This window comes from Aphelocoma coerulescens, chromosome 5 (genome assembly GCF_041296385.1).
Source record: "Aphelocoma coerulescens isolate FSJ_1873_10779 chromosome 5, UR_Acoe_1.0, whole genome shotgun sequence".
NCBI lineage: Eukaryota > Metazoa > Chordata > Aves > Passeriformes > Corvidae > Aphelocoma > Aphelocoma coerulescens.
The window spans coordinates 60,392,517-60,526,107 of record NC_091019.1 but is presented as its reverse complement, the minus strand read 5'-3'; the positions used below and the strand labels follow the sequence as shown (position 1 = coordinate 60,526,107).

General features: G+C 44.1%; 3 long non-coding RNA genes across 6 annotated transcripts; all 3 read left to right on the top strand.

The window, feature by feature from the left end:
- Nucleotides 1-13,136: 13,136 nt before the first annotated feature.
- On the top strand, nt 13,137-66,006 carry LOC138111919 (uncharacterized). 4 transcript variants are annotated; one of them, XR_011151500.1, is made up of 6 exons: nt 13,137-13,176; nt 14,405-14,639; nt 16,288-16,376; nt 19,162-20,020; nt 63,485-63,576; nt 64,986-66,006. It is a non-coding gene; the product is annotated as an uncharacterized lncRNA (long non-coding RNA). The 4 variants fall into 4 exon arrangements; XR_011151497.1 differs by lacking the exons at nt 63,485-63,576; nt 64,986-66,006 and adding an exon at nt 22,211-25,713; XR_011151498.1 differs by lacking the exons at nt 13,137-13,176; nt 63,485-63,576; nt 64,986-66,006 and adding exons at nt 13,256-13,410; nt 22,211-25,713.
- LOC138111920 (uncharacterized) lies at nt 43,633-47,592 on the top strand. The gene is made up of 3 exons (XR_011151501.1): nt 43,633-43,795; nt 44,409-44,580; nt 45,029-47,592. It is a non-coding gene; the product is annotated as an uncharacterized lncRNA (long non-coding RNA).
- Nucleotides 66,007-108,480: 42,474 nt separating the features above from the next.
- On the top strand, nt 108,481-111,860 carry LOC138110950 (uncharacterized). The gene is made up of 3 exons (XR_011151179.1): nt 108,481-108,568; nt 111,060-111,108; nt 111,746-111,860. It is a non-coding gene; the product is annotated as an uncharacterized lncRNA (long non-coding RNA).
- Nucleotides 111,861-133,591: the final 21,731 nt, after the last annotated feature.

The window sequence follows — 133,591 nt, the reverse complement described above, 5'->3', positions numbered from 1 at the left end:
AAATAGCAAGATCAGAGAAAAATGCGATTGGATTCGGAGCAGCTGCTGGGAAACAGATCCTTTGCAATAAACTGAAATGCTCTTAGCACTTGATGTTTGTGCACTACAGTGAAAACATCCCTGGTACAGTAGGTTTATTTTAACTACAGAGGACACAACCTGTCAAACGAATGCACAGCTCCTGATTTGATCTAGTTCATTTTCATGTGTGTGTTTTTTCTACTCCTTGGCAGCTCTTGTGGGGCTTGTTGAGGCTGATTTACTTGTGCTTTTGGAAGGTGGGCTTTATGGGAAGCCACAGCTTCTGATCCCCATGTGGGGATGCATTATCAGACAGGACAGAATAAGCAGGGTGATGATGGATGTTCAGATTTGCCAGCTGAGCTAAAACACTGAAGGGGGGAAAAAAAGCTGTTCTAAACATTTTGTTTGATCACAATCCAGATATCTGATTTCACTTCTGATAAACTGTGTATTTTTTAATATTTACTACACACACACACACCTCAAATATAAGTTACATTTAATGCACATTTGCTCTAGTATTTACAGAAAGGGATCATGTGTAAACTTTTGAAACACTGCTTCACAAAGAAAAGTTAATTTAAAAAAAATGTTAATATTGTAGTGAAACTTCCCTTTGTCAGACAGTCCTCCCAGCTCCCTTTTGCTTTAAGCAGCCTGACATGCATCTGTGAACTCTTTGGGTCTGTCTGAATCTGCATTTTCAATTGCATAAGCTCTGAACAAAGGGTTTCCTTCCTGCGCTGGAGAAAGCTGCTCTGCATCCTCTGTCCCCAACACCACCAGATGCCCCTGCTCCTCTCCTGCCTTTTGTTCTTGTCTGGGAAGCCTTTGCATCACTCCTTTGGTACAGCAGCAATTTCAGAGTTTAAAATAGGAAAGCACTGTTCTGTAGTGAAGCACTTGGTGGTTTTGGGGTGCAGCCGCGGCCTTATGGTGCTCCCTGCTCCTGGCTGAGCTCACATCTCTGCAGGGATAACTTCTGCCTGTCCTCCTGCTGCTTTCTGAAGGAGAAAATTAATAGGCATGAAGCCAACAGCTTTATAGAGGTGGGACTTCATGACGGAAAGGGACTTTGGCAGTGCTGTGAAAGGAAAATTATTTCTATACAATTTAACATGAATCAATGTCTTTTGAGGATGGAAGAAAAAAACATCCACCACAACAAAACACCACCACCTGAGGACTAGAAAAAGAAAATACATTTGCTTTTAGCATGGTGGAGGTACTGCTGTTCAGTAGTGGATGCTGAAGACGGATGTTGTCTCTGCCCAGGCTGGAAGTGACCCACGTCTTCTCTGGCAGAGGGATCTGAGCAGAAGCAGGGCTAGAGGGGTTCTGTGGGCATGGCTGAGGTAGCTGTAAGGCCCACTTGGCCCCTGACTGGCTGCCCTGTACTTTCATGGTTTGGTTTGAGGTGCTTTCTAGAGCACTGGCACAGAGGTGTGGAAAAGGGGGGTAGGCAGGCGTTCACCTCTTTCCTCTTTGTCTGAAGGCAGCACCACCTCTTCTTCAGGAAACCTCCTCCCATGTGTAACTCTTCCCTCTGTGGGAAATGTATGGAGATGTGCGTGTTCTCAGCTCACCACTCATGGATTTGGCAGTGAACTTCAGCAGCCTGTCAGCAGGGAAAACATTTTGCCACTCTGTGGACCCAACTCCATATTGTGCAGAGGGCAAATCCACCTCATGTCCATCTTGCTCAGCCCTTCTGTTACCCTCAAGTTCCTGTGATTAATCAGCTTTTCTTATGAAAATCCTACCCAGAATATGGCAAGCCAGGAATGAGGAAGTGATTGCTCATAGATATGTATCTAAATTGCTGAACTGGTACCAACCCAACAAGAAATGTGATTTTGACAAATGTTCCTACTGCAGGCAGAAGCTCCAGCACTTTGAGGAGCAGAATAGCTCAGCCAGCAGGTACCCGACTGCAAAATTAATGACTGGTTCTCAATTCTGTATTTATTTTAAGGTGTCACCTTCATTTTGCTTTCCCCCTGTACCTACCAGCCTGGGGATAACTGGGTACAGAGTGGGTGACTCTCACTCAGGGAACAAAACCATAACAGCCTCTTGCAGCATCATCCACGGACCTTGGGAGGCACCACAGAGGCACGTGGTCCTCAGGCCCCAGGAGCAGATGCTGAGAGATGAATTTCAGAGGGAAGAGATCATGGCTGGGCAGGTGCAGTATGTTCACAGGCAGAGAAAGATTTTCTTTTAAATTTGATTTATGATAAGTGGAGAAAGGGTGGGACTTCCCAAAGCAGCTAAGGGAATTAGGTGCCTGATTCCCATTGATTTCCCTCTGACAGAGATTAATGTACTGTTTTCCACTTTGTGATGCACCCAGATGCGTTGGCAGGGCAGGATAATATATCAATCAGTGAGTCATCTGTCTGCTTGCTAACTCCCATGAACGGCAGGAGGATATTTTACATCGGGCTCTGGATCAGGCTTTTGTCTGCTAATCACATTTTGGGTTGTGTTGTGTTGGTTGTTTTTCTTTTTGGTGACTGCAAGGTGTTTGCAGGGGTTCCTGGGGCATTGCAGCAGCGGTGGGCAAGGCTGATCTGTGGAGTGGCTTTTTTCATGGGGTGAGGCAGCAGCAGGTTTTAGAGAGGGGAAAGTCTCTGGTTCATCTTCATTTCCCCAAATTCACAAGAATTGCAGGAAGAATAATTGGACTAAATGATATTTTCCAACCACCTTGGGCACTTTGCTGAGGCTGCATTTGCATGACAGAGCTTTTTATTTTTCACCTTCTGATACTCAGCAGGAGAGGGACATTATTGTCACTAGAATATTCCCGATTCAGTGAAATTTGAGTGGGCTAATTAAATAATGTAAAAACCTTGCCAAAGCCCAACAGTTTTGTGTGAAAGGAAACGGCACGGCGTCCCCTCTCTTTATTTAAATGGGAGGAGAGGAAATATGTGAGTCTAATGAACTCTATAAGTTCCTGTGGCTTTTTCTGAGCAAAGCAACCTTTAGCACTATTTGCATTATTAATATCCCAGATGGGCAAACTGGCTGATACTTGACACCAAATAAAAATCACATGGAAAAACTTTATTAACTTCTTCCTGTTGTCTTGGTGAGATTCCTCCTCAATCTCAGGGAGTGAACACCACTCCTTGGAAACATGCTGGAAATGGTGAGTGCCTTCTGTCTGTACTTCTTTCATATTCTGTTTGTTTAAGGACTGGAAGTTTTGGCCTTGGAAGTTAATACCCAGCTCATGACAGTTGACTTTGGATGAGGCACATGTTGCTCCAGGTCTTTTTAGAGAGGGATGTGAACTTCCATCTTGGCAGAAGGAAGCAACCAAACCTCTGTTCTCACCAGAGCACCACAGTTTTTTGCTTTTTAGGGAAATCCGAAGTATTTGCACACTTCTCAGTGTCTCTGCTAGCTCTGTAAACCCTTTCTGCTCACCAGGTGCCTTTATGGGACCAATGGTTTACCCAGGGTCCCTGGGAGCTCAGTTGGCCAGATCTAGATGTGACAGAAAGGTGGACATGCCAGGGTCAGATCACAATGCCCTGCTCTGCCCTGGCAATGACTGAGCACTGAATCTCTGATATGATCCAGGTTAAAGACATCCTTTTTGGATACATGTTCTTTTAACCACAGGTTAGAACCAGATCAAACCTGGGGTAATTTCAGCAGCCCCATATGCAACTGGAGCTGTGGGGTCAGATGGGAAGGAGGAACTTCAGAAACTGGATTTGCTGCCAAAACTGGGGGCTTCTTAATCTTCACCCCCCAGCTGTAGCAGAACTGCCTCCTCATCAGAGCAGGCATAGGAGGCCCAAAACATGACTTGTCTGAGGGGCCACACTTGGGTCTGCAACATGAGGATGCTGCTGTTTTCCTTACCCATCCTTCATCCATCCAAGTGATGGACATCATAAACCTGGGGGATGAGGTGTGTGGTATCACAGGAGGTGCCTGTGGACTTGAGTGGAGCATCTGGAAACACTGCTATGTCCAGGCAGGAACTATAAGAGAAACCTCAAGCACAAATTTACAGAGAGCTAACAGGGATCCCAAGATTTCCCAGAGGGAGATGTGGGATCATCCCACCCCCTGGTGTGGAGAAATTATGTCCCTGGCTACCCAGAGCTCTCGATTAGGAGCCTGGCAGGTTAGATTTGCACTAAGAAGATGTCTCATGGTTTGGTGGTTTGTTTTTTTTCCCTGTACAACATGTGAGATGTGGTGAGAAGAAATGCTTGAACTGTTCCGTGCCCAGATTGCTGTTACAAGTGAGTGCCTGAGGCTGAATGTTTCTGAGTGATTTCACTGTCCAGTCAGGACTGTTGATTCTGCTCCATCAGCTGCTGGCAGCTTGCTGGATGTGCTAAGAATTGCTGGGCTTTTAAAAGGCCTTTAATATATAGTCTGTCCTTGCCAGTGCCCTGAGAAACTTTGTGAGGTTCCCAGAAGGTCAGACAGAGCTTGGAAATGTCCTGAAATATTTGTCCCAAAATCTTTGCTGGAATAAGAGCTGCTCTTCTGGTTTCACGTCCTGTCCAAGAAGGTGCTGTAGGTGCCTGCCAGCCCCTCCAAGGTCCTTGGCTGCAAAGTGTGTGTGTGCTTGCTTTTAAATGAATGAATAACATTGTTAAAGCCAATAAGGACATCCATGTGCCTGGCACTTGGTTTGTTTTATGCTCTGCTTTCAGTTAGGGTTTGATGTTTTATCAGCCTCCCTTTGTGCTTCTGCAGACTCGTCCCTGCTCCTGTGTCTGCTCCAAGCCCCCATCCTCCGTGTGGGCATCCCGTGGTGGGCTGTACTTCCCTCCCTGACTCCCTCCCTCTCTCCACCATCAGCCTTCCTTGCTGCAGGACATTTTGTGCAGTGCAAAGGAAGAGTGAGCATCACCCCTGCTGTTCCCCAGCTCCAGTCAGTGACCACATAATTCAGCAGAGAATGGATGACGGTGCAAACATGATCAGACGGGAGGCGATGAACTGAAGAGAAGCATTATTAAAACTGCAGCAGCTGCAGGTTGAGCTGTGCATAAAAGTTTGCAGGAATCCTGCTTCTGGCCTCTTCCTGAACCTGGCAGTCATCTGGAGGAGTCACATAATACCCTTCCATAGGTTGCAGGAACTTCTTGACACCCTTTATCACCCAGGACTTTTTTTTTTTGAAGAAGAAGAGTGAATGCATCAGAAAAGGTGCAGAGGAGGCTGAGCAGATCAGCAAGGCTGAAGTCCCTGCAACAGCAGTTTCTCGCATAACCCACCCTGGGAAGCTGCCTGTGCTACAGGGGGGCAACAAAGTCTTGGCAGTCCCTGCCAGTCTGACCACTTGACTCTGGAGACAAATTTAACTCCAGCAGGCTTGGAGGCTGAAGGAAAACTTTGTATCCTAAAGCTGCCTTCTCTGCCGGGCCAGTTTTCATCCTCCCCTTTTAAGAGCTTTCTGCTATTTTTATCTGGCACACAGGTTTGCTGAGTAAGAGTCCCCTCAGTCATTACTAATCAGCAGCCTCCCCAATCATGTCTGGATAAATAGAAGTGTAACATACGCCCCAAATGGCAGAAGAACTGGAAAACTTCGGTGACTAATCACTGTGAGAGGGTGCATCACAGCCACCAGAGCCATTTCTGCTAAGCTCAGGCTAAAATTCCCAGGGCAGATGCTATTTATGTTGTACAGCACTTCAGAGGCAGCCCTGCAAGAAAGCAGATAGAAATGAAGGTCAGACCAGGCCTTTTAAACACTACATTACTTAAATGGCTTTTCCTGCCTCAGCTGTCTTGCTCTGAGATTAGCCCAGCTCCAAATGAGGAGGGTTTTTTCCCTGTCACAGTAAATCCCATGCATATTTCTGTGCTGGTTCTGAGGCTGGGAGATGCAGAGCTATCCCATCCATTTCCAAACAATTCTTCAAGCTGGATGCTTGGCTGGGTGATCCCTCCTGAAATGGTTAACGATTACAGCATCTCTCCAAATTGCATCAATCCTTTGATCTACTTGGTGCTTGAAAAAAACCAGCAACTCATTTTCAAAATTGCTGTCAAGTCTTTAATTTTTTAGATACCTAAAGCTGACATGTGAACACACCCATGTCTGCAGCATAACCTTGGCTTCTCTGAATTTATGAGAAGCTTGGCGAAATTTGAATGATTGAGTTACTAAAATAACTTTCAATGTAATTACCATGCATTGCCTTTCCAGGTACCAGGGAAATTGGATAATTGAAGTTCGGGTGACGGAGGTTGCAGGGCTCTCTGTAAAAGCACGGAGTGTCCACTGTAGCTTTTTGAAGAAACCTCATCAAAATCAACAGAGCTGAATATGAAAACACTGAGTGGTTCATGGTTTGGGAATACTTCTGCTCTTCTGTGGCCATTTTTTTTTTGATAGACTGGCTGGAAAACTGTCTGAGTGCCTGTGAATGAGGGTTGGGTTGCAGAGGATGCTGCATTCAGTGCAGTCCAGGGATGCTGCAGTGACTGTCTCGAGTGTTTGCACCTCCTGACACTCTGCAGGGGCAGAGACCAGACTCTGCATTTTCAAAGCAAGTGTAAAACCAGATTTAGCACCCTATGGGTTACAGATTTAATCCAGTATAACAGAGAGCAGCATGTGGCCCATACTTCAGAGCTATCAGTGGTTCTCATGTAATAAAGCAGTGGCACAGACCTGAATGCCTCAGAAACCATCTTTTCCTGGCTGTGACCCCACCCTGACAACTGTGTGCCACAAGAATGCCTGCACCCTGTGTTAAAATTGCACTTACCAGCAGATAGGTTAACTCAGCACTTCTGCAGTGTTTGTAATTTGAGTGCCTTGTAAAGGCCTCCCTGTACCAAAACGAGCATGTCCTTGACCTATTGCTATTTAGGTAGATTGCCAGATTATACATTTAGTTATTTTTTCCCATGCTGCCTTGAAGAGCTGTAGAAAGAACCATCCCTCCATCAGCTGACTGAGGCACCCCATAGATCTTTGTTCCAGGCTCTCAGCAAACTCAAGGAAATGTCTCTGCATCACCTGTATTTGTTCCACACTTTTAACTTTTCTTTGGAAATTTCTAGAGGCTTTTTAAGACGTTTGAGACACTTGCCTGTGCCCAGCTTCCATATCCAGAGCAGAGCAAGGCAGGAGGCACTGCTGCTCCCTTTCACCAGGTATCAGAGGACTGAAAGATCTTTTTTGGGTCAGAACAAAATAGGACGTCCACATGAACACAAGGCAACTGTGCAAATGCTGGATTTCTATTTTTTTGTTCTTTGGCCAAACTGTGAAGGAAGCTCAGGTTAGATCAATTCAAAGTAGATTTTTTAAAGTGTTTTTGCAAGGTGAAATATTAGCAAAATATTTTTTTTTTTACTGAGAACATACAGTCTGACTGCTCTGGTACTTGACTTTGTTATTTTTTCATTATGAAGCTTGAAACAAAGCCATGTATTTCATGCCTGAATTTCCAAGAATTCCACTCTCCTCATTTTTATTTTTTTTTAATTTGGAACATGCCCAAGAAGTTCAGTCCAAGCTAATAAAATCTGGCCATCTTGAGAACTTCATTTTTTTAAAAAAAATTCCTTTTGCACCTTAATATTTCTGGCTGGTTTTCCTACGTGGAGCTCCCCATCTTACACCCCCAGGTCTTGCCTCTGGCACCATGCCCCATGTGAAAGCTGTGGATGAACTGACATTTGTGTTGTCAAGTGTGGCTTTGGCTTGAAGAGTGTCAGGTCCTTCAGGATGGTCTCCTGTGACAATTCAGGGCAGCTTCCCAGAGACCAGGAATTTTCTGAACAACAGAAGGACTAAAAAATGTTGGGAGGGACAAACTTTTAGGCTCTGATCTACAGAACCATCGTAGTGACAAGCCTGTGTGTTGCTGTAGTACAGCATTTTACTTTGCCAGACAAGTGTGATATCAGATCCAATTGGAAAAAATAAAAATAAAAATAGAAGAGCTCAAGTCCCAGCTCAGATAACAGTTATGAAGTTATCTTCAACTCAGAATCAACTCAGCCCGAGCCAGGACAGCACTTAAATGTGTGTCCCAGTCTTAAGCATGTACTTAAACTGGATCTAAGCATGCCCTGAAAATGCTCATGTGTTTTCCACAGCTCAGTTTGTTGCTGTCCCAAAGGTTCCCATGAAAGCTGTTGCCTCCCTGGGTAAAGAGAATGAGCCTAGTGCACAGTTCCCAGAAATGTAAAAACTATAGTTAAATAAAATGGCAATAATTGTATTTATGTCATCTAAATACTCTTTGGTGTGAAATCTCCCATCTGTATGTGAGTGAAATGATTTCTTTCATCTTTACATAAAACCAAGAAGTTATAAAAATGAGAAGGTATAAACATATCCTTCAGCAGAAGTGTTGTACTGAATTGGCAATTCTTCTGCAGCTGAAGGGAAAAAGATGTTGAATATTATTATATTGCAGTGTACACATTAGTAGAATATTATACAAAAACAGCGTTCACTGTTCTGCATTAAATAGAGGTATATATGCATTTAAATAGGCACATCATGGCTCAGGTTTATTGCACCAATATTTTATTTATCTATCACAAGCTTATTTTTACTGCTGACAAATATTTTCTGTGTAGTTTGAAATTCAAAAGAAATAGTCACACACAGTCATTAATGTTTAAAGTCACAGGATATTATTTAGTGTAGTGCTAGTTGTATTATATTATACATTATGCATTAAATACTTTATGGTGGTACACTTATTAAATACAAATTGAGGCAAACCAATCCCTCAGTGGAAACAGACCTGCCAAATAACTATTTTCTTTTTACTTTCAATCTGACATACAAATGAAGATCTTTCAGATTTCAAAGCTGGTGCTGTTTTTACCCCCCGCCCCCACTCTCTTTTTTCAGTGTGGATTTCCAGGGCTATGGGGACTTGTTAAGGAAAGATCAAACATAATATATATATGTATTAATGCATGAAACAGATATATTTACCTCACTGGGGCATTGAGAATTAATTAGTCGCTGATTAGAAAGTGGTGGAAAGTGAAAACCACTATCTAAGCACTCGATGCTGATTTTCCTTTGAATCTGCAGCTGGAAGTGGAGGCGGTCAGAGACGGCGCCGTGGGACGTGTCCGGCTGTGGGTGCAGCCCCAGCCCAGCCCGGCAGCCGTGGCACGGGTGTGCCCTGCACATTTCTCTGACGGATTTGGAATGGCTTTCCCGGGCTGCCCAAGTGTGAAGGCTCCCGATGAACCAGCCCGTGCCTGCAGTGCCCCCGGAGCCGGGCGCTGGAGGGGCTGCTCCCTGCTCAGCCCTTGGAACCGCTGGCTTTGAGCGCAGGAACAGCCCCAGGATCCCGCAGGCTGCAGGAGTGCCTGGATCCTGCTCACGCCGGGAGCAGGGTAGGAGCAGGGCAAACGTGAGAGAAGGGCTCCCCTCAACAACCCCCAGCCCCTACCAGGGACTGCCCAAGCTTGATTAGCCATCCCCAATTTATTTCCTGTGACCTGTTCATTCTTTCACTCTTCCCTTGAAGCCAGGTAAACCCTCGGCATCCCCAGGGCAGTGCTGCAAGGAGCTCCCAGAGTTGGTTCTTTTTTGCTTGTTTTTAACCTGCCAGCCACTGGTTTGATGCCACCTTATTCTTGTGCTGTGGAAGGCAATGAGGCACCAGTCCCTGCTCACCCTCTCCATACGACTCCTGAGCTTATAGACCCTTATCACATCTCCCCTCTCATTCAACTCCCAACGTGAGAGGCAAGACAAATCCTGCTTAGCTGTTTCCTGTGTGGGTTAATTTCCCTGAACTTTCCTCTAAGGACAAGACCCATTGAGCCAGTGCTGAGGGGTGGAGAGCTTGGTAAAAATGAATTTACAGACTGTGAGTGTCTCTGCAAAGCCTCTGGGAAGGTGAGAGCTCTCATCCCACTGGGAGGGGGAGGCACCAAGACAAGAGCTTGGAAAGGAGATTTTTGTAGCTAGCTCAATGTGTTGAATTACTGCTCCTGTGCGAGTTTTTGTTTCTGAATGCTGTGGCAGGTATTAGTATATTGGGATTGTAATTAGGAGGCAGGACAACCAGGGGTTTTATGTAGGTGTCTTTTGTTATTTAAATCTTCTACATACAGTCAAAGCCAGCTCTGGAGCTGCCTGTGCTGTCTTGGCAGCTCTTGTCTAACTCCAGTGAAACCCGTTTAAATCATGGAGACTCTTGGGTCTCCCAGCTGACACAGCCCCCTGCTACAACAAGAGAACCAGAAAAGCCTCTCTACCACCTCTGGCTCAGTTAAGCAAATATGATTTGGGTTTTCATGTGGGCTGAAGGATGGGGTTGTGTTGGGTGGGGTCACAGATATCCAGTGCATCCCCAGGCAAACAGGCAGCAAGTCTCAGCCATTTCTAGAGAGCAGAGCACGCTGCAAAATCTGGGGGGAAAAAAAATCAAAGAAATAAAGTAAAACATTAAACTAAAGAAAAATAATAGATTGTGATGGCTTTGTGAGATTAGAAACACACTTCCTAGGCAGCCTTTAACTCCTTTATTCACTGCCAGTGCCCTCAGACCTTGCACATGAGCGGAAAGCAGGACTTTGAGAAACATGGCACAAGGGGGGGTGGACTGCTGGGGTGTTGCCATCAGCCCCTCAGAGCAGCTGTAGCTGAGCAGGGGTTTCAGCCCTTGCAGAAGCAGCCAAGCCCTGGGATGATGTTCAGCCCTGGCCACAGCCCCGCTTCTTCCTGCCTGCGTGCTGAAAACACAGCACAGTAAAAGGCCACTTCAGAGAGCCATGCTGAGGCCTGCCCTGAACTCCACTGGAGTTCCTTGACACGACGTTTTCCCTTCCCTTGGGGACATATAAAAGCATTTATCCGCCCATGCCATGAGGGCTGAGGGCTGCTGTGGGAGAGCGTGTCCCTGTGTGCGGCTCCAGGCACGGCTGTCAGGGACTCACGTGCTGCCTCTGCCACGGGGCTCCACACATTTTAGTGCATTTCAGCTAGGATCCCTTGGACACACATCTTGAGCACACAAGCAGCATTTTCTCAATATTGGTCTTTCTGCTTTGGCAGCAGACAGATTGAGCAGCAACTAATTCCTCTTTTCTTGAAAGCAGACCAAGCCTCAGCACCCGAATCTCTCATTAAACAAGCAGATTTACTGCCTTCTAATTTCCTATAGATTTTGCATTAGCCTCTTATCTACTGTGCCTCCCACAGCAGATTGGATGAGTCTGTTCCCCATCCGGGTGGCAAACGGTGTCAGGACTTCAAGCACATTTACTGGGCTCAGTGTGTGCCGGGTGGCACCGACTGCTGAGTTTAATAGGTGAGGGGACAAGCTGTAGCTGCCATAAAGGAAAACCTCCAGGTCTTAGGCTCATTTTATCCAAATCTGTCAGAGACTTAACATCTTTGTCTGCATGTAATTAAAAAGAGGACATGAGAGGACAGGGAAGTAAGTGGATAGGCAGCAGCACAGACCGATGGGGTGACTGCTGAGACAACCAAGAGAAACATAACCATAAGAAACACAGGAAAAAACATTAAAAATAACTCCAGTTTTTAGGGCCGCATAGGGCAAGCTCTATAGAAACTGAAGGGAGAGTCATAAATCCATTAAAACTACTTACAACACTATGAGAACAGGGGCAGTATAATATTTTCCCCTGCCACTTCAGCCCCCTGTCATTGAGGAAAGGGGATGGATGGTGAATGGGGTTTGTCAGACAGTGGGATCAGGTGCTGGGAGGGGGCTCAGGAGAGGCGGGTTTGCTGGGCCAGCTTGCAGTAGAACATTGATTGCTGTGATCACTCCAGCACGGATGCCTGTGACGGGCTGGGCGCTGGAGCAGCGCAGGCAATGCGGGCTGGCTCCGGCTTCTCTCCGGGGAATGGTCCCGGCTGGGCATGGGCAGGGAAGTGGCTCCTCCCTGCTGGCCTGGCAGCTGCCTGCTCTGCCTTCAGCCCCATCTGACCCTGCCAACAGGGAGCTGAAATTCAGTCTCCTGCTGTCCATTGGGCAGAAACCATGAGAAAACAGCAGTGTTGCAAGTCAGAAAAGAGTCTGTTTACATCTTTGGTAGAGTGGATGAAAGCACCCAACCAGCCCTGTTTATTTTAGCAAATGTTTTATGGAGCGTCCGGATTTTTCCTTAAAGTGTTATTTTAAAATTTTCTTCTCCTCTTTCTGAATCAGGAGATAGTGGAAAGTGAAGGAGAACCTCCTGAGACCTGGTGTGGAGTGTCTAACAGGGTAATTAACCCACGTTCTCTAAGAAACTCTCCTTCAAGTCTCACAACTTCAAAGAAAAACCCCACAGTACCTCTGGCTGCAGGGTGTCCGTGTCTTGCTGTCTGACATTTGATGCAAAGGGGATTCATTCTCCCACATCCAAGCTGAAATTCCCCAGGTACTAATCAGCAATCTCACATTTTCAGCTTGAAATGATTTGTGTGAAAGCCATTAGACGGTAGGAAGTGGAGTGTATGAGAGAGTTCTTACTCAACCTTTCCAAGGAGGAAGTAATTTTTTATTTGCATTCCTTGCCTGGTGACATTTAAGATTTTTGCCCCCAAATTTTAAGCAGTAGAGGGAACTGGACCACCCTGTGCTTCAGCAGTGTTAGAAACAAAATCTGGCTGTTGAGTGTTTGTGTGTTGTCTTAGACCTGAGGTTCCATGCTGAGATATCTTCTTTAGTGGAAATTAAATAACATACAGTTGCCCCTGTCTACAAGGCTCATTACTGTCTGTCAGTTCTGACCATTACATCCACTTAAAATACCACAGGGAGAACTTATTGGGATTCTTCTGATATACTATTCCTCCAAAAGTCAATCAAAAACCAATCTAGTGCACTTAAGGCTTTTAGTGCTTTGCTGAAGACAATCTCCCAGTATCGGCTAATCTGCACAGCCTGCTCCGATAGCACAATGATTTTTGAGGGCATGTGAGAAGAGATTACCTACCTGTTTGTAAATGAGAATAATGGCTCTCTTTCCCTGGGCTCTGGGTGTGCCATCAGAGGTGACAAACGCAATTACTCCTCCTTCTCCAACTGGAAGGGGGGAAAAACCCACATGCAAGGTGTTTGTTTGGACTGTGCCATAAATTCAACGGGAAGTTGGTGGGTGGGAGGGAACCGTCAGTGGGATCAGTAGGATCAGCTGGTCGGGGAGGTGAGCAGCAGGCAGTGGAGCTGAGTTATTTCCCCGAGGTGCTGGTATGTGAGGCAGACTCCAGCGTGGGAGGGGAAGGGTTTGTTTTCAGAGCAGCTAATAGTCCCAAAGCGTCCCAAGGGCCTGTGCATCGCTTTGCTCTGCAGTCAGGGCAGGGCAACAGGGAATCGGAGGCAGCAGAGGCACAGCAGGGTGCACGGAGAGGGACAGCCTGCCAGAGCAAGGGGACGGACTGTGAGTGATGCTTCCTGCAGATGGAGGGGTGGATGGACAGATGGACAGGCACAGCACTGTCCGGTTAGAGTGCCAGAAGAGTTAAGAAAGTATTCACAGACCTATGTGGGTCCGTGAACTTCTAGGACACTTCTCAGGGGTGGAGCAGCACCCTCCCCATCACAAAGATGGAGAAACTAAGGCACAAAAGAATTCAGCAATTAGCACAGGTAGTTTAGAGAAAACCAAAGAAGAGAGCAGAGGGATCCTTGCTGCCTGTCCTGCTTTAGTGAAAACAGTGTCCCTTTGCTCCCTCAATTTAAAAGTAAGTTTCATTTCTACATTTTCAAGACATGCAGTGTCTCTGATTGAGAGTTGTGTGCTGGGAGTTAGCATCAGTCTGGCTTCCAGATGGCACAGAAATCCTCCATGGATCCTCCCACCATCCATAACCCAGGTACTCTGGCACTGCTGGTGCTCTCACCCTGATGGGCTCAATGCCTTTGAGGAGAGACAGCCCACACTGTGCCCTTTCTCTTCTAGCCCTCTCATAAAGCCAGGGATCTCCTTCTCTGCCAAAATTCCCAACTCAAGGATCAATTTATGCATATTTCATGCATAACTGAGGTATCCTCTGCACAGCTGTAGAGAGCTGTTCACAGTTGCACAGTTGTACATCTGAACAGAAGGCAGATTTGTGGGGCTTCAGACAGCCTAAACACCAGTATTCTATGGGTATAGCAGTAGTGTGTTGTCTTTTGGTTGTTAGAAATGACTGGTGTCCTTCACAAACTCCTTTGGGGTCCAGATATGCTCGTCCCTGCCAGAGAAAGACATTTCTTCCTTTCCTGAGCTCTGTTCTGACAATTTTCATGCCAGGTTGTGTATGTACTCTTTTAGCACATTTAGTAGTATTTGGATGTGTTAGGGAGCTGGACACTTCCTGTGTTGTTCCAGGGCCTCATTTTTTATATCCACATCTTAATTTCCCAGTTTCTGTTTCTCTTTCCCTTAGGTGAATGTGGAATGACCCTCTGTTAACTCAAGGTGGAGTTTCCTTGCCCTTTCCTAGGGGTTTTTCTAGGGGACAGAAAGGCACAGAACAAATGCAGTGTCACCTGAGGTTAAAGTGCTCCAGACCTGCCTTCGGAGTCCTTCCCTCACTGCTGACAGGGATAGGCTGCATGAGATCACAGAATACTTTGAGCCCAGAGAGGGATGGACTCACCTGCTCCTTGCTTTCCTTAGAGGTTTGTTGAGTGATATTTCCTATTTTTCATGATTTAACTATCAGTCTAAACATTAGGTTACTTATTTTTCTAATTCCATTCTGGCCATACTCTTGTAAAACCTCATGCTTCTCATTACAAAATATTAAACACACAGACTTACGTGACATTTACGTGTGATATTATTTTGGAAGAACAGTAAAGAGATCATTGTATCCCAGATGGTTCAATGAGAAACGTGGTTCCTGACTGATTTGAGTAACACCTCTCAGGCCCTGTAGAGGTTTTCCCTTCCAGGTGTGTGCCTTGGGAAGCACCACAGCAGCAGCAGTCCTGGCAGCAAGTGCGGGTGAGCAGATGCAGCCCAGCCTGCACTCACAGTTCATCGCTGGGGCTCTGTTGCCTTCAGCAGAGAAAACAGAACGACCGAGGTTCCTTGCCTCCTCCCCAGCCTGGAGGGAAGTGTCTGTGTCTGAAGCTAGCAAAGGGGGAGACGAATCACTCCTGTCCTGCTGATTACTCAAAAGCAGAGGCTGACTTTCTAAGCTTGTGATTTTGCATGTCCCTGCACAGACAAGTCGTCTGACAGCATGGCAGAGTTTGATGTGTTTATCCACAGCTCCCTGGGACATAGAGGAGTGTGTTCCTCTCTTCTGCTTCTGTTTTATGGATGAGGAGGGGAGCAGGGATGCTAAAACTCAGCCTGACTGTCTTGACAGCAGCCATCAAAGAAATCCACAGTGGAGAAGGGAGCCTGTCACTGAGTGTTTCTTCTCCACGCAGAGAAGCCCGGCAGCACTGGCCATAGGGCCACTGTGAGCACCAGGAAAGGCTCCACCTGGGTCTGGGGAAGCATCTCCCTGCCTGGGCAGACCGATGCTGCTCAGAGGTCACCTATCTGGAGTTCATGTCCCAGGTGCTCCCATCCTGGTCCCTCCACTTGGGGTAGATAATGACCTTGTTACCTCCTTTCTACCATCTTTAGCACATTCTGCAGGGGAAAGTGATGCTACTGCTCTGTGCACGATGCAGCCAAATCCAGCTGTTGTAAATGCTTAACGAGGCATAACTGGGTGGTCACATGTTGGGTTTGAACTGCTAAAGCCTGCATTTGCAGTTGAAAACTCAAATAGTGTAAAAATTGTAAAGTGACTCATAGAATGACTAACATGACATCTGTATAGACTTCTGGAGACATTTTCTACCCTTTTCATACCCAATCACATATTAATTCATCAGTTTGATAAAATAAAAAGTAATTAATATATTTCTGTCATGCATCTCCTTGCAGTCAGAATGATAAAATATTCACAAGAGAGGTGGCTTGGAAACATGGATTTGATGAAGATGATTTAAAAAGAAAGAAACTTTAATTAAAGTCTAGAAAGGTCATTGAGTCCTACCATCAGATAATGGTGAAATTATAAAACAGATGGCAAATGTCCCCAAGAAGAAGAGAAGCAGTGGTCTGGAAAAAAAGAAAGAGCTACTGCTAACAAAGTAAAACTCAGCACAGGCATTGCTTTAACAGCCTGGAGAACAGGAAGAAGTGGCCAGACAATTTGGACTTGAGCTAGACTTTTTGACTGCTATTAAAAATATGTAACTTATGGAGAAGGACACTGTATTTAGATTTGTCTCAGTCATTTCACGGATTTCTTTTTTTCAGATGCAGTGTGGCAGAGGAAGATCCTCTGGGGTCTCCAGAGAGAGCTAACCTGAGTTGATTTGAAACCTCATTCTAGAAGAGAGCTAAAGGTGAGGACCAACAGACCCAGATACTCTTAGATAACTGTTCAGAGCTGAAGCTTGGAGTCAAAAGGTCCTGTGGGCACCAGAAATCTGTGTGTCTTAATCCCAATGCTGGATGAGCTGTGCATGCTTGGGAAGGGCTGTGGAGTGGACCATGGCATGGTCATCCCAGGGGGCATGAACACCGGGGCATGACACCTCAAACTAACCTTCACCTCTAACCAAAAACCTTTACTTTTTTTGGAAGACTGTGGGCTGAGACAAGAATAGGAAAGTCAAACAGATAAGGAAGCTCTAAGACCACAGTGGGTGCATAATTTTTGGTTGAAAAAGCAAAGATATCCAGCTTGCCCCGTGGCTTAGACGTTATCTTGCATGTTGTAGGACTATGTGACCTGGTCTAATGCAATATTTGTGTGGAGGAATTGTGTGTGTGTTGAATTCACAATGTATGTGAAAACATGGTGCTATCAAGGTCTTATATCCCTGCTGTCTTTGAGGGAAATAAGGAGATTTCAAAAAACCAGAAAACTGGAGTACTTTTAATCGCCCTGTGATTATTATTAAGTGTGGGCTGCTGCTTCCCCAGAAATCTCACTGCTGCTCCCAGAGCCTTATTCAGGTGTCAGCATTAGGGAAGGCCAGGTCCAGGGCTGCTCATGCAACCCTAATTCACCGTGATATCATCTTCACTTATGCTGTCACAATCTATTTCTTCCACTAAAGCCTGTCTCAGCTGAGGCAGAGGAGGGGTGGTACTCACTTACTGAGCAGCTATTGCAGGCACTTGGCTCCTTATCGCTCCACACACAGCCCAAGGCATGAGCTCCTGCTGGCTTTAAGCTCTCTTGGGTTTTTCTTGTGCCCACTGCTGCCAGGTGAGTAGCAGAGGGATGGAGAGATACTAAGAGCAGAGGTTTGCAAGGAGGCTGAGTACCTGCCTGCAGTGCACCTGAATTGTCAGAGTACTTCACCTCTCACAGCTCCCACTGTCCTGTGGCACCCAAGAGGGTTCAACCCTTATCCCAAGCAGACCTCTAAGCTTGGGGGACTGAGGGGACTGAGATCCCCTGAGTGCACTGAGCCATGCTGAGCACATTGCCAGTGGCAGGAGAGGGAAGGGGGGGTATTACACCATGATCCCAGCTGAAACAAATGGATTTCTCTTCTCCTCCCAGCTTTCTAACCTTGCAGGCAGAGGAGGCAGTAAATGCTCTCCTTGGCTGCCTGGCATTGACTCCCACCTCAAACACGTTTGTTATGGTGAGCAATGCCGTTGTGGAGGAAATGTCAAGTGGCTACGTAATGAAACATGCCAACAAAATATATATATACACCAAACAGTATTCCCAGGGTCTCATGCTTCACAAACAGAACAGTAGGGCACTTTGCAAAGGCATCTCATTGATTTCAGCAGAGGACAGGTTTCTCTCATCATCTGAGTCAGCCTTGATGTTGCCGACTATGAAACATCATCCTTGGCACCTGTCTCAGGCTCTCAGCAGGGGTACCTGCAATTTGAAGTGATAGTCTCAGACATTTAAATCACAGATCCTTCTCCCACATTGTAGATAAAAGCAGGTGAAGACAGGCAAAACTGAGCTGTGACACACACTGCCTGTCAGGGTGGGCTGAGGGAGACAAACCAGCTTCTACCCATGGTTATCCACGCAGCTCCTGTGCCCAGTGTGAGCCCTCCTGAAGCAGAGCTGGGTGAATGGGTTGTTAGTCCCTGAGCTACCATATTTCTCAGGTGTTTCTTCAATACTTAAAACGTTAACCAAGAGAAACAACAATTTTCAAGGATATAATGGGCTGTAACCTGGCAGACACAGATACATACGCCCCATACAGGAGTCCTGCTAATTGTGGCTGGGTGGGCAGCACTGCGGTAAAATTGGTCTATGAACTTCAGCTGGAGCCTGGTTCATAAAACCATCTTCAAATGGCCCCAGGTGAGCTTTGCATCCTCTAACCCAGCATCCTCTCTTCTTTTAGTTATTGCTGTGCTTCAGCACTGCCTCTCTATCACAGTAAACTGAAAGACCAAACCAGTTTTAATGTGCAGTGTTTCATTTGTATGACTCGCATAAGAAAGATCAAAGGTGGGCTAATAGGGCTGCTCTTTTCCCTGACATCCTCAGCATCCCCCTGGCTAGTCGAGATATTAAAGACGGATGACAGCATAGACCAAGCTCTCTTGGTTATCTTTTGGGCACACATTGGATGAACTGAGGCAGACAGAAACCAGATCTACATGCCTCTTTCTTTTCCCTTTTTGCAAGAAAATCGTGCTCCCAGGGAACAGGGATCTAACACAACAGAGTTTGAACGTATTTTTTTTTGTTTTCTATAGCAATTAGTCGAGTTTCTTTTGGTTTGTCTTTTATCTGTTATCTCATGCCTACTACATTTTCCAGAAAGTTTCTTTGATTTACAGTGCATTATAGATTCTAAAGGAAATAACTTCCCTTCCTTTTGCCTATTTAAATTGGTTAATGTGTTAAAACATTTTCTCCCCCTGCCAAAGGCAGTATAAAAGAAGGACTTTTGCAGTGGTGTCCTTGGGGCAGCTCACTGCTTTCATGTACATACCCGAGTGTGCAGTTTCCCTCCATCACGTATAACGTTCCATCATCTGAAATGGGTCGTTTAGTTATACTTTGCAAAAAAAGGAAATTTGAAAGCTGTTGCTTAAGGGATCTTTTTGTCATTTTAAGCCCTGGCTAATGCTCTTAAAAGAAAACAAAACGTACTGTTATTGTATTCTAAAACACAACTCTTATTTCAGAATTACAGCTAAGGAGAATGTGCCAGAAGTTTTGAGATTTTGAGGAGGGAAAGTTGAAAATGAGCACATTTTTTGCAAATTCCCCTTCATCCCCTTTGCAGATCCCCTTCATGTGACAGGAGGAATAAAAACATGACTTGCAGGAAATTTCAAGTGGACTTCAATAAAAAAATCTTTTTTTTTTTTTTTTTTTTTTTTTCACTGTACATGAATGACAAATGCTGTTTGAGATTGACTTCAAAGGAAAATACAGGCGGGCACCCTTCCGCAGGTGTTCACACCTGCAACACGTTTCCCAGATCAAGCGATTCATCTCAACGGAGCAGGAGAATTTGTCCCAGATAAGAATGGGAGGATCAGGCTCCCCCAAAGGCCATTTGCATCCAAAAGGGACAGATTCCTGTTGGGTCCGGCTCGGTGGAGAAGCATTTGCGAGCATTAGCATATGTGCATGCTCGGGAACGGAGCTGAGCCGGTGTTTGGTGTTCCCGGCACAAAGGATGCCCTGGGAAAGGCTTCCTGCACAACACCTGCCCAGGTGGGACTGAGCAGCTTCTCCTTCAGCACTTGAATCACTCGCTAATGGCTTTCAAGCACAGGAGATGGCTGCACCTGGCCACCCAACTGCGTATTTGCATTTCCAAAGAGAGGAGAGCTCTCCCCAGCCCCGCGGGAAAATTGGCAAAATTGCCTCCTGTTGGAGGGGCATCAATGGTGCTGGGACTAAAGGGAGCTCGATTTTAAGGAGGGGGAGCAACAGACTGCACCAGTTCTTGATTATTCCCCCGACCCCCACCATGAACGTGTGAATGCATTTCTGCATTCTCGGTTTGTATCCTGTGAACAAGCTCCTGGTGAGGTAAATATCTCCACGCTGTTGACTATTCCTGTTGGTTTAAAACCTTTCAACAACTATAAGAAATGACCTTCTCTTTCCTTTTTTTTGGGGGGGGTGGTGGTGGATGTTTTTGTGGACTTTCGAAATATTTTGGTTCACTTTGGAACACTTTTTTTTTTTTTTTTTTGGCTTTTTAAATTTAACCTGGCTCGTGTTAAGAGTGATTTCAAAGTGATGACCTAAAATCAGGATATTCATTTCTCCGGTGCAGTGATCTCTCACGCTGTGTGTGAACCCCGTCTGGCAGTGCTCTGAACACAGCGTTTTTGGTGAGGTGTGCAGGTGAAACTTCAGGCAGCAGGAGCAGGGCATGCTTGTATCCAAAAGCGTTTGAATAAGTCTGCAATAGGGGTACAAATATACGCATGTAAACAGAGGGAAGTGGATGAAATGTAATTGTTGTCACATACACACGGTGAATGCCAAATAAATACCAAGTAAATGCATTTATGTCCAGAAAGAGTACAGTGTGTTGCTAAAAGAAGCAACGCCTTTTAATCTGGTTCTATGGGATGTATAGTTATGTCATTACAACGTACTTATCACCAGCTGGATGTGAGAGATAGCCATATAAGCACATCTTGTTTATTAACTCATCCTTATGGTATGAGGCCAAATAAACACAACGTATTCATAGCCATGTAAAATCTCTCTTACTTATCAGCTCATCATCTCTCTTCCTATCTCAGCAGAAAATGTCCTCTCTCTTACTGAAACTTCTTGGCTCACACTTCTTATTTTGGTGAATGATTCGGCCCTTTAGCTTATCAGATGTGATGTGGGGATGGAGCCTGTGTGAAAATGCCCGGCCTAAAACAGACCAGAAAAAACGAGTCTGGGAGGGTTTTTATGAAGTGATGGTGTTGATTCCCTGGCTGTGAGCAAGGACTGGCAACGCCTGTGCCATGCTTGTGGAAATTCTACTGCTACCCTGACAACTCTGGTAAGAGAAGAGGGACAGAGCAAAGCTGAACTGGATCCATCCCAACAGCCCCAGTGAGGGATTAGGGCAGGCTGGGGGTGAGGGAGACAAGCCTAGGGCATCAGGCACCTCCATGGCTGCAACTGCAAGACAGCAGTGTTAAAAGGAGACGTAGCAACACATTTTTGCTCTTTATTTTGATCTGTCCTTACTTCTGGTAGTGCCCTGGGTGCCTAAGGACAGCTTGTCTACACCTGTATGTGAAGATGGACTGAATAGTTATTTTTTTCATTTCAGTAGCAAATTGTGGAACACTGAAGGCTATGTGAGAGCAAGAGATTTGTCACAGTCACCTTTTAATATCAGTGTCTGTTTTCAAGCCCTTTCTGAAGTTGTGTTGATGCCAATATCCCCATTTTGTAGTGGGGAAACTGAGGCACAGGAGCTCTCTGAGGCCTTGGACCAGGTCCAATAACAGAACGGGAATTAAAGTTTCTGAGTCACTGTGGCACCAAATAAACAGCACACAGAACAGCTGATTCAGATGAAAGATGCTTGTCTACTTTATTGATTTACACAATCATCTGTGACCCTGATGCTGCAGGACAGATGATGCTATTACTACCTCATCCTAAGGAGAAATTACAAAGGCTTTGTCAGGCTCATTTTGGTCCGATCCCTTACTCAGGAGCATCTGAGCCAGAAATAATTCATAATTTGTTTCCCCTAGGCAAATTACCATTAAAATCTTTTCTTCTTGCTCTTTCCTGTGAGGAGTTGTAGATATGCAGTATATTTCTTAGAAAAGCGTGTTCTGAAGCATTTTCAGAGAATTTAATCCCTTCCACCCTACCTTTAACCTGCTTTCCTAAGGGAACAAGGGCCTATACAATTGCAGGACTTATCCACCTACAGTCTCTCTATCTTCCTCTTGACCTTTAATAAGGGTGAGCCTCTCAGTTGATTCCAACTGCAGCTGACAGAGGGATAGAGGTCTCAGAGATACTCCAGTCCTAGGAGTTTTGTGGAACTGGCAGCAGGAGGAAGCCCTTGGGGGATCACCACCAGAGACTCCACCATGACCTTCCCAGGTGTGGTAGAGAGGGGAGCACCTGAAGTATCATGGGTGTAAAGGAATGTATCAAGACTGAGGGCACACAAGAAAAATAACCATCGGTGTTTCTGCTCTCCTGGACTATTTTGTTCCCTCTCTAAACTCTCCTTTTTAGAGGGACCTCTCTGGGAATCATGGACTCCAGTTGCCTGAGGAAGGGTTTGGGGAGCTGCAAGCCAACCAAAACCATGCTCTAAATTTCCAGTCATCTTACAGAGACTTTGCTGTGCCACATTGGAAGGATGTGAATGAGGACCAAAACCTGCATGCTCTGGGCTCTTGGGATTTTCCTTCCCCATGAGGTCATGTCCCTTCTGTGCTGCAAACCACTGGGACTCAGCTGGCTTCAACAGAGCCATGGCAGCTTCCTCTAGGTGAGGAAACCTTCATTCTCCAGCCCAGAGGGTTCGTGTGATACTGGCTGCTAATTCTTTGGCTGGTCCAGCACTGATGGCAGCTCCTGGGAAGGGGCCAGCTGAAGTAAGGTAAAGAGACACCTACATGCTCCCAAATAAAGTGCTCTGGTATGCAGAAATCTATCTTATCCCACCTTATGTTCAGCACCCTGCTCTCCTGGGAGGCACTGAGGTGTAACCAACCTTTGGAACACACAAATTATTCACTCCTGGATGGGGGTGGACAGTTTTCTGTGGGTCACACACTGTCTTGGTTTTATTTAAAAAATAGGAAGGGCAGAGGGAAAGACTCTCAGTTCCAGGCTTTTCCTCAAAAAGCATAAGAAGGCAGCTGCCTTTCACTAAGGAAAGCCCCAGTGATGTCTGGAAGAGCGGGCTGCAGCTGAGATGATCTTTCAGCTCATCCTGTGGTTGCTCCAGCAGGTGCATGGTGCATTACTGGGTGTTGAGAAGTTAATGGCCCCAGAGAGAAGCTGATACGCCTGCTGAGCAAAGATGCAGTGCTCTTAAATGACTGACAAGGCAGTGAGATGATGCTTGAATTACACCTACTTGGCCTCCTCTTTTTTTAATATTTTTTTTTTTACCCAGCTCACTTCCATGGCATGAAAGCCCAAAAAGTGACACTCAGCAGCTATCAACAATTTTAATATGGACTTTTCTGAGCGAGCCAGGAAAATAAAAGCTTTTTCCAAGGTCATTAGCTGACAGTTGCAGCCTGTTTGAAAATCGCTTGCACTCTCTGCTAATTGGTCTACCAGACCTGTTCATTTGTTAATTTGATGCCATTAGGTAACTGGCACATCTCTGCTGCAGACAGAATAAGACAAGGACTGAGGATGCTATTTTGGTCTTTTTCTTTGGATGTTTTGAGAGGACCTGATACAGAGCAAAGGTGCTCTGTGCCTGCTGTGGGGACCGTCCTCAGGGGTGGCAGGACACCTAGAAGACACCCTGGGCTGGGTGTCACCCCTGCTGGGTGGTATAAAACCTGGGGTCCAGGTGAAGGGGAATAGGCTGAATGAATAAATTACTTTAGGTTGAGTGAATAGCTCAACATTAAAGCAATTATTTTAATTACTTTGATTGGCCCCAAATTGACCAGTTTGGGATTTGCAAAGTGAAAGAAAAAAAGGTGTTTTGGGGTTAAATGGATGCTTTATTGAACAAAAATGAGTCCTATAAATAAGAGTGAAAGTTTGGACATGCAGAACAGATACTAATACCTGTCATGACCATTTCCTTTCTGACCATACCCTGGGATGAGGACTCGGGTCTCAGTCATCACCCTCCACGACGATGCCTTGGAATCGGGCTGATTTCCATCTCTCCTGCTGGATGAATGAATGGGCAGAAGGGTGAAGAGGCAGATCATCTGTCTGGGGAGCCAAGCTCAGGAAAGAAACTCTGATCACTGTATGTGGGGATACCCTGCTGTGCCCACCCCTGGACATGCCCTGTAGCTGCATGATTAGGCTATTTTTGGAGGAGAAAGACTTTGAATTCAACAGGGGTGCGATTTGGACTGAGATTAATGTCTGAGATGCTGCACCAGAAGAGGCATCAGCTGTGTCTTTCAATCTGTGAAAGGTGCCAAATTCCCTGAAACTATTTATACATTTAAGAGTACTCAGCAAGTGCAACCCAAACTGTTTCAGGTTGGCTGGAGCAGGATCTTTTAGCAGCTTCCCTGTATACTTAAAAAAAATTGCCTTTTCCCATGTCAGGTCTACTTCCTCCAGCCTGTAGCAAGGCTCCTGCATTTATACCAAGCAGAAATCCTCAGACTGATTCTACTGGTTGATGGTATCTCTGTGTTAAGGACCTGCTTGTTTGGGAAAATGGCAGCCAGAATTTCTCTGGTGTAGAGAAGGAAAATGAATTCGCTCAGACAGTGCACAGAGTTGCTGGGTTCTGCCAGGAAAGGGCTCAGCTAAGCTCCCTGAGCTGACCCCATGGTTTGGGAAGCTTGTGTCCATGGTCAGCTTGGACTTTGTCCCTTACTGTCCAGCAGCTCTGCCTCGCTCTGGTACCAGTCTCTTACTTTTGTGCCCTATAAACGGTCTTAGGACCAAGTACGGTGTTGATCATCCCATGGGACTGCTCATAAACCCCCTTGTATCCTTCACTTTTATCCTTCATCCTTAGCCTTCCCTTGCATCCTTCATCCTGAAAAGACCAGGAACATCTCAGTCTCAGCAAGACAAAAGGTGACAACTTAAAAATCTGAATTTGGAACAGTTTTTTTGCTTTTGAATTAGGTAGAAAAATTGCTGCTCGTTACAAGGTCACTCTTGGGTCCTGGCTCTTACTGCCTGGACTTTGCAACTGCACATTGGTGCTCTTTTTACCCCACAGACCTAAGAAAACCCTGGTTTTGTATGTGATCTAGGTGTTGGGCACACCTATTGAAGCAGATCCCAGGAGCACTGTGCCAGAGTGCAGAGTGAAGAGGAATGGGAATTAAGGTTTCTCAATCCTACCTTGAATCTGCCTGTTTGGAAAGCTGAGAGTGGGGAACTGGTCAAGCACCCCTGGAGAGGGACTTGGCTTTGAGCAGGCAACCTGTGTTTTGGTGAAGCTGGATGAAGGAAAACAAGCAAAAGCCTGTGTAATTCTCCCTGGACCGGGGCTTTCACCAGCTCAGCTCCACTGGTCACAAATCACACCTCATTGCGCCTGACAGCCACAGCTAGGCTGGAAAAACCTTGTCATCCTGACCTGGCCCCAGGAGCCAGAGGATTTAGTGAGCTCTTCTTTGCTGTGTTTTGAGAATTTCTTAAGAAAACACTTTCGTTCTGTGGGTGATTTCACAAGTTGGGAGAAAAGCAGCTGTTGGTGGTTCACAGCTCAGATTTCCCTGAGAAGTGTAAAGTCTCAGCTGGACACCACAATGATAGATTTTATAGATTTCCCCCCTTCCTCCACATCCAGCAGGCAGCTAAACCCAACAGTGAGCTACAGTGCATTTCTCTGTGTTTAACTTCTCCTTGAGATAATCCATTTGCCTCTGTTCTTTGAAAACTTACTGAATAAGCCACTTGTTTCACACTGGTGGGGAAATAACACTTTGGGGGCCCCTTTTGTGCCTGTCTTATGTACAACAGAAGAGTGGAGTTTTATAAAGTCTAATAAATACACAGCTCTGCCAGATGTTAGCTTTCCCTTTTATTTTTTATTCCTTTTTTTCCTTTACTTCTTCTTTTTTTTTAAATTTATTTAATTTTTTTTTTTCGTACTGGAAAGGAGGTCGGAATTTGAGTTCCAGACTTTGGCTGGCTGCAAATAAAATGGGACTGTTTCTAAGAGACATGTTGTGACAGTGTAAATTATCACATTTTCGATGGTGTTAAATATAGAAATGCCACTTAAGAGGGGATGCATTTTGTTCGGTGTCTGATATTTGTCTCGTCAAGACATCCTCGTGAGATGGTGTCTGTTTATTATCTTCCCACCTTTTTACTCCATTATTCTGCTCCCTGTGCCGACAATGGTTAATGGAGAAGTTATAGCCTTTTACTGTGTTTCACAGTGCTTGAGAGGTGGGGGCAGGTCACTGTGTGGCTCCAGGGGGCTGACTCCAAATGAGCCTGTGGTGGAGAAATTCCCACTTGCACTTGTCCTCCCCGGGATAAACCTCTGGATTAAATGCAGGGAGCAGAGGGGGGTGAAAAGGCCATGCTGATACACAGCCCTGTGTCTCCATCCAGGGCCGAGGGGCTGGAGAGTCCACGGGAAGCAGGAGGAGAGACAGCCCAAGTCAGGAAAACCAGAGTGAGGAAGAAAAATATTTCCCTTCGATTGGATGAGGCCGTATTCACTGGAGTGAATGGTTTTGAAGTTTTTTCAGTTATTTTGGCTAAACCTGGCTCATTGATGGCTCTATTTCCTTCTCCCAGTAGAAAAGCATGTGTTTGGTCTCATTTATTAAATCAAAAAGTTGCATTTTCTTTATGGTGTGTGCTCTCTGCTGCTCCTCAAGAGTGGTAATTGTGTGGAAACTTTAATAGTTTATACCTAAAGGAATCTTAATTTTAATACATGCAAAATTATACCTATTTAAGCCTCATTTAGTCAGAAGCAGTGCAGTTTTCTGTCAAACGCTTCTCCAAACAGAAACTGGCTTTGCACTTAAAGTGGATTCTCAGTTGTAACTTTATCTTCCCCACCTTGATCTCAGCTCCATTAAACTTAATCACCATTGTATACTACTACCTGTTCAGTTAATGAAAAATAGTTTTCTCCAAATGTAAAGTATTATAATTAGAGCCTCTGTACATCAACAATAGCTTTTTTGCCTTCCATATTTTTCCATTTTTAAAACTGGTTCATTCTGTGCAGAGTGAAATGCCAGAAATGCTTATGAGACAAAATAATTCTGCTCAGACAATGAGAAAAATAATCACACAGGATTACATGGCCACAGATAAAATTTTGCAAGAGGTTCTTGTCCCTGCCAAGGATCATCAGACAGATCTGATAAAACTCTAAAGTAGGCCAGTGTTGCCCAATAAGTTAATAGCAGTGTTGCTTTTATTCAGAAATAATACCAAGCTGCTTTTAAAGCAGTAATGAGACTTGTGTATGACTGGGCATGTGGTCTGGCCAGAAATCCCAGCCTGTGGCAGAGAATAAGTCCATCCCTCCATCCACAGCACCTGAGGCTATGCCAGCGGTTCTGAGAGGTGATGGTTCAGGCCAACTGATATTAAGTGAAATAATTTCTTTGGTTATTCACAGTATCAATTTGCTTTGTCAAAATTGCTATTTTTTCCACTATGCACCAAATTATTTTTGTCCTCTCTTCCTTACCCCCTAAATTAAAAAAGTTCTGCATGGAAAATTTCTGATTTGTGCTAATAAAAATACGTTCTTTTGTATGTTCTTATGATGCACATCCAGCTATATAAATATAAATGATTTGCAGTTATTCAAAAATAAAGCGGGATTTTCAAAAGCAGTCTAACTACTCCCAGCCTAAACTAGTTGGAGCAAAAGCAGGGAGAGTTTATAATTAAATTCACTGGGAGCTGGGCTAGTCCCCTGCTGAGTGCTTTTAAACATTCCTCTCCTTAGAATATACTGGGAGACAAATATACTGTATTTATAGACATCTTGTTTCAATATAAACATGTCAAACTGTAAATCTCAGACACAGAGATGGGCTCAAGCTGAAACCCTCAAATCCAGATTTCTGACGTTCTCTGTTTCAGATCAGCTCCACTGTGGGCTTTGGGCTTGAGGATTTGGGACTGGTTTTTCATTTAGGTCCAGCTTCCCTCCTCACATTCGGAGAGGATTGGCTCTCACACCCCATGTCCCACCGCACTCCAGTTAAACTTCATGAACTGGGTTAGCTCCTGATTTCTCTTAACTCCAAGGTGCTTTCCTGGAGTCAAACACCCACTGTGTTCCAGCACCTCTGTCCCTGATAACCTTGCTCCTGTTCAGAAGATGATTATGCATTTCCTCTACCGTGGGAGCAACGTGTACCTGTCTTTGGTTTCACATTTTTGTTCTGTGTGTCCCTGTGTTTTTCTTTCCGTGCCCTGTGCTGAAGAGAGCCTAATAATACAACAGCAACAACAAAAATAGCATTGTGGCTATTATTATCCCTGCACAGGTTTCTCATTGGGAACAGATCCATCTGTCAAATGTCCGTGCACTGCAGGGCAGGCGCTGCTCCTGCCTCCTTGGGCTCCTCTGGTGGGAAGCACAGGTTGGAGAAACACAACAAACTTTGGCTAATTTGGGAAAAGACAGCAGCTATTGGTGTGTTGACAAGCTTGTTTAAGCAGTAGATCTCAGGGAGAGAGGGGGGGAAAGGAAAATGTTTCCATAACGACTGGCACATGAGTGCTGTGATGTTCCCGTGAGGTGCCGGTGTGTGCTCACGTCTCCGGAAAAGGTGTGTGCGCTCTGCAGATGTTCTCTTGGAGCGGGAGATGTCCTAATAAGCAGGTACATTGTTCCCCATGTTTAATCATGAATGGCAGTGAATGGCTGCTTCAATTCTCCTGACCCTTTTTTTCTTCCCTCTTGACCTTTTCCTTTCCTAGCTTGTCACAAATGAGGAAGGATTATTAACCGAAATAAAAATTTTTAAAAATCAAAAAAAGAAAAAGTGAGGACATTAGGCTTGGGGGAGAAGGGGGACTTGGGAATGTAAAGGAGAGTGGAAGTGTGTTATGTTGTATTTGTTTTCTCTGCTGCCATTTTATTGCTTTTCTGGGAGCGCTGCCAGAAAAATGGCGAGTAGCACTTTAATTAAAGAAGGCTCTGTGTGCACTCCAGCTGTTCCTCATGTGACTGGCCTGTCTATGGGTAAAGCAAAGGATGCTCCCGCCAGCCTGCCCCAATCAATGCTAACCTAATTCCTGACCACATGCTGCCAAGTGTTGGTGTAAACCTGCGGCCTTTGGGGCTCTGCCTGCGAGCCAGACGCTCGGCGCCCCGTCCTGCTCCTGGTATCCTCACGGATCTGAAGGCAGAGTCTGGCAGCAGCATTGCTGGGGGTGCAGGAGTGCGTGGAGGGAGGTGGAGCTACACTAAAAACATTTTCTCTGCCTGCAGCAATATGGCTTACCCATAAACAGACTGTGCTGCCTGGAAGGACGGGCAGTTTGGGGTTGGTGGCAAAAGATTGGGCTCCCACAGAAGTTTCTGGGAAAGCAGAAATTGGCTGTGAATGAATATGACTAATTTTTCAGCAGTAACCTAGATCTGAGATGCCCTCAGCTCTGGGAAAACTACTGCATTTCTTTATATATATGCATATATAGTTTATTTCTCTGAATTTGGAGAAAAACAAGTTCAGCTGGAAGAGTCCACCTATGATAATATCCCTAAACTGAAAAACCAAACAGCACATCTGGAAGGTGCTCTATGAATTCATCAGCAATGTTAAAAAAATGCTAACAAAGCAAAGCTGCATAATGGGATGGAAATTTTTATGATGACCCAATGAGAAAACTGAAATAGCATCTTATAGCTTATACATACTAAAGTTTTGTTTCTTGTGAAACCATCCTCTGAACCTAGTTTTTGATGGAAGAAATATGTACTGTGGTGATATAGGCTATATAATTCCTTAAGAGAACAGGTTGGACTGAGGTTTTATTTTTACTACAGGGCCCCTTTGCAGCCCTCTGCCAGTGTGGAGGGCACGAAGATGAATGTGATGTTGTTTGTGCCCACTGTAAGGCCATTCTCCAGTGCCAGACAGGCGTAAAGGGGCCTCTCTGTAAGCGAGAGCTTCATAAAACCCTGTGTAATAAAATCCTGTGCTTTTGTTGCAGCAGCTCAGTGGCATTACTGCCATTGCAAATGTCACTTCTGACGTGTGCTACTTTAGGTGCGACGTGAAACGTCCAAGTGTAACCTGAAGTGTCCCACAACTGAAGCATTTCATTGCTCTTTCACACACCTCACCTACCAGTAACATGAAGCCACTTCCTCCCACAATGGTGCAGAGCTGAGCCTCCTGTACTGACCTGCATGAGACCTTTTTTTGGGAGCTTTCCAACCCTTTTCCTTTCATAGCCTGAGAATTGCTCCTTCTGTATTCGTCTGTCTCCTACACACCGAGGTCTATTCACGTGGTTTACGGCAGTGGAGGTGAATTGATATAATACATCGAGGAGATTCGAGACAAAACTATTGTATTTCTGAAAGTCAGCTTCAGAGCAGTGGGGACAGGCTGGACTTCCTCCCCTTTCCAGCAAAAAGAGGGAAACACTGGCAAAACCTGATAGAGGAGAGATGTTATCTAGATGTGGCAGAAAGCATTAGATGGAGTATTGGTGTACGGGTGGGAGGTTGGAGATCTACCTTGCATGCTTTGTCCAGCCTTATGTGTTTGCAGAAGGCCTCAGGCAATCGGAACAACTGCTGATGCATGTTGACAATATTTTATGAAGGGGTCATCTCAGTCTGTCCTGGCGGAGAAGCCATGATGCCAGCTGTGGGTGGTTTCTGAGCAGTAGTTGGATGAAGGCTCTTGTGCAATGCTTTCTTTGTGTGTTTACTGTGAAACCTGAAGGATGCTCTTTGCACACCCACCAGGTTGTCACTGTCAGATTTTGGGTCCCTTTGATTACAGCAGTGAGTTTTCCTCAGATATGGAAATGCATGTGGGCCCTGCTCTTAGTGACCCTGAGTCATCTCCTCTGCTTCTGAGCTGCCTGCACACCCTGCTCTTGTCTGGAAGTCTGAGGAATGCAGGGCCTTTTTCTTTCACACTCAAATGCTGTTCTCCTTTCAGTGACCCTGCCTGTTTGTTTGCACCCCAGCTCATTTCTCTGACGTGATTTATCAGTCTTCTGTAGTCCAGTTTCTCTCTGGGTGATGTCTTTATGGGACACTTTCATTTATCTGGTGCTGCCTTTCGGCTAAATACCAGATTGTTTCCTCCATCCATGCAAGCTTCTTTTTACAAGAAAACTCATAAAATATTTTCCTTTGCCTGGACTTTATTTTTTGGCTTCCTAGGCAGTTTACCTTCTCTTCATGTACATTTGAGTGAACCTTGTTTTTCCTGGCTGCTTTGAAATATAGGCTCAGAAGCAGCAACAAGTTTGTGATCTAAAAATGGTCTGGGCAGAGTTGTTGCTTATACAGGAGGCCTTTTGCTGTTCTGTCCATCAGGTGCTGGGGAGCAATATGACAGAGACTCTAATCTTGTACAATGACATGGGTTCCTTATTAACAGAATTATTCCCAAAGTATGTCTGGGGAAGGCATTTGTTCTGCCTTGTTCTACTTCTAATGCTTCTCACAAGTTTTTTCCATTCTGCAGCTCTCCCAATTAGAAGCAGGTTAATGTGTCTTTTGGCAGCATTTATTTATTTATTTTTGGTACAAGTCTGTGTTGATTTGCTGGAGGTGGTGGTTGCTGGCCACTCTGAGGGCACAACTTTTACTGTCATCCTGTTGTGGTCTAGAAGGCACCCCTGTTAGAGCTAAGGCAGACTACCCTGCACAGGAAATAAACTTGGTTTTTGGACTTGTAAATCAATTTTCCACATCTGGATGGCTTTTTCTGGTGGAAACATGGGTGTTGTAGGAAGTTGAATAAATAAGTTTCATTCCAACACAAGGTCAGGATGTAGCCAAGGTACGTACCCAGCTTGGCAGCTCCAGCACTCCCTGTCCTGCTAAAATAACAAGGAGGAAGAGTCCCTGAGACTGAGAGAGGGAGAGAAGAAGGGCATTTGGAATGGGAAAAAAAAACCTGTAGGCAGAGGTGACCCAAATTCATATTTTCTTGTCTGACTGATGGCATTGAAAGTGCTTCCAGGCAGGATCACGGCTGAGAGCACGTCGGCATCAGACAAACAGAACTCACCAGGTGCCTTTGAGCAAGATGACAGGGCTGTTTGGCACAGGGCTGCACAGCAACATTAGCCTGGTCCTGGAAGTGGGATAGATGGGTCATGCTCAGGTCCGGGACCTGCTCAGTGGGAAAAATGCTCTGCCTGGTGCAGTTCTGCACTGCAGTGCTTGCTGGTTTGGTCCTGTGAGGAGCAGGGATCCACAGTGTAGCACTTACAACCATCCCCAGTGATCCTCCAGACCAATTCCTGCCACTGTGGGTCCCACAGAAACCAAACTGACAATGTCTGATGGTGGGTGTATGGAGCAGGAAGCAGCTGGCTTGGCCATGAAAAACAGAACAAACAGCTACCTCTGGCCTTCCTGGCCCCAAAATGAGAGACAGTCACTGGCCAATCCTGAGCTTGGACAGCTTGGCAAGATGAAAATCGAATCTAGTGCCAACCCTAAAAAAATCTGTTTAGAGCTTGGTCTCTGCTCAATTCTGTGTGCACTGAAGAATGCCTGATGTTGTGGTACTAACACACTGTGCATCATAAATATGAGCACCAGTGTTTTGGACACAGCCTAAAGCAGTGTCTGAATGAGTTCCTGCCCGGGAATGACAACCGTGCAAGTGTGGTGACTCATGGAACTCCATGCCCAGCACACCATCAAAGCCCATAAAACATTACTTTAGCTGTAGGACAATAACACCTTTCTCAAGCAGGACAAGGCAGCTGGCTGGATTCCCATGTAGGAACTTTCTGGATACTTGGGAACTGCTAACAGGATACAGAATCTTTGCCTCTCCACGCTTTGAGTGCAGTGCAGATGGGTATGGCCACAGTTTCTACTGTGACACCACTGCTAGTGGGCTCCAGGAAGCTGCACTGGGACCAGAGCAATGGGCAACAGTAGTGTGCTCAGGATGAAGTGCTTTAGGGAGTGAATGGAACTGATAAAATACAAGATGCCTTAAAGCTTTTTCAAAAAATGGAACTAAGTCCAGTAGTCAGGGTAGGTTTATGATGTTGTTATTATCAGTCGTTTTTCATAACTCAGTCAGGACTTGGTGGTGTAGCTCAGAGTTTGCAGTCTAAATACAGGGTTAGCAACAGCAGGTGGGGACAGACAGATGAGGCAGCAGAAAGAATCACTGCCATGATGCCAGCCAGCAGAGTAAGCTGTGGTGGCACCTTAGCAGAAGCTTACGAAGCATCCCGATTCTTGGAGGTGTTGTAGCAAAGGGGAACTTGAAGGATCAGCTCAGAGGTGTAAAGCATCAGGGTACCTGTCTGAAAGTGTGGCTATGGAAGATTGTATCTCAGGCTGAGCTCTCAGGAGGTGGTCTCTTGGCCCAAGGATAAAAGGTAGTGGGGAGAATGGGTGGAAAAGAAAAAAAAGTGGACTGTGTTGGGGTTGGTGCTCGGGGGTGAGTTTCTGAGGGCACAGAGATGCAAATTGTGGGTCTCTGTGGCAGCATTCAAAGTGGCTATGAAGGGGAAAGGAGTGCATTTGTGAGTGACAGAAGAGATGATGCTGCAGTAACTGAGAAAATAAGAATTTGGCCAGGTTCTTGGCTGTTCAGAATGGCAGTAAAGGCCATGCCTGAGTAGCATTATTAGGACTGAACCTGGAAGGTTCAGCTTGGCAGTGCTGATCCCGGGTAAATCTATCATTGGAAATGCCCCTGGAAGGGTGACCTTGCTGGCTCTGCTGTGGAAAGAAGAGGGAGGCTCAAGTCTGTCTCAGTGACGTGGTCTAAGCTCACAGCTGAAGGACAGTGCATGGCTTTGTTTGAGCAGTCTGGAGTCAGGGTTGAGCCAGGAGCCACCTGCATGTAGGGGTTGGCTGAAGTTGTGTCTGGGATGGGAGTGGTCTTGGAAGAGATGGGAGGAGGCAGCGTCGAGAGCAGGGTGCTCTCATCAGGAGACAGGGGAGGTGAGGAGGATCTTCAGAGAGATTGTGAGAGAGGTATGAGTGGAAAAAGGTCAGAAGAGTAGCATGGAAGCCAAAGGAAAATTAATCCTCATGAAGGTGAGATGTCTGAGTGAGGATGTAGGGAATGCAAGGAAACTGGAGACAGAGAGTTGGATCTGAGATTGTGAAGACAGTTGTCTGCAAACTAGGCTGTCTCTTTGGCCAGAAATGTTGGTTTCTGTATGTCTGCTTTTGATCTCACTATGAACATTAGTAAATATTTCCATTTTTCTGGCAAAGAGGATGTCCCTAGACCATGCAGCTGCTCAGTGAAAGCAGCTTTGTTATCAGGATGGTGGCCAACATTGCAATGACATTATACAGCTGTTTGGGGCCCTGCACTTTTGCCTGCATTCATCACCTGCTTTTGAACTGGTCCCAGTTCTCATTGCTGACCTATGGGAAACCTCTGCCTTGCACCAAGCTGTTTATCAGACTGGAGAGGCTTTGAATAAAACAATTCCCTGTTCCAGGGAGCTCAAATATTTTGACGAAACTTTAGTCTCATCCCAAAATCTCCAAGCAGCTCCAGCCATCGATGACTTTGACATCTGTGCTCTGAGCTGAGCACAAGGAGAAGATGCTGTATTTCTTTAGCTGGTGCCAGGCTATTGTGAGGGATGATGCAATGTTTTGGCAGCTAAGCTGCAGCAATGAAGGTTTGTGCTGTAGGACTCAGTTCTATCAGAAGTTTTAAGGCCTTAATATTAAAAAAAGAGCCTCACTGAATTGGCAAACGGCCAAGTCATAGTACATAACCTCTGAGCACTCCAGGAGTATTTTCGTAGCAGCTGGATGAGGAATGAGTTGATAGAGACAGAGAAGGGGGAGTTCAAAGCACAGGCCCTCAGATCATTTTTCAATATGCTGGATTGTCCCTACACTGCCTTGGCAGGAAACCCAAACCCTGCTGCACTGTCTCCTTGGCCACCTCCATGGTGGAGCTGCCGGTCTCCCTGTGCCGGGGCTCGGGTGTGAGGGAGAGGTGTTTACACTTCTCATCCGGGGGGAGAGCTGGGAGTGGAGCACAGGCACTTCAGGCTGTAATGTGATAACAGGTTTGCCCCAACACTCACTCCTACTGCTACTAATAGAGCAAGAGAGTGGAAATTCCTCATGCAAGAGGGATCTCTCAGCTGTGGAAAAACCACCATCCTGGTCTTCCCCACTTCTTCCAAGTCAGCAGCTGAACTGCTACTCCTAATACAGACTAATGCCAGGCACCTAACATAGAAAACAGAGTGGGTACACTGAGTATATCAGATCCAGGTTTCCCAAAGAGTTCTGCAAAGTCTCACCCCTCCGTTACCACTGCCTGGTGTGGCTGTGTGGCCTGAGACAGGAGGGTGACAGGGAGAAAATCCCCGTCCCCAGCGGAGCCACATCTCCCCAGGAGCAAGGAAATGACCTCCCAAATGCAAAGTGCACTGGCCATAGTGCATGACTACTGGCCTCCTGCTTCTGTGGCAGTCAACAAAAATTTTTCCATGGTTTTTAGATTTGGGTTTGGTAGGACAGGTGGTGCTGCAGTGGCCTGGCAAAGGGGTTTGGATGACCTGGGTGTGTGATAGCTTCTTCTTCAGTAGACCCACTGGCAGATGAGTTTCCTGAACCAGTAAATTCATGTGAGCACCTGCCCCAGCTGAAGTCACTCCCAGCTTCCAGCAATGCACCGTGCACACATTGCCCTGCCACAGCGAGCCGGGATGGAGGAGCCAGGGAGCAGGAGTGTCTGTGTTGTACAGCAGTGCTGGAGCTGTGGCAGAAAGCATTTGTCCCCAAGTGCTTCCATGTCCTCTGTGCACCCACACTGCCTCCTGTGCTCAGCTTAGATGCAGATGTTCCAGTTATGCTCCAGTTTGTCATCCAAAAGCTTTGAGATTTTCTCACTCCTTTGAGACCAGCAGACATGGGTAACTCTTGAAGGCTGTTCTTCGACTGGCCATTTTGGCCAGTCAAAGAAATTACTTACAAGGGTGTTTCCTTGCTGTAAAAACAACTTAATGAGTTCCCCTTGCCCTACTCTAGGTTTTTGGTCTCATTGACACACTCAAAGGACCACTTTGGTGGGCTGGGAGGTGTTGCTGTGCTGAGGAGAGGAAGGTAGAGATATGGTCTGACACAGAGAGAGAGTGCTCATTTTGGTGAGCCCTATTTTCCTGTGTGCTTGGGGACCTGTGAAGCTCCCCAGACCAGACCATCTGGGTGTGGGGGCCGTGCTGGGAGGGAGAGACACCCCTCTGTGGGACTTGTGGCTGCAGTGCCCCAAGGAGCAGTGCCGAATAAATGTGCATGTCTGCATGTGCATCCACTTTAATCACTCTTTAAATGTGCAGCACGGCGAAGTATTGTATGAGAGTAACGGGGTGACCCCAATTCCCCTTTTCCTCCTGCAAAACCTGTTCATATTCTCTCTCGTGTCTGAGAAACTACTGCAGAAGGGGCTTTCCCTCTCTCACACTCTTTTTCACTTTGTAATAAGAACAGTCTTTCATTGTTAGATTTCAAAATAATCCTCTTCTGTCAGAGTCTGACTCCTACATCCAGCAGCAGGGCTGGACCCTGCACCAGAAAACTGTGCGAAGGAGGTGATGCGTGTCTGGCCACCCATTGCTTTTCCTCTCAGTTTCCCAGGAGCTGCTGTAAAGCCATTCCCTACTGCTGTGGCCAGTAGAGTAATGCAAAGGAGGGTCTGGCTCCAAGGCCATTGAATGGTGTGCAGTCCCTAAACTGCAGAGGATTTTGGACAAAGTGTTAAAGGAAAAGGCTTGGTAGGGATTTTCAGGGAAGAGTCTGCTGCCAAGGAGAGCGGCACCAGCCCGAAGCTGGGGCTGTCCCCCAGCCCTTTGTTCCTCGGGGTGGTCGGCTTCCTCCACCCGGCACGGCACAAAGAGCCTTTGGGAGCTGGCCCAAAACTGAGGAGTGGCAAAATGCAGTTAGTTCCCCTGCTTTTGTAAAAGGCATGTCTGGCTGCCAAGGGAAGTTTCCGTATCCTGCTGCCTTGTGTTCGCTGGGGCTCGTCTGGGACCCACTGTGCCTTCGAGTCCTCAGGCTGCGACCAGAGTCTGGGAGCTTTGCTCCTTCCTTTATACACGGGTGGAGAAGACAACAGTCAAGTGTTTTCAGCTTTTCTGACTGATTTGTGCTCATTATAAAGCTGGCTGCCCGGGCCAGTTTTCTGACATGGGTTGGGTGTCCTGGGGACGTTTGCTTTGCTTCTGCTGGGGCTGAGCTTGTTCTGGAGACAGAGGGCCTGGTCAGAAACTTGGGGAAGATGCTGAAAAGATGGCTCTGAGCTTGAGGGTGCCCTCCAAGAAAGATCCAGTCTAGTGCAGAGGGGTGAGTGAGCTGCCTTGCTTAGGAAGAAAACGTAGTGTGGGGAGAGCACTAAATCCTAAAGACACTAGAGACAATTGTCTCCCTCAGAGTGTTTTGGCTTGAATAAATTGTGAAGGTTGTCAGTAAATAACTTTTTATCAGGCAAAATGGGTTTTCTGGTCCAGCTCCTTTCCTCGTGGTTAATCTCATAGTGAGGGGGTTTTGCCAACACTCAGGGCACAGTATTGGGACAAACCACAGCTCAGGCTTTGTAAAAGGGAACTAAAGAAAAAGACCAGAGATACAGGTGATCAAATAACGATGTTTGTTGGGAATTACTGTGATGTGGAGACACTCTTCATGGGTTGGTGCAAGTACCTGATATCAAGATGGTGTTTAAGCTGTAAAAGCCATCCATAGTGGTATGATGGGCAGTGGATTATGAGGATGAAAGCAGGCTGTCATTAAAATGAAGTTGCAGTTACAGGAGGTGTTTTAATTTGAGTTTATGCAGCGTAGCAATTTGTATATAAAAGGTTCCTACTTTGGGAAAACTTAGGGGTATGGCTTTTGTTAATTTTCTCTTAAGACTGCAGTTTTGGTGTGAGTTCATGTACTGGAGCACTAAGGCTGTCTTCTACAAACACATCTTTCAGGCCACCCAGGTAGGGCTTGGGTCCATTAAGACTGGAGCAGCTGCAGGCAGCTATCATACTGGATCAGCCAAAGATAGTATGAGCATGCTTAATCTTGCATGTATGCCTAATATGCAAATAGCAATAAATGAAAATCTGCCATTTGTTTGACAGGAGCATCCCCCAGTCTGGGGAGCACTCCCCTTGACAGCCACGTTTCATGCAGAAGAGAAGCCATAGCATGCAGAGAAACTCTGAAATGTGTTGTGTTTGATATGAAAAGCATGTGAGGCTTTTTTTCCTGTTTTCTGGAGGGAATTAATATAATAGAGCTGCCACCTTTCATCAGTCAGATTTGGTGGCAGTTGAGCTCAGGGACAGTAGTGGAGAGGAGGGTGTGTGAAAGGTGTGGAGAGAACTGGAATCTGCATCACAGAGAGGAAGGGATTTTTCTGTGCATCTCCAGGAGAAGTGAAGGGCTGTTCTTTGGTGTTTGCTTCTGTCAGAGACCCTGACAGATTTTGGGCTGGGCTGAGCCCGCTGGGGTGGGCACAGAAAGCATCTGGGTGTGCAGCAGACATTGCTGCCAAAGAAAACCAAATCCTTTTTTTCAGAAAGACTGTCAGGGTTATTTAGAGGTAGGTTTAAAACGCACTGCTGTTTTCCCTGCAGTGAGGAATACCTCTCTCTGAACTCTTCCCGGAGGATAGGCTGCACTGCCAAGTAGGAGGGAAACATCCCAGCCTGAGCTCGCATCTGAGTGTGTCTGAAACACAGTGAAGCTGACACAGTTCAGCAGTCTAAGGGGAACTCTAGTGCAGAATTTGGTATTCTAGGTATTTAATGTCCTATATACAGTTTTACAACCAATATATTCAGAATTTTTTATTGTTTATGTACAGTGTCTAGCACACTAACATTTGCTCTTACTTGCTACAGCCGTAATTTTACTAGATACTGTGTGGCCCTACTCCTGCTAGCCCTAGTCTTGACCTTACCAGTATACAAGCACCTCCTGGGCTGGGATGAATATCAGGAGGTCTCACAAGGGGCCATACAGGCAGAAGACTCTCAGCAATTCACCAGAGATTACACATCCTCAGGATCTGTCCCAGCAGGACATTTGGATGGGTGGTGCAGGGGATTTTGGACTTGGTTGCTTCTCTACTTGCCCCTGTGGAGCTCACAGCACAGGAGCTGCTGCTCTGAGATACATTTCTCTTGAGCAGATTTTTGTATTGGCTCAGTCTTGGCATCTCTGAGGCTCCTGGGATGGAGCTGCCACAGCTTGCTGTAGGCATAAACCTGCTGTCCTCCCAATAGCTGCCCCCAAGGTTTTTGGCTGTGCTTGGCAGTGTGCAAACTACCTGCAGTTCTCAGGACACATCAAGCCTCTTTCTGTCCCTTTGCAATAGTTTCTCTTACCCACAGAGCAGCAGAGCTGAGCCACCTCAGAAAAGCGAGTGACTGATTTGAATTAACAAGAAAGTGGAGAAAGCAAGTGTCTTATTTTCTTCCTAAAGTTTCTGGGGAGATGTCTGAAACCTTGGGACATTCCACCAGTGAGTGATCTAATTAACAGGAGTTGAACTCAGCTCTTGTCAGCGTATGCCTTGAGAAGGAGCTTGAACAATTCTATTAAAACTGCACCACTGCAGATAGAGCTAAAGACAGGGAGTTGGATCTGCCCACTTATATATGTCACAAGCTTCTGTCATCCCTAGGACTTACCCTGAGGTCCTTGGCTTTTTTTAAGGGAGCATTTACCTATGCCAAATCCCAAGATTTTTTTTTTCCAGAGGAGGTTATACAGGGAGAATCAGAATGACAATTGGGTGCAGACCTGGGGATCTGTTCTTTCTCTCCCAATCACTTTGAGTGATCTGATATGATGGGGAAAGGGTCTCTTTGTCTGCCTTAAACAGGCTAACTGGTTTCACCTGGCACATGGGGCTGAAGAAGGGACAGAGGTGGGAGATAAAGGTTTTGGTGTGAGGGTGGCTGGTTAGGGCCGTCTCACTGCAGGCAGCAAACCCAGGATACTGACCTGTCTTTGTCTTCCCCCCTCTTGCTACTTAATTACTTAATGGCAGTATCTTAGGCACAAGTATTTTGGGATATGGGTTGGTTTTGTGCATGCTATAAGCTGCACAGTGCCTGGCACAGAAGGGCTCAGTTCCAGACAAATCCTGGGGCCCTCAGGGTGGATGTCCAAGGTTTCCTCCTTAGGTGTGGGGACTGTCTCAGTGGCAGGAGCCCCTCGCGTCAGACAGAAAGTTCTGCCTGTTTTTTCACTGTTGAATCCCTTGTCCCTGTATTTTTGACAGTTCATTTGCCTGGATGGTATAAAAATGAGAAGAGAGTCTGTTCCCTCTTCCCAGTGTAAGGCCTTATTCTCAAGCTCCCACTCCCTCCTCCCAGTGCAAGGCATCATCCACAAAGAGGTGAGCACTGCAATAATCCAATTTCCCACCTCTAAAACAACCAGTTTTGACTGAGTATTTGCTTGGCATTTACACACTGAACAAGAAAATACCATGGTCTGTAAGCCTCTTGTTTGAGTGAATCACCTTGTGAGCAAGGGGCAGTTGCTGGGTCTCAGACTGCAGCTGGGAATTCTCCTGATAGAAAATCTTATTTTAGTGAAAAACCTCAGACATAAGGATCTTTTTATTTGAAGCCTATCACCATCCCATCCTTCCACCCCCTGCAATTTTCAGCTGAGATAAGCCAAGTCTCTGGAGTATATTTTGTTCAGAGTGACCTTCAGTAAACTGGCGCCACGACCTCAGTGCCATGCCCAAAGCAGATCTCTCTGCACCTGCCAATATAACCAGGAGTCTGCTATGTGGAGCAGAAGGTGTTGCTTCTTGGTGGACTTGGCAATTGGTTTGAAGCCTCCTGTTCAGTCTGAATTTCAATCTGGCATTGAATGTGTGTTCTGCCTGGTTTCTAAATGGATAAAATCCTTCAGTTTCTTATTTTGTCTGGTAGGCATTTTTGTACTGTGTACATTTGTGAAGACTGGCTTTCCTATAGATTGGCCTTATCCTGCGATCTCATCACTCTGGTTACTGCAGGCCTAGTCAGTATTTTTGATTCATGGTTGCATAAAAAATATATGTTATTCAGGACAGGACACTAGCAGAACTTGTGACATGATTTAGGAGCATTTGATGATCTCTTAGTTATTTAACCTGAAGAAAGTGTTAAGCCTGTCCTCCCACCACTGTACATGACATAAATGAAAAACTGAGGGGAAAAAGCAGCTAGAGATCCACTCTTCTGCAGATGGCTAACATATATGAAAAGGATTTTGTATTATGTACTTGCTTAATTTAAGTAAAGATAGAATTACTGGTAGGTAGTACCTGGCTGGCATTTACATCTGTCAAGCCTAAATGAGAGTAGGGTGTTTGTGAAGTTGAATGATTTAACATGCCAGTCTTTTCTCAGCTGTCATCTATTTCAGGAATTTCAAATCTTTCTAAATGAAACTTTTCTCCTCCTTGTCTGGCTTCAGAGTGGGGGGAAAATTTACTGGAATAAACAAATAAATAATTTTAGTAAAATCATACTGGCGGCAGTGGGGAAAAGGTGAAGGAGAATAGAGTAACTACTTTAACTCAATGAAATATTGACATGGATAAGCGAAAGAGGGAATAAAAGAGAGAGAGAGAATATGTGATTATCCAGCATCCCAAATGTGCAATGTTAACAAAACTTTCCTGGCAAGGGATGGTTAGCAATTGGCTTGGTATGTCAGGATTAAGAGCAATTGCTCAGCCTGCTGGGAAGCCTCATTGCTCAGGTGATGGAGCGAGAATTCCCTATTTATTCAGCATCCTCCCTGTGAGCCAGGGAATCAGGGCCTCGTGTCAGGCTTGGGCAGGGAGACTGGCAAGTTCTCTCTCCCAAGTCTGAAAGAGAATTTCTCCTAAAAGCTCATTCTGCATGGTGGAAGCCAAGGGTGAGTGCTGCCCTTACACACATTATCCTTTATCATGGGTCCCTTAGGAGGGAATGACAACTCCCAGCCCATTTGGAAGAATTTTCTCATGATTGTTCCAGATGCTTCAGTCTCACACTGAGCTCTTACCAGTTTCCACTACTGTCCACTTTTTTTCTCCTTGTCTTTTCCTTTTCTGCCTTGTCCTGGATTAGAGCTTCTTCCATGTCACAGCTGACTGGTGCTAGCACAGGTTCTCTCTCCAGGGAAGCTGGAGGCACCTGGTAAGATAAATCCTGCTGCTAAAAGCTGTGGACAGTGAACATTAAGCAGCAATTAGTGTGACCTGAGCTCTTTGCAGTGGCGCAATACCAGGAAACTGGATAGCGTGCAATTCCCGCTGGTGGATTTACTGCAGTCACTTGGTGTGGGCAAGACAAGGATGGGAGCGAGCTGTTGGTGACTAATTGCATTTCCTCAAGGGCCTGGACTTTTCTTGAAGGTCTTTCTCAAGGCTAGACTCATCTAAGGAACTCCTGATAGCTCCTTGACAGATCACCTGTCTGGCTTCTTATCTGCTGCTGAGCCGTGAGTCCCAGGTGGGATTAAGCACCCTACGAGTCAGAGTCACTAAAATTCAAAGACATTGATTCACACTTGTGGATTGCAATGTGCTTTTCAGAGGTACAGGCCTTTGAAGAAGCAGCAACAATGGATTTTGAACTGGTTTCAAGGAATAGGTGAGAGAGGAACCATGCCAGTTTTAATCGGCAGCAGCTACGGTTTTATTGTTGAGTGCCAGACTAGCAGCTGGAGAATGCTGGGGAGCATGTTGAGCTTTGATGTTTCCAAATTGTGGTCCTGGGGGATTTCACTGTGACCAAAAATGTTTGAAGTGCTGGCCTCTTGCCACAGTTTAGGATGAGGAATGTTTCTGAAAACCTTCACAGATCTGTATGGAACTGGAGTGCGTTTTTCCCATGCAATCCCAAGCAGGACTGAGACGGATGTACTGTGGAATTATATTACTGTCTTAGGACATCTCTAATTTACAACCCCAGGGCAATAGGAAAATACTAAGGACCAGATTTTCAGTATGTAACTGAGTACCTCATTCTTATGATCTTGGGGAAAAGGAATATCCAGTAGTTCACATTTCTAAAGTGCAATACGATTTCCAATGCCTAGATTTTTATAAAGTGACCTAAGTTCTGTTTGTGTATATACATCTTTGCTTCTGTACATGCAAAAAGTCCTGCAGAAAGCAGTTTTGTTTTTGGTTTTTTTTTGATAAGGCAGTAATGTGTCTCCTGCAAAAGTGGCCATAAAGGTAAAACACAGAATGCAAGCCATTAGATAAGTTGTATTTAACATGTTTCTAATTCTGGCCTGAAAGGAATTGTTGTACCAGCTGAAGGAAAAATAGGGGTCCCGTTTTGTTGCTCTTCAGCAATGATTAAAAAGAAATTGCTCACTTATATCCATTAGGAAATTGTGAGTTCTGGAACTCATGAAATATTATCAGAGAAGGAACTTGGTCACTCATTGGTGTTGGTGTGTATTTAATCAGCAAGGATCAGTGGGACATTGTCCATATACTTTATAAAGAATTCTTGTGAATGGAGAGCTTTTCCCTCTCTCCCTTCACAACCCCTCACCATGCTTTTCCCTTCTCACCTTCATTCCATGTCAGTGCCTGCATTTGGCTTGCAGAGCTCTCACACAGGTCACTGAGAAGCTTTCAGCCAAGAAACGGGTTAAAGAGCCAGTTTTGCAGCAGACAATTAGTCTCTTCTGGCAATACCCTAATTAATCCTGTTATTGGGCTTTGCCACTAATTGCTGTAGGAGAGGTCTGGCCCTAATAAAAGCCACCCCCTTTGGCGGGGTGCCTCCAGTGCAGCCTGGCCCGGGTGGTGGAGCAGCAGACGCTCTGGGTGGAATTCTGTGCGCAGGAATTTGCCTTTGCCGCAGATGGCAGCCGGCAAGGAGCGATGCGGTGTGGAGCTCCTTCCTGGATGTCTGGGCAATTTGATTCGGGAGCCAGGACCGCGCAGTGTGTGCTCAGTGATGCATCCCAGTCTGCAGGTGCGTGATGTGCCACCGCAGTCTGTGGATAAAAGGCTTTAGATTAAAAGCCTTGATCACCTCCCGTTAATGCTTCACGCCAACGGGGCTTTTAAAAGATTGTCTCGATGATAAAGTGAGTGACCTTCAGATCCAAGGGTTTCAGAAGTGTCAGCTATGCCCTCCCATTAGATTATTATTACCGGTTATAATGTCCTGCTGTAAATTGGATAAGACTGGGTGTAGCACTGAGACGGAGTCCATTCGTTCTCCCCGGTCCCCATCTCACTGGGACCGTGTTTCTCTTTGTTCTCACTGAACAACAGTTCACACCCTCACAGTTTCCTGCACTTCTCCCTGAATTTTGCTCAGCACTTTTTAAGTTGGGTAGAGCGCTCCATCATCCAAGGAGCATGCTTCAGCTTTCATGCTAAAAGCAACTGCCAGCCTCACGTAAGTGGTGCCGGGTGCTTCTGGCCCATCAGCCAGATGCAGTGTTTTCCCTGATGCGGCAAAAAAATGGGAGAGCATTCTCTAAACAAGGGCAGGAGGGAGGGAAGAGGACAAACAAGTGACTGTAACAGTGCTTTTGTATTGCAAATTGCATGCCAAACAGGAACCTCTTGTTTTTCAGGAGCTACGTGTCCTTGAATTGGCTGGTGCTCATCTCTTGCTGAGCTCTTGCTGCTGAATCACACAACCTCACCTGGCTGTGCTACGTGTATGATGCAGCAGGGGGGAACAGTGCTGGGTTCAAGAGAGCCTCTGAAACTAATGAAATTTTTCTGAACTAAGCAGGGCACCAGGCAAGTCTGAAAACCCTGTTTGTTCCTTATGATATGGGAACATTTGGATGAGTGGTTGTTATCTATTACTGTATCCCACAGCCATAGGGAAGAGAGGACAGAAGATCCAGCAGGCAGGAATTGTGCAGCAAGATTGATTTATTTAATTATTTTACAAACTCTTTTATAGACTTTTTTCTTCATAGTCTAATAGGACAAAGGATCAGCCACCCCCTGAGTTTATTGGCTAAAAATCCTAAACATCCATTGTCAAAATATTTTTCTACTGTACCATAAACAAAGCTCTGCAAGGTCGCGGGTGTTCATAGTTTACAGAACTTCTGCAAATATCTTCGTGAGAGAGAAATGTATCTCATGGGCTTAGAAAGAAGCAAGAAAAATTCTTGCTAGCAGCAATTTTGTATCCACAGTTATCATTAATTTTTCCTTCCCTGGCTGTTCTGTACAGGCTTCTGCTATCCAGTCCTCTGCCAGAGCTTGATTTTGCAGCCCTCCCCTGGGTGGTTACATCTTGATTTGGTGAGTGCTGCAGCAAGCCATGGTGACCACTGGCAACAGCCTGATTCAGGTTACATATCTCAATTGCTGGGCATGAAGCCCTTCATACTTTTCTGGCTGTGCATATCAGACTCTGTGGTGGCTCCAGAGCAACCACAAGTTGTACAGTTTCAGCAGGCTGGGTGTTCTCAGCATCTCTCCAAAAGCTCTGAGCAGGGTGCAGTGTTGGGCAGTGTCCATTACTTTTGCCCCCTGGTGTTATATGGAAGTCAGTAAGGCTTTCCCCTTATCTTAATAGCATCCCAAATGGCTGTGGCAAGTATAAAACTCTGTGCTTGGTCCAGCTGGCAGTTTATAGCACAGGATTTGCCTTGGACATGGCGTTTCCAGCAGAGGGTTTAACCTGTGGTCCTTAATCCTTGCCAGCTGAACCCATGGGTGTGAGATGCCTACAAAACACCTTCTTTTACCTCTCCAGAAATGTGCTTGTTTAGACCAAGGAAGGGGACTGTGGACAGTAACAGAATTGATACACAGAGGGTGAAAATCCTCCCAGAAATGTCTTTTCAGTCCAAGGGAGTGACTCTTCCACTCCTACTCACTGATTAACACTGGGTTGGTGAGTGTGCTACTGACCAGGGGTGAGAAACTGCTCGTGAGATGAGGCTGGCAGGGTTTGGTCCAGCTCGCTGTATCCCATCTCTCTGCTGGCCTTTGCAGCTCACCTTTCTGCATTTACTGCTGAGCTTTATGGGTTTGCAGAATGATTTCTGGAGCTCTTTCAGATCAATAGACAGTAGAGGTCCCTCTCTGGAGGGCATGTTCTGACATGATATTACCCTGTCATCGGTTCTTTTCTCAGTTTATAGCTTTCCTTAATATTTAAATGGGTTTCTTGCTGCAGTGCTTGTGCCCCGTTTACCCAAATAATCTATAACTCAATGACTTCTAAATCCACTTCACAAGTTGTTATATTCATTATAAATGAGTTGTAGTGCAACCTGCATCTCAAGTAGATATTCTCATCTGGAGGTCTGTGCTGAGATCCAGCAGGAGCAGCAAATATATTAAACCCATAAAACCCCCAAGACATCCCATCCCATACAAAATGAGCTCTAACTACAGACTTTATTCCTCCTTATCACTTCTATTCGCCAACCATTCAATGAAAATGTATTACACACACCCCCCCACACCAGGCAGCTGTTCCTGCAGCCACAGCACTTCACACCGCTCCTACCAAGGTTTTGCAAGTGTCTGGCACTTTTAGCAGGGCCGTTTGGAGATGGCTGAAACTGCAAGTCCCTACAATTATCTGTGTGAGTCTTAAGTGCTTGTGCAGGAGGGACCCAGCCCAGCAGCACTGGTGGGACCAGGATCTCGTGTTAGGCTCCAAGCCCATGCCTGGTCTCCCTGATTTCAGTGGCACCAGGCTCCCTGGCTGCTTTTTCCCAGTTGAAGAGGCAGCTTGGGGTTGACTGGCCAAGGATTCAGACATGCCTCTGTGTCTTTGGGGGCTTTATTATTGTCACAGTCAGCTTTATCTGCCCAAAGGCTTTGTCTGGTAGGATCTTAGCTACTTTTTAATCTCAAATCCTTGCTGATTGCTGTGCTAAAGCCAGCTTCACTCCCCAAACACTTTTATCTGAGAATCCTGCATAGACGTTGCTCTCAAGATTTAACTTCCTTTTTAACTCTGGTTTTGTGTTGTTGTGTGATTTTTTTGTTTGTTTGTTTTTTTAACACCATGGAATAGTAGATGTAAAAGGAACATTTAAGAAAGGAAATTTGGAGTTTGGAAGAGACTCTGTACCACATTCTGACATTGAAGGCAGGAGAAATATTAGAACTTGGCAATATTCCTTTGCTTGTAAAATCTGATAGATTTAGATGTGACTGGTGCCTTGGATTGAATAGGAATGTTATTAGTGTATGAAATTCAATGAGCTCTAATGCTATTTAAAAAGTCCTAATGAGAAGGGTGCTTTTGTGTCAAATTCTATTGGTTTTTTATTTCCTTTTCTGCCTTCCGTATTTGAAGAGCACTAAAAATATTTTTAACAGCTAAGGAGGGAAATAGACTTTTGTCTGAAGGACCTGTGGGAGTAGGGGAGTCTGGGGGAAGGCAATGGAATTTATTTGGTTGGTAGCTTTTACTGTATGGATGTGTTCCCCTGTGAACCATTAAACTGGGGAGTTTGCTTGGCTTACAGCTGGGGCTAATTGGGATCTGAGTTTACTGACTGGCCTCCTTCTCTTTCCAATCAAGAGTCATTGTCTTTCCTGCCTGTTGATTTTGTGTGATTTACAGGGAAGTACCAGCTTAAAGGACAAAGAATTGAGATTATCAGTTTGTACAGTGGTGGGGTTTTTTAAAAATCTTTAGGTTAAATGCAGTCTCCTTGTCCATAAGAAATGGTAAGATCTTGTGCATTTTGGTTTTGGTTGGACACAGTTTCTGAAAAAAATAGTGTATGGAAACATTTATTTATTTTTAAAAATCCATGAGGAAAAAAAAACCCTAAAATGGTATTTTTTTGATCCAAATAAAAGTATTTAGTTTGTTAAATTGAACCTCCTTGTTTTGAACATTATTAGATTGGGTCTGTCTGTGTCCTAAAATCACTGCCCACTGCACAGACTTGCTTCCTTTACTGGTGTTTCGGCTTTGACTGGGTTTTGAGCCTATAGAGGCATCATAGGAGATATATGCTTGGTATGAAGCCCAACCCACAAAAAGGATAAGAGCAATGAACTCACAAACATCCACTTGTAATAGGCATCAAGGACTGTAAGCTGATGCAGTTGTACCAAACAGCCTTGAAGCAAGCTGTTTCTAATGACATTAAAAAAAGATCTTTCATAGTTTAAATAATCTTTGAACTTCAGTTCTGAACAGAACTTTGATATTTTAGCTTTTTCTCCAGCCTGGAGAGGAAAACAAACAGCCAGTGATCAGAATTCACTGTGGAATATTAAATCTGATTTTATTGTTTTGTTTTAATACTACACATACAAGCAAAATTGATCAAGACCTGATGCTTCTGAGTTATATCTCATAAAATTTTATGACTTTTAAAAAATATTTTAAAACATTTCTGCTCCAAAAGCTTGACAGGTCCCTGCACAGAAAGCCTTAGGACATAGAACTCCAAATATACTCTTTCATTCATTCTCACTAGCCTCTTAAAACCTAGTACATATTTTATGCCAACAGACAGAAGAGCCTTTTTCTAACTGCAATAAATCTGATGAAAATTTACTTTTTATGAAGTCTTATGTAATGCACTGTTTATCTCCTGGATAGAATTTCTTTTTGACTTCTGACTTAGTTGGAAGCAGAAACAATTACTCCTGCAGCAGGGAAAGCTGCTCCTTCTGCAAGTGCTCCCACCCATGTTTTTGCCTCTGCTGCTCTGTGTGGATGGGAGACAACACTGATTCTCAAGAGCTTCTACACCAGCCAAAAGCTGGGGTTTAAGGTGGGTTTCGCTGGCTAGGTCTGGTGTGCAGATTCAGCCAAACCACCCAGAAGACTGGAAGTATTCCAGTTTGCACCTTCCCAAAGGCTGCCTGGGCTGGCTCCCAGGGCAAGGAGATGAGCTGCTTCAGCTGCAGCTGGCAACTTCACCTTGAGGCCCTGAAGATGTTTGCTCAGCTAACTCTTTCCTAGAATAAAGCAAAAATGGGTCTGAGTCACGAGGCCTGACTGGTGCAGAACCCAGTCAGGTCACTGGTGAGACTGGTGTGGCCTTATCTGTTACCTCCAGAAGTGAAGGAAGCTCAGCATCTTGCACAATGCAGCCATTATAAAATCTCCTGTAACACTGCTCACAGCGTCATGCAAAGTATCAGCCATCAGCAAATAATCATTGCTAATTGTGTCCAACAGTGGTTTCAAATCCATTGCTTATTTTCTCTTTTCAGATGATCTGCTCTGGTTTCCCCAAGCAGAAGTTGTAAAACACCTTGCAAAAGGCAGATATTGCAGTATAATGTCTCTCCCTCTTTGAAAAGGATAAAGTCCCATAAATCCTGCACAAGAGCCTGGTCTTTGCAATTATCTAGTCCAGGCTACAGACCTAAGAAACAAAAAATAATCAGCTCAGGCTGTGGATGCCTCATCCCCAGAATTAATTGTTCAGGTTTTCGTCATTATCTCTTGGCTCTTCTGCGGATATTTTTTTCCAAGTTCATTTAAGAGAAATCCAGAAAAAGAAGCTTTCATTGCAGTATCAAATGTATTTCTGTATACATTACAAAAATACCTCTCTGTATAGTTCAAGGGTCTATCATTGTTCTATTAACTGTGTGACATCTGCATATTGGCACAGGTTTCATGCCCTGGTTGTTCTCAAGGGACTATACCACTGTTCTATTGCTGGCACAGCCATTATTCCAGGGTAACTGGTGCACAGGGGCAGTGTTATATTAAGTGCAACATATGCTAGAAATCAGAAATGGAAATGCCTCATCATTGCAGTAAGAGCACTAAGCCAAGGCTTAGTTAGCAGCTGGGACTCCATATAAAAATAGTAAACCTGGGTGAGAAGGGCTCATAGGAGGAAAAAAAGGCAATAAAAGAAGCAGGAACTTCTAATTTTAATTTTCAAAACCCACTGGGGAAAGCATTCTTGCACAGATTTTTCATCAACATAGAAACAATGAACCCCCAAAACAAGAGTGCTGAAATCTTCAGTGAAAAATCTCAAGGGTTTTGGCTGAATGCTCTTGTTCTTTTCTGAAGTGGTTGTTCTTTTTTTGGCTAAAAATGGAAAATTTCTGCCTTTCATCAAAACGTCAAGTTCAAGCAGAAAAGGGAAAACTTTGGAGATGAAACTTCTACACCTTTTCAAGTTTTGTTTGTATTTTGTTTGGTTTTTTTGTTTGTTTTGTTTGGTTTTTTTTTTTTTTTTTTTTTTTTTTTTTTTTGCCACAGTTGTTCATAGAGCATATTACTAATACTGTAAGCTTTTCTTTTTTTTTCTGGGTGAAAAGGGTAAATACATTCCAGAAGAATATCTTATAAATCTGTGTTACATCACAGGAAGACATCTTCATTGGCCCTGAAATAAGTCAGGAAATCTAGAGGTAGGGACCCAACTGCACTGCCCCTAGACTGGATGTGGAGCAGGGCCTGGGGACTCATGCCCCAGGAGGCCTCTGGCATGCTGAGCACAGTAATAGTCTCCTTTGCTCTGTAGGGAGGTATCCAGCTTCATAATAGTTGGACTTGATGATATTAAAGGTGTTTTCCAGGCTTAATGACTCCATGATTCCCAAATGACTCTATAAGCAGAGTGCTGGGTGCTCTGCTGCTCCACCTATGGCCTCTTTCTGTAGCTGGAATGGATGCTCTGATACTTATGGTCCACGTCAGGAAGAAGCATCTCCAAAAATAGTTGTAGGCTAAACCTGGCCAGGCATGGCTCTTTGTTTTGGAGTAGTCAGTGAGGCAGACTGGATGAACTTCTGACCTTAAATTCGTGAAAGATAAATGATGATCCTTTTGGGGCTGTATGGAGAAGGCTGGAAATGGGCAATGCTGAAGGTATCTAGAAGGGAGCAGCCTGTGGGATGTGGTTTTTGGTAGACACTTTTGTAGAAAATTGTGGGTTTTATTAAACTGTTTGGTCAAGGAACCAGAGTAGGGCCGTGGTTCTTTACTTGGGTTTTAGGTGTTTCTTGAATCTCTATCCTTCTGTGCTTTTCAGATGTGCCCCCTCCTTTTCAACACTTGAATCTTCTCACATATCCTCTGCCAGAGCTTTGATGCTCTATGGGAAATGCAACACATTTGAGGACCTGGCACTGTAGACAAATGAATAGAAAAAAAAGGGAACTGGAGCTCCTATCAGCATCTACTGCTTCTACTTTTTGCCAAAATACTTTTTTTCTTAGAAGTTTTTAGGGGAAAAGTGTCAGTCACGGTAAAATTCTAATGAGTGGTAGTGCCATTAACAGTTTCCACTTGAAATTTTATCTGTTTCTGCCAGTTTGCTGGTTCTCTGTACATTGATATACAAGGATATGCCATGGCTGGTGAGCAAACTCAGAAACCTGACTCTAGTGCTGGCCCTTTCCACTGGTCTCAGGAGTCCCTGGTATTTTCATGTCAGGATATTCATCTGTATGTTCATTCTAAAACCTTCAAGTCTGATCAACAGCGCAGCTTTTCTGATAGTTTTGGAAGTGATGCTTCACTGCAGCACCAGTTTGTGGCCCCAGACTTTATTGCTATTGTTCTTGTGCAAATGAATGGGCTGATGATATTGTTTGGTTTCTTTTCTTTACTTGTGTCTGCAGCATTCACATTCTTTTCACAGCACTACTGCCTCTTCCAAAACATATCTCACAGAAAGAAAAGTCCATAGACTCAGAGCCATGTGGACAGTGTTAATCTGGCCCCTGCCAGCCTGATCAGTGTCACTGTAAGAAACCAGGTGTTCACTGAGGGTGGGTAGGAATATCTTTCCTATGCAAGCTGGAAAAGCTGCCTTGACAAATTGCTGGCCAGAAGTGTGGCTGGGAACGCTGATTTACTGTTCGTGATGGTACCTGCAGCCCACACACCTCACCTGAAACCTCCTCAGCCAGGTGTCCCAAGTGTCACACAGGGCCTGTAGCCTGAGGAAGGCTGAAAGCACAAGCACACCTGCATGCCTGTAAACCTCCTCCTGGGCTTTGAGAGAGGCACTGGTGCAGCACGGGCTTCTGATGATGGTGGGGCTGTCATAGATGTGCACTGGTCCTGATCTTTTTACTACAGTGCATTGCTGTGGGTATCATATAAAAGTGCTCCTTAAGGGAGCACTTGTAGCAGCAGAGGATAGTAACTTTGGGAATTAGACCAAGGATGCCCTAAAAAAATTCTGTCATCCTTCTGTGTGGTATCAGCACAATGAGCAGTCAATGATCAGTCTTGCTCCATCCTGAATTTACAGACAACTCTGTTTCGTCAGCCCGGTGCTGGGAGGCCTTTGAAAACGCTGATGGGCGAGGGAGGAAATGAGGTACTCGAAGATGGTGCTATTGTGGTGAAGTCATGACCTGGCTGACCTCTGGCCCCCCTGCTCACACAAACAATACTGTGACCAAATAAGACTGCAGCCTTCAACAGATGGAGAGTCAATACAACATCACTGAAGGATAATATATTGATTTTGTTTAAACAGCCAAGACAACCCAGAATACACCACTTATAAAGAACATGCTCTGCCCTCTAAGTTGACCTCTTAGAAAATTTGAACAGAGCTATGTAAAAAGAGAGAGACAGAGGAGATGCTCATCAAATTAGGAAAAGAAATTGCTTGAAAATGGCATTTGGGAGACCAAGCTAGACAATTTTTAAATAATAGAGTTGGAAACACAATGAAAATAGCCCTATCAAAATAGAATATATGTGACAGAATTTTTATAAGGCTTCACAAGGCTTCTGCAAATATAATATGCAAGCTGGGAATATTGGATTCCAAATAATAAAATGCTCCCAGTCAAGCTCCATCTCATTGCAATGAGCTGTGGTGGCTTTAGGCAGACGTTAAGAGGTTGCAAGAAAGTGCTTAAGCAGTCTTACATAAGAGATAAATGTGATGGATCCACATGTAATAGAAACACTTTTGGGATAAAATGAATCTCCCAAAAATCACAGTAGAGGCAAAGGTGGAAGCTGTGATGGATTCACCTGTGTCCGCTGTATGAACTACAGCATAAGAAAACAATTTATCTCAGGCTATACAGTGAGTAGATTATGGGATCAAGGGTGTTTTGCATTTGGAAACCAAATGCAAGGTTAGAACTGAAAAGTTAGAACTGAAAAAGGAAGAGCCTTGGAGAAAATATCCTGTGAGTATTGGATCCAGCCGCTCTCCACAGCTGTACCCATGACTTTTCCACGTGCTGAAGAAGCATTTGCAGGTGCAATCCTACCAAAGGGTGGGATGATGCTGCACAGACCAGGCCTGATTCTCGTCCTAGGTATGCAGGTATGAGCTGCATTGCATGGCTGTGCACCCGAAGTGAGGTCTGCATTGCTCCATCAGGCGCAGTTTACCGCACGGACAATTTTAGCCAGAGAGCAGCACTAGAGCAGCTCTGTAATGTCCTTCTGGTGTGTGCACACACAAACAAACCTGTGATGAATTGAGACCTAAACAGGCTGCCTCTCCCTCTGACTGCATAGTTACCCATTCCTAGCCCAACACATGTGATGCATCTTACTTTTTCATAGAACACATCCCAAAAATAAAATGGAAAGTTTAATCCTCCCCCCCAACATGTTTTTTTTTTAAACCTTCACAAATGATGTTTCTTTCTGCTGTAATTTAGGATATGTATAAATATATTCTGCTGCAAAGGGTGATAATTACCATGCCCACACAATTTTATAATACACACATCTAATTGTAGTACAGTTATTTGTGGCAGCCAGACACTGAAAATATACTTTTATTGTATGCCTCTAAGCAATGATAAAGCCTTTTTATTGCTACCTGAATGTATACTTTCAGGGCATTTTTATTTCACCTAACTAATCTGCTTTTAGATTTTTCTCTTTGTGTGGCTTTCAAAATTTCTCTTCTGCAATTAAAAATATAGGTAATTAGTAGGGATGTAAAAATACTCTTTGGGAATGTCTCGTCAGTGTGACAGGGCCTTGTGCAGATGCCCAAGCTGGATCCAAAAAAGCTGAAAGACTTTCCCATTGGTACAGCAGAAGGAAATATAGATATTGTTATTTCTTGTGGATCAGCCTGGTCAGGGCACGAATTCGACCAAGACAGGGGGGATAGCCAAGGTCTATTTTCATCCTTTTATAGATGTCTTGCCAAAGGAGAAGCCAAGTCCTCCACTCCCTTTCTTTCCTAAGAAGCAACAGCGTTTTCCACAACCAACCCTACTCCCAGAGGTTTTATCTGCACTGTCCAACAAACCAGTGCCATTGTTTGCTCTCACATCCTGATCTCTTGATTGCCAGCACTCCATGAATGTCAAAAAGGCCCTCAGAGGCAATCAGCTATTTCTCTTCGAATGTAAATCCCAGTATTGTTCCGGGAACCGCTTGCTCCAGGGACTGTTCCCTACAGGCAGTCCCTATAGTTACCTTGTCTCTGAATTCATGTCCTGATCTACCCAGTCTCTCCCTGCCTGTGCCCATGAGGGGCAGCTCATTCCTAAATCGCTTCTCAAAGCCTGGACTTACCAGAACTTGTTCCAGGATTTGCTAGAAAGGGAAGCCTGAGCCTGAAACACTCACTTCCTCATGTAGTTTTAGCTCCCAGATTTAGGATGCCTGAAAGGATTTTATGCTGTTGCCAGAGGCCTTCACCATCCGAACGGAGTGTGATATCCTTGCTGCTCACCTTTTGCAAGGGGGAAGAGTGCATCCAGTGCAGTCAGAGGGAGCTTTGGGTCAGATCACCAGGGGTCCTACCTCTGGCAATTTTTAAGTCCAGGCAAAAAACTAATCCCCTTGGGCAGAAAACATAATTTAACAAAGTCCTTAGTGAGTCACAGGGAGAGAACTTGCCTCTGCTTGATGGCAGGAGACAGAAGGAAATGGCTGTGACACCTAGAGCGAGACATCCGAGGGATGTGTCCTCCTGTGCAGTGTAAGGGATGCTGTGGGGTGAGTCAGGCTGGGTTTTAGCAGGCACTGTGCAGAGCAGTGCCTCTGTGCCTTTTTGGGAGATTTACCCTCTTGAGGTTAAGCTGCGTCAATTTTGACTGCAGAGGGGAAAAATAACTCAGTTCAAAGGCAGAGTTTCAAAGCTGGGCTCATATGTGGGATTATGGCAGAAAGAGTAGGGCTGGGGGCAGAGGCTAGAAGGGGGTATGATGAGAGCTGGCATGGAAATTGTGTGTGGCAGCCTGCTCTGCAGCCGGCGGCAGCAGCACAGGCTCCACGTGGTGCCAGGATGTCAGAGCCTGCTCTGAGCCTTATCTGTGGATCCCTGCATCTCAGCTTCATGGGTTAGAGAAGGCCTTTGCCAGTCTTCAGCTCCTTCTGTCCTTGGGCTGTTTCCTTTCACCCTGCAGAAAGAACTCCTTGAAAAGAATGCCCTTAGTTCTCAGAGGTAGTGAAATGGTTTGAATGTACTCTTGTACCACCCTGCTCCCTCTGAGTGGACTCATTTAATTAGACTCTCTCACAGTGCAGAACCCCTCTGCCCTCTGCCCTGCAGCAGCTGTGGGACCTGCAGGGGCCCTGGAACTTTCCAGTGCAGCGGCATTGTCAGGACCCCACTGTCCTTGTGCCACCATGCTGTTCGCTGAAGGGCACCCTGCACCTCTCCTAAGGATAAAGCAGGGGCAGGACCAGGCTGCCAAGGCTCTAAGGGCACAGCTGCAGCCTCCTGTCACAGCTTGTTGCCAGGAGGCAATTAATCTAATTGTCTAATTTGAGGGACCAGCTGGAGATGCCCGTTGGAACCTGTCTCCATTCTGGACCCTCTGACCCTCTCTAGAATGGGTTTCACCCTGAATTGTCCACATCCTCCTGTCCTCATTTCTTCTTTTCCTCCTTTCTGCTCCCTCTGGGTGTCCAGAACAGATCCCACCATCAGCCCCTCCAGTCCCTTCACCCCTTCATTCTTCCAGCACTTCGTAAAACCAGTTTTCAAATCAGCTCTAACTGTGACTCTTTTCTTCGAATCTCTACTTCCTACCTTATCTATTCCATGACTGTGAGCATTAGGAATTTATGGACATATCACTAAAGCCCAGCCCCAAGGACTTTTGTTGCAGAGTCACACAGCAAACTCCCAAAACATCATCCTGGCCCAGCATCCCCCACTGTCTCTCCAATACAGTGACAGTAATAACTTTGTAGTCTAACTGTCTTCATTGATTCGTTTGGATCATTTTTGAATAATCTTGCTCAGCACCTTTTTAAAGTCCTAGCTAATATTGATTAGAAAATCTGGAAAACATTAGTTCATTGGAGGTAAACAAATATGATAGAAGTCTTGAAGAGAAATATGTCAGGCATGTCACCAAAAGATAGGTCAAGTATTGATTTTTGTCTGTCTCCATGCCAAGGTGAGCCAGGCCACAGTGAATGAACAGTTGGAGACATGAGGAGACGGCAGAAAGTCACTGCTTTAGGGGCTGTTACACTGGACTAGAAGCCACCTACAGGACACAGCACCTAGATCAGCAGCAGGGTGTGAAGCTTGGGATGCCATGGTTGTTACTCAGTGAGAAAGGTGGCACAGCCCTTGGGGAATACAAGCAGGTGTCTCCAAGGGACCTTTCCTACAAAGCTTAGCTGGAATTTTTTTTTCTCTTTGAGAAGATGCTGTTCCTCTTTCTTTGGGTCTGACCTGAGAGAAGAGCTTGGGGAATGCCAGTTACCCTGGCTAGCAAATTAGGTGGGAAGTACCATTAACCCTCGTGCAGTGCAGCTGCAGAGCTGCTTGGTGCTGGGAGGGTTTAATCTCAGCAGGGATAAATCTGAAGCAAGCTGGAAAACCTTCCCAGGGTAGATATGCAGTACATTCACTCGGAGTTGCATTGCTGTGCTTGTGCTCCAAGACACAGGACCCCAGGTGTCCTGGCTTTCGTGTCTGCTCTGCATTCCTTATAAGTTATTGAGTGATTGGGAATTAAAAATATCCCTGTGAATGTTCTGATTTGACAAGTACGTGCACAGATAATAACAGAAAGCTTTTATTATGGAAATAGAGATCAAGTTTAAAAAAAAGCCCCAGAACCCTGTTTATTAAAGCTTTGGTTGCACTGTGATGTGTTAGGCTTGGTGACTCACCCTGGGAGTCATCGGGACATGCATACTAATGCTGCAGTGCAGGAGGCTGGGTCATGAACAGGGAAAGATCATTCCAGTTAGGAAGATGACCGAAAACAGCTCTGCTCATCCACTACCTGCAGCTCTGCCATGAATAATGCTCAGAGCACCTTATCTGTATCCCTAATCTCTTTAAAGGCATGACTCACACATCAGGCCCATGCCAAAGGATGACGACGACAGATCTGAATGCTGAGGCTGAGAAGCCCCCTCTGAGCGATCGTGTCCCTCGGTCCCGGGGCTGAGCCCGGAGCCAGCGATGACGCCCAGCCCCGGTGCTCGGGGCATCCCCGCTGCCATGGCAGGGCAGCGCTGCGGGTGCGGTCACTGTCTCCTGCTGCTGCTCTGGTCCTGGCTCGTGGTGAATGACGGGGAGCCTCGGAGCCGGGAGGGAGCATTTCAGCTGGCAGCTGAAGCCTGCTTTGAAAATGCAACTGCGTTGAGAGTGTGTAATAGGCAGAGAGATCCCCTTCCTTCTCAAGGCCAAGCTTTGTTAATTGGAAGGAGCCGGTCCAAGCAGCTGGTAGGCACCCAGTAAATGCATTCTGTACCGGTGCCATTTCTGTGTGTACAGCCTGACTGGCTCATGCCTGCCTATTGCAAGGTGTGAGGATTTGTTCCTCATCATCTTCAGGAGTGGGGAATTGCTGGAACTTGCTTTTGACGCCTTTAAAAATAGTTGAAACCTGCCAAATCACTAGGAAGGCCTAGAGCTACTGAGCTCCTGCAAGAAATAAAATGAACACTGGCTCTTGAAATGACAAAGAACCAAAGTTTGTCACTGACAGGGGGTTGCAGGGATCCTTCACTCAGACAGCTGCATGGGGAAGATGGAGTGGAAGAGGTGACAGGAACAAGGGAAACAAGTGGATTCACAGACTGGGACCTGTTATTGAACGGCTGTATAACCACAGGAGTTTATTCAGACATCTTCAGGTGGTGCAGGCTCACTGTGGAATATCTTGGCTTCCTCCCACGCGACTGCTGCTGCTTTTAACTCTGAAGCTTGCCTCTCTGAGGGATGTCTGTGTGGATCAGGGCTGGGTGATGCTGATGGAGTGTTGCAATATCTTTTCCATTGAGTGACAAGCAGCATATGAATCATCAACTGGTACTGAAGCGAGGTGGGGAGGGGTGTGTGGGGTGGGCAACCATCTCTTTCAGTCTCATTTCCCCTTTGACAGGTCTCCCCAGGGCTTGTCACATGAGGCTGGTATAGCCAGGGCCTCATTCTTGGTTTTATCCTGGGAACAGTAACAGAGTAATTACCTACGTAGGATGAGGAAACAAACATCTTGATGGCTCTTAGGAAAAGATTCAAAGAAGACCCCTAAAAAAGTGTAAAAGAAAGAGCTTCTAAAAGCCAGGTATTGCAGCGTCTAAATAAGAAGAGCCTGGCCTCTGTTGCAGTTCAGCATTTGGTGAGAGCAGGCTGTGGGGCCTGAGGCAGGTCAGCCCCTGGGGAGTGCCGAGGGCCTTAGCCAGGAGATGTCTCCCACCTGCTGTCAGAGCCTGCAAGAGAAATACTGAGGGCTTTGGTGCCTAAGTGGTTTTCTGGATCTGCCTCTTGGCAAAACTCCTGCTTATTTTAGAGCACTGGGGAATTAATCTGCACTTTCATTAGTTTCCATTTTGGGATCCTGCCTTCGCCCTGCAATGGGCAGAGGCAGCCAGGTGAAATGGCTGAACTGAATTCATCTGGACCAGGATTTTGTAGGAGTCTCTCGTAAACAAGTTGGTTCTCATGTGCTGTTCAGACCTTCCAGCAGTGTTGTTCTAGACCCATCTTCTGACACATGGGTTCTTACTGGGGTGTTGTGTCACTGGTCTAGAAACTCCCCAGGAGCTGCTGTACCCTCAGCAGCTTCAGCTACCAGGGGTGAGAGCAAAGAGCGTGACTGCCATTGCCTGTGCAGAAATGGTAAATAAACAGCTCTTTCCCACTTCTCTTCAGTGACTGATATCCTCTCCCCCGCATCGTCAGCAGGAGGTGGGCCAGGGCAGGGTTGGAAGTGCTGCTGCTGCAAGGCTTGTCCCTTGTTTATTCCTCAAATAAACCCTTTCATTTATCAGCTGGCATTTCAGCCCAGCTGTCTTTCCTTGGAGCTTGGCAGGAACTGAGATAGAAACTTTAGCTTGACAGAGGGGCTCTGCAGTAAGAGAAGTTTGGTGCTGCTGAAGGTGCTGAGGGTTCCCTTTTCAGGGAAAGAAACCCTCACAACACGTCAGCCTGCTCTTAACAGTTACCTCCCGATGTTCATCTGCTTAGACTTCTGCCTCCCCAGTGGTCAAATGGGAGTAATTTAGTCATTATTTCCAGCAGCAAATTGACTCCATTAGAGCTCAGCTGACCGATGCTCCAGCTGCTAAAGGGGTGGGAGTGGTGCTGTCAGGCTGCTATGAATTAGACATCATCTGGGGTCCTGGTTTGCCTTTACATCTCTACTTTCCCTCTCTGCATCCCTTCCCAACTCAGCCCTTGGTCTGATGTTTTTTTTTAACCTTTCCTCAGCCCCTGGTGTTCCTTTCATTCCTACAAGCACTGCCATGCTGGTAGGTTTGTCAGCTTTTTTTGTGTGCCCCTGAGCCCTCTGTCCGTGGGATGCTCTCCTTTCAGGCAGTGTGACATGGGTGCTGCAGACACCTCTTTCACTGGGCCCTGTTTGACTTGTACCCTGCAGCTCCTCTTTCCCACCCTCCAGGTTTGGTTCACAGCAAGTGGTGAGCCTGAGGGAGGGGGCAAAACCCCCTCCCCTCTTGGCAAATTCATGCTACCACCAGGGCTTTGTGTCCAGGAGCAGAAACTCTAGCGACCCTATTGTGTTATATTGACCATTTGTTAAATATTTATCTGTTTCAGCTGAAATCCTTTTGAGGACTGGACATGAACAATTTAGTGTTGATGTTTCAGGATAAAACTGGCTCATTTTGAACTTTGGTGCCCATTGTTCCAGCTGGTAAAGTGTGGACACTGGTTTAGTGACATGTACACAGCTTTGCTAGGGATCCTTAAGGGCTGGTGGCCAGCACCATCAGGAGAGTCCAACAGATGTGATTTTCTTATCTCTGGCACCCCAAAGCTCTCCCTCTCCACTTTGCCTCTCCCTGTGCTGGGAGAGAAGCTCTTTGTTTTGCTGATTGTTTCATTAGGAAATTACAATTCTGTCGTTAAACACTTGTATTTTTCCATTCCCCCCTCCTAATATTCATCCATGTTTACTGTTCGAGTTTTCTCCATCCATTTGTGTCTAAACTGCTGCCCTCTATAGCATATATTGATGCATAAAAGGGTCAGAGCCACAGGGATATGATCTTTGAGGTGAAATGGTTCAAATCAAATGGCCCTCAAATACCTCCGCTCTGAGTGGGTTCTGAACAATGTATGGGTTCAGGGGTGGAAAAGAAACCACCCAGGGAGCAAGAAATCACACTAATTAAAAAACAAAAACAACCAAAAGTCCTGCTAGAGCTAAACATTTTATGCAGTTTTTTTTGGGGAAAAAAGCCCTCCACATTTCACTCTGTACCTGCAAGGTACAAGTGCCAGCAAACACGAATGTGGCAGAAGGTGACCTGATTTTGATAACAGCTTTTTCTCAACCACTTAATGTTTTCACTAGTTGTGTTGGGCTTTTTTTGGTGGTTGGTTTTGGGTTTTTGGTTGGTTGGTTGGTTGGTTGGTTGGTTTTTTCTGTTTCCCTGTAACTCAGGAGGAAAAAAATGAAGCACAGAAATTGGAAATCTGGAGTTGATGGCAGATCTGGTACTGATCTGGGACTTAACTGTTTTAGCAGAAGGATTAGGTCTTTGAGATCCTCACTGTATTTATGGCTGAGGCACGGGGCCAAAATAACCTGAAAAAATACTAACCAGTGAAAATTGGCGGTTGTCAAGCAAAGAGAGTTATCAAGCCTAAAATGAAATGCATAAAGCACACAGAAATCCAGAACTCTATAGGAGAGGAGACTGAGGAAGAAAAGGGATGTTTAAAGTGACACACTAAGCTGAGTGTGCTGCAGGTTCATAACACTGTCCTACTAGAAGATCAGCAAAGTCTGAGATGAGCCCTGTCACATCTACTTCCAATAGTCATATTAGCTCTGACAGTGATCCAGAATTTTGTGGCATAAATTTAAGCAGTTTGCAGTGAGTGCATATTGCCACTAATTTCAATTATCTGTAATTCAGTGGAGTGGAGAGAACCAATGCCAATCCTGTAAATGATCTGCTAAGGAGGGTTACAGGATGAGTTTCTGGCCTGATTGTAGTTTGGTGAAGCACCACTAGTGCAGGACAAGATGTCACCTGCTGAAAACAGGAATGTTAGACACTGCAAGTCAGTGGCATCGGTGTAAAGTGCCAGGTGTAGCAAGGGTGATAAAGCTCCATATTACACTCAGTGTAGCATAGTGCCATACACATGGAGTACCTGGTGAGAATGAGACTTTGAGTGTCTCAGATTGGAAACAACGACTGCAAACAGCAGTAGCGCTATGAAACTGTCCCTCTGTCAGGGTGCTATTGTTGTTTAGAAAGGCACACATTCAGAGTAATGGGAAATATCTCCAAATCCCAGAAAGAGTGTTGAAAAAGGGCACTGAGAAAGTGTCAAATCCAACAGCCGTAGCAAGCTGAAGTGGCTGGAGCTTGGCCATGACATGGGCAGAACTGATGGATTTACTGCTGCTGGGAAACACTTGTGCTGATACTTCAGGGTGATCTGTGGGCATGGGAGAGAGGTGCCAGAGAGACTAATTTAATGTTGGCTGAGGGAGGCAGTGTTAGAGGTGTGTTTCTGAGTGTCTCTCTGCCCTCCAGAGCTACTTAGAAACCTGCATGTGCTCAGCCTTTTACTACATAGAGCTGATGAGTCTGTGACACTGAGGATACCATGGTCAGCAGATGGCACGGCTCTCAGTGACTCTTTCCCTCTTCTGTGCTGCATCACTTCCCACCAGTGGTACAGACACCACCACTTGAGAAAACACCTCAGAAATAGCACTTTGGGAAGGAGTTTGGACTTCAAGTGATGGCAGATCTCCCGTGTTGCTGATAGGTGTTATTTTTGTAAAACAGCAGCAGCAAGGGACTATTCAGTGCTTATTTTCTGGCAGAGCTTATGTATCACTAGCTCTCCTCATGCTGTAGTCTTCTCAGCTGGATGAAAAGAAATCTTTATATCACATGAAGATATTCAGGCCTTTGAAGGCAGCCTTCAGTTGGGTGTTGCATTCCTCTGTCAAGCATTCTTACTGCAGTGGTGTCCTGGTAATTTGGGATGGAGTGTCTTTTTCCTGAATTCATTTTAAAGGAAAAACTGAGGGAAGATGTTCCAATAGTTCAGGTGTCCCCCTCTGGAAAGATGCATTCAGTCACCATCTCTACTTTGGATGCAGCCTCTGGAGGGAAATGGCAGCTTCTTTATTTCTTCTTTATACTTGACTTTGGCTGTTTAGGGCTTCTGACATGTCAGCAGAGGAGAGGTAATACCCATGGATTTGGAGGCTGTTATGAATTTCAGCAGGCCCTTCTGTTTGAGAAGGATGTGCACACAACCCAGGGTGCTTTGTGGTTTTCCCTGGGGAAATCATCTCTGGGTGGCCCTGAAATCAAACTCCTTCATGAGTCAGAGACCCTTCTCTGTGTCAGAAATTGGTTAAATGCTGACTGGTAGTTTCTTATTTTCTCATCATGGGTTTCATGCCACAAAATAAAGGCCCCCCACAGTCTGTTCTGAACTGACCACCCCCCTACACCTTTCTGCTGCACTTCCTCAGGTTTCATTAAACTTCTTTAAGGAAATAAAACTTTCAGTGTCTCTATGAATAGGTACCTTTTCATTATTGATTGAGGGTGAAATGCAACCATTTGCTGCAATTCACACTTCTAGGGATGTGGCATACACAACTTCTGGGCAGCCTGTTTCACTGTCTCCCACACCCATAATCAAGAAAATATTTCAGGTATAGGAAGATGCCTGATGCAAAAAGAAATACTGTGAAAGAATATGTCCTTCCTTCCTTCCTTCCTTCCTTCCTTCCTTCCTTCCTTCCTTCCTTCCTTCCTTCCTTCCTTCCTTCCTTCCTTCCTTCCTTCCTTCCTTCCTTCCTTCCTTCCTTCCTTCCTTCCTTCCTTCCTTCCTTCCTTCCTTCCTTCCTTCCTTCCTTCCTTCCTTCCTTCCTTCCTTCCTTCCTTCCTTCCTTCCTTCCTTCCTTCCTTCCTTCCTTCCTTCCTTCCTTCCTTCCTTCCTTCCTTCCTTCCTTCCTTCCTTCCTTCCTTCCTTCCTTCCTTCCTTCCTTCCTTCCCTCCTTCCTTCCTTCCTTCCTTCCTTCCTTCCTTCCCCTCTCTGTATCCTCTGTTCTGTCACATTCATCTCTCTCAACCTGGGGTCCCCTCTTCCCTGCTGCAAGCACCACTCTCACCTTGTACTTGCTACTCCAGAAGGAATGAGTTTATCCCTGAGTTCTCTTTGCTCCTGGCCTTTGGCAGCTCTTCCTCACTTTCAGGATTTACTCTCATGTTTCAAGTGAGAGACCTCTGCTTTTTTAAGTGTGAAGGCACTGGCAAAGTTAGACACATCAATCCTCTGTTTATTTACAGGTCAGGTACAGGACTGGCAATAGCAATCTCGAGATTTCTTGTGCTGCTTTACACATCCCTGACCTCTGCAATGACCCAAACTTCTATGAAGGGTAAGAGTTAGTTCAAACTCTGTATCAGATGAGCCCTTAGCCAACAGAATATCATGTGCGATGGCTCAAATATGCCAAATTTTGTGTTGTGATTAAGTGGAATTGGCCATGATCTATTAAGATCTGAGCAAATTATGGCCACATTAATTAAACATAGGCACTCTGGTTGAGCCTAAGCCACAGATGGCATCCCACAGATGGAATGCCACTCTCGATATTCACAGAGCCACTCAGCCCTTTAACTTCAGCTTGTCCTGATTAGTAGAGCAATTTATTTTAGGTGTAGCTATTGGCCTCTGCTGAGGAGAGTGCTGTTAAATGGATTTCACTGACAAGGGCCCAGTATACAGAAAAAAGGTGCAATGGAGATCAGGGATAATGGAAACTCCAAAAGTTATCATCTGTTCTTCCACCCCAACCTTTCAGAGCAGCAGGAAGGGAATTGGGCACTGAGTTCCAACTGATATTCAGCAGCATTTGGCTATTTTACTACTTTAGGTGCTGTTTTTTAACTGATTGTAGCAGTGATCTGTTGAAGGATCTTATGATTAGGTCTTCTAATTCTCAGTGTGGAGCTCTTTCATAAGATAAACACTCACCCTTTGAAGCTGAGTCCCAAAATCACCCTTGTCTCTCCCTCCAGAAGGCTCAAGTTATGGCTCACTAGGTTTTGTGTTGGTTTTCTGGCAGTGCTTGTGGGAAAGGTGCACAGCAGGATTTATTTAGCAGGAATGGCTATTGGTGATAACCTAGAGTGGGGCCCCATTCTCTTAAGCAGTGTGCATCTTCTGTGCCAAAGAGGGGAAGGATTATACAAAATAAAATTTCTTACATCTGGCCATGTGGAAGCCGATGCATGGACATGAAATGAGTTTTCCAAGGTCATACAAAAATTCTGTGGCAAAGCTAAGACCTAGCACAAGACAGCCTGAGTTCTAGGCCAGTACAATAATGTCAATTATAGTAATTAATGTCAAAGGAGGAGGAGGGAAGGATAGAGGAAAGATGTTTCTTCAAGGAAGAGGATGGTGGGGAAGTATTTAAGACTTTAGGGCATCCTGACTCTGTGTGTAAAGGTAAGTGTGGGATTCTAAAATTAAAAGAGGTTTCTTTTCAAATGCACCATCCTGTTTCAAATGTTAATTTTTAGTTAGAGAGGTGGGAGGGAATTAAAAAAATTCTTTAAAAGGAGCCAGCCTGTTACATTGGTAATTAACAGTGGTTCTGGAAAGTCTTGTGAGCTTTTACTTCATCTGCCACAGGACCTCTGTTTTTACTCTAAGTGGCCAGGTTTGACTGAAAATACCGTGTTTGTCCCGATAAAGGTTCATCTTTAGAAATTGAAGGTAGTTTGGAGGTTCTGGTGTGGGTTCTGTCAAGCTGGATCAGAGCTGGCTTGTATCTTTCAGGCCTCTCTTACTAAAGGCAGCACTGGCCAACAACCACCACCACGTAAGGGCACAGCTCCTGGAAGAGTGGGGGAGCATGTTACTGCAAAGCCCTGGAAAAGCTGGAAGCTCACCTTTTGGAAGAACAAGGAGAAGAGCAACCCAGTGCTTTGGCAGCTGTCATGTGGATGCACTTGTCTCCCTGCAGGCAGCAGTGAGGCAAGAAATAGCCAGGGACAAGTTACCCTCATCCCGTGAGAGAGGCATGAACCTCTGAGTGTTTGGGACAAGGCATGGACTACAGAGAGTGGAGGGCAGAACACTGGAAAGATGATGTTTCCCACCTCCTCACCAGTCCCTTCTCTCTTCACTGACATCTCCAGAGGACCACCTGCACCCTGTAATAGAAAGTCAAGACCCGCCAGTTTAGAGCTGTGACGAAACAAGGGCGATTCACTTTGGCCTCTTGTTCTCTGCAGCTGAAGATTACTTAGGCTCTTTCATGTGGGCTGTGGTTGTCCTGGGAGTGCTTTCTTTGCAGACAGCTGTGGGGAGCACAAGCTTTCTTTAGTGCAGCATCTGCAGTTGCTCCTCAGTTGGCCAGCAATAGAAGGCTGTGGCTGTGTGTCTGTCTGTTGTTGTATGTGCTGGCTCCAAGCCCAGACCTTCGGCCAGGACTGCTCCCACTTTGCTCCTCAGCAGTAAAGTTTGCAATAAACCCCTTGCCCTTTTCATGTTTCAGTGGACTTGACTGAAAAAGAGGTGAAGTTTTCTTGGGCAGGGGCTTCTCATGCACCTAGAGGGACGTTTCTCCAGATCACTGAGTATCAACAGTACCAGTGTGCAGAGGTGCACTGGGGCCAGAGGCTGCAGACCTGAAGGCTGGGCTGAAGGAAAGACTCTAGTCTCATGGTGGTAGATGTCTTGATAGCAGTGGACAATTTAGTTCTCTCTCAATTTTCTGGCTGTTTGGAGGATTTCTTGGAGTCAGGGCTATGAGCTTCTTCAGCTGGTTTGGAGAAAAAAAAGATGGACAAATACGTTTCAGGAAAAAATAATTAAAATATTTTTCTTCCTACAGAAAACTAAGGTGTCAAGTTTTCATTCATACCCTGAATAAAAAATGTTGGCATTTCCAGTAGTAGGGAAATTCTAAGTTATGACCAGTTCTGACTGGAACTATGCTTTTCTTTTCCACTTTGGCTTTGTCTTCCTAGTTAATTCTCATTTTCATCCTGAATTTTTTAGGTCAGAATTAGCTGAACTTGACCAGGTGATTTTGCCTACTTTACTAGGTAACTGCAGCCTTCTGGGGATCCATTAATCTTATGACTTTTGAAAGATCTGTTTTTCTGTCAGTATATAAGATCTATAAGGTGTTGGGGTGCTCTGCTGGGCTTAATGTTCTCAGTGAGTCTTTGATCTTGGTCAAACTGAAGCTCTGCCACTGTTAGTTAGCTACCAGAATTTTGCCCCAAGACATACTGAAGCCTTTGGAAGGCTTCTCATGGTTTTATTGTTTATGTAATTAGAACTAAGTTAATTGTTTTCAAACTAGGGAACAACCCTAATTTTTTTTTCTGCTCTCCATCACTACTGAATATACAGTTTTCTATATAATCATCGGCAGAATTTATTCCAGAATGTAATTACTTTTACAATCAGGAGTATTTGATATAAATTCTCATAATATAGATTCCAATATAAGGCTTAGCCATCTTTTCCTTTGGAAAGCATTTTTCTGTGCTTTCTTCCCCAGCTTGATAATGTTGGGTGATCTCTGCCTTGCCAAAAGTGTGCTGTTGGTTTAGCTGGCTTATTACTGGTAATTACAGACTTCTTTGGGTTGTCTCTACAAGCACTGGATAGAGAGTGGTGAAACTGAGGATGCTGAAAATTTTCCTTTAAAAATATTATTGTGTTTGAAAGTTTTCACCATCTGCTTGCCTTGATATGATGAGGAGCAATATAAGGATAATAGAGAAAACCCAGTTTATTCAGAAGGAGATAATGATATGAGAGGGAGAGTTCCAGTGTTTCATCAGAGAGCTCCTGAAAACTGGGGAAAACCAAAGCCCTTTTCATTTTGAAGTAACAGTTTCATAAAAAATTCACCAGTCTGTCCCATCTGTGTTGATAGCAAAGCTTATTGATTATCTCCCTGTATTCATGTTGCCCTTTCTGACCCTATTTAATTTAGATCCTGTGTGGGCACTTATCTTTGTGGTCACTGTGGTTTAATGTTAGTGACTGGAAATTGATACACAAAGCTGGAGTCTTCAGCACTGGCTTGCAGCCTCAGAAGCCATTAGGCCCTGTCACCTTTGGTCACCATCTCTTCTGTTCCATCTCAGGATTGATAAGCTTCCTGTTGATATGATGATATCCAGCAGCATATCATCATGCTGCTGGAAAGAGACTTTCCATCATTTCTTGTCTGGCTGTTTAAATTGTTATGCCCATGGGCACAGAGTGATAGGACAAGTGGGAATGGCTTTAAACGAGAAGAGGTTTAGATTAGATGTTAGGAATAAAGTGTTCAAGGCCATGTTGGATGGGGCCCTGAGCAACTTGATCCAGTGGGTGGCAACTTGATCTAGTGGAGGCATTGGAAATAGGTGCTTTTTAAGGTCATTTCCAACCCAAATTCCAGGATTCTGTGTTCCTATGATGTAATGAAACACAGGGGGCCTTCATCACCGGACCCTCAGAGCCGATGCCTGTGGGGTGTTTTCCTCCTCTTCCAGTGTGCTGCTGCACAGCCACGTTTGCTCTGTGGGACTGGAGCAAGTAAACTCAGCTCCACACACAAAAGTCTTCTGCTTGCAGCTCTGGGCCGGGGGAGGATAAAGCCCTGGATTGTGCTGTCCGTGCTCAGAAGCACTGAGGCGCAGCCGGGCGTCCAGGGGAGCTGCGGATTTGTTTAAGGCGGTGGATTTGGCCGGCGTGTGGCAGGAAGCAATCCTGAGGCGCGGGCTGCCCATGCGGGACAGTGCCGGGAGAACAAGGAGGCTCTTATAAAACAGGCCCTAGCAGGGAAAAGGTAGAGCTGTGAGACTTCAGAGGGGAGGTTGTTTCACTGGGGAAGCCGGCCTGTGGCAATGAGCCCCGGGAGGCTGAATGCACCGTCAGAGGAGAAGGGAGGAAGGGAGCTGTGGATGAAGTGGCTCTGAGGTGGCGAGGTTATTGGTTTGGAAGTGCCCCCTACAATGGAGGTCTCCCGAGGAGCGTGTGCCTATGGGGGCTATAGAGCCCTTAGCAATACCTTGGCTGGATGCTGTTAAATACGGTTTTAAGAATCAGAAGACAAAGCATTATAGACTGGAGGGGCTGGGACTGCAAGACTGCAGCAAAGGACTCTTTCTTCCCCTGCCTGCAGGCTGCCGAGCGCAGCAGGGTTCTGGTCTGTCATTAGAGCTTACTCAGAGCCACTTCAGCCCAAATCACCAATATGATGGTTGACTGGCAGGGGCTTTGGAGGGGGAAAACAGCAATTACAAACTAAATGGAAAGGAGGAAATAATGGAAAAATGGAAGTTATAGAACAGGACTGGCCACAGAGTGGAAAGGGACTTTGTGGAAACTAATAAAGCATCATTACCTTTGCTAAAAGTACACGGAACACCGCAGCAGTAGAATGTGAATCATAAAAAGTTATGCCTGCCCCATGCTAGCTGTAGCCCTTGGATCAGATCATGCTGGCCTTTTCTATCAGCCTTTTCTCTGTTCTTCCACAAATAAAGAGAGGGGAACTCGTTGCTGTTCCCATATTCTGTCAGTTCCCCTTCTTCCACTCAATAACATCATCATGCAAATACATCTAATTCAATTTTTCGATGCTTCCTGAAGAAAGGTAGTTTCTATAAACTTTGAATCCCCTGGGCTGTCAGAGAGCTGAGGACAGGGGACAAAGTTAATACATTTTCACTTTTCTCTAGATAGTTTTTGTATTTCATTTTGCCTTAAGAATATGTATTCAGTGACCCTTCTTGCCTTACCACCAAAGATCTGATTACTGTGTAGCAGTCCAACATAGTTTTCTATGGGTATTTGCCAAGCCATAAGAACTAGAGATAGAAATAAATATACTTTAAACTACTTCAGCTGTAAGAATGTATAGAAGACCTTATTTACTGTGAAATTAAATAAGGACAGATACCTGTTTACAATCCCTGGCATGAAGCCAGCAAATGTGTTTCATTACTATGGCTAGAAAGAAAAACATCCTCTACAGACTTTTTTTTGAACAAAATAAAATAATTCAAAGAAGTGGAGTGACCTGACTTCTTGTATTAGATTAAAAACTGAAATCAGGGAAAATAGGACGACTTCGTTAAAAAAACGTCTTGAATCATGTTCACAAACTTCTGAACAAACACTAACTTGTTCCACGTACCTACATTTTTACTGAATAATTGGGAAGAAAAGCTTTAAATGCCAACAATTATTCCTTTAAAAAAAGGGAAAAGAAAGAAGAAATAAGGAAGCCATTAGCTAACTGCTGTGTGTCAGCTGGTGAGCTTGATCAGCAGTGCGTTTTACAGGGTTGTGCACTGTCATTATGGTAGTTGATTGTCCCTCAGAAATAAAATATTAGCATGCATCTGACTGCAGAAGTTCAATAATAATAGCAGATAGTGGTAATACATTGCAACCAGGGACAGTCAGCAGCAGTAGCAAAGTACTCACTAATTGTCTGTTTGAGGCCCATCTTGTCCCTCTTAATTTAGCCAGCTGCCAAGAAGTGCTTTTTTGTTCTATTACAGATATCTGAGTTTGGATGGTGCTCTGACTTCCTCCACTCTGTCCATGTCTTCCTTAGCATAGATAATGGTGACTTTTAATGCCACCCAAGGAAGTCTTGCCCACTATGCAAACTACTTATTCAAAAGCAATTGCTAAGCTGAGGGTCTTGCTTTAGGATGCTGCAAGTGGGATGCCCCTCTATTGCAGCCCTAAATGTCCAATGCACATCTATACTGTGAACTCAGAGCAGAGATGGTTTTGTGGTTGTGCATTTGTTTTTGTGGGACGTGGGATTCCTGTATGGAAAAAACTCCAGATGAGCAGTGATAGTGCAGGGTGTGCCAGCAAACGATTAGTGTCCTGAAACCATAGAACCATGGAGTGGTTGGCAGGGACCTCAAAGATTTAGTTCCAACCTCACTGCCATGGGGAGGGACCTTCCATCAGTCCAGGCTGCTCAGGGAAGTGAATTCTGCATTTCAGATCGACATCCTGCTTACATTTCCTTCTACTTGCCTGTACATTCTTGGTCTCCCTAGCCCCAGTCCCTATAATTTTCGTCTTTGGTCTCTTGTGGGTTGGCAGTGCAGCTGGGCTCAGGGATGCAGGTGAGCTCTGCCACTCTCTCAGCCAGACAGGCATCAGCTGCCTCCTGTTTAAACCCCCTGTAACAGGGGGAGCCCTGCTGCAAGAGAGGACTCATTATCACCGGCACAGTGTGTGCTAATGAGTCTAAATAGCTTCTGGAGGAAGCTCATGCCTTTCCAGCACACGGGGTGGGTGGAGTGCTGTATCTCATGACATCAACGTCCCGTTTGCTGGATCGGGCTTGCTGAAGTGCACGTTTCAGTGGGAAAGGGAAGACAAATGGATAGATTTCTAATTTTTTGCCTGTTCCTTCCACAAACAACCTTTCCCTCGAGCCTGCAGATTTATCACAGCTGAGAGGGAATTCTGTGGCAGCTTCTTATTAAAATATTGGCAGCCTATTACTGCTCCTTACAAATGATGCAGATGGATCACCGACTGAAACAGTGCTGAAAGGCAGCTCTGTCTGAGGTGAAATGCTCTTTGTCCATCACTGCTACCTGCACTTTTCCTCACTGGAAAGCAGATTTTAATTTTTTTTTTTTTTTATACTTTGCCTACCTCAGCAAATCAAGATCCTGAAAGTTATTCTGGAGGCTCCCTTATCTTTTAACAAATATCTATGGTCTGTGGCTGTCCTGACCTTGAATTGGTTACCCGCGCATTTCTCACATCAAGATTAGATTATTGCGACTGCCTCCTGACAGCCTGGCCTGATAAGACCCTGTACAATTTCCAGCTGGTGCTGAATGCTGCTGCCAGGCTCCTGTAATAGAGAGATGAGCTCCACGTTTCACCTCTGTCCAAAGCACTGTGTTATTTGCCAGTTAAGCAATATATCGACTTGAAGAGCTCCCTGTTAAAGACGAACTGCACTTTTTACCCACACTTACGCCTTTGAGAAGTGAGGTGAAAGCACGGGTAGGTGCTGCCTGCCCCATGTAATGGTGCTAGGAAGGGCACTTGGTACCTGGCCTCACATCCCCTGCATTAGTGACAGATTATTTGTGGCTCATCTCTAAACAGGATGGCATGAGTCCAGCGTGTTTTCTTCTATATCTTTTTAATTTCCTCACCTAACAGTAAAGCCTGAATTGGTACCAGTGTTGTCTGTAGGGTCCTGGCTGTCCTGCCCCGCAGAGTGGTCTCTCCTGTGTTTTGCAGATTTGGATGCAGGAGCTGCTGCTGTTGGGGCTGGATGCAGAAGGGGCTCTGTGGCCAAAGGCAGCAGTTCTGAGTCCTGCACTCCGGAGCTCAGCTCACACACAGCCTGCTCGAGCAGACCCTGTGGATCAGGGAGCATCACATGCCATACACCACAAAGTGTTACTACAGACACCATGAGCTTGCAGGAAACTACACAGTGCCAGGTGAAAAATGGATGGTAGAGGGGTTTTACAGGAGCAAGAGGTGCAGGGAATGGTTGAAATGTGTTATTGTGCATAAACTAATAAAAACCAAGGTGAGAGAAGGACTTCTTCACTTCTGAGCATTGAGATGTTCCTTTTCCCCCTGTATTTAAAATTATTTTCATCTTCTGTGATTGGCTGGAAAAAGGAAACTAGGTTTTGGCATTAAAGCTGTTGATGTTCTTTCTTGATTCTATTTTTTTTTTTCTTAGAACTATAAAGTTTTACATCCTTGATATCTGGGACATACTGAGAGAGAGAGGAGGAACTGCAAGTTTTCACAAATAATTATCCTCCCTACTTCCCCTGGGCTGACCTCTTTGCTTCCTGCTCCAAATAGGCTAAATGAGCCTCTCTCCCCTAAATAGGGATTAAACCCTCTTACAGTTGTCAAGGGGCTGGTGGATTTTCCATCATCAGAAACTTTCAAATCTTTTCTTAAAAGACATGTTGTGAATTAAATAAATGTTTATTTGTTTGTTTTCTGAGTGTGTGTTTTTTTCCCCCAATGGTCAGACTTACAGGCAAAAACAGATCTTCCAGGCTGTTAATCTTTGATAACAATAAAATGCCAGTGATAGAGACAAGGTGGATGCTTCTCTTCTATCCCTCACCAGATCCTGAGGACACTCAGCCTTCACAACACTGAGCTTGAGGCTGTATAAGATTCAGTATTGCTACTCTGTGATTGTACAGATGCAGGTAGAATGAGTTGTCACTGAAAAGGAATTTTGCTGTCCCCTCAAGAGGGGTTTTATATTGTTAACTAACTTTATATTAGCTGGGAATATTTTATCTGCCATTAGTTGCAAAGGCAAAAGTGAAATACCACAGACTTCATGGAGTCACTTCTCCCTCCTCAAGGTCATAATTCTGCAAGGAAAGAATGATTTTGTGTTACTTTTGTTGTTTGAACCTGAAGAGTGAAGAGTGGGGTCAGTGAAATACAGGTGCATGTCACTGGTGAGAATCCCTTGGGATTGTATCAGTGAGCAACAAGGTAGGGAGAAGTTAGTAAAAATTATGTGGAGGTGCTTTGCCTTAACTTCCTCTGCACATTTTTTGCCAGTTTTTGTAGCTTCCACAATCCAAAGGCTTCTCTTAAATATCAAGAAAGCAAAAAAAAAGGAGAAATGCTTCTAAGCAGATGAGCTCAATCTGTTTCAAGAAATATCGTGTTCACCAAGCATATGCACAGTACTCAAATTAGCTAATTTCTTCTTAGCAATGATAGCTCTAGAATGCCCTTGACCTTCCAAAGAGGAGAATTTTGTACTACTGCAGCATATAGGATTTTAATATTAAAAGAGGTTAAATAGCAAAAAGTGGAAAGCTCTTTGCTTCCTCTTTGGTAAGAAGTGAGCTAATGCCAGCAATTTCCATGGCAACTGCAAACAGACTGTCCTGTTCACTTCCATGTTATAAATAAAACAAAAATATTCTCTAAATTACATGCTGTGCCTACATGTATTTGCTATCACCATGTTCAGCAGACACTGGGAAATATTTCTGTACACATTTGTAAGAAAGGATTACAAGATTTACGCAAACTGCATAGCCTTGGTGGGCTGTTTTCCTTTGAGGAAATAATAAAAATAGCCTCAAAACAATGCCACCCTTTTTATTGCTGATACTCTCCAAGTTTCACAAATAATTACAAGTCCCAAACCTATACCTTTCCAGCAGCTAGTGTACACAACAATAAACTTTCAGGAGCACAGTTTTAAACAGGAGCAAAAAATAATTTAAAAGAGGGTAGGTGATGATTGGGACTTTTGCCTTTATATTTCTGGTGGGGTGAACACAATGGAAGGACACTGGCTTTGTGTTCTAATTTTGTACATATTCCAGTAGACCAGACCTACTTTGTGTGCTCTCACTGCACCTTGCATTCTGTTCTGTTCCCTAACACTAAAAAACAGTGATTTGACTTCACAGGAACTCTTTAGGTGTGGGCAAGCCTTCATCCTGCACTTCTTTAGGTCTGGGAAGTCTCTTCCCCATGTGTACAGCTACAGGGCGCTGACAAAGCTTTGGAGCAAGGGATAAAGCACATGAGCTTCTTGTGCAAGAGCAGCTCAAGAACTTTTCTTGAGACTCCTCAGCCCCAGCTGGTGTTCAGGGAGAGGGCAGGGCCTGCAGAACATCCCTGTACTGCTCTGGGAGGGGAGGTCTGTTTTTCAACTGTGGGTGACCATCCCAAATGCCACTTCCCAGCCATAAGAGAAGGCCTGGGAGATGTGAGACAAGCTCTTTGAGACAGCTGCTGCTGTTAACCCAAGGCTGAGGTGACCTTGGAGGAATAACCAGTGCTGCTAAAAGCAGAAAGGTGCATTAGGCTGAAGCTGTCACTCTCCATAGGGTTTCTGCTGGCACTGCCCTGTCCATTTGCTGCTTGTTCAGAATTCAGCAGTGCAATTGCTCACTGGCCTCCACTTGCTTCCAGTCTGCTGGCTGAGTGTGGATGAGCAGATCACTTGGCATTATGGGTTTTTAAAGCACTTTTGAACACTGGCCTTGCCTCTTTTCACATGTGGTTTCTGGGGCTAAATTACATCATCGAGTATGTGTGCTCACATGTTGAGAGACTGTGAGATGTGAATGCTGCAAAGGAGACTAGTTTCCACTAGTGCCATTGAATTATATCTATCTCCTAACTTAAACTAGAAAATTTTGGCCTGTCTTATTGCTTTCAGGGAGAAATATCCGAAAATGTATTATTGTTCCTTGGTTTTTCAATCTCTTTATTACAAGATGATGTTAGGTTTGGTTGCTGAGGTTAGTTGCATTTTACTGTGCTTGTATGTGTGTAAAGAAGGACACAAGTAGATAAAGATTTAGTTTTGTGTCATGTATTTTCATTCTTGTTAAAGCTTCCACAGGTTGAACAGAGGTTGCAATAAACACCCTGGCACAGCAGTGAGGATATAATAGATTCTGTTTATTAGAGATGAAAATTTTTTTTTCAATTAAAATTGCAGGCAAGGTTTTAAATTATGGTACAAATTATATCAAGTGTATTTTGCTTCGTTAAAAATCTGTGTAGGGGACAGTGCTACACTTGAATCAGAGCTGGGAATCCAGCCAGGAATGTGACCCCCTTGATCCCTTCACTTGGGGATATTTAAAAGCACAATTGAGGGTGAGGCAGAGGAGGAAATGTCTCCATTTTCTGTTATTCAGTGTTGAATCCTGACTCATGCCAGGCTTGATTCAGCTGCCTCAGGTTCCACCTTCCCCTTGCTTGCATTGGAGATCCCTGCTATTTACACTAAAGATCCCTGCAATGCTCTTGAAATTATGCTGACAAGTTTAACTGTTTTCGTAGTGTCAGACACACCATATGCTAGTCTGTGAGTTTACAATGATTTTTAACTTTAAAGGAATAGGGAGATGGTGAGGACCTCTGCTAGTGCTGTACCTTCAGTAGGCAAGGAGCTTCCCATGTTGTTACCTGTGCTATATGAAGTGCAGGCTGATGAGGATGCTCATGGTTTGGCCAAACTGGGGTAATTTTGGGGGTCCATTAGGGATTCCAGTCCCATGACTTGGTGCAGAAGATGCTCTGTGGCACCAGTGTCAGTGATTTGTGTGAGGTGGGCACTCTCCTGATGCTGCAAGCTGCCTGTGAAGGGGCAGAAAAGGGAACAATATGATCTGGACAATGCTTCAGGGTGTTGTTCAGCAGAGAGGTGTGCATGGGGGAAGAAATTCAAATATTGTCCATACCCAATTTCACTGCTTCCAAATACAGTGTCAGGGCTCTGAGGGAATTAATGAGCCTTAATGGCTCTGTTCAGCCTCACCTGGAACTCACACCTCTATCAGAGGCTCCATTTAGCTCAAATTTGTGCCCTCAGTCCCTGCATGAGCTTTGCTATAGGTGAGCCCATCTCCTTGGTGCTGTGCTGTAGGGATCTGCTCTCAGGGCTGGACATCCTGAATGTACCTTGATTGTTTCTAGGCCTGTATTTGGCATCTCTTTCTGGATGGACTTTGGACTCATGTTGTAGCCCTGTTTCCAGCCCTGCCTATGGCTCCGGGTGCATTTATTCCTGATTAGACTCCCTGGTTTTCCCCTGGATGCACCAGCTACCGGGACTTGTCCTGGACTATGGATAGACACCAGGATCCATCTCTGCCCACCATGTCCAGACTCTTTGGGGCTGTGCCTGTTGGTGAGAGCACTGCCAGGGCTGGATCACCCTTGCTCATGGGTACTCCTGCCTGAGAGCAGCCATCTCTCGCTGCTTCCTGGCACTGGCTCTGCAGAGCTTTCTGCTCCCATGACCTTCCCAGCTGCCTCCCCATATGCCATAACTACCAGTGGAGCTGTGATGGCTGTATCCAGCTTACTCTGGACCTCAGGGGCAGTGGATAGCAATGTGGTAACCAAGGACTGGCTGGAATGCTGACCAGAGATCATGCTGTTTGCAAATATAAGTCCATATATAGCTGACAGCCCAGGGCCTCTTGAGCTCTCCTGCACAGCAGTAGGCTGCATACCAGATCTCCCCTTGAGGGGACACATCTCAGGGTTACTCCTTGAGGATGAGAGGTTCCTTGCCACAGCACATTCTTGGTAAGTGATTAATAGCATGCTAAACTTTGGAATCTTAGCTGAATGATATAAAGGATTGATTGTGCACACGTAGTTCCTTAGACTTAAACCACTGAGCGAGCCTAGGACTAAGTCTGGATCCAGCTGCACCTGAACTCTCTTTGGAGAAGCTGTTTGGGACACAAGGGGGTCTTTTCTGAACCTCATGACTTACTAGGAGGGTTTCCCTGACAGTTTTGTTTCCTCTAAGCAGTAAATACTCAGGTGTACCTTGCCATCAAATCTTGTTAAACCACTGTCTCATTTGCTATCACACTTCATTAAATTGCTGGTTTATATCAATGAACATATTGCTGCTCCTTCCCTGTGAGTACAGTGTGGCACTCCATGCAGGACACCTGCCCAACACTTCCCAGTGTCCGTGTCCTCACCAAAGTGCTGTTCCTGCCACCCTTGAGTTGTCTCCTGAGGGACATCTACCATAAACCAGGACCTCTGTGTTTTAGTGCCCAGACCATCTCCATCAGAGTGAGAAGGAGTGTGAATCTCAGATCTCAGCACATGGTTTGTCCCTTCTCTCCTGGCATTGTCACTTCTCATAAAAGACCAAGCACCTATGGGTATCTCTTGCCCTGGAGTCTGCCACTGGACAGTAGGATATAGACTCAGTTGTTCCTTCTTTGCTAGGTAATGGTGTTCTGTTAAGCCCTCCATGGAGTTCTCTTCTTAGTGTTATGTGGTTGGAATGGGGAGAGTGGTGGGGACATCCAGTCCTTTATCTTCATTTGGGGAGATTTAAGTAATCGACCTATCTCAGTGGGTATCAAGGGAAAAGGAAAAAAAAAAAGATCCTTCAAGCCTCTCCAGTTGCTAAGAGACGAATACTTCAACTTTGAAAGCCTCCATCCATGCAGGGGATATTATCCTGGCAAATTGGACTTTCAAATCTGGCAGCAAGGGAAAAAAGACGATGCCCAAAAAATACAGGTTGTTTAGGTGATTTGATTTCAGAGACTTCTGTTCTCCTGCTCTAGGAGGGCAGGGGGCTGTTCTGGCTAGTGAACATATGTGACCACATTATGTGTAATAAGTTTACTTGTGAGTGTTTTGCTCCTGTGCTCACAGCTTGGCCAGGTGACCGCCTTTCTTTCCTTCTTTCCGGCACAGTTAATTTTTAACTCATCTTTTGTGTACAAAGCCTGATTATGTAGTCAGGCCGTGTGTAGCCCTTGCTTTGAAGCCCAGAGCAGGTTTGTATGCAGATGGAGTGCATGATTGAGTAGCAGTTTCAAGATGTATACCCACGGGACCTGCAAGCCCCCCTTGCAAGGTCCCTCCCCTGACTGGCACAGAAGGGTGAAGCACAGAGCTGGCTCATCTGTAGCATTTGTGTCTGGAATATCAGCTCTCTCACTTCATAACTTCTCTGGCTGTGTAACTCTCTTTAAAAGCACTGCTGTTGATTGCCCATCAAGTGAAACTTTAGGGAGGATGCTTTAAATGCTGTGACCTCTTCTCTTTTTGATGTTCAGACTCTGCATCACATGATGGCAGGCGAGTAAATACTAACATTATTGCACTGTTCCTCCCACCAGCCCTGGGATGCTCGTGGCATGTTTTGCAGAGGGTTGCAGGCAAACCTCCAAGCCACCTGTGCTCTCCCCAGTCTGTAAAATGGGCCGGGAGGTTGATGTGTGCCCAGACTGATGCTGGTCGTGGTGCCCTTGTTGCCAATTCTGTGCTGCAGGATGTCCTGCTTACAATGCTGCTCTGCTGGGCCACAGTCAACCAGCTGGAAAGCTTGTGTTTGCAGAGCAGTGTGGAGCAGGATTGGGATCTGGAGCTTCTGAGTCTTGCACCGTCCTCGGGGCAAGGCTTTTGTTGCCCTGGGGCTTTCATGGTCTCTGAAAAATGATGTCCTTGCAGAGACAAACACCTAGAGCTGTAGCTTGGACACAAAGTGTTGGCAGTAGCAGCTGGTTATTTGGCAAACAGGGGTTTCAGTCAGCCACAGGTCACCAAGAGGTGCACTTGCACATGGTTGATTTGAAAGTATGGAAAGGACCCAGAGTCTCAGAGGTGTCAATGTAAATTCTGCCACTTGTGCCACATGAAACGCCTACATCAGATAAGGGTTTGAGTGCAAAGACTTCACCTTGATGAGTTCTGGCTCAAAAAGCCATCTTCAAACTTTTTCTTAAAGGCACAGGAAAAGACAAACCCCAATGTATATGCAATATAAAATATACAGACTACAAAAAAAATCATAGAATCCTAGGATTGTTAAGGTTGGAAAAGAGCATTAAGATGACCAAGACCAAGTGTCAAACCAGTGCCACAACCATGTTGACCATTAAACCATGTCTTCAAGTGCTATGTCCAGATATTGCCTGCACCTCACAAACTCACAGTAGCTTTGGAAAATGGCCAGTAGTGGCCATCTAAACGAGATGCTTTTTATTTTATTTGCTAAACAGAACATAAAAGAAAAGCTAGAAAATACATTAAAAGTGAAAAGGAGAAGATGCATGAAAAAAGGGAAGAAAAAGGGAGGGTTTTGATCTTTAGTGGTGTTTGTGAATAAAGTTGAAACAGAGCTAATGTCAGAGACTCTTCCCGAGACAGTTTCCTTTCAAGAACAGGACAAAGGGTCAGCCTTGTCATGGTGGCCTAGAAACTAAAGGAGGAGATGAGTATCATAGGCTGTGTGTTAGAGTTCATGCTTTTCAGGTCACCTGTCCTCCTGGGACTTGTGTTGGATAAGGTATCCTGCGAAGTGGTGACAGACCCATCCTGTTACTATTTTGCTCGCTGGTTTCCAGAATACCCAGTTTAGGCTTGTCACACTGGTCCCTGCCCTTCCTGTTTTCCAGGTGTGATCCAAACTCAGCCATCTCTGAGCAGAGTCCCTGACCTTCCTGTTTAGGTGAACTAAATCAGTCAATAAGTTTCATTGACTTTTCTGCGCAAAGTCACGCAAGAAGCTGATTTTCATTTCTCTGGGACAGTAGTGCACAGCCTCATTCTTGATGCTGTTCTTACTGTGCAGAGAGCTCTGCATTTTCACCTGGAGAAGAACCAGCCCAAAGCATTCTAGTTTTCCAGGAAATTAAGACTCAAAGCCAAACTTTTGCAGTCTTTTTTCCAGCTTTTTTCCCCTCTTTCCTCTGCTGCTTAATTGGAATCTCCTGTCAGTGTGCATTCCTAATAGACTTTTGTGAACAGAGGTCCTGAACCCTACACGGTAACGTAAAACCATTGCTCTGTGCTCTCTGTAACAGATGGGAAATGTAATCTTCTGGGTCCTGTGACAGTGTCTGCTCATTATTATATGAACAATGAGAGAAGAAACATAAAAGGTGCAATGTACATTTATTTCCTGACACCTTGTTTAAAAGGCAATGGGCCCAATTCTTACTCCCTGCAAGAGCTGCTGGGAACACTTTGGTATGAGAGACCTCCAACTCAAAAGGAGGATTGCTTAATATGACTGAGATTTATTTTTTTTAGTAGTCTAAATTTCTCTCACCTTCTGCCTTTTAATATAACTTGTCATTCAGGCAGCTTTGAGTACTGTCGTGCATTTATCAAAGAGCGGGTGGCAAGGCATTTGCTAAAATTAAGTGAATCTTGGGACATCTTTTTAGCCTGAAGTTTTTTTTTTTTAGCCTGAAGATTAGATGCAGGGCTTTTTCCAGATGTATCTCTGTGTGTGACTTATTTAATTTTGTTTTTCAAAGACATTTCTTCCTGAAAACCTCTCTCATTCTCTCACCTCTGAGGCTGTAACAGGAGAAGACCTATAAAGGATAGTTTTACTGAGGAAAATGTCTTCAGAGTCCATCTTTTGACTTAGAATATGGAATCTGCTGGGATGCAAACAGTCTTCTGGTGCAAGTGGATGGTGTATTGCGTCTTTGACACAGTTTGTGTGCTGTTATCACAGAATCATCAAGGCTGAAAGAGACCTTCAAGATCATCTAGTCCAACCATAACAGGTCTGTGATGTTAAATGCACTGGGGATTCAGACCAGACTTATTAATATCAAGCAAAGAAGCCTTAACTATAGCTAGACCAACCTGACAACTAAAACACTGGTGTCACCTTTTCTTCTGCATTCTGCAGGTACTGAAGTAGCTTGAATGACAGCCTCCAGAGAACAGAAAGAATGCAAGTAATGCATTTTCCTTGTTGGACAATGCCTTCTCTCTTCTCCTTTACTGTGTCCTTTTCTGCCTCTGACCTGTCTGCTGGCAGCAGGCCAGCTACAAAGTCCCTGGTATCCGATCTTCTGCTATCCTCTTACCTTCCCTGCTGCAGCCTGCAGATCCCTGTGCTATCTGACCCTGTTTGAAGTCTCAGTGTGATGGACTCCATTTCCCTATCAGCCCTGCCAGTGTAGCTGGTTTCAGCATTTCAGCAATCTCCTATGTGGGTTGTTGCATTACCCATAAAGAGTGGAGTTTCACGCTGGAATTATTATGCCCACTTATTTTTAATCCCTTTCCACCATCAGCACCTTTGCCAAAAAGTGGAGTTGAATTTTGCAAGCATTGCTTTGATCTGGCTTGTACCTTAGGTAATATCTGCATCAGCATTCGCATATTGATTCCTGGTGGAAGGGTTCACAAGCCAGATTGCCTTTAAAAAGCAAGAGCTGTTTTCCAATAATAATTTCTTAGTCTACTAATAAACACAAAGGCACAGACACAGGCACACCTGGGTTTTGGACATACTTGCAGCAACTTCCTCTAATCCTGCCGTGTCTCTTTGTTTTAAGGGAAAATGAATGACACTGGATTCTGATCAGGAGAAACCAATTCATCCCAGTTTTATTTGAAGATCTTTCTAAAACAAACATGGATAATTTGAAAGCCTAAGTGCTCCAGCTATCAAAAGTGTTTAGCTCATCATATTTCTTAAATCCCTGCTAAATTCCACATAATAAAGATGCTGTGTAGGTATTACCCTTTCCCTTTGCTATTTCACCCAGGATGAAGCCAAAACCATTGTTCCTTTGCATCCTGTTTCCAGAGGGAGGTAACATCTATTGTGAAAACTGCTCTTTTAGGGTGGTGCTGGCTGGAGACAGATGTATATTACAGTGCCACCACAGCTGTGCTGTGACATGTCACATCACATACTGGTAATTAAGGAGTAGCATGTCAGGTCACCTTGGTAGAGTAAATCCACTTAGCAAGTTTTCTCTGAGAGGGTTTGGTACTGCCCTAACCAGCCCTTCCATGCAGAAATCAGTAGCTCATTTTTAAAGCCTTCCCTTCCCCCATTTTCTCATGTTGCTATGTATTTATTTCTAGTTACTGGTGTAGGAGAGTTGGGGAGGAAGGGAGGAAGAACACCATAAAACCCGGGCTGTTTGTATTTCATAGATCTAATTACTGCATCTTGACATGGACATATATACAGGCACGTGAATGTATATTAGAATTAGGCAAATACAGCACAAATATATCCATGTATGTCCTCCCAAATGAGCTAAACCAACTGAAATGTCAGTGATTGATTTTCTAGTGGCTGCAATTGCAGCCTTGCTTATTGGTTTGTTTGTGAACAGATGAGAAAGTGAGATTTTATCCCTCCATAATTTCTGCAGAAAGGAGAAATTGTAGCAAATATACAGTAAATAATTATCCATGAGAGTGTTTGTACAACAGATGATGCTATGGTCTTTCTGAAATTTACTTGTAACTTGGGGAGTTCATAAGGAAAGAGTGAGAGCACGGATCTACCCATGGGGAGTGACAAAGTTGGGATCATGCAGTGTCCCTCACCTTTGACAGTGTGTTATTTCTGCTGCTCTGGCAAAGAAACAACAACCTTTTCTATTCAAGAGCCTGAAATAGTTCCTAAGATTTTTTTAAAGGCCTTGTCTGTTCACAACCTCTTTGGGTGGTGGGTGTAGCAAAAGTCAGTGCCTTCTCCTGTAATGTGATGTGAAACTGAGGAAATCCCTGCTGCAGGATGTTCTGGTTGCTGAGAGTTCATATGAGCTTATGGGGAGGCTGGACAAGTTAATGGGGAAGAAATGCACGCAGATTTAGTAAACACCAGTGAAGCACCTCAAGCCCCTCTGCTGCTGGATGTCTGAGCCTCAGGCTGCTGGTGATCAGGGAAGTGTTCTTGAAGTGTGTCAATGCCCTGTTTTAGAACTCTCCCCTATATATTGATACCCTCCCCTCCATTGATGGAGACAGGTTACCACTCTTCCCTGTACAACTTTTCCATTCTTGGATCCTGTGAGGGAAATGTGAGGTCTGTTAGTGAAGCTGGGGTGCGTGAGTTGTTGTGTCCAGCCAGCACACATGGGTCACAATGCAAGGAAATATTTTAAATCTTATGTAACCCCTTCTGGGGACAGGTTTAAGTTCTCTCTTGGATCAAGACAGACATGAACAGGCTATTTGTGAGCTAGTTACAAAATACAGCTTGCATTCCTAAACTGATCCATTGCACATTTAGGAAGAATAGAATAAAAGTGATGAAAATCACTGCCTTGGCTGGTAATTTGTGATCAGACTAAAAGTCAGGATCCTGGAATGATGACTTGTTCATCCAGCTGCAGTGCATATGCAGACACACATAAAAAATGTCAATGAATATTTTATTCCTATTAAATTATCAACAAACTCCATGTGTTGCACAGATAACAGGAGGGACCAATGTGCTGAACAGAGGTGCCTTGTCGTCACTATCTAGATTTGATTCTACCCCAATCAAATCAGTAAGAATTTTGCTACTGACTTTGGCAAAACCAGGACTTTCATCCTGAAGTATCAAAGTACAGGAATTTAAGCACCTATCTTTACATGGTCTGGATTGGAAACAGAATGTTTCTTTCAGTGAAATAAAGAGGCAATACATTCCTGCTGGCTCCTCAGCTTAAATTTCCTCTCACGTATTCTAACAGCAAGGAAAAGAAAAAAAAAAGGAACAATGAAGCAAAAGTAGTATGTTGAATTAATAATACAATTTATACACTTAAAGGAATTTAAAAAATATATTTCCATAGAAATTGCTTCAGAAATACATCAGAGGCACAAATTAGACCCTCTGAGGTATGAGTAAATGTGAGGATGTAACACATGGTAATCGAATCATGTCATTTCATAGACACGGAGGTGATCAAAGCATTAATAAAAACTGCAAGGTCACCTTGAATAGAGGATTCAGTTTTGAGTGTCAAATGTTTCTTTCAAAGATTTAGTTTTGCTTGTGAGACTTGCAGTGACTTGGGAAAATTTTGTCCCTGTGCATGAGTCACCATTAGTTCAGCGAAATACAAGGCTGAGGATGTGTCTGCACATCCCACTTGGTGGAGGTGACCTGGCCTACACGAGGCGGTGAGCAGCCCCAGTCAAAAGGATAATAAGGCACAGCAAAAGGATGGGTCAGGCTGATCCTGCAGGATTCTCAGCCCAATCCTTTTCCTTCATCAGACACAGACTGAGCCAAATATAGACAGCTAAACCCCCAGGGTTTCCAGGTGGCAGAAAACTGTGGTGGATTTTTTCCCTCTCAGTCTAAAGCAAGCCTTCCTCTTTACTTCACATGAACCAGAAAACCTAAGAAAAGACTGTTTTAGACACATCAACACACAGCGTTTCCGAAATGAAATCTGCTCCCCAGATGCTGCAGCTTCTCAGAGAAATCGATGATCTTGTCAGTTTTGCTGCGGGTAGCAGCTGCTCTGTGTCTCAGGAATTGTGGCTGGACTGGTGCCAGTGCCAGTCAGGCTTTCACAGTCCCAGCTTTCCATCAGAGACCAATCCACTTGGGCTGCTGGTCTGCTGTCCCAGGACCACCAACTTTGGGGCAACCTGCAGAAGGGATCTAGCCCAGGGCTGGGCCAGCAGCCAGTGAGGCCATTTGGAACTTCCGACTCCGAAGGTCCCACGTCCATCCCACGGCCATGACTTGGAGACAAGGCTCTTCTGCCCTGGAGTGATGTGCTGGATGCCATGCCCCAGATCCAGGACCTCAGGAAACCCCCATCCTCAACCCTGACACCACCCACCTCATGAGTCATTCCCAAACCTGGAACTCCACACTGATTGCAGTTCCCCAAACTCAGGTGTATTTCCTCAGTTCTTGGGCCACGGGGTTTCCATTGCATCAGATTCCTTGGTTTCTGCAGGGGATGTTTTTGACGCACTGTGAAGGGTTCCATCAGATATAGACACAGCCTCTTGGCTATGGTGTGGTTCCTGATTCCTGATTTATGTGGGCAAGAGTGAGACAAACCAGGACCTGAAAATGCTTGAGTAGAACTAGTTAGGAAATGCCTTGTTTTCATGTTGCAAGCGTTGAGGAAAATAATAAATACTTGTAATTTCTATAGGCAGAATTTAGTGAAGAACTTTTCCTGGGAAGTTGCAAGGACTTTTGGTTCTGAAGCTTTAGGTTTTTTGATGAGAACCCCTTGAAAATATTGAATCAAAATCTGCTCTGGGAAAACTGATTTAGAATCAGAAGACTTTCTGAAGCAATCTAGTTTCCTTGAAGAGATTTTAAGCTTAGTAGAAAATCCAATTTTCTGTTGAGAAGAAAATATTGTCAATTGTTCTGGATTTTGGTGCAGCTCTTCAGTTCCCCTGAGGTGGAATAGTATGAAGTAATCTTAATGGCTATCTGAAAAATGAATTGAGTCTTTCCCAAGGACCAGGAGGTCGTCTGGCCAAGAAATGAAGGAGAGAAGGCTGGAGTAGAATACTGCTGAATCCTGGCTGGAAAGATGGTGTCTCAGTGACTGTTTCTGTAGCTCGTGTTACATTCTGTGTGGTAAAACTCCAGGCTGATGAATTGCAACTTAAATATGCCCCCAGTGGACCATTACTAAGTGTGGAAACATTATTTATATTTTCCAAATAATTTCAAACAAAACAACCCCTGGCTAATGAAAAAGAAAAATTTGTCACCAAATCCCCTCAGTCCTATTAAGTGTCCCTGCTCGAGGAATATCATGATCTGCATAGGAACATGGTCGTTGTAAGAAACAGAATAAAGTGCCTTCATGCTGCTAGTGACCTCAGTTGGAATTCCTGGTTGCTGGAGAAATATTGGTCTGTGCCTACAGGGGAGGCTGTTATGTGCCCAGCCTACTCTCCTGACACAGGACTAATGGCTGTTTGTAAATGCTTCCAGCCTTAGTGGCACAGAGGATGCAGAACCATGTCAGATATTAATTACCTTGTGAATAAATACAGAGGTAGAAACTCTGGTTTTATCACTAGCTAGGTAGTGGATATTTACTCTGCTTTCCTCAGTACTGCTTTTCATCTTGGTTTCACTGCATCAATAAGTGCACTCAATAAGTGCTTTTGCAGTCTCCTTGCAGGCTGGACTCTCTTCTAAGATTCAACCACTCATTATAAACAAAGCAATTAAAGTAGATATTATCAATAAAAGAACATTTGGGGCATTCCTTCATTTCCAAAGACTTTCCAGAATTCATCTTTGCCTTCACATGGATTACGTGTGTGGATGAATTGAAACAGGATGCTATACTGCTGTGCATATAGAATGCATATTCACACCTACTTTATACCATAGGTTTTTATAGCTGTTAAATTTCCTTTTCATTATATTTGATTTGCTAAGATGAAGGCTTGTTTTATCAAAACTAATTACATGGTATGTATTTAATGTTCTGTCCCTAAGGTTTTCATAGTAATAAAATTGATTGTTACTGATTAAAATGGTTCTATTACATCAGCGTAATGTCACTTGAGGTGAATGCGGTATTAGAAAAAAGGCCATTAAAAATGTTGAATAGGGAACACAGAGGCAAGGATTAAAGAAAGAGAAAAGATTTTTTGAATGGGCACTCTTTAATAAAAAAATTCATGATCGAGAATTTTAAAACATTTGACATGGCAGGGAGAGATATTTGAGATGTGTACAAAACCTTAGTGTTGTTATTAGTTTCATGCAATTCATTGGGTTACCACTCTCCAACTCCTAGGTAAATGTTCCATATATAACCTTAAAAACATAGTTTATAATAATTTCTTGTGTAATTACAGGCCTGCCAAGTACAGATAAAACTGTCAATAGGGTGAAGCCTATCTCTGCAAGAAAATCACTTCCGGGACTATGCTTGCTAACCCACGACAAGCCAATATTTGGGAAAAAATCTACCTAGTGATGAGCATCCCTTATTTCTCTGTCAAAGTAGACTCAGAAGGTCATGAAGGTTTATTGCAGGGAGAAGGAGGTTAAGGGCACAGCCACAGGCTCTACCAGAGTTGTTGCAAGGTCCGGTGATGGCAGCAGGAGCTGCTCTTGGCTCCCTGGGATGGGACCTTGGGCAGCAGGGAAAGCATTGCTTTTGAACTTGGAGTGCAATGACTGAAAAGGAGAAAGAAACAAAGAAATTAAGAAAGGAGTCGAAAGAGGGGAGATACAAGACTGAGAAAGAGAAGAGACCTTAAAGAACAAGTCATTTTTAAGGGGAGAAACTCTTGGGCTCCCTCCACTCCTTTTCAGATTAGAAAATATGAAGAGTAGAAAATTTCCTTTGCTTCATTGCTATTATAATGTAGCTCTTTCAGAGCTCTGCATGGCTGCACTTCCAGGGAACCATAGAATCACAGAATCTTAGAACAGTCTGGGACAGTGATCACGCAGTTCCAAGCTCCCCCCACCATGGTCAGGGACATCACCCACTAGATCAGGTTGCTCAGGGCACCATTCAACCTGTACTTGAGTCAGTACCCACATGATTTGTCAAAAGATCTAATATTTTTTCTTGAATCCCAACTCCCTGGAGTCATGTGACCATCCAAGAGTCTGAGTTCCTTCTCTCTCTCAAAACCTGGAAATAGAATCTATATTTAGCTACTCAAAAGACAAGTAAGAGGAACTAGAATTATAAAGACAAGTAAGAGGAACTAGAATTACAAAATTTGCACAATTTTTAAGCTGCTCCTGTAGGTCAGTATCTCACTTCAGAGCAGCTGCCCAGAACTTTCCTTATCCTCTCCTGTGATTTTTAACAAACTGAGAAGTCTCTCATCTCATCAATACCTCCTCTCTCCCTGGTCTCTGACAATTTTATTCATAATTCCATATTCTTTATTTTTTAGATGCAGCTGCTGAATGACAGTTCTTGATGTCAATTGCAGCTCACTGTCTTGCAAGAAGGCCAAAATGTTCCACTTCCATTTAACTTAAACTAAAGACCTTCAGAAGAGCTAAATTCAGTTGTATGGCTAAAATTAAAATTACTTTAGTTTGAGGCTTAGAAACACAGCAGAGTAGGAATGTGTTATGCAAACCATGACTGGAAAGTGGCATGATGCAAAACTAAAGGAAAAATCAGTGAGCCCTGTGGGAGGAGGAGGAGGGAAGGAGGGAAGATCCTGAAAACTGGAAGCTTACAGGGTAAATAAATAAATACAAACAATGAAATGATAACAACCAAAGTTGGCAGCATGTCTGATATTTCAGTGACATTTTCCTAGAAAAGTAAATTCATCCACCCATCAACTACCTAGGAAACACTCCCGACAAAAGTAATTCTTGACATAAAAAGGCATTTTCTTGGCTCTCTACGAAATGATGACCAAAAACTGGGGAGTGAGTCTTAAACCCCAGTATTGTGAGATGAGAACTGCTATACAAATACATAAGAGAAGGAACAAGCTTCATCTAAGGGAACACGAACCTTTTCATATAGAACTATGCTTTTCAAAACTTCTAAGTAGTGTGTGCACTTTTATTTCCTTCCACAGTCAGTTTTAATCCATCCTTCACATTCCATTAAGTTGAAAATACTGGTTAATTACCAGAAAGGAGAGCTTTGTATCCATGGAGAGAATGATTCTTGTTATTTTCCAGGAAAGGATGGCTGGGTATTAGGCCCTTGAGGGCAGGAAGATAGAAGAGGAGAGAAGGAAACAGGAGAATCTGGGGCATTGTAGCTTGTAAAGCGTGTGTGCAAGGAGAAATTATTGCACCTTTCCTGTAGCCAAGTCACAGCCTGTCCCAGTAAAGGAGGTATTTTTGTACCAGAGCTTACATGTGACTTTGTTCTGTACTTAGATCAGTCAAGAATACAAAAAAGCTATGAAAAGGTGACAGATTATGAATTTTGCCATTCTCTGTGTTAAATCAACTCTTCTTCTGAGGGGCATTTGGCTGGGTCATAGAGAAACTTTGTTATTCAAAGTAGGCCTTAGAGGTCCAGTAGTTGGTAGGAAATCATCATGTTTGTGCACAGATTAAGGATAAGATTTTGGGACCTTTATGTGTGTATTTTTCACTGATACATGAATTAGAGTGGCATGTTTTTTATTTAAACATCCTGTTTATTTACTGAAAAATGAATTTTTGAGGAAACTAGAAGTTTGTCAGTCAGAGCTGGATTTGGCCTCTTATACTTTCAGATTAAAAGTGAGTCATAAGAGAACTCTTTTAAAGTTAAAATACTACATTTTTCTGTTAAACCTTAGAATATTGTGGTAAGTTGTAACAAAACTTAAATTTAAAACAACATTGGAAAGAAATCCTTTGCTTCAGGCTCAAAAAAGTATTTTAAATAGCCAATTTCACTGGAGACATTTAAATTTTCATTTTAGATCAGTCTGAAATCACTGCAATTTGACTGGGAAATGTGAAGTCCATGATTTACGCAATTCCACGCAAAACACACTTCTGGTACTGGGCAGCAGGACCTGATGCTGAACAGCTGTGCAAATCTCAAGGTCTTAATATTTTAAGAGAACCCTGGACTAAGCAAAGTTCCTCACTTTGTCTGATTCATGTCGTCAGGTGATAAAAAGAGTTCAGGGGGGAAATGGACCTTACAGGTATTTTGAGAATATTTACACCATCTTAAGGCTTTCTAATAAAGGTACCTAATTTATGAGCTTAGGCATGTTATATATTCCATGGGGAGAGATAAACTCCTGGTTTAGCTCTTGAATTGTCTCTGAAGTCTCCACTGGCTGTAAAGCAGCCTAAGCACACCACTGAGATTGGGTACCTAGAAGTAGGAATTATGGATGCCTTCCTCAGATTCCTCAAAAGGCCATATTTGTGTGTTTCAGATAATATTTTCAGTGTTTAACAAGCAGTGGCTCGTCTAGAATCTGGGAGGAACCAGCATGTTGTTTTCCATCCACATCTGGCAATGCAACCTGTGGGAGGACCACGGTGTCTTGTTGCGTGTTTCACAGTTTATTGGATTTAAGCATCTTGTAGAATTCAAACCTGGGATACACGTGTAGTATCCAGCAAAATGATAGTCATTCCTGTGTTTACAGATTTAGGGAAAACAGGCAGGAAGAGGGAGCTGGGAAGTGGGAGGGCTGGCTGCTAGCAATAATTGCCAGCTGTGCATGCACAGGAAAGGGCAAGAACCTTGTGCCTTTTTGAAAACCTGCGTTTAGAGCTTTTAAATAAAGGGGAGAGGCAGGAAGGGGAAGGAGTGGCTCCAGCAATTCTTAGCTGGATCTTTATACTAAAGAAAGGGTAATTGTAACCACAGATTGAACTGCAGCAAAACAGAGCTAATTATAGTTGGCTGCCAGTCTATATCTTGCATTTGTGATATACCCGTTACAGGAGGTAGTTGGAGATGTAAGAACAGAGTATGTCTCCTTTCCTTTATGTGGAATTTCCACTAATGAAGATGCTACAGAAGAGTCTGCTTAAAAGTGAAATGTTAGCTCCTCGGCTGATGTAAATCACTGTAATCCCACTGAAGTCAACACTGGAGATTTAACATCATGCTAATTGAAGTCAATGGAGCCAGGCTGATTACACCAGCTGAGGTAAATTCCCCAGTGCATTCTTTCCAGCTCTGAGGAGTGTTTGGAGCCTGCTCTCTGGTTTGAGTCACAGAGAGACCCCAGCTGTGCAGTTCAAACCAGGCTCCTTATTTAGAGCTGACCTTTCCTAAATTTCAGTTACGGTGTTGAGACTGGTGATTTCTATCCAGGTTCATCCCTTCACTTAATTTGCAGGGTTTCTTTCATCTTCCTGGCCCTTGTGGTTGCATTCCCTTGTGTTTGCAGATTTTTGCTTTTTGGCCTGTGTTATCTAATTAGGCCTGATATATTTAGCTGTCACAGAGTACAACAATCTGTAGCTAGGCTTCTGTTATTATTGATGGTAATATTGTATGGAAGGCTCTCCAGATGGTGTTAAACATAGTCTTATGAGCTCCTTTTCTGGTGTGTAAGCAAATGCTCAGTTTATGGAAGATCTGCTGTTTGATTTGGTCTCTCTCTTCATTATGCAGTGATCTTTGAGCAAAAGATGTAACAAATTGTGGATGGTCTTTTCTCATTCTCGTAGCTGATGATAACTCATAAGGCAGAGTATTTTTGGAGGAAGCAGAATTGGAGGGTTGAATTTCTGAAGGAGAAACTTTGCTTCAGAATGCCTGTGGTGGCCTTCCTTCCAAGAGGAATGTCTGATATGTCCAGATAACTCAAGCTCTATAGCCCTTTGACTTTTCTACCAATGAGATGCCAATGCCAAAGACCCTTCCCCTCCTGTGTGCTGGGGAAAATACTGAAGCAAAAGCCAGAATACACTTACCTTCTTCAATGGATCTGTTAGAGTGTGTGCAGTTGTACAGATGAATTGGTTTATAACAGCAACAAAGCTTCTGGTGCTGCAGAGGTGAAATCTGAACATCAGAGGGTCTCTTTGCAGATGGTATGAATGATGTTGGGGATGACAGGGCTTCTCTGTCACAGCTCTTTGTGCTTCCTGGCTTGTAGGTTGGTCCTGCTTGTTAATTCTTGTGAGTTCTGGCAAGATAGGTAAGATAACTAGGAAGAAATACTAGATTAATGGCAAAGAGACTCATTTAGAGTAAAGAGAGGAACTGAGCTTGTACTCTCAGGCTGTAGAGAACGTCAAACCTAGATGTTCTATTCTGGAGTGAACATTTTAATCAGTAGTTCTTTGTTTGAAAAACATGTGATTTGCAATGTATCCACCTTTGTCTCTCGTCAAAGGGACCAACATGGAGACAGAGACTCCAAGGAACCTTTGGCTAAGATAAGAAGGTGCACAATGTCTTCTGGGCTGGGTGGGAAGGACACCCAAGTCACAGCTACATCAGCCACTTGATGTAGACATTTGAAGTCTCTGTTATATGTGGCTTTTCATGGAATCACTGAATGGTTTGGGTGGAAAGAGGCCTTAAAGGTCATCTAGTTTCAATCCCCCTCTCCCCTTTCACTAGAAACAAGATTTTTAATCTTTTAGTGTTGTGGAAACAATTGAACTTTCAACATCCTGTGCAGAGGTAAGTGCATTTAGAACAGTTTTGAGGGTTGCATTAAATGGGCTCACAAACAGATAGAGATGCCCTCATAGCATAGATTTGGGTTTCTGCTGTTTTGTGTAGTAGGCGCGACTGTTGCTGTGGATTTTAACATCAGGTGCAGGAAGTGTTCTGCATCACCACTGCCTGTATTTTTACACTTTCTTTCAGGACATAAGTACTCAGGACATCACTGCAACTGATGCACAGAGCCCCTGCTGTGAAGTGCCTTGCGCTGCTAATGAGACCCTGTGTGATCTCTTATCGCTGGAGGGGCTGCCAGATGCCACTAGGAAGAGGCCCAGAGAACTGGTGATGAACATAAGGCTTGTGAGAGGCAGTTTGCTAAGAGCAGTAGCTTCACAAGAAACTTTGGGTTTAGCAGTCACTGCCTTCCAGATGGACAATACCTCTGTGAGCACATGCAGATGAGATCTTCAAGGTGGAGATGAGGGGAAGGGAGGAGAAAATTCTGCAAGCTGCTGAGACAATGAGAAGCCAGTCATTAAAATCATAAAATGGTTGAAAGAATGGTGAGAGTGTTCCTGCCTAAAAACATGACAAATGTTTTATTCCTTGCTCTTTGGGAGAATTCCTGCTCTGCTGCATCCTGATATTTTTTCTCTCCTCAGGGAATGGCAGTCATCCTGCAATTACATTCTGGTTTTCGTGCTACCAGAGGGACTGATTTTATCTGCTGAAATCCTTGAGAAAACTCCTACGGCCTCTCATCAGCACAGGATCAGCTCCTGAAAACTGTCTTCTGAAGTCTGGTTGGTGTCTCCCTAACTAGCTAGGAATGGAGTTTTGCTAGGCTGAGCACAAGTTATCTGAAAGCCAAAGGATTTACCTGGGCTGTCATTCCTGATGTTGGGAATGAGAATGTAGATGGGTTTAGGATGTTTCATTTTATGTGGGAGAATTGTACCAGCAGCAATGGCTGTCTGTTGTCCTGCGAGAACTAGCCATGGGTGAGTAGAAGAGAACTGCATTGCATAAAACCCTCTGTGACTGAGGAAGAAATTATTTTCCCAGGGACACTTGCAGTCAGTTTTGCCTCTGGCAGGGTAAAATGAAGAGCAATAAGCAGAAGGCTGCTCTGTGGACTCCAGGCCCTTAGGAGGCATTAGGTTCTCCTTTTGTCACAGCACTGTGCAGATGCCAGCCCTGTCTGTGATGTGATGCCATGTGTCAGTGTGCCAGGCTGTGCCAATCAGCCTGACCAACAGCTCATTGATGCAATAGGTGTTGATAAATAATATGCAGCTGATAACTACTTTTATCTGATGACTACTTTAGTGTACTGAGCTCTGGAATATTCTCTGTTTCACGTTGGATTATGACTTTATGAAACCCACTGCACAATGCTGCATGCCAACAGCATGTGTCTAGATGGGAATACTTAGCAGATATCTCAGGACCTTTGAGGTGAGCTGCTACCAGATGAGGGAGATCCTGGTCCTCTGTCTCTTGGGCTGGCAGAGAAACCCTCCCAAAAAGGGAGTCTGCCGATGTTTATTTATATACTGTTATCTTGACTGGGTAAAGCCGCTTATAGGGACTGTACAGGCCTGAAAGGTGCAGGGAGAAGGACAGTCAGTTCTGAGGTTTACCCAGCAAAACTAGGAGATAGTGTTGGAAAGAGAATTTGCCTCACTGGCACATCTGATGCCTGACAAAACCCTGACTAGCTGATTTAGCATTTTACAATATGGAAGTTTCCACTGTGTTGGTCTATTTGGAGAAGCTCTGGGGAGAGGGACAGGATTCAGTCTCTTCTTTTGTAACCATATATATTGTGGGCACAGAGAAGTGCCTGCAATGTCTGTTCTGTTCACTATGGGTTTGTCCTCTCACTGTGTTGTGACAGCCTGGCTTGGAGACAGATTTTGGTTTTATTATGAAGAGTCTGAAATTTTCTTTAAGAGGCTGGAATATAGTTTCTCATATAAGCAATTCAAAGCTTCCAGCTGGAAAAAAATATGTCCAAGGCTGTGCTTTGCTGCAGACTTTTCTGCTACTGTCCCTGCCTTTACAGTCACAAGTGCACATGGGTTTGCAAGTTATGTTTACGGTCTAACTGGGAGAGCTGTCTGAAGTGGTTGGCCTTGTTCCCTTCAGCAGAAACTAAATAAAATATATCAGTGTCTGCTGCCCTATTGTAAAATTTTCACATCAGCTATGATTTTTCTCTGATTCACTCTGTGCTGAGAACCATGGCTAGTTACAGAACACCTGAGTGAGTGGATGTCAAGTGCCCATTACCCACCAAACCTGCACACTTCTCTCCATTTCTTCTTTAGCTGATTTGAAAAGAAAAGAAAGTCTGTCTGCTTTCTGGAGCAGCAGCTAGCAAAAATGAATGTTGAAAACATCTCTCTCTAGTACAAAGCAAGCCTTCATGCTCTTATCCCTCCTCATGTGGCAAGACATGCATTTCCTGGAATTGCTGAGCCACTCAGATGAGCAGAGACAGGCAGTATTTAACCCAACACGGGCCTTGCTTTCAGAACAGATTTATTTTGTTGATGGTGCTCTGCTCACTCACATCACCACAGAAACCTTTAGCATTTTGACTGTTTAGGTCAGCTGTATCTTCTTGCTGAGGCTCTGGGAGGGCTTGGGCAGTACAAGGGCTGTCTGTGGCCCCAGCAGCACCGGACTGTGGCTGACGTGTCCTTTTTGGCAGAGACAAAAGGCGTCAAGGTTCGTATGGGCTCTGTTGGAGGGCTCCACTCATGCATCTGAGCACTGTCATTGCCTGGAAACATTCCTAAGGAGAGATGATGAAAACATCTCCTGTGTCCATCTTGACTGGTCCAGAGAGCTGCCATGATTCCCTAGGGATGGAACCACCCCAAAGTCCCTGCTTCTGTTTCCCACTCCCACTGGATACGATGGATTAGAGACAAGCGGAAATCGCTCTGAGTTCCCTCTTGTGCATTCAGTCCCATGCTCCAGCACAACTCAAATCTGTGCCAAGAGGCAATTCAGGTTAGGAAAGGGATATGCCATTTTTCTCTACCTCTGCTTCTTGTCACATTTTGTTAAACGCGGTCATGTAGCATGTAATGAAGACATCTGTTCGTTTTGTAGGAAACTGTGAAAAAGTGCGTGCGTTTGCCTTGTGCCATCTGTTGCCATTCTGATAAACAGTTGAAAGCTCTGGCAAACATAAACAAAAACAGTGTGCTTTGGTGCTATAACTGCACCATTTTCTTTCTTGGTGCTCTGTGTTTGAACCTTCCCTTGTGATGCATTAAATATTTGGGGCTCTGGTCTGCTGTAAGGAGATCGGATGCTCAGCAAACACTGCAGTTCTGCTTCTCTCCGTGTCCCTCCCCTGAACTTGAGACAGTGAGGAGAAGCAGGAGTTCCTGAGCTGCTGGAATGATGTGAAATGCTGTCTGTGCCACCTGGACGGCTCAACTTTCTCCCCTCCAGATTTTGTGCCTCTGAGTGGAAACTTGGCTGAATCAAGGAAATTATTCAGGAATATACTACTGATCAGGAGGGATTTAGATGTATTATACAGGATTATTATTTTTCCAGAAGTCTGTCTTGTGAGCAAAGGTTCTGTGTTACAGAATGTGTTGAAAATAAGTAGCTTATATTGGATTTCTGTGATGATGAAGAACTATAACTGTATGGAAAGACAAGGCACTTTTTGTGAGGCTCATGCTGTCAAAGAAACACAAATAACACAGTGCTGGAGAGGAGGGTATGGTGGCCAGCTAAAAGCAGACAGTGGAGAAAGAACACATGCAAACTTTTGATTGTGGCTTTCAATGCAAGACCATATAGAAGATCTCAAATATTACTATAAAAACATTTTTTTACAAAAAAGACCAGAAGTACTTGCACAGGAGTCTTTAGCATGTGTTACTTTGCATTTACCAGATCCAATCTACAGAAATAGTATCTGTCAAGTGGAAAAAAGATCTCTTTTAACTCCTTCTGCTACATAGTTACTAAATATAGTGTTTTCTGGTGACAGTGCATTTTTGCTGGCATATATAGACTGTGCCAGTTAACAGCTAAATTACCTTTGTAGGTTTCTGCCTGAGTTGCATATAAAGTGAGCTACATTGCAGGTTAAAAAAAAAATGTACTCTTCCAACAATTATTAAAATTCATGTCTTATAAAGTACTTTAAGCAAAGAAGTTGAATGCAGAATGTCTAAGCCTATATTGCAGTCTTGGGACTGCTCTGACATGGAAAACAGTATGAATACACAGTGGTAAAAACGTAAAGAAGCTAGGAAAAGATCACAGGAGAAATACCAGGTTTTCTTTTGAGACAAGCCATGGAAATGTGAAATTAAGAGGTGCTCTAATGCATACTGACAGGGAGCAGAGGCAGAGCTCACATTGCAACTACAGCTGGTTATTTTTAGGCTGGTTTCCTTAGGAAGGCAGACTTATGAGCCCAGGGGATGTTTGTGTGTTTATGCAGGCACCTGCCCCTGCACTATCATGGCTTCTAAATCTGCTGGTCTCTTGTAGCTGAGTTTGACAAGGATGGTTGTTTGCATCCTGATGGTTTCCTGACAGTGGATAGGGAGGGGAGGTCAGCTCCATCTCTTGTTAGGTGGGAAGGGGTTCACATGGATAAAGACTGGAATAACACCCCAAATGTAGGAAAACCTTGAGAGGGAAGGTCTAGCACCTTGTTAGGCACAGGAGAATCTGGCTGCAGGGCACCGAGCCATAGGAAAACAGGTTTGAACAGTTCCACTTCTTATGGAACAACTTTTGAGGAGGTGGGACTTCTGGCAAAAGCTTCTTTTTGGCAGCTTCAGCAGACTCTCCTCCTCTGTGGACCAGACAGGGAAGAGCATGAAGCGCAGACTCAGCAGGGGGTTACAGCAACTCTTGGGAATAGAGCTGCCAGGGGCTGCAGTTTTTATTTCTGAGAAGATGTTGTAACCCTTTAAATTTAACTTCACAGTGTAAGTGTAATGTAAGTATATGAAAAAATGCTGAACTTTCATTCTGATAAACATTTTGACAGTCAAAATGCCATTGAAATAATTTTCTTCAGAATTTTTTCAGTAGAATTTTATGTTCCTCCAAAAGGTTAACTTTTATAAAACAACATGGGGTTTTTTTGTTAAAAAAAAAAAAAAGAGCCTTGTCAGAAAGAGTTTATTGCTTGGAATCTAACCAATTTCAGTATCAAATGATAAATCAATCTGTACAATTACAGCTCTAATGGGGATTAGGTCACAGTAAAGCTTATGAGTACTCAAGACTTAATTAGCTCACTGAAATCAGTGTGACTCTACACTGACTTGGTAAGTCTTGACTCAGACTCTGAAAGCTTGATGAGCAGAAGGACTCAGTGCTGTGGTGCCTAAATTTCACAGATTTCTCCCCAGCTGCGGCTCACTGTCATCACTCTCTCCTGGAGTCTGGGGAGGGTCAGCTGCTGTTCTTTCAAAGTAGTGATCAGATGTGTTACTCACTTCTATGTTCTCCTTCCCCGTCACCCATTTTGTAACAGTCACAGGACCTTGGTCTAAGATATTATTCAAATATTCTCCTTACCTGGGGGATGGAGAACCCTCATTTCCCACTTGAACTCCACTAGATTTGGAGATTCTTCTAAGACAGGAGGTACTGGGCTCCTTTTCTTAGAGCTCTTTGTTTTGCATGGGGGAATTGCCACAGACAATTACTCTGGAAACTTGTGGTCAGGGTACTTGTAGGACTGAACATCTTTTAGACTTCTTGACAAACTGGTTTGCAATACCTTTATGTGAAGCAGGAACTCCTGGCTTTGGCTGAATTCCAGCCTTATCCCCTCTCTTCTGTCATGATCCTACTTGAGGGACCAAGCAAGGGTATGTGAGGTTTCCGTGCTTCCAGCTGGGTCCAAGAGACTTCATTCTTTCTTGTTGTTTGACCTTGTCTGTGGACAGATGGCCCTGCTGCATGTCTGCACATTTAGATGAAGGAGATATGAGTTGCAAACTGTGTTGCTGTATTTTTGTAACTGAGCTTTGATAAGAGATTCTTTGATAAGAGACAGAAGAAATTCAGCCTCTGGGAAAGAAGAATTCAAATCCTGTCTTTCTGCATTCCAGCCAAACACATTTATCTCTAGGCTAGAAGTTAAAACTGGAGAGCTTGGGCCTTCATACTTTGGTCAGGGCCTGGTGCAGGTCTGTTCTTTGATTTATTTATCACATGCTTTCTTAATTCTTTCATACAATTAAAAACCCCATAAAAAATTCACAACTTTATACCGTTGCCTAACTGTGTTTTTATTTGTCCCCTTTTTTTTGTGTCCCTGTCCATGTGTGTGGGACTATCTGGTTTTGTTCAGTGACTTTTCAAGCCCTTTTCTGATGTGTTATGTGCTGCTATCAATCTCTGTCTGTCTGGCTGAGAAACACAGCTGGAGGGGCACTGGGCTCTACAGGTGCGAGTAGGGTTGGGAAACATCTGGTTTGTGAATTTGTAGGGCAAATGAGATGGTGTCAATCTGCTCCACAACATAAAGACATGGACAGTTCCAATAATTCCACAAACTGCTAACTTTATATCCCTAAAGTTAAGCTAACTTTATTATCACCACATATACAGGCACTTTGGGTCTTGAGGTGCCCAAGGGTTAAGCTGCAGCACTCTGGGAGTGTTTAACCTAAACTATTTTTTTAAAATAAAAATGACAACTAGAGGCTTTAAACAAGAACAAGCTTCCAATCATGTTGGCAGTGAGAGAGAATGACTACCTTGAAGTGATGAGTGTTATGCTAGGCAGCAAATGAAAAAAGAATGAGTACAGGGAGTAAGGTGAAGTAATTGGTATATCACATTTATCAGTGGAGATGGGATTCTTAAGGCCACTGCCTTGTGCTCTTGCCTGTACCCCCCAAAGGGCATTTTACTTCTGGATCAATGTCTAGATGTGCTGGTAACTGCTGTTTGTCTCTGGGATTAAATTAGGTTCTCAGATGAGTTTACCCCATTTATAACTTGCTGTTAATCATACAGCAACTGTACAGGAGTGGTCAGTATTTGAGTGGCCATGTAAACAGGATAATTTTTCTCCTCAGCTCTTTATTATGTCTTATGTTGCTGGTGAGGAGATATTTGTCTTCTAGTCTCTGCTTTATGTATGAGAGGACATGTCTGTAGAAATAACCATCTGTCCCCTTATTAAAGACCTTGAGGCACAGATTGCTTACAAAAAGGGGCACTGCAAGTAAGATAACATCTAAGATAGTGGGATCACTTATGATCTCCCAATCCAGTCAGTATTCAGACAAAGTGTTTACAGGTGATTACAGCTGACTTTGAACTCATAAATTTTGGGCTAACAAATTATCTTCATTTTTTCTTTCTCTCACCTATATTTGTATTTCCTTATTTTGCCCATATAATTAGTGAAGCCTCAGTGTGTTTTGATCCTTGAGTGTGTTTTGATCCTTGAGCGTGTTTTGATCCTTGATGAAGTATGTTTATTTATTGTAGAAAGATAATTCTTGTACATTCTGTGGAAATATATTTTACTCCACATAAGAACAAGAAAGTAGGCAGCTTACTTATCCCCTGATTCTGGTTGAGGTGGTCACCCCCCAGGTTAGGAAAACAAAATGCATGTTTGCTGTGTTAATGTCTTTGTTGGAATTGAAGGTGGGCACTTGGGATATAATCTCTGCCATTTGTGAAAGTGAAACCTTTTGAGATGGTGGTAGTAGAAGGCAGGAGTTCAGGACACTTTGAGATCAGCAGCTCAAGGCAGTTCTCTGTCCACCTCACAGCCTGTTTATCGAGTCTGTACTTCATCAATTTGTCCAGGAAGATGTTTTGGCAGACAAGTTAAGGCAAAAGCCTTAGTGAAGTCAAAATAAACAACATCCACTGCTCTTCCCTCATCCATCAAGCCTGTCATCTCATTGCAAAAGGCTATCAGGTTGGTCAGGCATGATTTACCCTTAAATCCATGCTGACTACTCCAAATCACCCTCTTGTCCTTCATATACTTGGAAATGGTGTCCAGGAGGACTTGCTCCTGCGATAAGGGAAGATTGATGGGCCTGCAGTTCTCTGGAACCTCTTCCTTGCCCTCCTTGAAAGCAGGAGCAACATTTGCTTCCACCCAGCCTACAGGAAACTCCCATCTCCCCACGATTATTGAGAGTGTCCTCATAGTGACACTGGCCCCAACATTCATGGATGCATCCCATTAAGTCCCAAGGACTTTTTTGTCCAGTTTGTTTGAATGTTCCCCAAACTGATCTTCCTCTACAGCAGGTAAACCTTGCTCCAGACTTTCCTACTGGCCTCAGGGGATTCCTCAAGACCAAGACACAAGCGAAGAAGGCATCAATTCTCCCAGGCTGGGATTCCATGTTCCTGCTGACAGGATCCTGTGTTTCCACCTACTTGAGCTGTGTCTTTGTTGCTGACAGGAAATAGAGTGGAGCTTAGTTCTGCACCTTAAAAGAAGGTGTTTAACCTCAGGAAAATAGGTTATGCTCTTTTGATCTTTTTTTTTGGTAAATGTGAACTCTTTTATGTTGTTTTGCTGACACTTATGAGCACAAGTGACAGAAGACCAAAATGTCTGTTAGCCTAGTTATGTCTTACATCCAGAAGAGCAGCTATTAACACAAAAGAAAAACAGGACCCCCCATGGCTTTTGTCTTTTGCATTCAGTTATTCAACCCTGCAAACAGTATGGGAAAGTTTTACCAGGTAAGTTTGTTTCTGAGGCAACAAATAACAGTAAGCAGATTGATCATGAGTTACTGACTAGGGAGAGGGGGGAGAAAAACAACACCCTTCAGCGATAATGTTTTCTAAAGTTAACACGTCGCATAGGAGGTGTAAATGATATGAGGTCTGAGGGCTGCCGAATTTCCAAATGCCTTCCTGCAATATCTTGGTCTGGCAATTAATCAATTTTCTGTGCCTTTCAGAGTTTTCCTCTGAACAATGTTCTTCCTCTGAAGCTCATTAGCCATCAAAACCTGTCATGTCTACACATGTTTTTCTTGCACCTCATTAAGAGATTATTGATTGTTGGCTTCTACCTCTTTCAGAATTTGCTTCAGAAAATTAATTTCAACCACGAGTGCAATTTAACGGAATGCTTTTGCCAATGCTAGATAATGACTTCCTTTGTTTAAAACCATTTAAAAATTTTCATCATGTTTATTTTGTGCCCTGCAAAATACGAATCCTCTTCAGCTGAAGCAAAAAAATGGAGAAAATGTACCTTGATAAAAATGTATGATATTGTCTTAAGATGGATTGAAGCCTGAAGCAGTTTCAGAAATGCAAGAAAACTTCATAATTGCTATTGATCCATTTGTAACAAGTGTATCTTGTGGCCACCAGATTTTTCTTGCTGTATGAGGTTTGTCAATATAGTCATTCCATTGAGGGAGGAACATAGGCCAAGCAATTAACATTTTTTTGGGGGGATTGCTTTGGTAATTAGGGCCAATTTTTCACTGGTAGGTTATTAATTATTCAGGTCTCAAGGGGTTTTTTAATAGGAAACATTGGCAAGTTCTTTCTGCACTCATGAACAAACTTCTCCTGAGTTGTCAGCCAGTGAAGTCAGTCAGACACTCTTTTGCTCAGGAAGAGGGAATGAGAAAAAAGGCTTTTTACGTATCCATTTCCTGGATGTTACATCTGTTCTGGCTAGTGCAAAAAGATAGGCTCATCTTTTAAAGTTGCTGGGGTAGGCAAAGCGATGGCACAGATTTTACAGGGAGGGAAACAGCTGAAGTAGAGAGAGATGAAGGACCAGATTTGCCCAAGGTTTCTAATTGCTCTTGGAGGCTAATGAGGGTCTCAGAAGGGCTCTCATAATGGGAGGCATCAAGTCGCTGTTGTTCCCATGCTGAAATCAAGAAGAGGTGGGGTATCAAACCTTTCTGTGTACTTTTGACATTGCAGTGAGATGATTACAGAAGCTCATCCTGGAAAATGTAGCACTGAGGGTCTTCTTTCCCAGAGACTCTCTCTTGACTGACAAAGCTGTGTTAAGAGGTGTTCCTTGTTTACCCAGCCTCAGTGCTGTCTGTGTATTCCTGCCTCCTGCTTTTATCACACAGGTTTCACAGACTCCTTCAGTCATGTCTAGATGGTCTATTTTGACAACAGTGCAAAATGGACAGATGAACAAGTATGACTCAAAATCAAATCAAAAGACCTCTGCTGCACAGCTAGACAGCAGTGGTTTCTGGAAGAGAATCACAGGATCATTGAATCTAGAAGGGACCTCTGGCACAGAGCTGTTTCAGCTAGAGGAGTTTTCTCTGTGCTATATCCAGTCAGGTTTAAATACCTTAAAGGATGGAGACTCCACAACTATGCTGGGCAACCAGTTCTCACGTTCAACTCCCCTTGCAATTAATTCTTGGGTTTTGGGGAGTTTCTTGTATTTAATTTTGTGCCTGTTGCCTCTTTACTGGATGCCACTGAGGTTTATCAGTCATCTCTATTCTTCCCTGACCAATATTTATACACATTGACAAGATTCTCCTGTCTCCTGAGTCTTTTTTTTTTTTTTTTTTTTTTTTTTGTCTAGGCTAAGCAATCTTGGCTTTCTCAACCTCACCTCAAATGGAGGTAAGTGGTAGCGACATTTGAATCTGGCTTCACTGTCAAGAGTAAGCTTGTGAAAAGTCACTCTAAGGATATCTGATAAGTGAAGCATTGGCTTCTGGTTTCCCAGAGCATTCTGTTCAAGCCTTGCTGGTAGTTTTTGACCTTTGATGCCTCTAGGTAGAAAGACTAAGAATGGACCCGACTTTTTGGGCCTTTTGATCTTCAAATCCTCCAATGGAGAAGTTTTCCTCTCCATGATGTTGGTTGAGATACACTCTATGCTTTATGTGGTTTCCTCCTCCCAGCCTCCCACAGCTAATGATAGCCCTCCACTGCCTTGGCAAGAATGGCTGGGTTGACCCATCTGTCTCACTCAACTAATTAGGGATTGGTTGGTTGTGATTCAGACTTTCAGTTTATTTTAAATGAGGTAGGTTAACCTGCAATCTGTGGTCTCCCATAGTATACTGAAAACCAACATTTTTAATTTCAAGTAAACAATACAAATCCAAATTCAACCTCCAATAAGAAAACAAAACCTGCAGATGCGTTTGCTCTGGTAATTGTTCTGTGTATCATAGGAGAGATATTTAAATGGCTTTCCATTAGGGAGTATGTTACCTATATAAAGACATTTAAAATGAAAATAAACTTAAAAAAAATGTAATGGGCAAATGTTTTGCTTCATGGAGTAGACAGGCCAGTTAGACACCCGATTTTGTATTCTAACCCCTTACATGATGAACTTCTCCCACTAATTCCTCCACACAAATCTCTTGTCATGTGGCTGGATACTAGGGAGTCACAGCCCATTGCCTAATCCTGGGTACATTTGGCCGAGGATAACAAATTGTCTGTTGTGGTCCCATAGTGGTCTTTGACTTGACAGAGTGCTCTCCAAGCAGCATCAGTAGCCACCAGCTGCTCCCTCCTGTTGGTTCTGTTCTGGCTATCCTGGCTCCTGCTCAGCTCATACCAGGGCACTTAATCAAATTACCACCTGTCACTTCTCCATTTCTGGGCTGCACAAGCCAGCAGGACACAGCCAAGTTCAACCCCAGTCCTGCTGCAGCCAATGGCAAAGCTACCATCGACCTCGGGGAGATGAGATATTCCCTCACTATTCCATGAGGTGCTATACAGTTATGGAGATCCCTGCTTGTAAGGGGCTGGATAGGCAGTACCCTGTACCACATGGAAAGTCAGTTTGGACTCTGTTGGAGGCTGTGAAGGATGACAATGACTGGATTTTTAATGTTAGTGAATTGAGTGAAATACATGGGTAAGGACTGTGGGTGAAATCCCCCTTCCTTGTACAGGTGTCAGGCTTGAAAGGTACTCGGGATGCACACTTCTTGCTGCAGCTGGGGAGATTCTGGTGACAAAAACACCTGTATGGACCAAGACCACTGCTAAAAATCTTGTGCAGAATAAAATAGACTTCATGTCTGTGGGCAGGTTGGATGTAAAGTACCTACTGCTCTGACCATGAACAGCCATAGACCAATGTGCTCTGCCTTGAGAGCTCTGTTCCCAAGTCCAGGCACCACTCTCTAAGCTCTTCAGAAGGTGTTGAGTTTTGTCTTAAAAGCAGCTGAACTTATTCTGCTCTGCTGTTCTCACTGACAGGCTGTTTCAGACCCTAATTGCTGTGGTGATTAGGAAACCTCTTTTAATTTCCAACCTAAATGTATTCATGCCCAATTTATATTCATTTGTTCTGGTGCCAGTATTGGTCATTAAGTCAAATAGTTCTTTTGTCTTCTGGTGTTTATCCTCAAGATAGATTTGTAGAGAGAAGTCTTCTCCCTTTCACCAACTATTTTGCTAGTCTCCTCTTGTAAAAACTGGTTCTTCATCCTAACTGATCTCTCTTCTCCAATTTGAAGTCAGCTAGCCAGACAGACAGAAAACCAGAAATCTTTTCTACCTTTAGTGGTTATACCTTAAGTAAGTGCATTTACTCTGTGGATTAATTGGTGAAGCTTTACCATTCTCCTCATGTATCCTGTTCTTCATATTTCTGTGTGCAGAAGATAGCTGAATAATCTGGTTCCATCATTAGAAAGATTTGTGAAGGACACCAGCCGTATGTCCTGCTGTAGTTAAACTGATGTATTTCATTTGTGTTGGACCATGGATAATGCTGAGACTTTGCTCTAGGCTGTTTTTTCTCATGTGGTGTTCTTGATCTCTCCCTCCTGTCTCCTCTCCTATTTTTTTTGGCAGGGGGAAACCCTTAAGAGGGTAGTCCATGGGGTGGTGTGTAAGATCAAGCCCTGCCTTTCTTCCTGAGTTTTCTTCCTGTCTGCCAGCACAGTTGTGTTCAGCTGGAGGATCAAACTGAGTATTTCCAGCTGCTCAGACATCTCTTTGCTTTTCAGAAGTCTGAATTTCCTCTTTGCTGGCACAGATTTAAATGCCTTTCATTAGGCCTTGGTCTTCATCACACAAAATATCAGCAGTACATTCAGTTTTCATGATGAAGAGCAGTCCTACTGGGAGAACATCAGTGAACTTCTGAGCTAAAACTGGTAAGCTTTGAGGGTTTTGTTCACTGGTGTTGGCAAGACTCTGGAACAGTTCCCTGCAGGTCTAATTATTTTTACTAGACGAACTCCCATTGCAATGAATGGGAAGTTTGGACTGTACCGTGATTTCAATGGAATTTATGTTGCAAGACTGTCGTGTTGGAATAACATAACATGCCATGAGAAGGGACTGCACTGGGAGAGGAACATGCTTGCTGGTGTGCCTCGTGTAATGATCTAGCAATGGTTCAAGGTCACATTTCGACTCTGTATATTGTTTTAATTTGCAGTGTCTTGGCAGTGCGAGCAGTCACATTTGTTAGTGCTTGAAAAGAACAAAGAAAATTAAATATGCAAGAGCATTAGAGTACATTTCAGCATTTGACATAAAACCACAAAATTAAAGCAATCCAGACATGCGCCTGCTTCTCTGCTTGTTTGCATCAACATGCCCCCAGCTTCAGCTCTGTGACACCTACCACTTTGAAGGGACAGTTCTGTGAGTTTGTGATGATTAAGAGTAATTTAAAAGTGGTACAAGAATGAGCTGTGGTGACAGTCTTATGCTTCAAACTTGTTTCTTCTATTTTCTTTTTCTTCTTTTAAAATCCTCCCTAGCATCAGGGTAGGACTGGCTTTATTCACGGAGCCTGACTTACAGGAGGTCCTTGTGTCTGCTGTGTTCAAGGTTAACATGGCAGAGACTAGGAGAGAACTTATTCTTGGTTCTGACAGTGTTTTTTCTTGATTAGCCTTGAGTTCCTCCACACTTTCTTTTTTTCCCTGTGCTTTTAGAAGTGGTAGGGGTGTGGAGGAGTGGGTTGTTCCCAAAATACTGCCTGCCATTTGGTAGCCCGTGCAACAGTTGGCATATTTGTGTCACAAGTACTCCTGCTTCCTTACGTATTTCTGGACTATATGTTTTCCTGGACCTCATCTTTGGAAAGGTCTTTTTTTCTCATCCTGCCAAAATATAGGATGAGTTAGGGTTGTTTGTGTTTTCTGAGAGCTGATACAGAAGGGAATTTCAGTTTCTGTGCTGCTAACTTTTCTTTGAAACCTCTTCAATTTCTACGTTCCCAAAGAAGTTATTTGTGAATTTGTTCAACTCAAAATGCTTTTCACCTCAAAAACTTGGTGAAGAAGATGTTTAACCAGCTCTCCAATGTATTCTTCTCAGAGCCAGTACAAGAAAACTTCTTAATATCCCTGATCCATATTCTTGGAGCTGGTACACTCCCTCCTTGTGAATAAGTCCTGATGTGTGTTGCAGCAGCACAGTGTTCTCTTGTTGCATAGGCTACACCCAAGCTGTGAGTCAAGGAGAACACTTGATCTTCAGAGCTCAAATCTGCTCTGTCTCCTCTGCTGTTAATGAAGGCTGCAGTGTCTTAGAGTTGAGCATTGAGAAAGAAGCATAAGTAAAACACTGCAAGTCAGAGCTGACCACAACACCTTTTCCTGCCTTAAACTCCCAATTTAGAGAAATAGGCAGAATAGCACTCCCTTTCTTTCTGCCTGAGTCTGCCCTATCTGTTTGGATTGCAGGATATCTGGGACTTCCATTATTCTTGTACACCGTCTGGCATCATGGGAACACAAAAATTTCCAGATGGCTCAGATGTGATGACAATAAAATATTGAATGGTGATAGTAGGGAGATTGTTTGTTAAAGTCAGAGCCCTTAGAATACAATTTGATCCAGGCAGGAGAGATGCAACTGGCCATTATCATTCAGATCCAATGTTGGTAGTCCCAGCACTACATACCCCAGTTCTGATGATTGGTGAAAGATTTATAAACAGAATAACGAAACACAAGACCTTGGATGTTGTATCAGGGGAGTACTTTAGAGAAGTAAAATGTTACTCTATGCTTTTGTTGCTCTGGGCACCCTCCAGTTATTGTTATGAAGCTGATATTATTGGCTCAATAATTAATTAATTGATTTACAAATTAAGGGTGAAACACATCAGGGTGCATTTTTTTAATGTGAGAAAATGCTATGTTATAACTTTCAGATTGCTCATGTGCTAAGTGTACAAAGTTAAGGTAGTTTCACTTTGGTCTGCCAGTCAATAACTTCAATGAGCAGAGGCTGTGGAGAGGAGAAAGAGAACTAAAAGAAAACTTCCTACTGACTGATCCTTTGCTTATGAGTTGCACTTACAAAAGCCAAAGGAGAATAGTCTGCTCACAGAGAGAGCATCTAACAGTGCTGTTGACAGCCAAGATCGTGAGAAAGTAGCAACGGGTTGTTTTAATCAATACAGAAGGAGAGGTAATTGATTTTAGGGATAGCAAGAGGTTACTCAGCCAATAATTAACACCTTATCAAAGTTTTCTGGTAAAACCATGGATTATGTTGAACTCAGAGTCCTGACTCTTTGAGGAGAGTTCAGATCTGGATTTTCCCCTTCCCCAGTGCTCTTTTGCTGCTGACACGCTGCCACAGTCAGTGCCCTTTGTTCTTTTTCACAGGCAAAGGGATTTGCTTCTGCTACAGCACTGGCACAGAGGATCTGGGAAGAGCTGCCATGTCAGTGTGTGGTGGGAGACAGAGCCAGAGCTGCCCAGGAAAGGCTTATGCTGAGTCTCTTTTACGCTGAGTTTCTCTACATTAAAAGGGAGCAGGGGAGTTGCAAGGTACTCCAGTCTCCAGTCCTTCAGGAACATTTAAAGGGCCCTTGTTGTTAATGGTGCCCCTTCTCAAGGCACAAATATTCAGTGGTGCAATTATGACTGAGGCAGTTGGTGAAATGAAGCAGGTGGAAGTCCTGTTGCCAGAGTTTGAGGGCTCTGGAGTGCTGTCTTCATTCCCATGATTAACCTTCTCTGCAAACACTTGACCATTCAGCTCAGAGTGCAAAATAATTTGTGGGATGTCCTTTCTTTATCATTTCTGCCACTGCCATTTCTGACTCATTACTGTGTCTAAACAAAGGACTGTATTTAGAAAGAATATTTTGTTTCTTAAGGTAATGAGTCAATTCCATTCCAGTGATGCTCTGAATGAGATTAATCTGTACTCTACTGGGATCGCAGTTTGTTTCTGCTACAGTACTGAGCAGAGCCTCAGAAAAGACCAAGACCCTTTCAGACTTTGATAAACCCAGATAATGAGGAAGTTCCTTCCCTGTTTATGGCTGGCAGAACATGTTTGATCAGTCTTTTTTCAGCAAAAAGTATTTTTGCCAAGCCAAATCTGTATGGGGAAAAACCTACTGAAGAGGCAGAGAGATGTTCCACATTTGTGAGAAATAAAATGTATTTAATCTTGTTTTACAACAAGTGGGCTCAAATATGACAGGACTAAATGAAACACTCAATATCTCTTAGTAAGTCTGTGACAGAGCTAGAATCTCAATTTTGCTGCTCTAAGCCCTAATTCTGGAGTTTAAAACACAGAATCATCTTGTTCATTCTTCATACCTTTAAACATAGCTTGATCCTAGTAGTTCCCTGGACTCTGCGTAATGGGTGAGCAGCCACAAAAATGTTAATTGCATGCCTGACTTTCCTGTTCCTGATGAATATCACTCGAGCCTTGTGCCTCGGTTTCTTTAATTATAAGAATTATAAGATAAAGTTAATGATGCCACCTCAGTTTTGCATAATTCCAGGAGTGTTAAATGTTGTTACTTTTCTTGCTGAACACTCGGGACCAAGACCTGTGGTTGTTACTTGACACTGTTAAAATTGAAGGATTATTTGCAAGTTAATGCATTACATTTGTGGGGACGAGTCAGTGCCATCTGTGAAGGTCTGTAAGAGCTGTGGTAAGGTCCTGCCCTAGCACAGTTTTTACATGCTGCTTCTCTTGCCTTCAGAAAATTTCTTTTTCATAATGTTTGGCATGTGCTGAAGTATCTACATGAATTGAAAGGTAAGAACAGAGGATGTGATGCCAATCTTTTTTTGTGTGCCTTGCAATACTCTCTTTGAGGGTTGCACAAGAAATTGTGGGCATCAACATGCAGATACAGGGAAGATGTGTCTGGAATTCTAATGCTGTTGTTTATGCACAGACAAGTCAAACTGTTCTCAGGGTATTTCAGTATAAAGCATAAAAGTTTCTAATTAAACTTATAAATCAAGAACACATGCGCTGAAAATATTTCCCACTGCTGGATGCAAAGAGTATTTATGTGATGTGCCAAAGAGCAAAAGGTGCTGTATGAGATGCAAGTAGTTGTTGCAGATTGCATATTGAAATACTGAAGGCATACAAGGCAGTTGGTAAAAATAATCTTGTCCATATTGATAAGCCTCGTTACAGACATGTATTTATTTTTACTTTAGAGTACATGGGTGTGTGTCTTTGCCTAATGTAAGGAAGAGAACTCTATATATCTGGTATCTCTTGTTAATTATTAGGTGTCCCTCTATTAGGAAAAAAATTGCCATTGAGCTGAAATTCAAAGTCACCATTCTTAGTCAAAAAACAGAGGAGTAGTCAGACTAACTTGTCTCAATGTGTATGTAATCCCCAGCTGCCTTCCTTGATTCAGATCAAAATACAGGCTGTCAGGTTTTGTTATGCTGTATTAAAACATTTTATTGGAGATTGGACTAGAATCAGTATCATGAGGATGGGACATAAACCTGTTATTTTCTGTTGCTGTTCTGAACTTGAAAAAGAGACAGTTCTGCAAACAGATCTATCTGAATATTCCTGTGTGTTTCCTTATAAGACCAGTCCATGTCCCAGGAGCTAGTGTACAATGGACCCAGAATGATCAGACTGGTATTAAGCATTCGGTCGTGTTGTTGTTTTTATTTTATTTTTTTGTTTGTTTGTTTTTTGGTTTTTTTTTAAATGTGTGTGTGTGTTGTTCTTATTGTTTGTGGCTTTTTTGGTGGTTTTTTTTTGTGTTTTGGTTTTTTTCCTAAATCAGGAGCATGACATTTGATCTGCTGGTTTGTGAATCCTGCTGCTAGGAGTAAACCTGACCCCCAATAACTAGTGCTAGAGAGTTTCGTTTGGCCTCCAGCTCTGTGAGGAAAGGTTAAAGTGTTGGGATGCTGTTCAAAATCCATTAACCAAACAGAGTCTTAAGGAGCCTTTGGACTTCCTGACCTTAGCCAATCTCTAACAAACAAATTCTCTAAGCTAATCAATGAAACAGAGTAACTCTGTGGTCTTTACGTCCACCTACTCTTTAGTGGTTCTAATCCAAAGCCCTGACAGGAGTGATTTCCTCATATTATTAACACAGAGGCTGATAACCCTCTGAGCTGTGTTTTGCCCATCTTGCCAGGAACCCCTTGTCCCAGATATTATTTTTATGACTCCAGGGATATGCAGTTCTCTAGTAGCACTGCTAGGCCTGGTAAACACATCCACCCTTTTGGAGCCTAAAAGTGCTTGTCTGGCCCAGCAGTAGGTGAGGTTTTCACAAGGACAGCTGCAACAACACGAAAACTCTCTGTCAACAGCACATGCCATCTTCCTGTGAATGCATAAGAAAAAGGCACATGAATTATGAGTAAATACTGACAGGCTTGAAGCCCGAGAGAAGGGATGAGTAAGTCATATCTCTGCCATAGATGCAGACATAATGAAAAATCTCAGGTTTCTTGGGGACACAGAAGATCCCAGTGGTCTTGGCATTACGAGGAGGCCCATCAAACAGCATTAGCAGACTAATTAAATGTGCAGCTTAAACTTAATTTTCTTGGTAGCATTAAGACAGATTAAACATTATTCATTTGGTGATGTCCTTGCTTCTGAGTATTTTTCACTCCTCTTCCCACCTTGTCATTTTGTTTCAATCAGTAATATTACTGGGTTTAGTTTAGGAAATGCGCCTGAGCAGGATTTGAAAATAGGATTTTCTGAGCAAATCTTCGTAACTTACAGCACCTGGGTTCCTATTTTGCATAAGAAAAATACTCCTTCTTTTAATGAAATAGGTTAATTATGCAAAGTGTGAACATAGTGGCTAAGTGGAGAAAATTTGCTAATCTGAAAATGAGGAGGAGGATCTGTTCTATAAATTGCTCTTTCTGTATTTCTCTGTTTCTTCTGCCATGTAAATTTGGTGAGACTGTGTATCGGCACCAATATGAAACTGTAGGAGTGCCAAGTATTTAGATTAGATATAAGGAAGAAATTCTTCACTGGGTAGGTGGTGAGACACTGACATGGGTTTCCCAGAGAAGCTGTGGATGCCCCATCCCTGGGAGCACTCAGGACAAGACTGGACAGGACTTGGAGCAACCTGGTCTAGTGAAATGTGTCCCTGTCCATGAGAGGGGAGGGGTGGAACAGGATGATCTTTAATGTCCCTTTCAACTAAAATTATTCAGTGATTCTATCATAACTATACTGATTTGTGCTTCTGCTTTGTCTTCTGACACATCTTGATCTACAGGCATATCCAGGTCCTGCAAATGGATGCCCAGCTGCTGATTGCATCTGTGGTGAGAGTTTGACAGACATGTCTGTTAATTGATTACATGGGATCTGTTCTTTTGGACTTGAATTCTAGCATTCTGTCCCAAGGATTCGGTGGTGTCTTCAGTCTGTCAGGAGGTGAAGGTCTAGACATCATATTAAAACTTGTATGTTCAGTGACAGAAAGAGTTCAGACTTTGACTTCTGGGCATCTGCATGCTGACATGATCTTTAATCACGTTATTATCTATTGCCTTTCCACCTGAGTCTCTAGGTAGATTAGCAACTATAAAATCTCTGAAAGAGAACAAATTATAGAGTGACCTGAAAAAGATGGTTGTGATTATTTCCATTTTGTGAAATGAATGCTCTGATACAGAGTAGGGTACTGGGGCACCTTCAAGCTAAAGTAGTCGTCTACCTTTTAATTCCTTTTATGTGTCCTTGAAATCTACCATTAGTCTTTACTGCACCAGGAATCCCAAAACATTGCATTCTCTGACCTATTGAATATAGCCAGCAAAATCTTCTGGAACATGATGAGTCCCAGGATACATGGGAAGACTTTTTTCATTGAATCCTTTTTTGGTTTTTTTTTTTGCATGTCTATTGTTCACATTTTTTTCTGAGTGGATGCTTGTATATTTTATTTTCCATATCCAGCTGAGTCTGTTGGATCTAAAAGGTTGCTCTCCTGCTTCTGCAACTGCTTCATTGCTGTAATCCCACTGTAATAATACAGAGGGAGTTGGCCAAGAGAAGCGTCAGACAATTTCCGTCATTGCTGCTTTTGCCTTATTTGCACTGAATGATTTTTTCTTAGTGGAAATTCTCAGAAGTGCTTTGTGCTTCATAGTTGTAGAAGAAGGGTGTCGCGGGTTGGGTTTGTAACCGGGCGGAAACACCAATTTAGTGTAGTGGTTTGGTCTAAAATACTCATTACTGTTTATCTTCTGTGAGATAAGAATTAGGAGAAATGCAAAGCAGGCACCAACTTGAAAGAATATAAAGAAGTTTATTAACAGACCTAAAAGAAGAAAAGAAAGGGAAAAAAAAAATTATACCACCTTCAGAACTCTCCTCCTCCCCCCACCTTCCTCCCTTCTCCCACTGGACAGTGTAAAGACAACCCTTAAGATGTTCAGTCTGTTTACCACTTCCATAATAACCTTGTTCAGTCCATTTAGAAAGAGAAGTCTCTTTTTGCTCATGCTATGAAAACAGTATCACACCGAGACAGCCACCCACTTCCAAATATTGTTCAGTCCATTTAGGAAGAGGAGTCTCTCTGCTTGCGATGTGAGTCCCTTCCCCCGACTTGCAGCTTTTCCCGCAACTGCTTTCGAGGGTCCACTCTTGAAAGTTTTTTGGGGTACAATTTTAAGGTTGAGCTGTTCAGAAACAAAAAAACAGAGGCCCTTCTCCTTCCCTGGGAGCAAAGGGTCTTCCTCATCTTCATCGTTAGAACTATCTCTGGGAGCATCTCTAGGAATTGAGGTCTTTCTCCTTTCCCATTTGGAGCAAAAGTCCTCATCTGGTTCATCTCTCTCTGTCCAAACTTCTCATGAAATTACAGCTGCGTCAGCATCTGCCTATCTCAGCGCAGGTGCTTCTGCTTGCGAGTTGAACACTCCACCCCCCAGATCTTCATGAAATTACAGCGGGATACTCTGATATATCATAGCTTCACAACAGACTTTCAGCTTTAAGCATCTCCTCTCTCTCTTCCCTCAGGTTTTCAGCTCTTCACAGCAATAAAAGGGTTAATCTCACCTCGGCCTTGCAGCTGGAATGTGGCTTATTGCTGTTGGTCACCTGGCCTCTGCCGGACAGAGGTGCCGCTTTGCTGAATCTCGGCTGCAGTGGAGGGGGGTGGTTCCGAGCCGCTCCGGCTGCCCACGGCAAGGCAGTGGGGGGGGTTCCATGGCTGGAACAGGCCCATGGCTCCAGGCTGGCTGTGGCCCGGCCCGGCCTGGCCCAAGCAGGGCCTGGCCGGACCCACTGGCCCCCACACGGGGCCTGCAGCCACCTGTGCCAGCGCCGGAAACGAGAGAGAGCTGAGGTGGGAGTTTGTCTATTCTTAAGTGTGGATCACAGAGGCGGTCACAACTTTAAGTGGCTTAAAGAATTGTCCATATTCAAACTGGCCAGCTGATAGGTTCTATCAGGTCCCAGAGGAAGCTGTAAGCACCCCTCAGCAAGGACATCACTTCCGGGACTATCCTTGCTAACCTATGACAAAGGGACAGATCCAGCTTGAAGAAACACATAGTCTGCTAGGTCTATGCAGGAAAAAAGGAGAAACCACAAGTATCTTTCTGTCCAAATCAACAAAATTCATAAAGATCATCAGAACAAGAGGAGGGTCTTAACCATGCTTCAGCATGGGTTAGGTGGAGGCTCACAGCTGGGGCCACACAAGGAGGATGGAGAGAATTAGAGGGGGCTGTAAGGTCTCCTCCATCGATTTCCTTGGAGCAGCCTCTCTCCAGTCACCTATCCAGGGCACTCGTTCAAGACTTTGCTTTGTAACTTGAGGGACCATGAACAGGGAGCAGATGAATGCTCACAAAGAGGTGCTGATTGATGCAGGTGTGTGGCTGGACATGCACGAGTCATGTGAAGCTCTTGGACTGTTTCTGCCTTTGAAACCTTGCTCCTGTAATGACAGTGTGAAAAATGAAAACTTTCCCAGTACCCATGCCTTTCAATGCTCACAAATGCTATTCACAAGCCTGAGAGTAGTAAGGTAATACATCTGATTTCAAAGAGATGGACAACTTAATTGGTATATAAATTTAGAGCTAATAATGCATATTTTTTTTCGTAATGTATTCTGTATACTTTGTGTGCTAGCTGGGTAATTTGTTTCTGCTTCTACCTTAGGAAGCAGGGGGATGGTGCTATTTATCTTATTTCTTGTGGGAGACTTTTGTAAAACGTTTGCTGGGCTGCTGACTGAGTGCATAATAAAACAGTCATTGCAAATTTTACTAATCTGAAGCCATTTTCTTTAAGAAGCACAGAATGCAGAACATCACTTGAACAGACAAAGTACATTTAGTTTGGGACTGGTGTATAAATTTTCCAAAGAGAAGAGCTAATCAAAGAGTGATGTTTATGGAATAATAATGTGATTGAAACTGTCTGATTTATTTACTGATATAAGTAATGTTGAAAATGGGATTTTGAGAAGCAAATTCTCTGAGTGAAATTCTGCTTCCACACTTCTGAATTATAACTTGTATACCAGGTATTGTAAGGACTCTGAAGTGGCTTAACAGGTGAAAAACAACTGTATGGCCCATTAGAAGAAGAAAATTGTGATCCTAACAGGAGGGCACAAAGAAGATGTGGGGGCTGATATGAAGTTGTGGTTTGCATCCCTCTCCTTCCCACCAAAACAAAGGCACCACTATGAAACTCATCTTCCCCTCCAGAAGTGTCAAACGTGTTTCTTTGGTTGTGCCTCCTCATGCATGCACATGTACTTGCATATGTTTATATATAAATAAAACCAAATTGCTTATCACTAGGAGACTCTCTGCTGTGCCTGCTGAGAGAACAGCTTACCTGCGTGACAAATACAAGTCATGTCATTTGAAGTGCTCCTGGAACATGCTCATTTTCCTTCAACAAGGAGCAAGGTACAAAAGATGTTAAAATTGGAATGAAATGCCAACTTCATGCTTTGCCACAGGGACAAATTAAATTTTTTTTTAAAGTTAGGAAGTAATAAAGCCTTGCCTCCCCAGCATCTCTTGTTCAGCATATGCTCATGAACTGATGGAGGACAGGTTTGTGTCTGACAGAGCTCTGCTTTCCTGCAGTGTGTTTTCTATCTTGTGGAACAAACAAAAGGTTTTGTTATATTACCATCACCATTACCATTACCATTACCATTACCATTACCATTACCATTACCATTGTTATTGCTTTTTACTTCATTTAATGGATTCCCAGTGTCCTCCTCTCTGCAACACAGCCTGTCTGTGTCAGCACTGTTAACTATTAAATTGTTTATTATTTATTATGTGTTAAATGCTGACAATGTGACGTGCAAAGGATGTAGGCTGAAAGAGAGGCATTTATGCAGATGTGATTTATGCTTTCTGCAAGCTGTCTTTGTAAGAATTCTGAGCTTTCATATTTGCAAATCTCAGGTTGGTGGGTTTTACAGGCTATTCAGCTAATTCAGTCCCATCTTTCAAACATCTGTCGCCTCTGAAAAGTTCTCAGTGTAAAGAGGAAACTGTTATTTATAAGAAGAAGCTGTCAAAGATCAGCTATGTTCAACAATCTAAAGCATCGCTTACGTACATCAGCACTAAACTATGCTCATTTGGATAGCATGAATGACTAATTTTAGCTTAAAATTGGAAGCAATTATAGGTTCAGGAAGAAAAGTAGGGCTGTATGTCATTAGTAATTGATTTCTTTTGTGGAAGAGCTTGAAACGAACATTTAAAAAGAAAAAACATTGTTAAGTGATGTAACCTGTGGCGTGCAATACGCAGATGTTTCACAGACTTGTGTGTGTGTATCTCAGGTGGATGGATATTTCTGTTGTCATTGCCCTTCTTCCCTACAGCTCCCTAAAAGATTCTGCTTCCCCACCCTGTGTCTTTCACCTTCTGTGAAACCCTCAAGCTGATGATAGCTCACACTGGGAACGTTGTGCAGCTGGTGTACAAAGAGGACAGTGGTGCAGGAAGCTCTAAGTTGCTTGGTCGGATGCTGTGGGCAGGTTTCAATACCCCAAGATCTTATAAGTAAATAACTGTCCCACCTGTGCATCTTACGGTGAATTACAGCAGGAGAGTCCAACAGAACAGTGATCTGAGCACTAATGAGGGAAACTGAGAAACCTGAGTACAATGTCTGTAGGGCAAGAACTGACTGTGGTAAAGCACTCCTTCTGCTTCTCCCCTTCCCTGCTTCTTGGAACAGCATGTGGTCTTTCAAGGGAGTGGTCCTTGGCAGTCTAGGAAACAGCTACTGGGTCAGGAATCCTGACCTCTCTCAAATGAGTCCGGTCGAAGAAATTGCCCTGCACTTATTTCTCACTGAAGCTTGCCTTCTGTGGCAAGGAGTCACCAGAATGATCAGACCAGCTGCTGGGACCGAGCTGTCATTCTTTCTCTTGCACACCCAGTGCTATAGTCTCCTTCTTAGAGAATTTAAGGGCTAGGAAAAGGAATTAAGAGTATTGCCCACAGGACTGATGTTATGCAGGATCCCTTCATTGGTTACTATCTCTAGGAATGCTTTGGGCTAGTAAAATAAAGCATATTTGCCTGAGAGGAGCCAGCAAGTGGGGAGAGGAATGATGAAGTGATTATTGTGTCTGGAAGCTAGAATTTCAAGGACTCTGTTGGATGTCTTCTCTGGGAGAAGTTACATTTACATGGTCTTTTGTAAACAGATGTGATCTGTGAGTCTGGGTTGATGAGTTTAAGCTCAGTGTTTTGCTAATATGATGATGTGGCTTTTGGATTGGTCTAGATCATGTCAAGTTATTTCGGTGTGTGGATGAGGTGAGCGAGTATCTGTCTGCACAAAATCACATCAGCCTGCTGGGTGGGATCCAGTTCCTCAAGCATTATACAATTTGAGGCCTTTTCAGGTGTGTGAGGGTATCCAAGACAGCCACTAAGGGCCTGGCAGCAACAACACAGGACCTACATCTGACCCAGGCTTCAGCAGCCAAACAGAATTCCTGAGGGCATCTCAGAAGGGCTGAACACCCATGTGAACCACGTGCCTGCTTGGCTGTCCAGAGGGTTGAGGAGCAGACCTGTAACAAATGCCCAACTTCTCATATGTCTGCCTGGGAGAGATGGCCTGCCCTCCAAGGCTGAAATAGGATTTGCTGTCCCTTTTTCTAAGAGAAGCCCATCTAGAAAATGACAGGCCTGCATGTGGCCAGGAAACATAAAGTCAGAGGTGTTCTGTGGAGTTCTAGTTTAAAAGACATATACACGCAGAGAAGTTGGCTAAAAAAAGAAGGATTTCTAGTTTTCTGAATACTTTGTTATTTGATTTGGCTTCAAAGCTGGCAGGATTATTAATTTCATGAACAGCCGAGGGATGAAAAGGCCCTTACTTCAAATCTTGGAGGATATCTGCCAAGTACATCTGCCTTGGGACTAGCACACCTTGCTAGCCAAGACAGCCGAACTGTGAGGAGTCCAGGGTTCACTCAAGAGTCTTTTGTGGATTACATCAACATTTGTCAGGACATTTTTTAACCAAGATTTTTACTCGGCAAGCCATTTTTGATGACCTTTTTTTCAGCCAAAGATTTCTAAGAATCTCTGCTTGCAGAGTCTGAACCACACACAGGAGGCATTTGCCATGACTGTTTCTTTCCTTAGGACTCTTTATGGCAAGAAAAATGACACAAAGATTCCATTTATCTCATTTTTGAAATTCATAGGTAAGATTTATGAATGTCTCTGACAGGTTGCAGGCTGGTCTCCAATCACTATACCTCACTTTCCTAAAGACAAAAAAGTTCTGTGCAAAATTCTTATGGAAGAACAAAATACATTTTTGTACTCAGGCACTCAATAACTTTCTCTGACTACTTTAAAACTTATGCTAAAGACGTAGTTATATTGAAATTAGCTAGTTTGATGTCTCAACTTTCTGGCTACCTCATGGTGTCTGCTGTATTTCTGTAGTGTCCAGCTTCTGACCATACCTAATCAGGACAAAATTTAGATCTAGCTTTGAAAAATAATACCACTCTATATTAAAAAGTATTGCAAAAATATTTAAAGTAAAACAATCTAAAAGATAACCTCACTTACTACTGTTTCTTCCCCCCCCAACCCCCCAGACCCCACAGCTGAATTGTAGACAATTCTTGTTTTCAGCATTGCTGGATTAAAGAAAAAAACCTCCAATCCCTTCTATTTTGGTTTCCCAAGGGAATGAGACTTTTGATCTCATTCTGCCTGCCTGCCAGTCATTCTCTTAATAACTTTTGAGTCCATTGGCTGGTCTCAGCCACCTTTGACACAGGGTAGCCACCTCTCAGATATTACATTCCTGCACATTTTGTGCAAATCAAGACCTGTGTCAAGGAGAAAGACTTTATAAGAAATTTATTAATCCCGTGGGTTAGCAGCCACCCAACCAGTCAGCAAGTTGGTGTGGGCCTAGTTCTAGGCTGGCTGTCACAGCTGGCCGTGACATGAGGGACCTGGAAATGTGAATCCAGAGTGGATGTGGCAACTTCTGAAATTGTGGGAGGGGGAGAGGGTTGGAATCATGTTAGAAAACATAGAACCATAGAATGGTTTGTGTTGGAAGGGACCTAAAAACTCATCTCGTTCCAGTCCCCTGCCATGGGCAGGGACACCTCCCCCTAGTCCAGGTTGTTCAACATCCCAGGGGAGACTGGGATGAAGGGACACCAAGGGAGGTGACTTTGTTGCAGGACTGTGCCTGAAATGGAGATGTTAAAACCAAATCAATAAGGATATATTGCTCCATATTAATAAGGAACAAGGCTCAGAGCAGTGCACAGAAGGGAAGGTGAGATGCATTTACAGTTCTGTTTGTGTGTTTTCTATCCCAGATAACTTGGTGGGTGACAATGAATAGTCAGACAACTGATTATTGAGTGTTTGATGATGATCTGTTTAATCTTGGTCCAGAGTGAATATATTTAACGTCTTGATTTTTCTATTGAATATGTTGTGGCATTGGTTGCATACAGTGCTTTCTAACATCTTATTAACTAAACAAAATCACGGAGTGCTTTTAACAATGAGTGGTTTGTTTGGCTGCACTAATATAAATTCAAATTCTTTTTACTGTCACTGCATACATATGAGCCATCTCTTTCAGAAAAGCGGATTGATTCTCTTTGTGAAAAAAATTTAACAGAAACTCCCATTTCCCAACATACTCCTCTACCTGAGAAAATTTCTAAATTTCAGCAGCTTTTGCAGTAAATAAATGCAGGTCTTGAAATATTTCATAGTGTGTTATGGACCTGACTTGCCAGGTTTTCAAACCCTCTGCAGCAATTCAATGAAATGATTTGATATTTTGCTTATGTTCTTAGTGTTTCAGGAGAGGAATATTTGCAAGGATTCACTGAAAAAGAGCACCAAGCTGGGTGTCATTTTGGTTTGGAAAATGCTATCATTATGCTCTGTTTGTCTGTTTTGTGGTGTGGTGTGTTTTCATCAGGAGGACTCTGTGGGCAGAATAAAATTGAGAGTATGACACAGATCAAGCAGCAACTGCTATTTGACACACTCTGTCCACTAGCCTAGTTTATTAAACCTGGAGTGAAACAACTAAAGCACTAGGGATGAATATGTCTCAATTTTCCATAAAATGAACTCCTGGGTTTTGCTGGTAGTGGCTGTTGGTTTTCATATGAAATTAGTAGTGTCTCATTAAATGAAAGGCAATTATATGTATTAGCAATAATGATAGAATCATACAAAAAAAAAAAAGTCAACCAAAAAATATCCCCTATGGATGTAATTTTAGAAATGCATTATGCAAGGGTTAATTTGTGAGCTGGGTTTTTTTTTCTTCCCCACGTTTTGAAAGCTTTGCTGTAATTTTGTATGAAATTTGAGATCAGTGAGTCTATAATATCTAATGAATAATTTACTACGCCAACAGTCTTTCTGTGGAAGAATACTAAATTAATTAAGGCCTGGAGGAATTTTCATGTGTTTAAGCCACATTATATCTTCAAGGTTTTACTGCTTCAAAGTCACTGAGATGAACTCCTGGCTTTTCAGGTGTTAACAGTCCCAGGAAAACAAGATTGATGCCCTTGCTTTAGCCTAGAAAAACTAAAGGGCTCGAACGTGTGTTTTGTGTGAATCTATTAAAAGGATACTTCCTTGCACTCACTTGTTCCCTAATTTTTTTTGGATGTTGTATTTATAGGAACTGCCCTGCCATCTCCCACACCCAGAGGTGTTTTGCTGGGTTGGACGGCACATTCTGAGCCAGCTCATTTGGGTGGCTCTTTTCTCTGGGTTAAAGGAGGTGAGGACCATCTTCCAACAAGACAAAAAAGCTATAGTTGAGCTTGCCCCTTCTCTGAAAAGTACAGAACTTACTTCTAAGCACACCAGCCTGTGCAGAAAGGGATTTTTTTTTTTGGACCTGTTGGTCGACCTTGAGAGAATTAGTCAGAAATTTTTTATTTTTTTAAGTCTCAAGCCATAAGCATATCTCACAGCTGATGGTACAGTGAAGGCTGGATACGGTGAGAATGCCAACCTGCCACACACATTGTTTATTTAAACAGGAAAAAATAGCTGCTTTCCAGCTGCTCTTGATGCCCTTGAGTTGAAATGCAAATACAGAAAAAACATGTGCCACTATAACCAGATGACAGCCGTTCCCCTTCCCTGGAAACCAGTCAAGCACAGAAAAGAGGAAATCAGTCCCTCTCTCCCATGGCTAACCATACTCACTCATCATTCTCTCCTTGCTTCCAGCTGCTGACCAACTACCCTAGGCAGAATAATTTGACTCTCTGTGAGAAACCCTTCAGAGGTCCCTCATTTAGGCTTTCATCTGGTACACAGTTTACTGAGCCAGTCTAGTACTTACATATGTCCTGGTCTGGGCTCACAAGGTACTATGTTCTTCTTATACCATTTCTGTGCTATCCCCTCTTCAAGGTTAAGGAACTGGAGTGCAGAGGGTACCTTGACAAAGGTTTATTAGGACATTTGGGGCACAGAGTGGCACAGAATTTGTACAATCATATCAATGTATTCCCCATTACACACCCAAGCCCTGCCCCTCCTGTTATTCACGCTGCTTTGTGCCTATCGTGGGGCAAACTCAGCAGTTTTCTGGCTGGGAAAACCTGAGTGTGGAGTCCTGGGCTCCTCCACCTATGTATAGTATAGAATAGTCCACATGAAACCTGGTGCCATGACCAGTTTCTCTGCACTCTATCTCAGCTTGTTGGGAAAGGGAGGTGAACACTTGAGTTTACCTTGTCTATTTACAGCACATCAGTTGTTCAGGTGCTCTGTGGTTTCTTCCCAAAGTTTCAAGTAGAACAGAACCATAGAGAGGGAGTGGATGGAAAGGGGGTGCTGTGATGTCTCTATGCTGGTCACCACAGAGGTCCAGCATCTGTAGCTGTATGGTGTGTATGGGATGAAGAGCTGGGTATGGCAGCACTGGCAGGACCTGTGTGCTCAAGGCTTACACAGAGGTATCATGTCCTGGGTTATTCTTGCTGCTGTAACACACGATGTGTCTGTCCCAAGAGCTGTAGCATGATGGCCCTTGAAGTGGCAGGGAAAGAATCCTAGCAAGGACAGCAGTAGTTCAGCTGCATTCTCTCAGGTAAGCTTAGACCTGAGAGCTCCTTTCAAGACCAGGTGTATTTAATATCCTTCTCGCAGACACATTTTCCTGTAGGATTGGTATTTCTGAGAGGGCTCAGCTCCTGCTCAAGAGGTGTGGCTGAATTAGACACCATTGATGTGGGTGGGCTACAGACTCATATCTTAAACTTGGCTCCTTCCAAACACTGGATGGACTGTTTGGACCTGGAGTGCTGCTGCTGCTGCAGAGCCCATGGGCCATAAAGAGTGTTGGGCCTAAACTCTCTCCTAGCTTAGCAGTGGGGTTTGGGGAGTCTGGTCCCTCCTCAGGACAGAGCTATGTCTCTTTCTTAAAGCCACTTGCCAAAACACTTTGCTGGATCAGGACCTCTCTGGCACCATGACCAGTTTGTACATACAGTAAATCAGAAAGGAACTGGGGCAAAGAGTAGGGATACAGAAAGCTGCAGTGTCGGATTAAACGTGGTCAAATTACTGGCTGTGTATGTTCAGGCTACTTGAACAAATTAAAAGTGGGGGCTGGAGGAAGGATAGTCAGTGAGGTCTGTATGATTGTAGAAGGTGGGGGGAAGTCAGGCTAGGGGTGCTCAGCAATACCCAAATTGTCCTGTTTGCCAATATCCAGGGATAATTTACACATCAAAAGGAGAGGGCGGAAATGGACATGAAAAGTGACAGCGACTGCCAAGTTAAATAAAAGCCCCTCAGTGAACATGAAGAGCAATAAGAGCCGTTTGGAAAGTTGGCTGGAGAAGAAGAGGTTATGTGAGAGCTTATACCCAACCGCCTTCTTGGCCCCTTGGGAACCAATACAGACATGGAATTCACTTGACCCGCAGGGCTGAGCAAAATATGGCCACACATCAGTAAAGGCTGATGCTTAAGTCATAGGAAACAAAAGCAGGACTGTGCCAGATGCCAGACAAGTGGGATCAGGTAGCATGAACCACAGCCTGACTTCAAAACGCCTGAGTAAATCTGGGCTGCTAAATTTCCACTGGACTGAATCTGAAGAAAATAAAGGAGAAGAAGAATGCTGTTTTTTTCTTCTCTAGCCGGATACTAGCAGAAGAATATAGGTTGAATTTGAATAAGCTAGAAGCAATATTTCTAAGACAGGCTGTTTTTTGAAATATGAGGCTTTGTAGGTTTAGCATTAAAGCAATTTCTCTTCTTGTCATGAATCACTGAAGGACAGACACTGTGTTTAGGTGGGATATGAACACCCAAATGCTTCCTTGCCTCTCTGCCCTTGATTATATATTTTTTAATCTCCTTTGCTTTGAGGAAATTCAGAAATAATCTTGATTTTGCCTATCACATCCCAGTCTCACTTTCTACTGCTGAATAACTGCTTAAGATACCTTGTCAAACAGTGTCATCCTGGCTCGACTTTGCTAAGAGATGGTGCGAATGATCCGGGGTTTCCAGAGCAAGCACAAGGAGAGCAAAACTAATTGTTGCCCCAAGCAAGAATCTTCCGATGAAAAGCTGATCTATTTTACACAAGTCCAAACCTGAAATAACTCCACAGACGTCAGTGCAATCACTCTAGATGTGCAAGAGAGGCGAATCTGCCCTCAAGTCCTCTGTCTTCTTTCCCGGGGGAGGGCAGCCTGGCTCAGGAGTCAGGGAGGGGGGAGAGTGTCTGCAAGGATTGCTGCCTTTTTATACAATCTGCATCAGTTTTGTGATCAAAGGCTAGAAGTGACCAGAATAGGCTGAGTCCTGGGCTTTCCCATTCACATGGCTCAGGCAGGCTTAACCCTGCCCGCTTAACGCTGGGCTTTGATGCGAGGAGTCATGTGCGACTCCACCGCTGTGACTCTTTGTTCCAGGCAGTGCTGTGCCTTTGGGGGGGAGAAGCAGAGTGGGCTTAAAACCTTGGCTGTTTTGGGTACATTAAGGCTCGAATTAGTGCAGAGTGCAGGGGTCTATGCCTGTACACCCTGGAGCTGTGGCAGGATGAAGCCTCCACCTGCTGAGGCCCTCTCTCTGCTCTCTAGGGAAGAGCCAAATACTACTCAGGGTGGCTCTATCTTTGGCTGCCGTACGGCGGGGATTGGATTACAAGCAGCTTCATGCTGACAAGGCTTTGGAGGAATAATAATATCTTGAATATTATGGAATTTGAGGAATAATAATATTGGGGGGATAATAACATCCTCTAGGGAATGAGGTTGTCCTTTTCTCTTACAATCCTGGCACAGAGAGGCTATAGATTCTTACATGTAGTGGGAATTAGCCATTTCTTCAAGACATGTGTGCCAGTTCCAGTTAAAACGTTCCCAGCATGTGTTCTGGCACTGCAGATGGGATGGGAATCTCCCTGCAAAATAAAACAACTGGGGCTTCCAGGGCTGCTTGAAATCACTCTGCTTCCTCTGCCTGCAAGGCAATAGCATTTCCCTTGGCACCTGCTCTTCCTTTCTTCTTCCAATGAGTTGAGGGCCAGGTAGGGTTTTGCTCTCCTGTATTATCTTCAAGACCCAGACTCCCATTTGCTGTGCTTGTGCATTGCTCCATCAGTTCAAAGGAGCTATGCCAGTGTAATCCAGCTGAGCTAGCAATACACCATATAGATGGTTTGGGATACTGAACTCTGAATTCAGGACAATGATGCTGAAAATAAATAACCTGTTTTTTTCTTGCTAGAATATAGTGCATTTCTGTTGTAACTGATTTGCATTGTCTTCACAAACCCTCTTTACTAGCACCAGATTTAATACCTGAGGCAAAAGGAGAAAGGTTATTTTTAACAGCAAAAGGACATTGCAGCAACACGTCTGGAGGATGCAGCGTTCTAAGGCTGTCTCACAGGGCAAGGAAAGTCCCCGGGATGAAAGCCCTACTGTGCAGCAGAGAGGTGAGTGTGTTTCAGCGTTTGTCCCGGCTGGGGAGCCCTCCTTGACTGGGAGAGGTGACCAGGCTGCCAAGCCCTCGGGCAGTATGAGAACAGTGTGCTCTGTGAGGCCAAAGACCTGCCGCTCCTGGGAGGACTGAGCCCTGGGACGGCGTGGCTGCTGTCACAGACTGTCACTGAGCTGCTGCACTTCCCCTGCCAGCTCCAGACGGGGAGATGCCACCAACTCAGGAGGGAGAAAAACCTCGGCGAAGCATAATACAGCTCCTTCCTGGCTGTCCCTGCAGAACAGCAGGGGGATTCGCTGCATAATCCAGAGGGATCAGCGGGCTCAGAGCGCTGCTGAGCCCAGGACTAGCTCGAGGGAAGCGCAGGACAGGCTGGCAGAGGCACGTCCAGGCTCTCAGCGGCAGCATACAGCGCGCATTGTAGGTCCGCTGCTGCCGGCTGGCATCTCCCTCCATCGGCCGGCAGCGCCTCCGGAACAGCTGCTCGCCCGCCTGCCCGGACACCCAGCAAGGTGCAGCCACGGCAGCTGCTCCTCAGGGGAGCTGCCGAGCACGGACAGCCGCATCCGAAGGGAATCGCTCCGGGAAGGAGCTCCTTGGGCTGCGAGCGTGCCGGTCCGCACAGGCAAAGCACCATCTGCTGAAAGGGGTGCGGAGGGGGAAGCAAGGACAAGGAAGACTTCAGAGTCAGAGATGCAGACAGACCGGCGTTTATTTGTTGTTTCCTAATTCAGCTGGATTGTTAAGAAGAAAAAAAAAAAATAGGCTGTAGTATAAAATCACGTCTCTGTAGCTACAGATGTGCACCTCTAATAGAAAGAGCAAATCGGGAACAGCGACCAAACTAATTTGAAAATCTTCTGAGCTGCAGAAAAAGAAACAACCTCAAAAGAGAGAAAACAAGCCATGCTGCCCAGATCTCTTTGTCACAGGTCTCAGGAGAGGGTAGAGAAATCAAATCAAGCTCAGTGGGCTTTTAGCTGCCTTTGGAAGAAGTTTCTGCCTGGCATGAAAGCTACAGCCATGGCAGGAGCTCGGAGGTGCCTTTCATATGATTGCATTAGCTGTGGCTCCAGGTGTCCAAGGCAGACAGCTGACAATTACACCTTTTGTTTTCTTTTTCATGTTTGACAGCCAGATGCCTTTTTGATCTGCAGTGTGCATGTGTGTGTACTTGTATATTCATATATAACCTCGGATCTATCACTCTGACAGAGTCACAAATGACTTATCTGACTGTTTTTACAAATATAGGGCTGATTTACACACTAGACCATCAAATGGAAGGGTTCCCTTTTGGCACTCGTCATCCCCTGCAGTTTTACAAAACATGTTCTTTCCTGTGACACTAAAATTATAAGGCTGTTGTGTGGATTTTACTGAATAAAAGCTGATCCCATAGCTGGTTTCCCAAATAATTGAAGAGTTATACGGCAAAATTTTATAGCTGGACTCTGGGGTTTAGAATCTCACAAGAAGGCCTGCTGTGACTGCATGCCTGTTGTGCAGGATGCTTATCTAGAAGGGAGAGATGGCTCAGGAGCTGAGGGATCTCAGTGATGGAAAAGAAAAAGGCTGAGCAAAGTCATAGAGCAGGAGCTCTTTCTGCAGCTCCAGAAGTCAGACAAACCAGGTAATTCCTGCTGACTGCATGTTGTACAGCTCTTGGGAGAAATATGAAGAAAATATTCATAGTAGTTCAGGTATTGCAAATTACTTTTTCTGCCAAACAAGAGTTAAAAATCAAAATCCCCAAGCCCCTCTCTTCCCTGTGTGTTTACTACTGGTCACTGCAGGAGATGGAGTATTGGCTTGGAAGGCCTCTTATTGACCTTATTACATTCTTATAAAAAGCAAGTTGTTTTCTGGTTTAGAGCAGAGATTTTCTGCTCAGAGAAAAAAAGCCTTTGCTGGTTATTTCTGGCTCTGGAGCCAACGCCACTGCAGGAGCTTTGTCCTCACAGGTAATGGTGCAGCCTGCGGGAGACCATTAAGTGGTGTTCTGAGAGGCAAGGAGGGCACTTCCAGGCTTGAGTTATGACAGAATAGTTTGAAACCATGGTGCTCACCACAGCACTCACAGCCTGCCATCAGAATTGCTCCAGAATAAGGCAGCAAAAACATTTGAGCAAACAGTTGTGAACCAGAAAAACTCTGACTGAAGAAGGGGATTGCGCTAATTAATGTGTGACCTTGTGGTTCGAGCCAAGACCAAGACTTGCTCAGACTGCAAAATTGTGGACTGTCATTACGTAAAAGAAGACTTGTTCCAGAAATTCCTTCTCTTTCCAGAGACTATTGGCTGGGGAATGAGAAGCCTGGGGTGAAAAATTTATTTGCCTCTGGGTGTGATATGGGCAGTGAGGGACGGTGTTGCAAACCAGAATTTTTCAATTTTTTTTTTTTTGCTACAGGAGTATTGATGAATTGCAGGGAAAAAAGAGAGTACAATTAACAATAAAATGCTGTCCCTGGTAATGGAGGGTAAGTCCTAGATGCCTTAGAGATAACAGGTGGTACAGAGTTCTTCTATTAACAAAACCTCTGAGGATACCTGGTCTTACAGAAGAGCTGAAGAGAAAGCCAGGGACTTGTATTTTGTAATGCTCTGAGAGCTGAACTACCCTCAGAGGGAGGTAAGGCTGGCAGTGCTCAGGGTGCCATATATCCCTGCTCACCTTCCTGAGTCTGCCTCTGCAGTCTCTGCCTGTGCAGGATGTGAGCAGGGTGATGTAGGAGAGCGTTGTCTGTAGGACAAATGAAATCTCTGAGGAAGAGCAAAGTAGTGCTCCTACCTAACTCTACTGTGATTGCAGTAAGTTCCTCATTTAATATTTATCACATTTCGAATTCACAGGAAATCACTCTAAGTTGTAGTTTTAATGGAAGTTGACCCTGTAAACCAACTGATCAAATCTTGGGTCAAGACGACATGACATATGCAAATCATATGCAAAGCTCATGTACAGCTGCATGTACAAAGATCACACTCCACCATGAGCAAACCTCCACTGACTTAAATTAAAGTTTTGCCCAAGTCAGCTTGAGCTTTGTACATAGAGCTGTACGTGGGCTTTGCATATGATTTGCATATGTCATGTAATGTACAATGTGGTATTGTGTACTGGCTGTCTCCCCCTAATTAATACATGATAGAAAAACTCTCAGAGAATAATGATTAAGAAAAAAATTGTGCATAAGGAAATTGCTTGCAAATGACCACACTGGTGAAATTATAACCCAGTAATATTGCAGTCCCATTTATTTTCTGTTAGGTTTAATCACCACTAATAATTCAGTCGAGGGTAATTAATCTTTGCTGATCAAAGTACAGGAAAGGGCTGAAGTACTGTAGCTGCATCGTAATGACCTGTTTGCAGAGAGATGTGAAGATGTCCTCATCGGCACACAGTCAATGAATGGGAGTTCATTATCACTCAGTACAGGAGAGAGGCTCAAATAATAAGGGAAAAAGCCTAAAAGTACATACACAGGCAGATGCTTGCAACTAGAGCTCAGCTCATTCCCTGAGCTGGGGGGGTGTGTGCAGGGAAGCTGTGGTAGAGACCAGTGAGGGAAAGGACCTTCAGTATTGATTTTTTTCTTTTAATCACTTTATCAGGATAAGGTTCAACTAATGCTGCATTGAAGGAAAAAGAGGGTTTCAATTCCCAAGCACTCCAATTCCCCAGCAGAGAATGACTTTCCCAAGTTCTTTGTATCAGTCATTATCAACATGGAATTTGTTACCTTCATGGGATTAGACGGTACTTTCTTGGAAATGACACCTTCTCTGGGTGACTTGATGAGGCCTAAATGACTTGTGCTTCTTCCCTTGAGGGAGGTGGTTGATGAACAGAAGGAGAGGGACTGTGGGCAAAAGATCCTGCGATGGAAACAGCATGTAGCTGAGAGCCCAAGGAAGTGGATAAGTAAAGTTAATCTTTGTTCTTCCTCTACCAGTTTTTGCAGAACAGTTTCAGATCATGATTGTGCTGCTGTCCTGGACTAGACAAAAATCCATCAGGACAATTTCCATCTATATGGCCAGAAAAAAGGGACAGGAGCATGTTGTCTCCTGAATTGCTTCATGAATATATAACGTGCTTGAACTTAGAAGGCTTGAAGCCAATGCTGTGCTGTGTTGAGTTTTGAAGATGACATTTAAAAATCCCAACACCTAATTTATTTAGTCAGGGTTCATTTATTTTAATCTTCCAGCCAAACCCTTGTTTGGGAACTTTGATCTGAAAGCAGTGTTTATTTTCAAAGTCACAAAACCCCCCCCTTCCATGCTTGAATATTCTATTTTAAATTCTTTTGATATTCCCTTCTATTGAAACTGCCACCAAACATCAGTGGTGTTAAAAAAACCAACACCTATTACTAAAAAGACAGACAATATTTAGGGCTACAATGGTCCTGAAGTACAGTGAATCAAAACTGGAAATCCATCAGTTCTTTGGCTGCTAAATGATTTCCATGCTGAGCTGGCATTTATCTTCTAGAATAGAGAAGCCTTTCAGAGAACAGCAAATATCTGGCAGGGGGCCAGAGGCCTTGGATATAAGACAATTAGCACAACAGGGGAAAAGAAGGGCTTCCGGAATTAGAGATGAATAAGAAATATTTGTAAAGTGCACTTTAAGTTATTGGTTTGATCACAGAGAATGTTTGTCACTTACTTCTCATGGCTGCAAATGTGCTGTATTACTTGTCTGGTTCTGCTTTCTTCTGTAATTAGTTTCACCACTGAGTGGTAGGACTGGTACATACCACACTTGTTTTCCTCTACTTCATCTTTAAAAGACTACTTTGTTTGTTTCAAAAATAGGGAAAACAGCAACTTGTTAGTTGTTGCAAAGATAGACTGCTCCCTCCTAGTCCGCTGGCTTTCTCTCCATGCACAGCTTTAATTAGATGTGGGGATTTAAGCCTTTACATTCTGAGGCATGTAACAGTCAGACTAATAATTAAGAGGATATATTTAGATGGTTTAAAAAACCCACTCTACTTGTAAGACTAAATCTCGACGATTAAAAGTGCCAGAGGGTTTCTAGGCTCCTCACAGTATTGTGAGCTGTATATTTGCTCATCTTATTGACAAAGAAAAATATCCTAATCACAGGACATAAACAGATTCTCAAGTCTTGAATATTAAGAGGTTTTAACCATCTTGTGCTACTCTGTTAGAAAGACAAGGTACATTTTCATTGATTATGGTCACACCATCTGAGCTTCTAGAATTTCTTTAGGATTTATCTTATAAAGATGAAGAATTAATGATAATGTCATAATCTTGGCTAGTGTTAGGGACTGAAACAAGAATTTACTTGAAAACTAACAGAAGTGGGACATTCTTCTCCATTATGAAGCCCAGTTCAAGCCACAGATGGGATATCATATCTGCTTTTGGACACTATACTCCATGAAAAATGTGGGTCAACAGAAGCAGGTAGGTCAAAAAACTGAAAACATGACTCTGAAAAATATTTGAGCATGCTTAGTCCAGGGAAGAGCAGACTGGTGTGTGATTTAGTGATCTTCAGATGTGCAACAAGCAGTTGCAGAGCAGAAAAGGCAATCTGTTCTCCACATCGAATGGAAAAAGAAGTAATGGGCTTAAAGTTTAGAAAGGGAAATTTCATTAAGGCATTAGGAAAAACTTCCTGATGTAAAGGTCATTAAGGACTGGGTTAGATTGCCTGGGTTAGCTGTGGAGGCACATCAGAGGTTTCTCATGGCAAGCTAAAGCAATATCTGTTAAAAATTGTTTAAGTTGTTGTCCTTGCTGATGTGAATGGGTCTTCACGTGGCTTTAAGTATTGAAGGACTGAATTAAGGTGTCCTGGGAGCCTTCTCCTCTCCAGGATGAACAACCCCACCTCTCTTAGCCTTTCCTTACAGAAGAGGTGATCTATCCCTCTGATCATTTTTTGGGCCTCCTCTGGACCAGCTCCAACAGGTCCAAGTCTTTCCCGTACTGAGGATGCAGTGCCCCGTGTGGGATCTCATGAGAGCAGGGTAGAGGGGCAGAATCACCTCCCTCAACCTGCCCATGCTGCAGTTGGTGATGCTCAGGATAAGGCTGGCTTTCTGGGCTGTGAGCACACACTTGACTATGTCCAGCTTTTCATCCACCAGTACTCCGAAGTCACTCTCTGCAGGGCTCTTTTCAATCCCTCTATTCCCCACCCTGTACTGATACAGGAGTTACCCTGTCCCAGGTGCAGCACCTTGCACTTGGACTTGTTCAACCTGATGAGAGTTCCATGGAATTCTCAAGCTTGTCCAGGTCCCTCTGGACAAGCATCCTATCCTTCAGGTGTGTCAACAGCACCACAGATCTTGGTGCCATCTATAAACCCGCTGAGGGTGTGCTCAATCCCACTGTCTATGTCTGTTGAAGATGTTAAGCAGTAGTGGTCCCAGTATGGACCCCTGAGGGGCACCACTTGTCACTGGTCTGCATGTGGATATTGAACTGTTGGCCATTACTCTCTCTGGCCTTTTTCTGACCAATTCCTTGTCCACCAAACAGTCCATCCATCCAATCCATATCTCTCCAATTTTGAGATATGGGTATTGTGTGGGACCATGTCAAAGGCTTTACAGAAGTCCAGATAAATGACATCTGTAACTCTTCCCTTGTCCACTGATCCATCATAGAAGGCCACCGGGTTGGTGGGACTTGCCCTTGGTGAAGCCGTGCTGGCAGTCCCGAATCATGCCCATGTTCTCCACGTGCCTTAGCACAGCTTCAGGGAGGATCTGTTCTGTGATCTTCCCAGGTACAGATGTGAGGCTGACAGGCCAGAGTTCCCAGAGTCTTCCTTTCTACCCTTTTTAAAGATGAGTGCAATGTTTCCTTTTTCCCAGTCACCAGGGACTTCACCTGACTGCTGTGACTTTTCAAATATCATAGAAAGTGTTGTGGTAACTACATCAGCCAATTCCTTCGGGACTTCGGGATTCATCCCATCCAATCCCATGGGTTTATGTATGTTCATATTCCTCATGTGGCCATGAACCTCATCTTCTCTTTCAGTGGGAGGGACTTTGCTCCCTGAGGCCCTGCCCTGAGGTCCATTCCCTTGAAAGGTGTGGGAAGACAGGTTGCCAGTGTATCTGTTATCTACATATCTGCTTATCTATCATGATGAAAATGTAAATTAAAATGAAAATATTTTTCTCTTTAAAGGTTGCCATGGGATACTATTGACTACTGAAAACCTTAAGAGTCTTTTTTTTTTCTGAAAATCAAAGTGCCCCAAAAACTGAAACCAAAACATTTCATTTGGAGTTGAGCCAACCCAAGCCAAAAGTTTTACTTTGGAAACTCAGTGAAGAGTGCCTGCTCACATGGGGACTTATGAGAGTTACAGCTTTGTCTCAGACCATGCCATGATCTCTGTTCTTTGGCCTTTTCCTGAAGTCTTGTTGCCTTTCCTCGATGGGAGGTTACAAGGCCTCCAGGAGGGTACAGTGCAGCCTGGTTCATGGACACCTTTGTGGATCTGAGAAGTCCACACTACAATTCCCATGGGCACAACAGTGGCTTGAGGTGGTCTATTCATGTTTCCAAACTCTGAGATATTTCACTTTGAAATGCTGAATGTTGCTCTTTCCAGTCAAAAAGCACCTATTTTTATTGTTGTTTTAGGAGATTTTTTATTTGAGGGTTTCAATTTCTGACAAAAAGCAACATTTTGCATTGAGAAGAGTAATTTTGCCTATTAGAAAACACAGGAAAACAGAACATTCCACAGAACACTAAGCTTTCAATGAAAATAAGCAAACAACCACCCCTTTCTTGCCCCTTTGCTGTCTCTCAGCCTGACCGCACACAGGGAATTAAAACTCTTTTTATGGTGCCCACCACAGAATGAAGTTCTAGGATGCAGCTAGGAGCTGCAACAGCATTCACCCCTCCATGGAACCACCCTAGGGAGACATGTTCCCAACTGGAGAGTGAACAGTTGTAATGGGAATGACCTGTGGTTCATGATCCCAATTACTGTGGGGGAGGACATGGCAAAGCTCTTTCCTGAGTGACTGTTCCCTTGCAAACCTCTGTAAGACAGGGGACTCCTTCCTTGTGGTAATTCTGCTCCTCTGGTCTGTCAGGAGCCCAAAGCCAGGGTTCCTAAAGGAGGTTTGCTCCTGGGGCTTCATTCATGGCTGCATTTTTTTGCATCAGTTAATTTTAGCCCCAACTCTTTTCCCTCTCTGAGACTTCAGGCTAGCCTGTTCCTCTTGTTCAAATGACTCCGAAGTGCTTTGAAGCTCTGGCTTAAAGGGCTTCCTTCTCTGCACTGCTAGTAGTCCAGAATAACTGCACCACAGGACACCCTGGCACCTCCCCATCTTCTTCCGTGTCAAGAAAAATAAAATAGCTCAGAGCTGTGCAAGAAATGTCTTCCCCTGTTGAGTCTTTAAGCCCAGCTGGAGATGAAACACCACCCAGTTGCTTGCTCAACCTCTCCCCTTTCCTCTCCCCCACCTCAGTGAAATGGAGAGGATAATGGAAGTAAAACTTACATGTTGAGATAAGAAACAGTTTAACAATTGAAAAGAAAGTAAAACACAGTAACAATGGTAAGTGATGATAATAATAAGGGAAAAAACAAGTGACCCACAATACAGCTGCTCACGACCCACTGGACAATGTCAGATCCCCCTTCCTGAACCCAGACTGGCTCTGCCTGTGTGACTCCCCCCAGTTTATGTACTGGGCATGGTGTTCTGCGGTGTGGAGTATCCCTCTGGTCAGTTCAGGTCACCTGTCTCAGCTATGCTCCCTCTCAGTTTCTTTTGGGAACCTCCTCACTGGCAGAGCTTGGGAAAGAAAAAAAGAAAAGAGTCCTTGACTTGAGATAAACTTGACTTAGCAAAAAACCAAAACATCAGTGTGTTATCAACACCATTCTCATTCTGACTCCAAAACACAGCACTGTAACTGCTACTGACAAGAAATTAACTCTCCCCTAGCTGAAATGAGGACATCCCCCTTTTCCCATCCTAGTATTTCTCTTGGCTCTTTCCAAGCCCTTTACAGGTTTCATGTAGGAACTCTGTGCAGGGCCGGAGCACCAGCCCCTCAATTCACATTGCAATAAAGCCTTGTGACATTAATGCAGCTGCTGGAGCATAACTGGAGCCCTTAAACTGCACTTTCCTTTGAATAGGGACAGATAATTAACAGGGTCTGCTATTTGATTACTCATAAATTTAAAGCTGTATGGAAACCAGCTGTCTATGCCCAGAGTAGTTCCACTAG